Source organism: Stegodyphus dumicola, chromosome 8, assembly GCF_044657685.1.
Source record: "Stegodyphus dumicola isolate Sdum_Otavi_A_Nest chromosome 8, ASM4465768v1".
In the NCBI taxonomy this organism is placed as follows: domain Eukaryota; kingdom Metazoa; phylum Arthropoda; class Arachnida; order Araneae; family Eresidae; genus Stegodyphus; species Stegodyphus dumicola.
Genome location: NC_140775.1, coordinates 8401205 through 8523100, shown reverse-complemented (window position 1 = coordinate 8523100; position 121896 = coordinate 8401205). Strand labels below are relative to the sequence as shown.

The following is a 121896-nucleotide window of genomic DNA, read 5'->3' as shown; positions in this document are numbered from 1 at the left end:
GGAATCCTATAAATACCCCAGGAATTCATATCCGGAATGGGGTCCTTGAGTATGGAACAAGGAATTTTATTGATGGGAGAATAAACGACCCGGAAGTTAAATTTCTGCAAAATATGTGCAACTTTATAGCTAATTGATGGAAAGAAGGGAATGACAACAGAATTTTCATAATCTAAAACAAGAGTGTGCCTTTTAGTGTGTTGAGATGAGAATTTTTTAACTGCTTGATTAACAATGTTGGGTGAAAAGCCCCTGTCAATAGCTATTGCTTTTAAATAATTTAGTTCTTCATCAAGGGCTAGTTTGGAGGAGCAAACTTGAAGAGCACGGAAAGCATAGGAATAAAATGAAGCTAACTTTTGTTTAGTCGGATGACATGATTTAAAGTGTGGTGGAAGGCAAACCGATGAAGGTTTACGGTAAACCGTAGTACTGAAGTTGGATGTGTTACGTGTGACCAGAATGTCGAGAAACGGAAGAGAATTGCACGTCTCAAGTTCAAAAGTGAACTGAATAGCAGGATCAATAGAATTCATTGTTGAAAGAACTTTATTTAAATCATCTTTATTATCTTCAAAAAGGGTAAAAGTATCGTCTACTCCTTAGAGATTCTTTGGTTGTGACGTCGGCTTACGCATGAAACGACGATCACGTGACCTCCCTACGCGTTCGGGGCAAAGAATATGTATTGTTAGACATTCTTTGTTCGGGGATTTAGCGCTGACCTATGCACCACTACACCTTCGACCTGACGTGATAGAAGCGTCTCCGGAATTTTCGACTAGTTTTTTTTTTTTTTTTTTTTTTTTTTTTTTTTTTGACTTTATTAACGACAAAAACCTTCTCTTTTATGATGCATGAACATTTTATCTTTATTTCAGTACCAAATTTATTGTCCTACGATGACTTAAACAAAAATTACCGACAAATTTCGATTTCTTGGTGCATATTCCTTAGACGCCATTATTACAACATGGAATTCAACAGCTTCAAAAATGCAAAATTATTCTTCTTCAGGCAATTCCCGTCAGTGGTACGTACAGTTTCAGTTTTTTCGATTTTTCAATATCAAATCTTTATTTTACAAAAATGTCGTACGCCAGAAAATTGTGCGACTTTAAATTCTGCGCATTTCTATACCAAAAGCATATTTATATGTGAATTAGATCAAAAGTTATCATTAAAAAGTATATGCAAATTGCATAGGCTGCTCCTTTACGAAAGACAAACTAAATGCAGATTCTGCCAAATTGGGAAATAATAGGTAGCAGTGCTAGGAATGCATTTTTTTCTACATAATCAACCATTCAACTTACTTTCTTTGTTTTCAGCATTCATCTGTACTACCTATATTTCTGAACTTGATTTAGTATTAAACTATTATTTTAATTCTCAAGTATGCGTGCATTAGTTTCATTAGTTAAAAAGATTATTAGGAAGTAAGATACTTGCAATGGTATATTGCTAAAAATATATAAGCATGCAGGAAAAGAATTGTTTTAAAGGACATAAATTATATCTTAATAGACAAATAAACAAACCAATCAATAATATAATTTGCTATTTCAGAATTTTCAGCAACAATACATTTTCTTATCTTTCTTTTTAATTTTTCAAAGCTACAAAACAGAAAATAAATCCATGACTGTTTGAAAATTTAAATACTCAATAAATAAAAGTGTGGAGAACAAAATATGATTTTAATAATGAATATTTATAAGGAATAATATTTAACATTTATAAGAACTGTTCAAATAAACTATCGCTAACAACAACACATGCATCGCAACCACAATGAGGTAACTGGCATATACTTTGAAAGATGGCCGGCATGTACTTCTACAGCAATGGTGCTAATATGGTGCCAAGGTCGGACTAGGGTTTTAAAAATTTATAGTTAACTATCACAAATTCTGAAAAAATGTGCCTTGTGGTATATAAGAAAGGTAATATGTTTGTACATGCCAAACAGATCTCCTTTTGTGACCTAGTTTTGGCTAGCCTGTATCAAATAATATAACAAAACAGTTTGCATCATACAGGCAATCGGTCTCTTCAAAATTTGTTGCACTATGCTTGAACTATCTTCTCTGTAAATACTTCTGTTTGATAGTTCATAACGTAGAGTAAACTTGGAAAGATTTGTTATGTACTGCTAAGCAACTTTTGCTGTATTTAATATTACTATTACATTAGTGTTTATAGAGTATAAACTCTGAAGGGAAATACGATACCTCGTGTTTTAAAGAAATTATTCTGTACTTTGCTATTCACGCGGTTTAATCCTAGTATCCGGTGCACACGGGATTTGGCTACTTTTGGCGACTTTATGATGAGCAGTAAAAACCGGACATTGCGATGAGTAGTTAACGGGTCATTCAAAGAAAATATATAGTTAAACATAGTGTATACTATGTATATAATATATATGCTATGTATATACACACATAGTATATAGTGTATAGTATATATATATAGAGACGTTCTTTGGATCATTTTTGGTGTTGGCGATAATTTTCAAAGTCGCGCCAAGGCTGCACCGTATACTAGGATTTTACCATTAACGCAATTGGTACAGTCTATAAACAAGCTATTCTTTTTTCTAAAATTACAATTTTAAGATTTTAAATTATTGAATACAGTTCTGTTTGGATCATAATTATACTTACAAATTAACACTGTATTATTTAGATTATAACAAAGGACTGAACAGCTATTTGCCTAAGAGGAAGAATGCCTTTGTGGAATACTTTTTATAAGATAAATTCCTCGCTTCCAAACTCTCATACAATCAATCCATTTACTGGGATTTGAAACTGGGTTGAACTAACAACACTCCTCAGTTTTACCAATTGCTTATTGTGAACCATTTCCATTGCAGGAAAATATTGCTAATACACATTAAATATGGATCCCACCAGTCACTGAGAAGTTATGACCACTGAACACTGGTAGTTCAACCTAGGTTTGAACACATTCAAATGATCTAGCTGCATGGTTGTTTTTCTCCATGTGTAACATGAATATGAGCTAGTTTCGCTTAGAAAGTTCTCCACAAAGGTATCCCTGTCCTTAGGCATGTAGCCCTTGTGTACTTGTACCATATTAAAATAACCTAAAATTTGAAAGCAGTTTTCACAATTATGGTAAATCATACATTTTAAGGTATTTTTTAAAAATTTCTTAAACTATAGAGAAAATTACTCATTATCTGTAATATGTGTTATTGATCGTTTCGTATTCCTAGACATCCATACCCTGTAAGGTCATTAGGCCTTTAACTGTAATAACTCATTTGCATCATTGGAGAGAAACATTATATCTATTGCAACGATTTATCCACTACCACTTGTCTTTCTATGTTCTCCTTTTTCTATATCACACATATACTTAAAGGAAACATCTGAGAATATTATAAACTTGCTATTAAAATTCTAAAAACAAAAAGAAGAAAGAGGTGCATGATGTCTTTAAAGCAAGCCACATTACAGTCTATGCATGCAGAAGGCTAAATATGAGATTTTGACGAAAACAAACAAAATTGCACTATGCTGTCCACCACTAGGCTAAAACATTAAAATTCCCATTAGAGGGATCATAATCTGCAGTCATGCTACTGAAAAACCATATGGGAGAATGCTATACATATGCGTGGGTTGAACAATAAATAATTTTTGGTGACATCATGGGTTGCCACGTAAATGCTTCTTGACGACATGGTGCGTTGCTTCATCAATATATTCTCATGGCTTATGGGTGGAGTTGTACGAAAAAAAAATCAACTGGCAAAATATTAGGTACTGTTCTATTATCGGTACCGGATTAACAAATGTATGCATGTACACATATATGCGTAAGAGTGTATACACATACATTCATACTTGCATATATGAACACATACATCCATATATACATGCATACATATCTACATTTCTGAATTAGGTCCTGATAAAGGAACAGTGCCAAATATTATACAGAAATAGATAAATTATGTGTTTAATAGACAATACAGTGGCTGTTAAAATAATGCCCTTATCAACCAGTTAAATATCCTTTACCTACTTCAACACAACCTCTTTCTGCTCAAACATTTATAGATTTAGAAATTTCCTGTGAGGAGAAATCAGTAAATTTTCAAGTCCAAGTGTAATGTAGAGTTTTATGAAATTAACTAAAACATACGTAATGCAGAGTAATGACACATTTCTATATTTTAAAAGGAAATTAAAAGACATTCATAATTGGAGGACATCAAAATCAAAACATACTGATATGGCAACGAAAGGAACTGAAATATAAACAGAACCTTAGTTTTAAAAATGTTATAATACTTCTTTAGTATTGCAGCTTCCATTTTTTTTAAACATCAAGCTGGCATCAGAATTATTGCCAACTTCATGTCTCATGTACACTTTGTTACTGCTCTGCTTCCTCAATTGCTTTTAATATGGCAAGAAGCATTCCAAGGTCTCAAAAATTTTTGCTATATTAATTCTGCAAAGTAAGATTCTTGATGATAGTGAAACGTGCCTCTTCGATTTTTACTCCACCACTTAGCGAAGCTCCACAGTCTTTCTATATTTTATATATGAGCAGCTGTTGTTGGGTCAAGAAAATGAAATTTATTGTCCACAGAAAAATATCTGTAAGCTGGTATTTACCAGTTCTTGTCTTTTATATTCTCACCAGAAGCTTGAATAAATTGTCACTCCCTCTTGTAGATGGTCGACAACTTTTGGCCTGAGTGTGGATGGCTCTCTATTTAGAAACTGAGCGAGAAAGAATTTTTCAGTTTTTTGGCATAACTTGTTGTGATATCATCCCTTTCTTCATCCACTGCCTCATAGAGAAATAACTCCACCTTCTTGTATTTTTAAACATTTATTTCACAAACACAAAACTAATACTAAACTACAATATTAATAACTGAAATATATAAAGTAATAAAAGTGAATTTTGGTTTCATTAATGGCTCCCACGAGCCTTCCATATGACCTATTTGTCGGTCTCCCCCTTGGAAACTAAACTTTTTGGGCCTCTCTAGACTGAGAGTTAGCACCCTCTATACAACTTGTTGGTTGGCGTCACCCATACATCACACCCCCCATCCAAGATTGAAATAGGGTGAAAGCCTATTGAAATATGACAAATTATGGTGACGTCAAAAAAAAAGAGTTACTTACCTACTAAAGTCTACAAATCAATCGATACTGAAATTGAAAGATATATAACACAATACTTATACAGGTTAGTTCTACACCTACTACAAGACTTCTTCTAAAACCGTAATATATAAATGATTAAAATTTAGTATTCAAACAATTCTAATGCAATAGAATATTTAAAGTGTCTATGATATACTTAAAAGTCTCTGGGAGAGTAGCTGAAAAAGAAATACACACAAAAAAAATAATAATATTAAGAGTTCATAAATGTCTATGAAAAGTTCTTTTTTTCACGTAAGTCACTTAATAGTCTCTAGTCTAGACAACGCATCAGCATTGCTTAACTTAGCACCTGGGCAATGTGAATTGTAGTATCATACTTTTGTAATGCTAAAGCCCATCTCTGTAACTTAGAAGATTGTGGTGCATTCTTTGTGATGAAAGTTAACGGATTGTGATCAGTTATCAGTTCCACGGGTGATCCAAAAAATCCAAGTTTCAAACTTTTTCAAGCTCCAAATAACAGCAAAAGCTTCCCTCTCGATAGTTGGCCATGCTTGTTGTGTTTTGGTAAGTTTCTGGCTGGCGTAACTAATCGGGTAAAACTTTTCGTTTTTCCTTTGAGATAAGCAGGCTCCAACACCTGTTAAAGATGCATCACATTGAATTATAAAAGGTAACCCTAGAACAGGGGTATAAAGACTAGGTGCTTCCATTAGGCATTTCTTCAATTTAACGAATGTTTCGTCGTGTTTCTCTGTCCAGCACAGCTCTTCAGGACTTCTTCTTTTGGTGAGCTCGGTTAATGGATAAGCTGTTTTGGCGTAATGTGGAATGTAATCTCTGTAATAATTACATAGGCCTAGAATGCTTTTCAATTGTTTTTTTGTTTGAGGTCTAGCTAATTTCTGAATAGCCTCCACTTTCTCTGGATCTGTACGATGACTGCCGGAACCGATGATATGTCCTAGATACTTAATATGAGTTTTAGCGAAGGAACATTTCTTGAGATTTACGAAAAACTGTAGTTCTAACAGTTTTGAAAAAATGGTGTCAAGATGTACTAAATGTTCATTCCAATTATTTGAATAAACAGCTATGTCATCGACGTAGGCTCGAGCAAAATCTTTGTATTTAGCAAGGGCCTGGTTCATCACTCTCTGAAATGTTGCAGTGGCGTTGCGTAGCCCGAAAGGCATGACTTTAAATTGATACTGAGCTCGATGTGTCTTGAAACATGCGAATTTTTGACTCTCTCTTTCTAATGGTATGGCCCAATAGCCTTTGAGTAAATCTATGCTGGATATGACTTTGGCTTTTCCAATGTAGAATAAGAGCTCTTTAGGATTTTCCATAGGGAAGTCATCTGGTTTCATTACTGCATTAAGGGATCTAAAGTCAACGCAAAGGCGAAGATTACCGTCTTTCTTCATAACGCATACAATAGGGTACGAAATTTCAGCGTTGGTTACTTCAATCAATCCCATTGACAACATTTCTTCGATTTGTGTATCTACTTGAGGCTTCAATGCTTCTGGAATTCGATAAACATATGGCTTCTTCCTTTCATTGTCATTTAATCTTATTTTATGTTCCCCTACTTTGGCAATTTGTACCTTATTTATAAATAAGTTTTCATATTTTCTTAACAAGTTCATCATTTCATTCCTTTTATCATCATCTAAATGGCTTAAATCTACTTCACTAAGATGAAAATGATCGGACTTGTCACTCACACTGGGTGTGGGATGGACTTCTCCTAGTTCTTCTTTGTTCTCAAATATTACACCTACTGCCTGTACTTTTGGATTAAATTTTCTAATTTTATTTACATGTACCCTTCTTATTGTACCATCTGTCAGTCTGACTCTGTAAGAATCTGGATTACAACGAGATACTATTTCTGCAGGTGCTATTTAGCTATGTTATCAGTATCCATCTGGCATATAATTTATTACTGGAATCTGGATTCAGCAGGTACACTTGATCTCCAGGGTTGAATTCTTTATATATAGCCCTTCGATTAGCATATCTTGCATATGCACCTTGTTTCAATTCTGCAGTTATAGATGCTTGTTCTGCTGCTATTTCTAAATTCATTTTTAGTTCCTGTAGATAATCAACAGCACTTTTACCCAATTTTATTGGTAATGGAATTTCTCCTGACCATGAAGATTTTAATACTGACAACGGACCTCTGGCCTCTCTTCCATACATTAATTTAAATGGGGATACTCCCATAGTACAATTTGGAATTTCGCAGTAAGCGAATAACAGGTATGGTATATGTTTGTCCCAATTTTTAGAGTCATTTCTAATGATATGATGAAGCATACGTTTTAGAACTTGGTTATACTGTTCAACTAATCCCGAACTTTGTGGATGTCCCGGTGTTGCAAATCTAGGACTTGCTCCTAATCTGGCATGGAATTCTTGTATTAATTCTGCAACAAAATTGGTACCTTGATTGCTAGCTATTACCCGAGGTATGCCCGTTCTCATAAAGATTTCTAATAATGCGTCGCATGTTGATTTTGCTGTAATAGTTCTCAAAGGGACAGCTTCTGGCCACCTAGAATGTTGGTCGACTAAACATAGTACATATTTGTGTTTACGTGCTGATGGAGGTTCAATTGGACCGATTATATCTACATTCACTGTGTCAAATGGAAATTCAGGCCTCTGAACTGGAACTATGAGTATACGATCGTTAGTTCTTTCTCTACTTTGTAATTGACATTCCTTACAAGTTTTACAATATTCTTCAATATCTCGTGACATGTTTGGCCAATAAAATGAATAACGAATCCTTTCTTTTGTTTTTCTCATCCCTAAATGATTTGCAAAAATAGATTCATGAGCTAATTTTAAAATTTGTTCCCTTCTAACTTTAGGTAATACCAATTGACTAACTTGTTCTTCGGAAATTCTTTCAGTATGATAAATCAAGTCAACCATAAAAAAATATTTATTTTTATTTCTTTGCGCGTCTTTATAGATATTGCGTAATATCTCGCATTCCCTTTGCTGCTGTTTAAAAATACTGGCATCTGAATGTTGACCCACTCCGCTTTCGTTTTCACCCTGAATGCAACTTATGACTAAATCTTGCTCTCCTCCTGTCATAAATAAATCAGCTCCGCTTTCGCCTTCGAATTGTTTTGACTGATGACGGTGGAGACACTGTGTCGCAATCACGATTCGCGCTAAGCAGATGAGATTCAGAGGTCAATAAATCATAAGCATTTGGAGTAATTACACAGGGAATATGAAGTTTTTCTGTTAAAGCTACTAATATTTCGACAGGTTTCAATAAATTAGGATTATCAGTATTTTTGATGGATAGTATTTTGATGGATCAGTATTTTTGATGGATGATAGAGGAATTCTAGCCACTTTAGCTGATATGGTTTCTCCGAATGCAGAAATTAGGTCAATATTACAGTTGTTCTCAATAGAGAAATTTGATATGTGTTTCGGATTTATAACAGAAATTTCAACACCTGAATCAATTATGGCTTGGATTTCATTACCTGCAACGCAAATATTTACCTTTTGCAATGGTTGCGTAAAACTTTCATTTGACAAGCATGAAGATCCGAATTTTGCTATTACTTTATCACTAGTATTTTTCTCTGGTGTTTCTTTTTTTAGAGGAGGGTTTTGTGTTACCGATTTGTTTCTTTGTGGACAAGATTTAGCGAGATGCGTTAATTTTCCACATATGTAACAGTCTTTGGGTGGATATTTATTTTTATTTTATGTTGCTTCTCATATGAGGCGGAATATATTTCGATTCTCTTGAAGAGTGGGACGATTTAGCTATGTTTTCATTAGTGTTAAAAGTGGTTTCTTTTAATGATTTGCCTTTGTTTACAAAATACAAGTCAACTTCTTTAGCTAAATCCTTAGGTTTTAACCAATTTTCTCCTGTTTTAATTTTAATGTAAATTGCCGTTTCTTTGTCTAACGTTTGGAAACGTTTGTCGGAAATCATTAGTTGACAAAGTGCATCAAAGTCATTAACTTCACGTAACTGACAGTAATACTGGAAATTTGCAGACAGTCTAGAAGCAAACTGAACATGTGACTCTTTAGGATCGCATCGTGCTCTTCGGAAATTCATTAAACATTCATAAGCAGTTGGCTGATATTCTTTTAATACTAGTTTTTTAATGGTTTCATAACGTTTTAGTTCTTCATCATTAGTGTAAAATAATATATTTGTTGCCTTATCCCCTAAAATGTTAATCAAAATTTCGGATTTGAGCTCCTGTGGTACATTTTTAGTTATGAATGCTCTCTCTAATGTTTGAAAAAACAAATTGAAATTTTCCGATCTTCCTGGAACAGGAATAGTTAACGTTTTAACACTCTTTATCAAATTTTCTAAATAATTTCCCGAACCTGTAATCATGTCTTTATCTGCGCGAGATCCATCTTTAACTGTATTCTGACTTCTAACTTTTTCTAATTCTAATTCTTTCTCTAGCTGCGCTAATTTTAATTTTTCAAGTTCAACCTTTTGAGCTTCTAAGGCTAACTGTGTATCCCTAGCTTTTATTTCATTTTCTTCTCTAATTTTTCTTTCCTCAACTATTGAGTTTAATAATCCAATTACAAATTCGGGATCATCTTTAAATATTTTACTGTCCTCAATTTTACCTTTTAGTTGAACCACTGTTTAACCAACAGTTTGTGTATCTTCAATTTCACCAAGAAGGTTTACTAAGTCTTCTTTCTTAGTATTCTTATACATTTTAATTAATATATATCTTACACACATATATATATCTTCAATACATCTATACTTTGAGTAAATAAAATCAAAAGCTTCCTACCTGCTTCTCTTGAAGTTTCTCTACCGTCATCTAAAGCTCTGGTTCTCGAAAGAGAGCATGTGATATCATCCCTTTCTTCATCCACTGCCTCATAGAGAAATAACTCCACCTTCTTGTATTTTTAAACATTCATTTCACAAACACAAAACTAATACTAAACTACAATACTAATAACTGAAATATATAAAGTAATAAAAGTGAATTTTGGTTTCATTAATGGCTCCCACGAGACTTCGATATGACCTATTTGTCGGTCTCCCTCTTGGAAACTAAACTTTTGGCGCATCTCTAGACTGAGAGTTAGCGCCCTCTATACATCTTGTTGGTTGGCATCACCCATACATCACACTTGTCATTTATACAGCATTATGGAAGAATTATGCCAGTTTTGGTTTTTTGCTGTATAAACAGATTTTCTGCTATGTTCAAAATTTTTTCAGGGCCACCTATTCACATATTTGGTTGGCGGATCATATGCAGAGAATACATCTCTCTCGTAAAAATGTTTCAGTGAATAGTGACATTTTTGTAGTGTTTCTTCCACTTTATGCTGTTACAAACAGTATTCTGAAACCACTAAACCAGCTGTTAAAACATATACCAGTATTTTTATTTCATTAGCAAATTTTCAAGCTGCACCTCTAAATGCTTTCACTGACGTGAAATTTTATTGAATGTCCATTTTTGCATATTCGGGTGTGATGTAAAATATGTGCATTTCTTGAAAGAAAGATATAGCAAGCATCTTCCTCACTTCTCAGTAAATTAAGAATTTTAAGATTAAAATATAAATAAAATTCATTAACATATAGAATACTGAGAGCTCTTCTTGTGATGAGAGAATTCAGAGTGATTATGAATTATTAACGTTTGGGTGGGAAGAAATATGATCACATGGTCTCCTCGAAGCTCTCCTCATTATAAGCAAACTGTAAATCATCATTGTTGGGGCTGCCAGATGTTTCAGAATAGTTTACATTGTCGATTCATCAAAAATCTTGACAACTTTAAAAAACAGGATTTATAATAATAAGTAAGAAAGCTTGGTTTAATTTATTTGATTATAGCACGTAAGGGCAATTAACCTAAAATGATGGATGTCTTTGTGAAAGACTTTCGGGGGGAAACTGGCTCGTATCTACACTAGAAAAGCGATGAATCCATCTTTGAAGTCATTTTTAAGCCTTAAATTGATATTAGCATTTTATGAAAATACCTTTTCAGCTTCACAACAGCTCATCCATATTAAAATTTGAGTGTATTTCACAGGATAAAAATTTGTTATTTAAATTTAGTGTGGGTGCAATATATTTGTCAAAACTATTCAGAACAAACTTATATACACATTAAAAATTCTGAACATGCAAAAACTAAAAAAAAACTTCTAGTAGATCTTTTGTTTAAATATATTACATGATGGTTTTTCCATCCAAAGATTATGTAAATAATTTATATTTAAACAGGTTCCTTTCAGATATACAATAAAATAATACAAGTTGTCACATTTATTACAAAATGTTGGTAATTTTAGATTAATTATTCATTTGAATAATATATAGAGAAACAAATATTAATTTTTTTTCTAATGCAATGATGAAATTAAAGCACAAAACATTAATTATTAGATGAAATGTATTGGAAATATTAACAGAACGAATTTAAAACTGAAATCTCGTATGTTTCTCAGTGATTTAAAATAAACACTAGAGTATATTGGAAAGCTAATTAGTGTTGAATTATCACTGTCGTTCGCATTTGCAGATTTATATTATTCTTCTCTTATTTATTATTATTTTATCTGAATTTTTTTAACAACGAATAGATAGAAATATTTTCGTAGATAGATGCCGGTTCGTGATGAAAGGACGAAATACGGCGGGAGGGGTGAATGCTAATTTGTAGCACGGCTGTTCACGTTGTGCTCTTAATTATTACCAGCTCTAAGAACCATGAGGTTTCCAACCTCTAAAATAATTTGTTTCCGTAGGCCGCAAAAATGTGCATGTGCATTTTAAATAAGTAATGCTTTTATTTTTGTTATTGGTTATTGTCATATAAAATTATAAGAATAAATCAATTTTTATGGCGTAAAATTTTAACAAGATAATATATTGTTAATGCTTTTCTAACAGTAACCTGTAAAATCCTAGTATACCCAGCCTTGGCGCGACTTTGAAAATTATCCAAAGAATGTCTATATATATATATATTATACACACATAGCATATATACTATATACATAGTATATACTATGTTTAACTGTATATTTTCTTTGAATGACCCGTTAACTACTCATCGTGTATGTCCTGTTTTTACTGCTCATCCAAAAGTAGCCAAATCCCCTGTGCACCGGATACTAGGATTAAACCCAAAACCTTTCAGAGGATGGCAGGTGTGACATAAATAGATGATTAAATTGAAATAAAAATATTATTATTGATTATCTAAGATAACAGAATAGTTTGATGCATCACCATGGTCATCAAAATCAGCAAACCATTGCTGGTGTAAGGAATGTATTGTTTTCTATGTTAACTGGAATTTAAGACAATATTTTTTCGTATGTCCCAGTTAATTTCAGTATATTAATACTAATTTATATTTTTTAAATGAATTTTTATTTCCGTTATAAATGCTTAATATATTCTTTCCTGTGCTAACTTGAATTTAATACAAATTTATTTACATCTACATGTTGCATATTAGTTTTACATCTACATGCTTATTATCTGTGAATTTTTACTACCATATGCTTAATATATTGTTTTCTCTGCTAATCTGAATATACATGCACTAAAAATCACATTTACGGCTCAGCTCATCGTCGATTAACCGCGAGTTTGGCGAGTAAAAATGCAACGGCGCCAACGGGTTCTCTGCAGATGAAAACCCGTATTTGGAAATCTGAATTACTAATATATATATGGAAAATAACAAAACTTACCATTCTAATGCTGAGGTTTGTACTTCAAGGTTTATGTTCTTCGCTATGACTTGGTGACAAGTTTTTGCAAATCTGAATTTTTATAATTTAAAGTATTATATATCTTTTCATTCATTAATTTGGACTGAATACACACTTAGCTTTAATAATTATTCAATTTGTATTTTCCAGTTTATAATTTATTGTCATTTCTAACATTTACTAAATCCAACGTGGATTCCAGTTTGCGATGTTTTATGTGAATAGCTAAATCTTAATTACTTATTAACTTGATTATCTGGACCATTTTTTCCTTTTTAATTGACTAAATTTGTAAGTCAATTTTTTTTTTGCTGGTTTGAATACTAAAATCCTTTTTAAATTCGTTTATTTGCAATTTAAATAATCTAGGCGAAAACAAGTGGGAAGATATCTTGGCAGTATCTTTGCACTTGGTTTTTTCCGCCAAAAGTTCAGTCCCTTCTAGTTTTAGTCATAGCTTACCAACAATTGGATTTCTTTTTTACTTTTAAATATTTGTCAAGAAATATATTATTTCCTGGTTTTTGTGCAATGTAATAGTGCCTGCTCATTTTATATTCATATGTCAATTTTACTTCTACTTTTGATTTGTTAATTAGTAGAACATCTTGTGTTATAATTATTTACTATCAATGCAAGACATTTATAACTTAGTAATTTTAGTATTGCATCATATAATAGCAATGTGTCCATTCAAGTAACCAAGTATTGCACTCATTTTTCAATCAAATTATTCTCTGAAGGATTTAAGTGCTTTACTTAATTTTAAAGTTCACTAAACTGTTTACTGAGTTGATTTTTGGGACTTGTGTAATCAATTTCTAGATACCATTTTGATTTGGCGATCTTTTCATTTCTCTCAAATTAACAGTTTAAATGATAAGTTTTCCCCCCCTCCCCCCAAGTTTCTCCTCAAATCTCATAAAAATTAATTTAAATTAATAATTTTTGGCCTTTCTGTCAATTTTAACTTTAATTAAATTCCAGTTTATTTACAGGTTGATTATAATTAAAGTTTAAAAACTCTATAAAAAAAAGAACCACTGATGAAAATAATGTCAAATTTGAAAGGAATATTATTGAAGAAGGCGGGAAGCGTATGGCAGAAGAAAAAATGTAGTTTCAAAAGTTAGCAACAGATGGAGCTGTAAGCGGAAGATGTAAATTAAAATGTCAGTTAAATTTCAGTGTTATAAAACTGCCAGGTCCTCATTTCGCATCTCGGACATTCGCCATGGGTGTTTTACTGTAGGACCGTGCTCTACTAATAAAGCTGTATTACTAGAGTGATGATGATGCAAGAGTAGCTATGCAAAAATTCAGGACACTGAAGGGTATAAAAGAAGGTGTTGGTCCAATGAGTGTTGTGAATCTAAAGAAAATGATGCAAAAATTTAAAATGACAGGTTTGTTTGATGTGCAATCTGGTAGAGGGAGAAAATGAGTGCATTCAACGGTAGTTGAAGAAGTAGCCAGAGCATTACAGGAGGGCTCGGCCGGCAGTGTGCAAGCGTGCAGTGCACGAGGAAGTGCCCGAACATTGGACAGGCCTACGAGCGTGGTGCTGCAAATTGTATGGAACATCCTGCAATGCTATCCGTACAAAATTTGCCATGTGCAGGAATTGCTTCCGTCTGACCTGGCAGTAAGGGAGACGTTTGCGTTAGAATTCAGAAGTGGATAATGAATGGCCGTGGAAAATTTTGTGGACAGATAAAGTCCATTTCCATCTGACAGGGCATGTCAATACCCAGAATTGTTGAATATGGGCAATAGAAAATCCACTGGCAACCCACCCCGTACCACTTCATCCTGAAAAGGTCATGGTGTGGTGCGGCTTTACGACATCATTCGTCCTACAGCCATATTTTTTCAAGCAGACGGGTGCTTCCGATCCTGTTACCGCAACCGTCACTGGTCAGAGGTTTACATCTCTTCCAGCTCTGCAACAGCGTGGATGTGTCGATGAAATAATTTTTATACACGATGGCATTCCTCCGTACATTGCACATCCCATGAAGCAGCTGCTGTGGTGCCATTTCGGAAATGCTCGAATTATCAGCCGTCATTTCCCTACAGCCTGGCCGTCCTGATTGCCTGATCTTACTCTGCGTGACTTCTGGCTGTGGGGATATCTGAAGGACATTGTGTTCCGTGCTCCAATTGCAAATTTAGTGGAATTAAAGGCATGCATTCCTTTCAAAAATGACATCATATTCATCAGTGGTTCTTTTTTTATAGCGTTTTGAAACTTAAATTTTTAATTATAATCCTCCTGAAGTTAAAATTTGCGTTTCCCAGCTTTAACCTACCTTATTTCTTAAGGGACACTACCTATGTCACTAAGGCTATTGCCACTCATTATTAAGAGTATTATCTAATTTGATTTTGATTCATTTCACTGAAATATTAAAGAATGTCTTTTAATTATGTACTATTCACTGGAGTTGTTTCTTTCCTCGTTATCCACCATAGACATAATGTTAATTCGGCAATCTATTTCACTTTGAATTCATTAATCTAGGTAAATTCTTTTTACCTTCTTTATATTCACCTCACACTTCTTACTCTATGTTCAATTACAAATTTTTCATAATTATTAAAATTAATTAGTTATTTGGTAATTTTTGTTTTCCTGGTTCTTTTCAGAATATCATAACTTTGCTAGTAATGTTATCTAATTTTGTTTCTTTGACTATAAAGTCAGAGAACAGTTCAATACAGGTTTTTCTGTATTAACATTAATTGCAGGAAAGAACTAACTTCTTATCATTAATTTCAAACTTTATTTGTACTCAGGTAAGTACAATATTGTTTACAAACCTCCAGTTTCTGTGCTTCTTACAAAAGGATTTTCATATAGAAGATACACACCTAAATGACCCACCAATACCCATCTCTAAAATAGACTATTCGAAAATTGACATTCTAAAACTAGACCTTGATTCAATTGTTCTCCTGGATGATATTAACCCACATCCACAATTAGCACCATTGAATTCCTCTACAAACACAGAATTTGTAGACTCTGAAACATTCAAACTCGCTCAAATTCAACATAGACCTTCTTTACTGAATAATACGGTTACTGAGTCTGAGTTAGTTTCAGCATCACCTATTTGTACTTCAGAATTTTTTCATGTAGACAATCATAATTTAAATACTGACCTTGCACACACTGTTCTCAATCTTATTTCCACGTGAGTGGCCAGGGTTAACACTTCTTTTAACAACATCTTGTGTCACCTCGAATGACAATGTGGCAAGCATAAACTTTCATCTTTGGATCTGCAAACATTGAGCGAATATTTATCAGATATACGAAATATTTTATTTGAACAAGAAACCAAGCTTTTAGAATTTTCAGCCGTGAGTTCACTTGAAAAATGATTCACACAGGAGCTTCTAGGTCTTCATGGAGAAATTGCCTCTTTACGACCACTTAACCATCAATACTATTTCTAATCCTCCAAATCTTCCGTCTACAGTGAGCACAGATAGCAATCCAGCTCAAGCACATAGTACTTCCACTGTCCCAGAGAACTATATTTTGAACCTCACAATTTACACAAACTGGTAACTCAGCAGTAGATTCAATTTGTACTTCCCCTTCAGAACATTTCATTCATCCTCCTACACCTAATTTCCACACCATAAGACCTACTTGTACTTCACAAACAACAGACTTAATAACTCTTTCAGATTCTCACTCTGCTAACAAGCTTGTTAATCAAAAGAACACGGATTCGCGTATTCCTCCCACACAATCTCCTGTTCGTATTACCAATAACACTCAGCAAGTATCTTTTGCATTAACAACACTTCCGAATTTTGTATCGCTGCATCCAAGAGACTCTAATTGTCTAATTTTAAAAAACACAAGAAATTTGGGAACAACTCAAATCTGTATCGACAACATTTATTAACTCCGCATTTACACAAACACTTTTCGAAAAGTCAAAGAAAACATCATGAAGACTACGTATATTCAATCGTACGAATACAATTAATAACTCTGAACTTGCACCACCAGGACAAAATACAGATTTCACATTACTTTTGTCCTCAAAGGATTCACTATCTCCACAAGCACTTAGAACACAATTGACACAAGCATTGGGTCGTGAACAATTTGTTCTTGATTTTCGCGAGATTCGATGAACATTAAAAGGTGACCTTTTGGTTTGTTGTGTGGATCAAACACAATCGTTTTAAGAGAATTATTGACAGTAAACTCCAGTCTCTTGAATACAATTACATTTCATAATCCAGGACCACCACACTCAACAATCTTGGTCTACGGTGTACCAGACTCCCTAGAGGAACATTATTTAATTAGGCAATTTCTTTTAACTTTCCAAATATAACAGAGGACAAACTCCACTAACAACGATATACTAAATGTTTGAATAATATTCTTAATTAGATAATAGAAACAGAAAAATAATCGGCACAACTCTTACTTATAAAAGGCAGTGTCAATATTGCTTCAGTACATGTATTTATTCGTCCATTTATAAAAATTATACGTTGTAGAAATTGCCAGTCATTTTCCCACCTTAACTCAACTTGTAAAGTTTTACCAGCGTGTTCCAACTGTTCAGAGCAACATTCACAATAAAATTGTACTGCTCCTCCGCGGTGTATTAACTGTATATGGGCCAATTTGGGTCACTTCATATCAAGTGTCTTCTAACCTCTGTCCTACTTACAAAGAATATTTAAAAAATCTAATGAGATTTTGTTATAGAAAATAAATTTTTCGATCATGTTTAATACAACTTCCTCTCTCAGAGGGACACAACTCCCCATTCTTATTCACAAAAACGTTTCTTTACTTTTCACAACTAAACGTTCTGCTTCTGTGACCTACCATTTTTCACAGATTTTAGTAGAAAACAATATAGATATAGCATTTGTTCAGGAATATTATACTAACCAACAGGTCAACCAAACTCTTGGAATTTTTCAATCCAAAGATAATCACGCAGCAATTATTTTCAATACATCACTTCCATACACACTCTTTATCACAACACACAGTTTCAGCAATTTTACAGACAAAAAAAAAAAAAAAAAAAAGCCTTTAATAGTCTCTTCAATTTACCTTCCACCACATGCAAACACAGACAAATTACTTTCTGAACTGGATTCACCTTTCTCATCAATTAGACTAAACACACACTTTTTAACCCCTTAACTGCCGCGGGCGTATATATACGCCTTGCTCAGCCGATGCGTTAACTGCCCCCCAGATGCGCAGCCGATGCGTTAACTTTGCGAATAATTTTAGGTGTAGCAGCGCAAAGCAAATGATAGCAGTTTGGAAGGACGTATATATACGCCTGGGGCAGTTAACGCATCGGCTGAGCATGGCGTATATATACGCCCGCGGCAGTTAAGGGGTTAATAGCAGGCGACTTTAACGCATCAAACACTTTGTGCACACAGATGGAGCACATACAGATGATGAATGAAATTTCAGGGTGCTAGACTTTGCAGCATCTAACAGTCTGTCTTTAATTAATAATCCAGACTCCAGTCCAACCTTTTGGACCTCTCATGCAGAGGGCTGGATTGATCTTACTCTTAGTAATACAACCTTATCGGTTTGTATTTCAGATTAGCAAGTACGGACGGATATACCAAGTCTCAGTGACCATCAGCTGATTACAGTCACACTGAATACCACAATCTTCTTTCAACATATCCAACGTTTCAAAATAGTTGGAGCTAATCATTCTAAATTTATAAATCAACTTGAACCAATGGTTCAGCACCTGATAGCAGAATTTGAAAATTGTAAAACATCAACTGACTTAGACTCCACATATGAATACTTTACTAAAACTATTTACGAAATATGTTTAAAAAGTTTCAAATTTTAAAAACCACATAATTACACCAAACGTCGCAAACTACATGCATTGCATAGGCAAGCACAAGCATGTTCTGATGATCACCAACGAATTTCATTGTTTACAACTTATAAACGTAAACAGGCACTTTACAAATGCACTACCACTAAAGCAAAAAATAGTTCATGGTGCAACTATTGTACTTATGTAACAGAATCATTTGAACTTGTTTATAAAATGGCAGTGGATAAGCTATTCCGACCAACCAGACTCCCACATAAATTATCACCAAATTCAACAACAACAGAACACTTCTATCAGACCATTCTACAACAAGTGATTGGGGAAGATTCAGTATCGACTGACCAACCACAACATGCTGAACAAAGGAAAAATTTTCAAATGCCATTAACATCTGATTCAGAAACTAATATTAAACCCCATACAAAATATGAATTACAACACATTATTCGCACACTGAATGTCCGTAAAGCTCCGGGACCAGACTTATTAGATAATGACATCATTTTTATTATTTTTGCATACTTCCCTAAATTAATCACAGCCTTTCTTGATACGTGTTGGAAATTTCAACATTTCCCAAATGAAACTAAAATAGCTGAGGCAGTACTATTTCTCAAACAAGACAAAAACTCCCACAGAAATACTATCATACAGACCTATCTGTCTACACCCAGCTTTTGGCAAACTCTTAGAACGAACAATTTTAATATGCATTAATCATTTTCTATCCACAACAAACTCTACATCTCTATCAATACGGCTTCAGAAAAAAACTTTTCAACAGAGCACTAAAGCACCTACTCACAGTGTTAGAACGTAACAAAACTAATGATTTGCACTCCTTATCATTTCACTGGACACCCAGTGTGCTTTTGATGCTCTCTGGTGGCCAGACGTATATCAATCTTTTAAAGACCTCAACTGTCCACCCTATTTCCTACATTTCATATCAAGTTATTAAGATAATAGACGAGTGCAAATTACTTCTGCCTCTGGCCCAGTTATAAAGGGCATCAACAGAGGTTGCCCACAGGGATACTGCTTTGGACTTTTATTCTGGATCACTGTGGCCAACTCATTACTTACCTTGTTTTCAGAAATGAAGGATGTTGATCTCATCGCATATGCTGATGATTTCCTACTATTGTTCCTGGACATTCAGATGTAGCCACCAATGCACAAATCTATTTAGACCATTTCCAAACTTGGGCTACTTCCCATAAAATTAAAATTTCACCCACAAAAACCGAAGCTATGCTAATTGGATGAAGACGTCCCATCTGAAGGAACCCTCCCCCCCAATTAAAATCAATCACTTATTTTACACAATTTAAATAGCTAGGAATCATACTAGATTGCCGAATGTCCTGGGTACTACACCTCCAATATCTCCAACAACGTAGTAAACAGTTCATAAACTCACTACACCGTGTTTCCAGACCTACACGGGGCGCACCTTCCTCTTATTTAAAACTTTGGTATCGTTGTTACTGAAAGAATTTTCCTATATGCTTCTTCAATCTGGAGCACGAATTTAACGCTTCGAAATGGCAGGAGAGATGGAACTCGTACAACGTTGGACAGGGTTCGTAGTGGTCCTTACAAGTGCTTATAAGTCCTTATATTTGAAAATAAAATATAAAGCCCCTTATAGGTGCTTACTTTTTCTTTAAAGCCCTTATTTTTTGTTTCTAGTGCTTATTTTTTGCTTTTAGTGCTTTTTTTTTAATCCTTAGTTTTTAATGAACGCACATTTTCCCCCGTACCAAAGCCGAAACTAAATAAACAACTTTTCTTCCTTATATGCAACGTCAGATTGTGAATCATACTCCCGAAAATAGCTTTCCCCCCTTTCCTCTGCATTAACGTAACCTATGGTGCGCGCGAGAGTAGAGACAGGTGCACGTCGTTCTATTGGCCAAAGAATTGCGAACACGTAGAAAATTCTGATACATTCGGTATTCTTTTCCTCCCACCCAAATACTACACACATTTGAATTTCTATCAAGATTTTAATAATTTGCATTCTCGTTCCGCGTGGTCAGTTCATATTCGTGTTTATTATGATCGTTATGCTTATATTATGAGCATATGTATGAATATTTATAATAATAAAGTTGCAGTAACTGCTAAAGTATAGATAAACTTCCAAAAATGGGTGTGTTTTTACACAGATTAGCTTTCTAAGGAATAATATTCGGAATGGCTTAAATAAAAGGAAAGTAATCGAATAGTCAAAATAATTCATTTTCTTTGCCAATACATAATACAGTACGGAGATTGGTAGTTTCTCCTCAAAATCTCTAATATTGAAGCAGCGGACTTTTTTTTTTCACTGTCCAATCTGGATTGAATAGGACTAAAAGTTTTTGCGGTCTACGCAACCCAAGCGAAGATTGATTCTATTTCGGAAATTTAATACAGTCTGTTGAAAATTAGAATCAGAAACGCCCCAGATTACTAATAGTAGTTTAGATCTTTTCCTTTATTTAGTTCTTTTTTCTCCGAAAACCGGCAGGTGTTGATTCCGATTGCGTAATATCGCATATGGAAGAATTATGCCGCACGTATTGCGCAATAACGTTTGCGGTATTTTGCACTGATAATTAATTTGATGTTCAGTCTGAGACTTGTTTATGAACACTTAAAAGAGTTTTACTGTGCTTTCTAAGCAGAATATTTCTCAGTTCCGTTGGTTTTTATATGATGCACATATCGAAATGTCAAAATAATTTATCTAGCTTAAATTTAAATGTAAAGAATGGCTACAATCTCCCCCACTCCTCTTTTTCCAGTTACTATCCGGAATATTCGGGAATTTCCGAGTATGCAGATTAGTTAAGCTTTTACTGGTAAAGGATGACTGAACGAAGCAATTTCCCGTCTTCTGATTTCAGAAATGTGCCTCTTTTTTACTTAAATTTTGGGATATATGTTAAGGGAAAACTGTTATGCAATGAAAATTTAAAAATGTTCAGAATTTTGATTTAAGTTAAATTATTTAAATATTAATATGAGTGGAAAAATAAATTGTATTTATTATTAGGTGCCAAACGAATACAATTAGTATGGCTTATTATTATTTATTTTCTATATTTTCAACTGAAATATTATCATTAAATTTTGTAATATAGTTTAGTTCTGCATAGTTTTTTTTTTCCTCTCATTGTAAACTAATTCTGTAAATTGAACTGTCATTTAAAATTAAAAAAAAAAAAAAGTTAATTGTTTTCCATTGTTGAGGTAATGCTCATTCTCTTAATAAATATTGCATTGCTCATATTTTAAATTACAAGTCTAATTTTTCTTTTAAGGTTATGCAGTTGTGTCTAATATAATTAGACAGGTGCTTATTTTTTCCTTAAAATGTGTTTGAAAAGTGCTTATAGGTGCTTATTTTTTTAACTAAAATGTGGCTATGAACCCTGTTGGACGTAGAACTTTTTCCATATTGCCTGAGGTCTCCACATCATTGCAAAGTTCATCTTCATATAGAACATGGGCATCGCGATGCGCAATGAACTGGAAATTGATCTGTCAGCACTATCCTTATCTTCAGGGCAGATGTTTTTATTTTATTCGGCTTATAATTCCTTACTAAATGTAGTATTTCATCTCGATGTACTCCGTCTTTGATATGATTTAAATCAAATTCCTCGTCATTATAAATATCACAAATACACATCAAATAGTTTTCTGGTTGCAATTTTCTAATTTCGACTATGCGTAATGTATGCTTTACGCATGCACACGTTGAAAGAAATGTTTAATAAAGTAAACAAATAAATATTAAGCCTCTTTTTTTTTTTTTTTTTTTGTGTGTGTGTGTGTGTGTGTGTAAATTTTGATACTCTTTAGATCATAATTGTTCTTCATTTCATAAAATACGGTGTTTCATATTTTTAATTTTTTAATTTCTGCATGCCATCTTGCCAAATTTAAATTGATGATCTGTAATCCGGAAAAACCGATAAGCCGGAATCGCCGAAGTCTCGACGATTCCGGATTAAAGACTTTTGACTGTATTTGTAATTGTTTTGCACATAATTCAGTATCATGGTATACTTATTGTAAAGTGATTTTTTTTTGGATATTTGTCTTACTGAATTCTGCATTAAATAGGGTTTCCAGCGTCCGGGATGAACTGAAGATTTGGCGCCCCCTGGATGCTGCGGCCCGGGACAGCTGCCCCTCCTTGCCCCACCCTAACTACGCCACGGAATTTGAGACTTAATTCGATTCTATAGAAAGGTCCTCTGACGGAATCAATATGTGTTGATATGAATGATACTTGTATTGTTTTTGGTTTTAAATAAATAAATATGTATATCCAATTTGTCCTTCATTGATTGCATTTCCCAATTTCAAATACGTATCTTAACTTTTCTCAAATAATTTTACACTTAAAATAATAGTAAAATTGATTTAACATACTTCAGATGGTGGTAATAAAATACATGTTTAAGATCTGGCTGTTGCTGGTTTTTTTTTTTTTTTTTAAGAATATATATTTTACTAAATATCCTCTTCCTTAATAAAAAGGTAACGATGCATAATAATGGCAAGTTTACAGTTGATTAAGACTTGAAATCCCTAAATTTACTAATCATGTTTTATTTTTGCAATATCAGTTTTTAACAAAATTTTCTATTTACACAGATTTGTTTAGTAATTTTCTGGTTTTAAAGGCAACAATGCATAATGGCAAGTTTACAGTTGATTAAAACTTAAAATCCCTAAATTTACTAAACATGTTTTATTTTTGCAATATCAGTTTTTAACAAAATTTTCTATTTACACATATTTGTTTAGTAATTTTCCGGTTTTGATCTTTTTAACTTTACTATAGGATTGAATTTCATAACAGATAATAAACCTGGAGTATGATTTGAATACTCCAGGTTTATTATCTGCCTACGCAGTTTCAATATGTGAAGTATCATGAAAACTTGGAAAATACTTTATTATTTTTTTGATTTACCCAGTTATTTTTAATACATTTTGAAATATGCACTGTATCAATAATAATAAGCAATGGCCTGGATTTGTCAACAGGATTTGGATAAACAATGCTAACTTTAGGTGGTTCTGAAAACAGAGACATAGCCTTTTTATTAATTGAATTATTGTCGGTGACAACAGCAATAATTTTAAACCCAATATTTTCTAATCTCACTACAATTTTTTTTAATATAAATATGCAAGTTATTTGAACCAAGCGTTTTCACCGGCAAAATATGTACATCCTTATAAACGGATAACAGGCTATGAATCATGAAGATTAGCATGCACTAGATGCAGCATTTTTACAATTATATGCCATTCCACACAAATTACCACCTATAAATCAAATGCTTGATTTAGATGAATTTCATCAATTCTTTAAATAACAGGCAGATCTTTTTCTGATAATTCTTGAAATTAAAATTTTATGTAACTTAGGAATTTTTGATCGAATTGTTCATTTACTGGATGTATCTTAAAATCTGAAAAAAAGTTTTCTGTGTGGTCCGTGGATGTGGCATAATAATATTTTACGAATTTTGAATAAAATTATATGCATAGGGTGAAATCGTGTGAAGTAAAGTAGAAAATGTGCGGAATACCTACATTGTTGTTTTTCAGAATTAAAGTTTGATATTTGCTCAAGGAGAAAATTTATTTCATTGCTTTTATGTGGAATTCTCTCTTTTTAAGATCGTCATCAATTAACAATTTGTAAATGATGTTGAATATTTTCCTCAGATGAAGCATTAGAGACAAATAGGTCTACTCTCTCTAAATATACTTGAAAGATATATTCAAATTACAATCGATAATTAGCGATTTTAGAATTCTTGGATGCTTGTCATTAGAAATATTAAGAATCATGGTATGAATGGGCCTGTGTATCCAGTTATTTGGTAACATTACATTATCAAAAAAGTTTTTTAGTTCATCTCAGTTATAAAACATTTGTTTTCTTTTATACTCTCCCTTTTAGTGCATCTCTTTCTCTTTTAATCTTTGGTGAAACACTGGATTCCCTTGATGAAACACTGGAGATAAGATGACTTGGACCATCAGGAAACAGACTTGGAACTGCTCCATTTTTTAAATGAGGATATGAAAGTGTAAAACCACCTTCTTTCCAGTTTTTTCATCAAAGAATTCAGTTTGTTTCAGAACATCATGCTGTTTGAAATGAAGTTCACACACCTCTGAAATACAAAAAAGAATAAAAAATCATGCATTAAAGTTTAAAAAGTTATAAAGTAGTAAGCATTTTGCCATCCTTCTAAACACATGTATAGACCTTATAAGTCTAATCTTATCTAATCTAAGCGTATGATGTGTACACTAAAAATTACCGACTTTAAAAAAAAACACTGGAAGAATACAGATTTTAACGGTCACCCAAAATGGTTTTATTTTATTTTTATTTAATCATGGTAAAGCACTCAAGGGCTATCTGCCTAAGAGAATGGATGCCTTTGTGGAGGACATTTAAATGAATTTAGCTTGTATACATTTCGGAAAAACCACGAAAACATCCAAACAGCCAGCCCGTTCACGGGGATTCGAACCCCGAATTGAACGACCAGCGTTCAGCAACTTTGCCACTTGGCTGCTGGTGGATCCAAGAAAGATTTTACGAAGGTTTTTTACCCTCTCGCAGTCTGCTCTTGCACTCACTTCAACTAACTTTTTTTTTTTTTTCCTTTTAGCTTTATTATTAAGCATAGTTTTCTTTGCACTTGCACTACATACAATTCAACAGCACAATCACAATTTTTTTAAAAGCTTAACAGCAGGATATGTTTAGAATTTCTGATGTAGTGTTAAATGTTAGCATACATTTTTCTATCTTTAAGTCACTGTTTTATTGTCTGCCACTGACTCTTAAGTATCCCATAATGATCTAGAAATGGACACAAATTCAGTAATCTACTACCATTAGGAATAGGAGCACCTCTTTCTAGGCACTGGATTTCTGTGACAAATGAAGTCCTTTGAACGCTTTTTCACAATACACATTAAAGCACTAGAAAGTTCCCTGGTTGTCAACGTTCCACGTGTAACATGTAATGGACGCCTGGTGTTATGGGAGAATCTCTTGCACCAAGCCACTACTCATAGCAATTTGTTGTAAGATGAACAATTATTGATGACATATAAAGGCTCAGAAGTGTTAATAAGTGCACATATTTCACTTACTTCTGGTGTTCTTAATTCATGAAGATACAGTTTTTCGGTCTCCTCAAGGATATCATCTTGGCACTCAGTCATAACAGGTTGTAGAAGAAAAGGTGGACCACACCACCACAGTTTACACAGAAGTTTGACCGGATCAGCACCTCTTGATATGAGATCTGCAGTGTTCTGCTTAGATAGGACGTGATGCCACTGTTCAACCACAGATAAATTTTGGATGATTGATATTTGATTCACAACAAACACAAACGTTTTGAGATCTTTACACTCCTTTCTTAACTATGCCAGTGAAATGGTGCTATCAGTCCAGAAAAAGGTTTTAGAAACCTCTAGTTTTAGTGCACTTAAGACTTCTCATCAATTTAACCAATAGTACAGCAGCAAGGAGTTCGGTACGCGGTATAGATATATACTTTAGAGGCACTACCCTAGATTTACTAATAACAATCACCATAAGAATTAATAGATTTCACATAGATGACCGCTCCATATGCCACTTCCGAAGCATCAGCAAGTCCTTGTAACTCCACACTCACAGACTGTTCATTCAGAAGCCAGCTTGAGATCCTGATAAGGTTTACAGCCTTTAAGGAATTAAGGAAGTTTTTCCACTCAGCATTTTTCTTTAAGGGAAAAGTGTCACACCAGTTTAATTTTAACAACCACAAATTTTGTAATGATTGGACCTATCAGACTTAAGGGATCAAATGTTCTAGCTATTTGAGATAACACAGCTCATTTCGTATATACTTCACTTTGATCTATAAAATCAAATTTAACACAGAACAATCTGCTAGTGGTTTCAAAATTATACCTAAAGTTTTAGTATCATTAGTGAATGAATAATCGGGTTCCGTAATCACATCAGACATAAGAAATTCATTATTCGCTGACCATTTGTGAAGCTCCATGCCTCATCTATCTAACAAAGATATAAGCTGTTGTTGAATGTCCTTAGCTTTATCTAGACTATTAGCTCTTGTTAGGATGTCATCCATGTAGACATCTTGTTACAACACAGAAGATGCTAATGAAAAGTCATTGGCTTCATCCTTAGCTAATTGCTGCACTAATCATGTTGCTATAAAAGGCGCACTGTTTGTGCCAATACGTTACAGTATATAATTCATACACTTTTACTGGATCATGCATTTCCGCTTTAAATAAAATTCTCAGTAAATCTCGTTGGCTAGGATCCATCAGTATTATCTGATACATTTTCTTGATATCTGCTACAAAGGCGAACTGATGTTCCCTAAATCTCAGCATGATGGCTAACAAATCATCCTGAATTGTACCTCCGTTAAACTGTAAACAATTTAATGATTTTTCAGTAGAAGTTAATGCTCTAGCGTTAAATACGACTCTCAAGAGGGTACTACTTGATTCAGGACGAAATGCACAATGATGCGGAATATAATATTTTACATCCGGTTCTTCAGATTGTATTACTTCTTGCATATGAGCCATACTTAAATACTCTTTGATAAAGGTTTTATACAGTTCACAAAATTTAGGCTCTTTACCTAAACGATTCCACGGAGAATTTAACGGCATTTTTTTTAGATTCACAAAGACACGCCGGGTCTTTCTTTAATGGCATCTTCATTACATATTTTCTGGTTTCAGTCCTAGAATAGTTTTTGAGAAAATCCTCTTCACAAATTTCTGCTTCTTTACTCTTAGAAATCTCAGACTCTCTCTCTCAAAACACCCTTACTGCTCTATCTAACTCCAAATTATCTGTAACAAGCCTCTAGAGACATTAGGTATTTTTTGGAAGCAGGAAAGATGAAAAATGAGCAACGCCTTCGCCGGGAATCGAACCACGGACCCCTGGAATACGCGCCCGCCCAGCATGCAGACCGCTAAGAAGGCGGGAGAAATACCTTATAAGCCCACAATATAAATAACTTTCTCCTTTAGGAGGAAGAGTCTCACTTACAACATAGCCAAAAAATCTACTTTGTAATCTTAAATTTGAATCCTGAAGAGAAATTTGACCTGGTTTTCAAAGCTCATAGAAATGTTCTACACCTATAAGAAATTCAATTGGACCTGGCTCAAAAAATTTGTTATCTGCTAAACTGATGTTTAAACTTAAATCAAAATTCTTGTCTTTATTTAAAATAGTTGCACTAACTAGATTTTTTTTATTCAGACAAACTATTTATTCCTGATACAGAAATGTTAGTCTTTTCTCCCTTTAATTGAAGCAAATCTGGTAACCTTTTGCTCATAAAATTTGAATTGGCATCGACATCTAACAAACCTCTAACTTTAAAAAAGTTACCCGATGCATATACAAACAAGTGTGCTCAGTAAGACAGCCTCTCCTTCGCGAGATTGCACGTTGTTTGAGAATAAATGTTTTGATCAGTACTGACTTTAGCTTGCAGAGGTTCAAACGATGGAGTCGCAGCGTCTAAATTCGAATGAATATTTTTATTTTCATGACTCACCACCTGCGAAACTATCCCTTTGTTTATTTTTTGTTCGCGAGGGAGATAAAGAGTCACGTGATGTCTCCTTTTACAAATACCGCAAGATAATTTATTGCTGCAATCAATTACTTTATGATTTTCTAAATAGTTGAAACATAGATGTTTCGATTTTACTGGCTTAACTCTATCGTTAGCTGTCATGTTCTTATAACCAGGGCATTTGTACAAAGGATGAATTTCAAAATACATTTCGAATTTTTTACGTAAGTTAGAAAAAGCTTTGACACATTTTTAAGATAACTGTTTTTATTACTCAACCTAGAATTAATTATCCACTACAGATTTTCCCTTTTATGTATAATATAAATCTATTTCCTTAGCTTAGCCAATTCTACAGGTTTAAACCAGGAATTTCCTTGCCTTGCGTTTATAAAACACGTAACCTCTTTATCAAGTTTTGACATATTTTATCAAATACCATTAATTGTTTTAATGTTTCAAAGTCGGTTACCCTTCTCAATTTCAAATAATAATCCCAACTTGTAGGTTTAATCCATCTAAATTCTTTTTGCAACCCGTTTTGGGAAAGAAAGAGTCCTTACGTACACATGTCACGCAAAAACATCGCACAATTGCATTTGATAGCGATCAAAATGGATATTTTCGTTGAAATATGACACCTGAAAATTTTTGCGACTACAATACTTCCTTTATTTTGTAAAAGGAAGTAAAAAGAGACCTTTATTCCTTTCGTATATACAAAAGTCATGGGAAAAAATAGTCAAAGTGGATATGGGAGCTGTCAAAATTGATATTTGCATTATAATATGATATACGAAATTTTTCTCGATTACAATACTTCCTTTACTTCGTGCAAGGAAGTAAAATTGATTTCTGCTCCAAAAGCTTTCTGTTATTTAAGAAAATATTAATATCGGCGCCATGTTTCTTCATCTACGACGAGCTCAAGTTTTCTTCTCATACATATTTTTCAGTTTAAGTTTTGGACTACATTGTATTTTTGCCAATGTTAGGAATGTGAAACAGCATACTGGAATTTCAAATTCAGAAGTTATTCGGAATGCAAATGCATTTTAAAACTGAAAACATTCGCAGGTACATAAAACTGTTAAAACTGCGTGATTTGGGGGACGAGAGTCGGAAATAATTGCCTAATTGGTACGCTATGTCCACTAATGTGGGGGGGGGGGCTTTATATTTGTCTTCATTAGTAGTGACTTACGGATCGGTGACGATCAAAGGATCCATTGGGGGTCGATAGCCGAATATACACCAGTGATTGTTCGGCATAGTTTAGATCCCATTGATTACAAAATAATTATTAATATTGTAAAATTCATATTTAATTGTTTATTGATATAAAACTGTAAGTAAGGAAGAAATTATATATACAAGAAATATAAGGGGAAATGTTAAAAAAATTATTTAATACATTTTGAAAATCAATAACAATATTGGTTTTTCTATACTCTTTCGATATTTTATGCAATAAGAACAAGAAGCTGTTACCGACCAACTTTGTTGACTTTTCCCTCTTCTTAATAATAAGAAGAAAGCTTTAGTCAAGTCAAATTTACTACGATAAACAAGAAACAGGCTGAACTAATTAATTGAAGAGTTAGGTTAAGGAATTTTATTCCTAAATTATTAAAAATATTGCATCTCGACATCAAGCGCGACCACAACATTAGCTAAAAACGAAATGCTCTCAAAACATGTATGTTGTGTGTAAAAAAATAAAATAAAATAAAATAATAATAATAATAATAAAATAAAAAAAAAAGTCTCTTTGGGTATAATAGGAAATCTGAAAACTTTCAGACTTTTTTTTTAGCCGAAAGGGGCAATTTGCCCAGAAGGGCTATTAATTTCGTTTTGGCATTTTGCGTTTACGGTATTTCACTTTTCAAGTTGTTGCCACCAAATATTAGGGAAAAAGAAATTAAATAATGAAGAATCTGCATGAATGTATGTATGTTTCTCGCACTGTAAAAAAACAACGGTACCTAGAGATATCTAATTTTGTGTAACGTAGTCCTCCACTCGAATATGTTTATCTCGAAGCCCAAATTTGGAATTTGAATTTGTTTTATTATCTATTTAATTATTTGTAAATTTTTAACGACTTTTTGGTTAGCAAACTTCACGATTTCAAAGGGAGCAGTGCCAAAACTGTATGGGAAACATCAACATTTTTATCTCCAGCGCGCGACACGGTGTATCAGAAATTCTAAAGCTATGCTCTTTTTAAATTATTTTGTGATAGTATTGTTGAACTGAATTTTATGGTTTAAGTGCGAAGAACTTAAACCATGACGCCTGTTTAATAAATAAAAGTAACACACAAAAAAATACCATTTGGGCGTAATATAATATTTGGAACCTCTCAGACTGTTTTTGGAGCGGGGCACTGACATTTTTTATAATACAGGAGAAGTAAAAAATGAGCAATGCCTTCGCCGGCGTTCGAACCTGGAGCTCTGGAATACGCACCGAGCCTGCTACCGTTACACCACGAAGGAATGCAGAAAAAAAGGAAGAAAATACCTTATAAAGTGACGGGATAACCAGATTTGGAGAAGTTCTGTTTTAGGTCATACTGCACCATATGTAATAAATTCTAGAAAAATCACCTAATTAAAAATTTTATCATTATTGTTTTAAATAAGGCTGAGAGTTTTGTTTTATAACCTGCAAAAGTGTCAAAACTTAATAGGAGATACAATTTTGAATGTTGGAATTTGAGAATTTTAAAATACTGGACATGCAAGAGTTAAATTTTAAAAACTGGGCGATAATCAATGAATTACGTTAAACAATGAAATAAACTAACATATTCATTAAAAATATTTTCTAGTTCAAATTAAAGTAAGTTATTTAATGATTAATTGAACATGCTGGAATTATTTCAACGGCACTTCAGCCTGAGAATTTAATATTTAGCTGTCAGTTCAAATGAATTACAAAACATATCCAACAAAAATATCTTACAAGTACTGAACTTTAGATTTCAGGCATCACAATATTATGATCGTTTTTGCATGTTTGGATAAATATTTAGCAAGCGGAACCTAAATAATAATTTGTACTTTGTTAATAAAATTTTTCATTTTGTTTAAAAAAAATTTGGCACACCAGTTTGACACTAATGCTCAGTTCCTCATTAATATGCGGAAATGTTAGCAAAGTTGGCTGCATAAATAGAAGTGGCTTTGGGAATGTAGTATGCATGTATGTATGTATGTACTATCCGTGACCTTCAATTACCTTTTCCTTCATCGCGTATATATGGTTTGTTTATGAGCGAAGATGAATCATGTGGATTTACGAGCGGATTTTAGCTGACAGATATGAATTAGTAGCTGGCGAAATGTTAGCGGTTTTCATATCCAATTAAAGGTGAAAGTTATTTCGTTGCGCAATTTTCTCTCGCGTTTGTGATATATCCGTAACGCAGATGGCACTTATTTGGCTGTGATATACATGATGTTGAGTACGCGTTTGTTATATGCAATGGAGAGACCGAGAGACGATGATTTTACTTTCACATGGATTATTCAGAACATCAGTATGTGCCATGAGTTAGATGGAGAATATATTTATAGCCCTTCGTTTACTTTGAATTCTTTACCTGGAATGAAATGGCGCATAGAACTATATCCTCGTACTAGCGACGAAGAGTATAACAATGCCGTAACCCTACAGCGGAAAGATTTTTTACCAGAACCCTCTCATATAAAGTGCAGAGTCGAAGTACTAGATTGCGATGAAAAATCAGTTTTCAGATCTAAAGAAATAACAACAAACAGCAAAAATAGATATTTTTGCGGATATTTGCCATGCTTTATAAAAACTTCATTTATCGAGAAGCAGCCAGACGACGTTCTAATCATAAAATATACATTGACGCCTATTTGTGAATCAGATCAACAAGCGATACTGCCGCCACTGCCTTACAAAAATGGACTGTTTACGGACCTTGTGTTGCGTACCAACAACGAATCTTTCAAAGTGCATAAAGCTATTTTATGGGCTAGATGGCCCAAGTTGTCTGAAAGCCTGGATAGAAATGAGCCATGTGTTTTGGATATCAAATCTGATGTGTTGGATGCCATCCTCAAATATGTTTACACGGGCAAAATAGATTTCAGCGGATCTGAGCTGTTGCCACAAGTGTACGCTGCTGCTGTGGAATACGAGCTTCCCAATATGAGTCCTCTGCCTGTCATGGCGACGAAGGCCCGAACTCGCATTAATGCAGAGAAAATATCCTTTGATTGGCCAATAGAAAATCTTCACAGCTTGCCCGTTAATGCCATGTTATACAGTCACGTCTTCACTGTCCAGGTATTGCCATCGTATGGATGGAATTTAATCTTTCATATGCGTGAAATATCTCCTAAAAATCTATCATTCACTGTGTCTGTTTATAAAGTATACGGCAATGAATTGAAAACAGTTTTCATGAAAAGCAAAATATCATTCCTTACGAATAATGAAATTGATTCTTGTGAAAGTGAACACTTATTTCAAAGGGATTTCAAATGGCAATGTGCAAAGTTTTCCGTAAATCGTTTCGCAAATCCAGAAAATGAGCTGTTACTTAAGTGCGAATTAAAATTTTCGAATCGGAATTACTTCTCTGAGATTCTGGAATCTTCATCCTGTTTTCCCTCTTCTATAAACTGCCATTATTTCAAAAGTGATCTAAGAAATCTTTTTAAAAGTGGAAACAACGCCGATTTAAATATAAAAGTCGGTTCGAAAACATTCTTAGCTCATAAATTTATTCTCTGCGCTCGATCTTCAGTATTTTCCAGAATGTTTGAAACAGAAATGATTGAATCGAGAAACAGTACCCTTACGATTTCTGATGCGGATCCCGATATAATTGCTGAACTGTTACTGTTTATGTATTGTGGTTTCTTGGAGAAACCTTTAGAGGAAACTGCTATGCGTCTGTACACAGCTGCTGATAAATACGATGTTTTGTCTCTCAAGAAGAAGTGCTCTCATTTCCTGAAAGGAAATCTTTCCGTTGAAAATGTGTGCAAAGTTCTCCGACTAGCCGATTTGCATTCCGATGAAGACTTATACGTAAATGCATTTACTTATTTTATTGCTCATGCTTCAGAAATTTTCTTAACCGATGAATGGGTAGAAGTCGCTAATGATCATTTCTGGGTTACACTTTTGGAAAATATGAATTTTCGTACGCCTGCTACATAATAATCGTTTAAAATATAATGCAAAAGAAATTTTCTGAGTATGATAACGCATCATCGTAAAAGTATTTTTACAAATTTTGTGTTTCTTAATTATGCCTTAAATTCAAAACAATATTTACCAGTTCCAACATATATGCATATTTTATTAAAGCAAAATGTCAAATTATCTTGCTGGAATTCATGATTAATGTAATAGAAAGTTATAAGATTTTTGCGATATATCATAAAGTATGGTGAGTTCAGCATAATCTGTCAATATACTTTGTAAACGATAACTGTTCTGTCACTTATATTTTAATGAAGTGCTTATATTTTATTTCAGTATAGCTTTGCATGTAATTTCTATTTTAAATTTAATGGTAGCGTTATTAAAATTTTCTTGCGAATTTTATAAATATGCCTTGTATTTTCTGTTTTGTGGAATGATATTTCACATGTAATGTCGTTTAGATAAAATTTCTCCCAAAAGTGATTATTTGGCAGCAAAAGGCTGTTGCATAAAATATGAACTAATTCTTTATAAATCTAAAAGTTCTTTCAATGAACGTTCTTCTATTGGATGAACTTAATTTTAGGATTATCTCGCTGGATTTTAAATAATATATGCATATCACCTTACGTGACTGTGATGCGGGGTTTTAGAGACATATTGCTTTATCTGCATTTTTTGCTATATTCATTTATTTATTACTCCAAAGGGGCGTTGTCCCTCAAAGACTATTGTTTTAGTTTTGCGTTGAATCCCTATAAATATCCGTTTCACTTTTTAAACTGTTGCCACCAAATGTTAGAGACCTGCATTATATTTGAAGAAATTGAATAATGAAAAATCTGCATAAATGTAGGTATATTTCTCGCATAGTGATAAAACAACGATACCTAGAGCCATCGAATTTTGAATGACATAATTCTTCTACGAATATGGGCATGTGGAAGACCAAATTTGAAATTTGAAATGAATTTTTGAGTAACAAAGATTTAAAATCAAGTAATGGGAACACTCTACGGAGGGAAAAAAAAAACCTTTTTATGTCCAGCGCACGGAACTGTGTATAGGAAATTATAAAGATATGCTCATTTTTAAAATTTTGCGACATTGCTATTGAACTGAATTTCATGGTTTAAGTGCAAAGAATGTTATATTTAGTAAATAAAGGTAACACATAAAACATTAAAAACCGCGACTCTGGACGTAATTTAAAAATTGAAACCTATCAGATTAATTTTTCAGATTTGTTTTATTTTACTTTATTTTATGTATATATTAGCTTTTTATTTTTATCTCTACATTTACGTAAATAAAAGTAAAATAAAACAAGTTATAAATAAATATAGCAAAAAAATACCGATAAAATTGAAGCGAAAATAGGGAGAACCCTATCTATGTAACTCACATTCATTACTAAACAGAACCGTTGATATGCACATTTTTTTTTTTTTTTTTTTATTCTCAATAAAAAAAAATACTTATTTCATTCACGTAAGATGAAACGCAGTAAAATCCTAGTATACGGCACAGCATTGCCGCGATTAATTGTCTATACCGTATACTAGGATGAAAGTTAGCTCTATTTCACCACAAATTTATAGAAGTCTTCGTTTTTTTTTTTTTTTTTTTTTTTAAATATTTAGGGCCACTTAGTTTCAGAACATTTCTATTTAATTTATTTACATCTTGTTGAGATATAAAATTCTTCTTTACACATTGTTTTGTTTAAATAATCAATTTCCATATTGAATTTAATTTTTGGTGTAATGATGTTTAAGTTATGGGTTTCCATACAATGTTTTATTTCTAGTGAAAGGATTATTGACTACTAGAGAAGAAATTATGTTTATTCATTTGCTTGATGTTCTTATAATAGTAAATAAAGTTATAAAAATTAAAAACACTTAATTTATAAGATATTGATAAAAAAAAGACATAAATTAAGTGGGCGCTGCTTAATGTTATTACGTTTATCCACGGCTATTTCGATAACATTTTGATACCATGCGTTGGATTTTGTTATTCACTCTTTAAATGCTTGTGTTCAATCAAATACTTTATAAGTTTATAGTTACTCTCAAAATGAAATTATTTAATGTCTTCATAGAGCCTGTTAGGATTTACAGATCAGGAAACAAAATTTCCGACATGCATTCACCTGTATTTGAACCACAGCTCATCTAATGTTCTGCTAATTACTTACATAACTAAAATACACTTAGCCAAATGCGATATTCGTTACGCTTCTTTCTATTTAAAGGAATACAGGGGAGAAAAAGAAACCCAGTCGACTATGCCAGATAATGAGTTATTGTTCTTCCTTCTTCAGTTCGGGCGCCACTGTAAAGACTATTAGCTTTCTTGGGAAAGAAATGTAATAGGGAACAGTTAAGTTAGGGAAAGAAATGTAAAATTATTTAGTAGGGAACAGTTAAATTAGGGAAATACGAAAAATCTACTGTGCCGCAGTCTGGTATCTGTCATTTGCCATATATAAACAGTGAGAGTAATCACCCCCCCCCCCATGCGGCGGGCTCTCGGGATGTAAATGCATGTGCTGTCTAGTTATACTACCGGAGAATGCGAAAATCTTTACAGCTTACGTATACACTGCATTACTTTTTTAAAGTAAGATAAATTATTTGTGAGTTTAAAGTGGATTGAAAGGAAACAAATTTCAGGTATTAGATAAAAAGAATATTGCTTCTCATTCCGGTTTTGCGTTCTGCATATTTTTTTTATTTTATTTTGTGTGTGTGTGTATGAATGAATGTTCTCGCAATTTACTTTCTTATGTTGCACTTTTTGCGTAGAGAATAATTATGTATTTTATATTATATAAAGAATATATTGATTTAAAAAATTATTAAATAATTTCAGTGTAATTTTTTCTTTGTATTTATTTTATATGATTTCTTTCCGTACTGTATGATACAGCCTTATATCAATAAACAGTTAATTATCAATTTTAAAATTACTTTTTTTTGGGGGGGGAAATCTCTGGGATTTAGATAATGTCAATTGTCGGTGCATATTCGGTTATCGACCCTCAGTTGACCCTTGATCATCACTGACCTCCCTGAAATTTTCATGGATCTGAGTGTCAATACGGATACCGTTGGAAACTCTCTGTGATAATTAACCATTTACACTACGAAAGCTCGCATTAAGAAGAGAAATAATCTCATAGATTGACAGATTTTTTTTTTCAATTACAGCAAATTAATTACTAAGATTTTAAAAGGCTGTGATTCGATAAAAGTGGTCCTCCCTTTCAGAGGATTAATTATATATAAAATCATCAACGTATTTTTCGAAGAAACCAGAGTAAAAAATTTTTTTCTTTATAAATGGAATATAATGAGGGATCTCAAACACTAATCTAGAAATTTTTATTTTGCGTGATTACCGCATTACTAATTTACGTATAAATGAAATCCATAAATTATTAAATTCCTCGTGTATGCTATATTTTTATTTTGCGTGATTACCACATTACTAATTTACGTATAAATGAAATCCATTAATTATTAAATTCCTCGTATATGCTATTTGAAAAATATTAATTGTATTAGTCAATGTAACATAAAAATAAGGCTTATTGTTTGCGTGTTGATGTCAGATAATGGTTTTGTGATTTATCTTAAGCAAAGAATGTAAAACATGGAATGATATCGAAACGTTGAGGAATACAAGTACGAGTACAATGAATTGCAAAAGTCACGTGTGGAGTTCAAAGTATTCCCTTTATTTTATAAAACGATACCGATACCGGCTAGAAGACCAGGTTAGAAGGGTTGCATGATGGAAAAGAATGGAAATGATGGATTTATATTTACCTAGATTATTCAGAACTTCAGTATGTGCCATCAAGGTAAAGGAGAGTATTTACTCAGCCCGGCATTTGACTTGAACGCTCTACCGAGCACGAAATGGCTTATAAAATTATATCCTCGTGGTGTAGACGGTGAAAATTACATAAATGTAGGACTCTTTAGAGCGAACTATTTCAGTAGAGATAAGATAATATTTAGATTTTGGTTACGAGGTTGCAATCGAAGATTACGTTTTACTTCGACATTATATGCCAAAGTATTTCATGCTAATTATGTGTGGCGTCTGGATAATTGTATTAAAAGGAGTTCTAAGCATCAAAACCTAGTAAACGACATTCTGATCATAACGTGTACTTTGCAACCAGTATTTGAAGCTAACGTACAAGATATATGCTATCCTTTTCTATACACAAATGGATTTTTCTCGGATGTTGTGTTATATCGTGGCCTTCGAGAACAAGGCCTTGCAGCCTTATAGCTCAGTGACGTAGAGCGCGTGACGTCAGTACAGAGAGTGCACAGCCGACTGTATCATTATAGAGTTGGCTGTGAGAGAGTGCACCCTTCTTTGGGTTTGAGGGCAGCGTTGGGTCAAAGGTTATTGTGAGTCGCCATTGCTGCGAGAGAAGTGGTTGAACTGCAATTATTGACTTAAAATCTTGGTATATACCGTGTTTTTTTCGTAGTCGGACACTTTAAATTTGAGTTTTTTTGCAATTTGTGGGTTGTTCCAGAAACAATATGTCTTGCATGTGGTCAGTGCCGCGATGTAACTGAAATTACAATACATATTTTCGCTTTTCCTGTTTTTGCAGATGTGAAAATGGATACGTGCAATAAAACGGAAGGACTTTATTCCGACTAAAAAGAGCAGGATGAGGTTTCATTACTATGATTTTATTGATATTTAAAGAAAACTAGATTAAATATTTGATACTTTTAATGTGTCTGTTTTTAAAGCCAAAATGATTTCCACTGAAAAACTAGTGTAAAATATTAAAAAAGTAAACAATAACTAGTGTAAAATATAAAAGTAAACAATAAACTAATTAAGTCCATAATACTACAGGATTATTTAATGTGTAGTAAATTTTGTTTCATGTATTGCTGAAACGCTGTGCATTATGATTATATATTAATCATATAACATTAAATGATTTGTAATATCTAATTTATTTCAGTTTTATTTTTAAAGTACTTTTCATTATAGATTTAAAGATTTAAAAGTAATAATGTTTTTCATTTAAAAATTCAAATTTGTGTTTTTTGTCATATTTTGAAAATTATTGAGAAAATTGTAAATAATATTATATATTTAAAAATATATAAACAAAACTTGAAAACAATATTGTTACACCAGTTGCTTATAAAGTTTAGAATTTTTTTCCCCTAAAATTTTGCTGTTACGTTTTTTAAATTAAACTTCATACATTAGCAAAATGCTAAATTTTTGAAAAGCTATACAGTATATGATGTTTTAAATGGATACAATAGAATAAACAAATAAAAAATTAAATATACTGGGAGAATGAAGTGCTTTTGCAAAGGACGTCCGGTATCCTATATTATCATTGCACTTTCCTGATAGGATATAGGCTCTACCACGTGCGCTTTGGTAACGAGATGTGGGAATCTCGGCTAACTGCCTTGCATATTTTAAAATTTTAAACATAATTCTGCAGTGTGTTCCTTTCAAAATGTTGTCTATTAAATTTTCAGAGAATTATTATTTTTTCTCCTTTACAATTCCTTAAGGATACACATAAGTGATCCAAAAAATCAAAATTCACACATAGTTAGCCCACCAGCGGCCGAAGACGCTGAACACTGGTAGTTCGGTCTGAGGTTCGAATCCCGCGAACGGGCTGGCTGCATGGGCGTTTTCCTGGTTTTCCCCATGTGTAACGTGTATACGAGCCAGTTTCCCTTAGAAAGTCCTCCACGAGGGCATCCCACCCTTTAGGCAGATAGCCCTCGTGTGCTTTGCCATAATTAAGTAATCCAATCCAATCCAATCACACATAGTTACAGGCACAACTTTCGATCTAGAGAGCTACAAAATTAACTATTATGATCATAAACTCTAACGTGGTCATATCAAGATTTCCCTAAAGAGGAATATAGAACAGTAAGAATTCATATCGCAATTAAAAAGGTGTTTAATAAAGACAGTCGGCAAAATTAAAGTAAAATGATTTTCTGTGACAGATTAAAAATAGATCTTTGGTTTTTATTCTGTGAGAATCTGGATCACTGCAAGTTTAATAATTATTTTAATAATAACAATAACACCATTTGACAGTTTAAAACAATTTTGACATTAAAAATTATCATTAAAAAATAAATTTTCATGTATTTATAACGATAAATAAATGATGAAATATTCCTTTTTAATATTTAGTTTATTATAAAAGATCTACACTAAAATTTGTTTAAAAAATATACGTAATAACCGAAAAAGATAGTTCTTTCATTTTATCGCCATACTGAAGAAAATTAAATATTATTTAAAAAAAAGTCTGTAAGAATAAGTTGGTTCTTGTAAAATGCTCTTTTTATTCATATTTTTCATTTTTACATACGAATGAAAAATAATATGCAATGTTTCGTTTGCAGTTCGAAAGTTTAATATTTTCGCGTTATGAAGTGTTGGAAAGTTTATCCAATCTATGGGAAATAAAATGAGACTAATATAAATAATTATTGATCATCCAGGTGAAATTTTTTATCAAGTATTAAGAAAAATAAACTCTATTAGCTATCTGTCAGCTATCTGAACTTTTAAAGCGTGATATATAATAAATGTTAAGATAGTATCATTTATTTAATAATCTCGTATTTACTTTACATCAGAATAATATAAAATTAGCTTCTCTGATAAATTAGTGTGCTGTGGGTTCACTCGCTTCGAATGCAGGAGAGATTTCTTCGCACTGCTCATCATGACGTCACGAGAGAGCTGGACGGCCTTATTTCTTGAAGGTCACGGTTATATGCCGAAGGTTCATCTTTCAATGTGCACAAAGCTATTTTATGAGCGAGATGGCCTGAACTGATAAATAAACTGGATGCAACAAAATCCGGTGAATTAGTTTTCAATGTGAAGCCAAATCTGCTAGAAGCCATTATTAACCCTTTAACTGTCAAGTTATTTTGATGATTTGGGTGCACAAATTGTTAAATTTTTTTATTGCAAAAATCAAATGTTTAGTACAAAATAAAATATACTTAAGTAGTTAAAAATTGATATTTTGAAGTAGATGGGTAAAATTTGTAAAGTTTTGTAGCCACTGCATATTTGCCTAAGGCGGCTGCCACTCAACATGGCAGTTGTAAAGTTCGCCTCTAGTGGAGCATTATTTTCTAAAAATGAAAAAAATTAATTATTTTCTAAAAAATAAATAAATATAAGTGAATACCTATTAGTACAGTAATTCAGTCTTGTGTGGTGCAACTGGAAACAATTTTCCAAGCACAAACCAACTCCACAATTACTGCACCAGAAACATGTTTCCTTCCTTATCTTTTCCCCATTTTTATCCTTTTTCGAACAACACACTTTACACTGTCTTGTAGGTTCACGTTTCGCAGGAGGAGGAGGAATATGGAATATAAAATGTCGTTCAGTAAGATGGGCAGGGTTATCTATTGTTGGTGGTCTGTCAACATTCTTTTGTCCAGAAGCTGCATCATCATATATATGTAAACGCTCTTCTACAACGTGGATTCGAAATTCTAAAAATGTAATACGTTTCTCAACTACATTTTTATAGAGCAAATGTGAGTTCCAGAGTACCTTGTCTAGTAAATATAAAAATATCTTTTTTTAATATTTTTTCTGACGTTTTCGGATTGTTGGATGAAAGGATATTTCCTAATCACAGCGATCTACACCACCCATAGTTAGACTACAATTAGAAACAATCTTCGGCTTGAGTATATCTCCATTTTTTATTTTTGAGGCTGACCATGGAAGTATCATGAATACTGCTCATCAAACACACATCCTTTATCTTCGGTTGAAGAATCTAAATCATCTATATAACGTTTCAAAGAACTGGACGCCATTTTACAACAAAAAGATCCCGTGCACTTTGAACCAAAGAACTTATAACCGCTAACTTTTGAAATCTTCAGTAAAGTGCTGTCATCTATTGAATTGAGCGCACATTAACTTTTCCCGAGATATAGTCGGGTTTGACAAAGAGATGAAGTCGAAATAAACGTTTCCCGATATATATTCGGGTATAACAATACGATGCACTCAAAAAAAAAAATTACCCCGAGTAATACTCGGGCGTGACAATTTCGAACAGATCTCGGGCATGACATTTAAAAGGTTAACTAAGTATGTTTACACAGGGGAAATAGATTCTAGCAAACATGAATTTTCAGAACTCTGTGTGGTTGCTCAGGAATGTGAATGTTCCAATCTGAGTTCTTTATTTGTTGTTGCGCAAGAGTTTCGAACTATCATGAATATAAGGAAAATGTCATTTGAGTGACCAATAGAGAAGATTTCCCTTATGCCGGTAAATAAGCAGTTGAAGATTCGTTCATTTTATCTAATGTAGTAAGACACGTAACAATTGGAGTTTGATTTGTAGGATGCATGAAAAAGCAGGGACTGGTAATTTGCTGAGCATTTTCATTTGCCGCAAAAATCATTCGTCTAGAACAGAGTGGATTTTCGTTAGAAGTAAAATGTCCGTTCATAAGAATAATGTTTCTGAAAGTGAACAATTGTCTAAAACGTCTGAAGAATGGTTATGTGCAGAGTTTTCAAGAGGTGTACCTACAGACCCAGCATGTGTACTGTTACTTAAATGCGAGTTAGAGTTTTCAGATTAGGTGCACTGTTACTTAAATGCGAGTTAAGAGTTTTCAGATTGTACGTCTTCTATAAAGATTGAGGGAACAGAGAATGCCTTTGTGCGCCCAGTAAACATCAGTTTTACCTCCGAACTTCGAGACCTTTTGAAAAGACCTAAACTATCGGATGTCACTATACTGTGTGATACGAGAACATTCCCTGTTCACAAATTTATTTTATTTTCACGGTCTTCTGTATTTGCTAGACTGTTTGAAAACGAAGTGGAAAAATCGAAAAGTAACGTCGTTGAAATATCGGATATGTACCCTGATGTTATGGAGGAAATGCTTTTGTTTATGTATTCTGGAAGTTTAGACAAACCTTTAGAAGAAACAGCTTTGCAAATGTACGCAGCAGCTTTTAAGTACAAAGTTGTTGCTCTCAAGAATAAGTGTGCGTTCTTTTTAAAATCGAATCTCTCTGTCAGAAACGTTGCATACTGAAGAAGTCTTAGCGACTGATCGCTGGAAAGAGATCTCCAAAGATAACATGTGGTTTAAAATATTAGAAAATGTCATTGTTCACAGGAATTCTACAAAATGAACAACATATACAATATTGGCAATAAGATGTGGCAACTCAAACTAAGCCTAAGAATAAATATTTGTTTAATTGTAATTCTTTAAATAAATTACGCTGTTGAATCATCTACCGGTGATTGGTAATAGGTATCCAAAGGAAACTTGTTGAAAATTTTAGAAAATGGGATTTTTGAGCACCAATTTTGAGTCTTTCCAAGATAGAGGATTTGATTTCATTTATAATAAATGGGAATCTACAAACAAATCTGTGCATAATTCTTTTGGAAATAATTTTAAAACATAAGAAAAAATTAATTAGCTTTCGATTCTCTAATATCTATCTGTGCCTCATCCACAACTAATATTAACGAGAATATGTGGTAATTCAGACTGAACAGAAAACAAATTTCCTGGAAAACACAGATCCAGAAAAACAGATATCTTAAATTGTTTCTTAAAATTAAATTATAATACCTTGCTGAATTATGAAATTCTAGACATATATCAAATAAAAATAATTCGTTATTTGTAAGTATTTGTAAGTAAATCGACGTGGAAATGAGTTTATTATATTTGTGAAAATTATTTTTGTCATTAACGTTGAATAATAGATCCTTTGTAATGACGTTTCAGGTAATATTTAAGTATAAAAATCAGGTAAGTTCTATTATCTTCCCGCAATTTCAAGTTTACGGAAATTATTGCTTTCATGTTTTGAAAATTTTAAAAATATGTGAAACTTGTAATTTGGAAATGCATTTAATTCTGTATAATTCATTATAACATTTTCTCTATGTTTAAATATATAATTTATTTTTTTATATAATATTTATATAATTTATTTTTTGCCAAGATATAATTAATATGCAAATATCTAATTTAATTTTAATTTGAAGAGTTTCTTTCAGAGAAAATATGACATCAGTTTGTAATGTTGTGCGCTTTCAACCTGCACGCAACAATAGTGATGACTGCTAAGAACTGGAAAGTAGACAAAGTCTTGAGAAGGGTTTAAATCCCTTTTTATTCAACTTTAAAAATTACACTCTTGACGCTCACAAACTACGCCGACCCGGCGGTAAAATAAAAATAAGAAACTAAGAAAAGAATAGTAACAAGTGATTAACCACGAGGCTCTTTAAACGTAACTAACCTCACCGCGTTCTAAAATACCGCTGATAATTCAGCAAACTTCTGAATATTACGTTGAAAGATTAACAATCTGCCGAGGCAAGCACACAGGCCGAAACGCGTGGTTCTTCAATTTCTAACTAGCCACCTCCACGCTCGTGAAGCAAGAAAGCACACTTTCGAACTCGTTTCCCTTCTATTTAACTCAGATTACTTCCGCTGACTATTTGAATCCTTGCTCGTTCTACTAAAATTTACATACTCTGGCATTGGCAATTCCAGGGGAAAGTAAGGCTTGACAGGAAAGATAGTTTAAACTTAAAATAAATGTTAGTTAAAATAAATAGAAACCCTACATTTGCCGCTGCCAGAATTTGGTAAACTTGGAAGCGGGTCCTAGAAATGACCTGTTGAAAAGTTTCCACAATTCTGAACTAAATTTTAAGAGCCTCGTTTACATAAAAAAAAAAAAAAAAAAAAAAAAAAAAAAAAAAAAAAAATCTGTTATCTCACAAAAGGTAGAATAAATTTCTGTAAATACTTATTTAATTCTCTCTTCTTACAGCAACCTTTCCTGGACTTCAGCAATCAATCTGTTCTCTTCCTTCCAGCATCTGGAAGGAATAAGTATCAGTATCTTTCTAAATACATTATAATTTACACTTTCTTGACACTGAATAAGTTTTTGTTTTTGAACGATTTATTTTCCTTAATTACTGCTTAATTCACATTCATTCAAGTATTCAAACATGAATTTAACTTTACCCTGGCTCTCCACCATGTGTGGTGTCAAACGGGAATATTCGTGTTTTAGTATTGCAACACTTCCCCTATCCACAATGATTTGTTAGAATTCAACGACCAAATAGACACACACACCTTACTCGACATTCTACAATTCGATGAGCTACTTTAACATTCTTAAAATTCAAGTGTAGGTGGAGAACCCTACAAAACACATTCATTCTAAATTCCCCCTCATTCATCTTTAGACATGCAGGCTTTCGCTCTAAAGCATGATTTTATCTACAGTTTAATACTTAAATTTGAATTCATTGCTTTTGAGCATTTATTTTTAGCATCTAAAATTTTATGCTTCTACACTAAATTCTACTTTTACATAACTTTCAAGCATTTACGTATATTTACAAAATTCTAATACATATGATTTTTACAATTTACCATAAAAGGAATAAGAGAAAAATAAATTTTTACTTTACTCATTCTTCGCCAAGCTGGCGGCACTGAAACTAAAGTTCTTATTAATACAAGAATACGAAGTTATTTTTATCTTCGGTCAAATTTTGGCTTTAACATAACAGAATTAGTCTTTCGACCAACAGAAACTGCTTGTTCTTAGATTTTATACTTAAAGAAAATAATACTTTTGCCTTAGCTAAATAAAGTAAAACAAAACTAAGTCTCAACCGAGACACATTGACTTCCGTCAAAACATAGAACTTCGTATTTACGCATAACATTTTGGAACAAAAGAAAAATGTTTTATAGATAAGATTTTTAACTTATCTTTGAGTTTTCGATGATTGGAACTCCGACATCCTCTTCTGGCAGAACTGCTCCCACGTTATAAATTTCATCGACGTCAGTCGTCTCCTTAGTGTCCTTCGAGTGTCGTCCACGTTGCTTTTTCTTTTTCGCCCTCTGCATGCTGCCCTCTTGGAGTGGTAGTCGTCGGGTTGCTGTCTTTTCCGTTTTGCCCCTGGACGCCTCTTGGCGTCCTCCGGTCTGGAATCATGCTTGAATTTTGGTCTGGAATCATGCTTTCTCTGGCCCTGGAAGCGTTCTCCTCGATGCAGAATTTCTACTGCGATACGTTGTAGGTGGTCTTTTCCTCTATACCAAAGCTTCTTTACGCGGCGGCGTTGCTTTCTTGTATTTCTTAAATGCTGGAGTGTGAACGTTTTCATTTCTTCTTTTCGGTACCGTCGCATGACTTGTAGAAGGGCTAGGTTTCTCTTCAGTTCTCTGCTTCTTGGGTGGTGGAACGGGTGACGTTACTTCTGGACCTTCTACTTCTTTTACGCTTGAGTCCTGCAAGAAACTTTTAAGGATTTCAAAATCATTTTGATTATAATATTTTTTCACCTGGTTGGGACTTGCTTTACAGATTTCCCCTCTCTCGTTCTTAAGGTACAATACGACTCCCTTGATTTCCTGAATTACATAGGGGTCTTCAAATTTTGGAGCTAACTGTGCAGTAAAATTGTCTGGGGCACTTGATAAAGAAAATTTCCGCTTCAACACTTTATCCCCAACTTTAAAATCTGCTTCACGGCGTTTTCTATCATAATATAACTTTTGTCTATTTCTTGCCGTATCCGAGGTTTTAACCGCCTGGTCAATAAGTGTTTGCACGTCTTTCTGTTTAAATTCTTGCTCTCTTTGTTGCACAAAGAATAATTTATCTAATAGCGTAATTAACTTCCGTCCTAAAAATAATTCTGCTGGGGTTTTTCCCGTAGTATCGTGATTTGCCGTTCTTAAAGCATAAGCTAACTCATTTATGTAGCCATCCCAGCGCTTGTGATGTGTGCTAACATAACTTCGAATTATTTTTACAATGTTTTTATTAACTCTTTCTGCTATGTTTGCCTGTGGTCTATACGGAACCATTTTGATATGGCGTATGCCAAATCCAGTGCATATGTTTTCAAATATTTGGCTAACGAATTGTTTACCGTTATCGCTAATGACTTTTATCGGTGCACCGTATTTTAAAATGTATCTGTGTAAGAATGCATCTGCGACTGTTTTGGCTGATGCGCGTTTAAGTGGAACAATTTCTGTCCATTTTGAAAAATGATCTACAATTACTAAAAGAAAACGATTTTTATTTAACTCACTCTGGGGGAAAGGACCAAGAAGATCTATGCCTAAAATTTCATTCGGAAATGTAGCGCGAATGCTATTTAAGTACCCGGACGGGCTGTAATTAATATCATTTATTAACTGACATTGATTGCAGGACCTGACATACGCAGTTACTATTTTGTATAATTGCGGGAAATGTACCGCCTCGCGTACCCTTTTTAAAGTCTTTCTGACCCCTAAATGACCCGCTGTTTTCGCGTCGTGTAATTCCTTCAAAATGCTTAATCGAAGCGAGGCTGGGATGACTGGTTTGTACTCGAGATTTTCATTTGTTGTTTTCGTATAAAATAATAAATTATCTATTATTTCATAGTTTTCTGCTCTATTTCTTATCGCATCGATATCTGTGTGCTCAAAGCTTACGGGGTCTTTCAAATATGCATAGATACTTCCAAATTCAGGATCAGCTTTCAATTCAGCAATAATTGTATCTCTAGAATCTAAAATTTTTGAAGTCAACACAGCGCATTTAAGTTCATTTCCTTCATCGTCCAGTTTTATACGAGAAAGTGCGTCAGCTACATTGTTTTCCTTACCCGGTTTATATTTGATTATGAGGTTATATTCTTGGAGTTTTAAAGCCCATCTTATTAACCTGGGCGTTACGTTTTTCCCCGAGTAAAGTCTACCAACAGCCGCATGATCCGAAAAGACTGTTACTGGCGCTTTGCCGAAATAAACTCGAAATTTGTGTACAGCCATTAATATGGCTAATGTTTCTCTCTCTGTAGCTGTATAATTCCTTTGTGTATGATTCAACGTTTTACTAAAAAATGCCAAAGGATGGCCATTTTGCATAAGAACCGCACCCACAGCATAGTCCGACGCATCTGCTGCAATTTCCAGGTTTTCGTCCCCCTCCGGGAATTTCAAAACAGGGGCATTGATGAGCGCTTCTTTTAACCTTTCCAATGCGCTATTTGCTTCCGCTGTCCACGTGAATTTACTTTTCTTTCTTTTAATTACTAACAAGGGTTCAACAATATTAGCAAAATCTTTTATGAATGACCGATAATAAGAACATAACCCAAGGAAAGAAGAAAGTTTCTTGGCGGTGTTGGGAGGTGGGAAATTCTTGATTGCTTTTATTTTTGAATCTTGAGTTTCTATACCCTTTTGCGAAATTTTATAACCCAGATATTTAAGTTCTTTAGTTGCGAACTTGCATTTTAAAGCGTTAATTGTAAGACCGGCCTCTTTTAATAATTTAAAAACTTCTTCTAGATCTTTAATATGTTGTTCCAACGTACTACTCGTTATAATTATATCATCTAGATAGATTAAAGTAGATTTTCCTAGGACAGGCTTTAGAACAATGTCCATAGCTTTCTGGAATGTTGATGGGGCCCCACATAACCCAAAGGGCATGCGTAAAAATTCGTAAGTGCCCGATTTTATTATAAACGCAGTTTTATGTACGTCTTCGGGTCTCATAGCTATTTGATAGTAGCCAGACGTTAAGTCCAACGTAGTCATGTATCTTGTAGATTTAATCTTTCTAATAATTTCCTCTATAACCGGCAAAGGGTAAACTGGGAATTTAGTAACACTATTAAGTTTTCTGTAATCGATAGCAAACCTCCAAGCCCTTTTATCCGAAGGAGGAAACTTGTTCTTTTTCCTACATAGTACGACTGGACTCGCGTACTCACTATTTATGGGCGTTATTATTTTGTTCTTTAATATTTCCTGAATATGTTCTTCTATGATTTGCTCTTTTTGTTTATCATAGCGATAAGGTTTAGTCCTACAGGGTTTGTCGGCAGTTAACTGTATCTCATGCGTAACTATTTGACAACTACCAGGACGTTCTGAAAACAAGTTTGAAAAAGTACTCACCACTTGCTGGATGGCTTGACTTTCATGGTCATTCAAATGGCTAAGGTCGACTTGCGGTTGTTCCACTGGTTCCACCACCCTCCGATCCATCTCCAGCACGATAGAACTTTCCTGAAAATTGAGTTTGGCCCTCGCGGCCCTTAAAAACTCCATACCTAAAATAAGTGGATTTTGCAAGTTTTTTACTACAAAAATTAATACTTTAAGGCTTTCGTTCTGAACTTGTATTTTTAAAGATAGTTTTCCAATACAATGACAAGTTTGTCCTTGCGCTGCTATGATTTCTGTGTTTTTATTTTTAACTAATCAAAACCTATTAAAATTCTTCTTAAAAAAAATATCACTCATAAAATTACCTTATGCTTCTGTATCGATGAGGGCTTCTACTGGTACATCGCCAACCAGGACTTGTATAATTGGTAACTGTGAGTTCTTTACGATGACCGTATTTAAGTGTCTTCTTGAGGATTTTTTCAAAACTTCCGGGGTCTGGACCCTCGCTTTCACATGCGCCTCTACTCGTTTAAAGCTTTCCTTTCAACTTCTGCCTTCTGGGTACGCGGACAGTTGTTTTCAAATTTCCTTTTTGGACCTTGTCCTTCGAGCTTCGATGAGTTAGCTTGATAGCTCTTTCCCCCATAAGAGCATTGCATTTCTGGTCTGCTCATTTGAAGATTTCCTTCGGATACTTTGAGAATACGATGCCCCTCTAGCTTTTTCCGCTATTCTGCGATTTTTAAACTTGACCGCCAATTCGAAGAGCTCCTGCAATGTGCTTGGGTTTCTAATTTCGAAGTAGTCTTGAACAGCAGGTAACAATCTTGGTAAGATTATTTCAATAATCTCCGCGTCGGGTTTCTTCCCATACAGCATATTCGTCAGCTTAATTTTTTGCAGAATAAAGTCCGTCAACTCTTCTATATTCCGTTGATAAAAACTATACAGTTCGGGTTCTAACCTTGCTCAATCTTTCACTATGGGGAAGGCCTTTAATAACGATTTTTTGAAATTTTCAAATGTATATGTCTGGCCTCCGAATTCCCCTAATAAAAATTTGCCTATATTCTTCCACCATAGCGCGGTCTGTCCTCTTAGTGCAGATGTGGCGATGGCAACTTTTTGTCTTTCACACACAGGGTAGAGCTGGAAGTGATTGTCGAGGCCTTCTAGAAATATCGCCACCGAATTTTTTCCGTCGAAATTGACGTTTGGCTTGATTGACGCTCTCATCGTCTGGACCAGGTATCCAAATCCTTCCAATTGGCTTGCCATTTCTTGTTGTTGTCCAGCAACTTCCATCCAATTTTCGGCCATCTCAGTTCGACAAGTGTTCGGGCGCCAATGTAATGTTGCGCGCTTCCAACCAGCACGCAACAATAGTGGTGACTGCAAAGAACTGGAAAGTAGACAAAGTCTTGAGAAGGGTTTAAATCCCTTTTTATTCAACTTTAGAAATTACAAATGCATGCTCTTGACGCTCACAAACTACGCCGACCCGGCGGTAAAATAAAAATAAGAAACTAAGAAAAGAATAGTAACAAGTGATTAACTACGAGGCTCTTTAAACGTAACTAACCTCACCGCGTTCTAAAATACCGCTGATAATTCAGCAAACTTCTGAATATTACGTTGAAAGATTAACAATCTGCCGAGGCAAGCACACAGGCCGAAACGCGTGGTTCTTCAGTTTCTAACTAGCCACCTCCACGCTCGTGAAGCAAGAAAGCACACTTTCGAACTCGTTTCCCTTCTATATAACTCAGATTACTTCCGCTGACAATTTGAATCCTTGCGCGTTCTACTAAAATTTACATACTCTGGCATTGGTAATTCCAGGGGAAAGTAAGGCTTGACAGGAAAGATAGTTTAAACTTAAAATAAATGTCAGTTAAAATAAATAGAAACCCTACAAGTTTTATAATTTTGTGTTTAATATCATTCATTGACTTACTTGAATTTTTCAAGGCCTGTGCATATTTCTAGTTGCTTTTTAACATTAATTTTGTCAAATAGTTAGAACTTCTATAACAAGCATTATATTGATGAGTTCTATCGATTCCATTGTCTTGAGAGAAATGATGAATAAAAGTCAAAAGTTAAGAACCTATACACTTAACAATGTATATACAAAGTTTCACGAGATTCTAAATTTTATTGGGAAAGAAGACATTCCTTTGAAAACATGGCTGCAAAATCTGTTCACATTTTGCTGATCTCGGAAGTTTTATTTTATATTTTATTCCAACAACTAAATCCTGATGATCTATTTTTATCAATTATTAATATCCAGTTCAAAAATATGAAATTAATAAAGCTTGGAATAAGCAAAGTAATAGTCTAAAAATATTATTTCGTTTGCTAGATGGAAAAAATAAAATTAATATGGGCAGTTTTCAGTGCACATAATAAGTTGCTTCCAGTTGTTTTTAATGTCCTGAATTATTATGTCAGACTGTTCAATCTTGCATGCATTCCTGCCTAAATTTACTGTAGCAAACAAAATTTAATAATTTAAGAAAGTTGCAGTTCGTAATTTCTTGAAAATTTTCCGCGTGTTTTTTATGTTCAAATTTATAAAAAGCTTCTTTTCTCATTCTGATTGCTCTGATTTACGTTTCCTGAATGATGTAGTTATATCACGCATTCATGTGTTTCCTGTCATTGAAGAATCATCAATCATCGTAAAAGATGTAAATTTACACAAACTACAATACTAAGTTATACGTGGTAGCAGTAAAAGTGGCATGAAATGTATTTATGTTCAGTAATTACGAGGTTCTTCGCACATATTTTAGACGATTTTCATTTATTTATACAAATATTTTATCTAACACTTTCGTGTTTTAAATGTTATACCGTGATATCGTTTCTCCTTCACCTTCTTTCTACACCGTAATTTTCTTTTAAGAGAATAAAACTTTTTGTAGTATCCGAAGAGGTATTTTATCCCATTCCTCTTGAACAGCTTTCCAAAGTCCAAGGAGTATTGTAAGTCCACGTTTGGACAATCCGTTTTTCAAGTCCAAAAGCGCAAAATTCCATGAGCAGATTATTAGCGATATATCCATCCATCCATAAGGAGATTTAGTAGGGGTATGAGTGAAGGGTATGGTTTTTATACTCGTTTCTTGTTCCATTTTATATTTCAGTTATGCATTTGTTGCAAATACAATGATGCAAAGATTTCTATATTTAACTTATTTGGAATTTCAGTTTATTTTACATTCATTGCTATTAAACATGAACACGAGTGACACGTCAGAAAAATCTATAAATATAAATCTTCTTCAACAATTTGAAGATACAAAGTTAATTAACTTTTATTCGTTTTTTTTCGGGGGGGGTTATGCGTGTGTATGTGAAAAAATAAAGAAATGCTCATGTTTTGGCTAATGGTTTATATTTTTACTGATATACCCAACTTTTAATCCACAAAATCCTCCATATAAAGAAATAAGTGTTGCACCCTGGCAGTTCGTCTCGGAGTCAAGCCGTGGCTAACAGACTTCCCTCTCCTTAAGCAAATAGCCCGGGAGCGCTTTTGATATTCTAAATAATCCTAATCCTATTTATACATAAACATAATTAGAAAAAAGGCATTTGGTTAGATTAAACAAATGACTACCTTAAATTAAATATATATATATATTCGTATTCGAAGTACAATAATTCCTGTTTGTTATGGCCAGAGACTCCCGTATATTTAAATATTAAGTAGATAATTAAAAAAATTTTCATTCTAATTAGAAATTATCGGGAAATACGAACAATAAGTTAGAAAAAGGAGCATATTTTATTCTATAAAAATAAAATCATTAGAAGATTAATTAATTTATTTAAGTCTATAATTAAAAATTTTAAATAATTTTTTTAATTAATTTATTTAGAAATTTATTCTATGTAAATGCACATGGGATACTATGAGCCATAAGTACGGAAAAGGAACATGTTTTGTAATTTTCTTGTATAAAAATAAACTTATCTTATTCTAATTACAAGTGCAATTAATTTATTTAGAAAATTACTAAACAGCGAATTCAAAACGTCTACTGACAAAGTCAGGTGATTATTATACCAGGAAATCATTGCATTAGCAGTAAAGAAGCCTTAGACGCGGAAATTCAAAATTTTGCCAACAGTGTTGAACAAGCTTTAAGTTCTGCTACCAATAAATTCATCAGTAATCATCCTTTTCTTCCTCTTCCGAATAACGTCAGGCAAAATATTGAATATAAAAATCGCATCCGGAAATTATTGCAATCTACTAGAGACCCAAGAATTAAAGCTCACTTAAACGCTCTTCAAAGGACCATTAAAAAAGATATCGGGGAATTTAAATCTCAACGATGGAGCAACTTCTTAAACACTCTTGCTACTGAGGACAATTCCCTCTATGACATTGCTCGTAAATTCAAAAAGCCTTTCAAGCAGATTCCTCCACTTCATGGTTCCAATGGACTTGTTTATTCTGATGAAGATAAAGCCAATACTTTCGCTGACATTCTTGAAGATACCTTTACTCCCAATGCTTCCCCATATGATAATGATCATATCACCAAAGTCAATAGAACAGTATATTCTTTCCTTAATAGCCCTGGACCACCTAATTTCACCTTTCTTGCTTCTCCGAGAATTGTTGCGGATTTTATTAGCTCTTTAAAAACTAAAAAAGCTACTGGATGTGATGGCATTTCTCCCAAAGCACTCAAGCATCTTCTAATTATTGCAATTACGTACTTAACTAAAATAATTAACTCAGTTATCAAGCTCTCTGACTTCCCAAAAGTATGGAAACATGCAGTTGTTGTCTTCCCTAAGCCTCATCAAAGTTCTACTTTTCCTCAAAAATTGCAAAGAAAGTTTGCAATGAATTTCTTACTTTTTGGATAACATCTGGAAGAACAATGAAAACATAATATTTGAATGTTTTACTTCTGATAGTAGAATCTTTTTCTTAACATGCTTATCTTTCCTTTATTTTCTCTACTTTTCACTAGACACAAGTATGGAAAATATTAAAAATGCTTCTAATCTATCACATGGACAGGCATTATAGAAAGGAATTTTTTGATTAATAAAGAAATTGAAAACTGGCAATTTAAGAGATTCATCTAATATGTCTTAATGCATCATACACTGGTCTGACGCTAGGCATTTTCCCACCTAGTGCAATCACGTGGAATATTAAACCTCTCTGTGTAGATCCTAAATTTTGCTGACTAATGCCTTTCTAAATTCTACTTCCAGTGCCTGCTCTAAATTCTAAAGGTTTTGCCATTTCTACATTTTGTTGCTGGGTATGTCACTAAATTCTAAAAATTATGCCACACCAGCTCTGTAACCGGCCCTTACTATATATATTTCATATCTCTTGTGAATAACTATCTAATATTACTAAAAAATAAAATTAGCAGCTTTTTCTGCACATTTTAAATGCATTTAGTTTTTTTAGAATAACAGAAATATTTAATTAAATTCCAAAATTCTGAAATGAAAAGAAAATGTAGACAAAAGAAACTGAATATACAAAATTATTCTTCAAAGATATGTACAGTTATTATTATGTAAATTACTCAGTTGTTTACAATTTCAGCTTTTACTATAATTTCCCATTTGCATTTTTTTCCCAGAATGGGAATCACCTGGACATTTTTTAAACTGAGGTGTTTGGAGTGTAGGAGTGTGTTTCTGACCTCTACTTGCTCCTTGCATTAGTTCCTGCCGGCTCTGATAATTTGTAATTATTCGTCTTTGATTACTGCTGCCGACATTTAAAATTGTCATGAACTGAGCCAGCTTAAAATTAAATTGTGTATTCTTTGACCACTAGTCCACATTTTTTTTGTTTGAATTTGATTGTTCTTGTTTAACTACATCACACCAAACTTTAATTGATTTAGTTAGCATAAGAACATACCTAAGTTCTTTTTAAATAAGAGGCTTACTTATTTCTGACTTTGTAGTTACTTTGAGACATAGCGATAATTTGCTTCACGTCTGTCGGGAGTTTTTGGACTATTTAACTTTTACCAGATCAAGTAAACCCTCATAGATACATTGTGGAGAGGTTGACAATTTAGGAGATAAACCACGCAGAAACTAATGAGAACATTGGTTTGCATATTGAGAGAAATTTCTAATTCTTAGTAAAGATGCTTAAAGAGAGGGAAATCGATATAAATTAGCCAAAATGTCTGGACAGGCTTCAAATTAAAAAGAAGCATAAATATTTTGTTGTGTGTTGTTGCTATAAAACATAAATGTTTTGTAGCTTTTAATGTATAATTATCCTAATATCGTTGAAGAATCAATGACATAAATTGCATGTATTTTAAAGTGTTTAAAGAAATTTTATTAGATTGTGATTTTAATAGGGACTTTTAACAGTATTGTTAAAAAAATAGGTAAAATTTAATAGTGGTCATGTAAATCCATAATGACTAAGGTTAAACTATCTAATTCAATTTATAACTAACTGCTTACCCTTAAAAATTATCTGTGCATATTAAAGTGAGTTATTGCCTTTCATTATTTCTTAGCGTGGTACAAGGTAAAACACAAAAATGTAAAAATTCATGTAAAACTTATTCTTCGTATCTAGTGAGACCTAAAATAATACAAAGCAGCTTAGTGTCACCTCTGGTGCTTTAGTGGCTTATTGGAACCTTAAAGTATGTTAACTGGATTACATTCCCTGGAACTCTACACGGAGCTACGACACCTTAAAGTATATTAACTGAGTTTTGATTCCTGGAACTCTACACGGAGCTACGACACTAACTGCAACAGACAGAGCCCAACTAACTTTAAAAACTAGCTAACCGTGCCCACATCAGGCCTCTCAGTTTTGTTCTGGTCTGCAGGTCTTTCTTTAGGCAAGACGCAGCGGTGACAACAGCCAGTCTTATTATGATTTTACTTCTCATTTTAACCTATGACCCTTGACATAAAATCTACCTGGCTATTTACTAAACCTCTAGATTGAGCAAGTAATAAGACATTTAAAAAAAAAAAAAAAATTCCGACATGAAACTATAACTATTAGTAAAACGTAAATAAAATGTCACTTACTTTCTTTCAAATATGCTGAACTATTATAAGTGTAAAATATTTAATGCTGTTTAATAAATTTCATAAAGTATATTTATACTCAAACTTACTAATAATTATGTTAATTATGTTTAATAATAATGCATCCTACTTAGGGATCTATTTTATTTTTTGGATGGTATTACAAAAGTGAAGTTCAGGCATAGATAATATTTTTAATTGAATTTATTAATTTGCTCATAGGTCCTTAATTTTTTTCATTAATGGTCCTTAAAAGTACTTAATTTCCATGTGCAGAAATGTGTACGAACCCTGATCTCTTAATTTTACTTTTTGAAACAACTTACGAATAAGAGATCAAACTGTATAACATATGCTCTTCAAAAATGTATGCAAAATGCTTCGCAAGTACTAAATTATTCCACTAAGGAAGAACATTTCTTCTTTCAGAAATGCGTGTGCAAACCTTATCCGTATATTGCTGGCTTTGGAAATTTTTTTAAATATTTCGTTGCAACAATAAATTCCAAGTTGTCTTCTACTTTTATCAGTTACTGAAATTATCTTCTACCCAATAAATTTATGCAACGAAATTTAATAAAGCTTACAATAGATAAAGAAGTATTCCTTTCAAATAACAAATAAATAATAATAATAAATATATATTTCTATTTCAGAAGTCAAACAACAAAATCAGCGTTTATATTTTCAAATTTTCACAGGACTAGTTTCGGTGGTTTTACCGAACCACCATCCTCAGCTGCAAAAGAGCAAATGAGCGAGATAGGATATGATTAGATAAGATAAGAAAGCCTGGAGACAGAAAATAAGCTAGTGGCGCCATCTGTTGATGAAACCAGAACTAAAACATAATTTCTTTAAAGGCCGAAGGCAAAGATGGATTGGAATTAGGATCGTTAACTAGAACAGAAAGATTTTTTTGAATGTGAAATGCCTCTAGAAAATCCAATTCTCCAATGGAAGATGTTTTTTGAATAATATTGGCAGCAGAAAAATTGAAAGTGTGATTTTCGGACCAATAATGTTGGGCAACAGAAGACTCTGTGTTTCCTTTTTTCTAACATATGCCTCATGTTCCTTGACGCGAAACTTTAAGGCTCTCCTAGTTTGGCCAATGTAAATTAAACCATACTGGTAAGGAATCCTATAAATACCCCAGGAATTCATATCCGGAAAGGGGTCCTTGAGTATGGAACTCGGAATTTTATTGATGGGAGAATAAACGACCCGAAAGTTAAATTTCTGCAAAATATGTGCAACTTTGTAGCTAATTGATGGAAAGAAGGGAATGACAATAGAATTTTTATAATCTCTTAAAACAAGAGTGTTAAGTAACATGTTAACAGGGATGAAAAATTTTTTTATTATAAACACGTAAAAGAAGACTGCGAAAATTTGTTTCATCAATATTTGCATATTATATACTTTCGAGGGCTTTGGCTAAAATTCAAAAAATGCGTGTTAATATAAATAATTAGCTATAAGTTATAAAGTACTGAATTAAAATATTAACACATTTATTCAATTCAAAACATAATCAAAGCAAATTCAAATATCATGCTCAATTTTGGAATAACGAAATGAATAATAATAATAATAATAATAATAAAAAAGAATTAACAAGAATAAGGTATTAGCAAGAAAATAAAAAAATAGAAATTAATAACGCAAAATGCTACTGGAAAATAAAAAAAAATTATTCAAACCATAATCAAAGCCAAATCAAATATTATAATTGAAAACATAATTGACGGAAATTAAAATATCATAATCAGTTTTGGAATAATCATATGGCATAAAAATAAAAATTGCTAAAGCAAAAAACTTCTATAAAAAGCTAACAAGAGTAAGTAATTAGCACAAAAAAATAGAAAAGCAAACTACTACTCTAAAAATTAATAAGAATAAGAAATTTAAAAAAAAAAAAATTCTGAATGGTTTCACATTTTAAATTACGTCCAAAGGGGCTTTTTTTTTTAAAATTTTGTCTCTTACCTTTATTTATTAAATATCACGTTCTTCGCACATAAACCATAAAATTCAGTTCAAGAGCAATATCGCAAAATAGTTTTAAATTGAGCATATCCTTTAGAATTTCCGATACAGAGTCTCGCGCGCTGGAGATAAAAATGTTTTTTCTGTACAATGTTGCCATTTCTTGCTTTGAAATCCTTGAGTTTTAACCAAAAATTCGTTAAGGTTTTACAAAATATGAAATAGATAAAAAAACAAATTCCAAATTTGAACTTCCACATGTCCATATTCGGCGTTGGATTACGTTATTCAAAATTCGATGGCTCTATGTACCGTTGTTTCATCACAGTGCGAGAGATATACATAGATTTATGCAGATTTTTCATTATTTAATTACTCTAACATTTGATGGCAACAGTTTGAAAGGTGAAACGGACATTTGTAGTGAACCAACGCAAAGTCGCAAAACGAAAACAATAGTCGTTCAGGGACCCCTTCCCCTTTGGACTACAATTAAAAAAAAAAAAAGAGGGGAAGAATAAATTCAAATATAAAATTCAAAACAAAATCAAATATTTTAATTCAAAACATAATCAAAGGAAATTCAAATATCAGAATTCAAACATAATCAAGGCAAAGTTTCGAATTATGATGCTATAATTTTCTTTGATTACATTTCAAAATTAATTAATTTTGCCACTGTTCTAAAGCAGTTAGAGGTATAATTTAGATTTTGATTTTCCAACTTAATTTTTCCTTCGTTTAAGTTTTTAAGTATAGGAGATAACGAATTTATAAAATGCAATGGCAAAACAGCAAACAATAATTTTGCATAATATTTTAAATCATATAAATGAATAAGTTATTCACTTTTTTTCATTGCTAAGAATGTGCAATTATTATATAAAAGAAAATTTTACAAAAGCAGTCTCACATAAATAACCTATTTTGTGAATGTTAGAATAAATTAGTGTCACTTTTACATAACGAAATTTGGCAACGTCAAAAAAAGGAAAACAAAAAAGAGAGCTCCAGACGATATTGGCGAGATAGGATTCTAACTTATGTTCAGATGAAGAAGTCTTAAAGATTTTGTGCTTAACGTTGTATTTGTGCTTCATTCTTTTCAGCATGTTACCTTCTTTTATGGAATATACTCCTCATAATATTGCCTAACAGGTTAGCCTGAAAATATTTAAAACTTAAAAATAAGTATCTTGTAAGTTCTATATTTCAACGTTTCAAATGTTTTAATGTTTAAATGTTTGCAAAGACTGTTAACTCTGTGTTCTATCTGAGTTAAGCAAACTCTCTAACTTGTTAAATAAAGATTTCGTAGTTATTCTGACTTCATGATTCTTTAATAAAACTGTGCTAAATAGAGGATAGTGTACTAAACTGTGTTAAATGCACGACATATCAATGATTAATATGAAATAGCATATTTTTCAGTCGCAAAGCTATTTAGTTATCTGGTCACATTTTATATCGATTATTTCCTGTGATTTTTAAGACACATCACATTTTCTAAATGTTTAACCCACGAGCTATCTTCAGAGATCTCTTTCCACTCATCGGTTAAGAAAATTTCTCGAGCATGGATAGAAAAAAACTGTAATGCGCTAAGATATAGATCAGAATCGGAATGCATATCAGCTAACTGCAGAACGCTGCATATATTTCTGATGTGGAAATTGAATTTCAGAAATAATGAGCACATTTTCTTGAGAGCAGGTACGTCATATTTATCAGCTGCTGAGTACAATAGCATTGCTGTTTCTTCCAAGGGTTTCTCTAGCTTTCCGGAATACATAAACAAAAGCAGTTCATCCATTATATCAGGTTCCACATCAGATATCACAACACTGCTGCTTGTCGATTCACTCATTTCAGAGTGGAACATTCTAGAAAATACCGAGGATCGTGCGCACAGAATAAATTTGTGTGCGGGGAAATAATCTGAACCGACTACTATATTAACATCCGACAATTTTCCGCTTTTATACATACTTCTAAAATTACTGGTATAATAAGGGCATTTTGTAGAAGAAATAAACTTGCACGAAGATTCCAGAATTTCAGAAGAATAATGGCAGTTCGAAAATTTAAATTCACACTCAAGTAGTACTGAATTACTCATTATTTTATACTTTTGCGCAAGTCTCCAATTTTTGTCCATTTCGAACAAGTGTTCATTATGAGCAGTTACTCCATGAAGAGATACTTTGCTTCTCACAAAAATCGGTGGGCATTCATTGTCGTCTGCTTTACAGAGGAAAATTTCGAACACTCCTTGACAGCTCAAAATATGCAGTTTTAAATTCCATTTACAAGAACTTACACTTCTGACAGCAAACACATAGCTGTATAAATCTGTATTACCAGGTAGGCTGAAGAAATTTTCGATTGGCCACTGAAATGATATTTTTTCTGCATTGATTCGGGTTTTCACTTTCTGAGCAATAAAAGGTAAAGAATTTTGACAGCGAATTTTATATTTCTCAGTAGCCTGGTAGAATTCTAAAGATTCAGATGGACTGAAATTTATGCTTCCTGTGTAAATATACTCAATGATAGCGGCCAACACATTCGGTTGAATATCCAGAACTTGTTCACTAGTATCCTTTTCATCCAGTTTTTCTGCCAGTTTAGGCCACCTTGCCCATAAAACTGCTTTATGCACTTTAAAGGATGTATCTTCGGCTCGTAATACAACGTCTGTGAAAATTCCGTTTTCGTACGAAAGAGGCGGAAATACGTCTTCCTCACTATGCTGACACATTGGTTGCAAAGTGCATTTTATGACGAGAATGTCATTTGTCAAATACAGGAGAAAGGAATCGTTTTTAAGAAAGTTTTCGGATTCCCATACTGTTTTAACATTAAAGATTTTAGTTACATCAGTTACTCTAAACAACACCTGTTCATTACAATCTATCTGCATGCTGAATTTGACGCTACATTCTTCAGAAAAATCATCAGCTCTTACTAGACAAACAACTATAGAATTATTACTGAGCTTACCATTTGGATATAAGCGTATACTCCATTCCATGCCAGGTAAAGAAATAAAAGCAAATAATGGACTGTCAAAAAATTGCCCCATCGACTGATGACACATGCTGAAATTTTCAATAATCCAGGTGAATGTGAATTTAACACCTTCGTGCTTCGACATCATGCACGGTAGTATTTCAATCCTAGCGACTGCCTCTTACATTAAAATTAGAGCAAATGAAAGATATCACGAAACCTTTAATATCTTAGCTTGTCGCGATAACAGATATGAGCCCTTCATTCGCTTGATTAACGCTCAGCCACGACTGGAATAAGTGAAAGTATCACCACCAATGCACGGGACTAGCGCCGGCGAATCGTCTTTTAAAAATGAAAATATTTTTCTTTTAAATATTTGACAAAGCAGGTTATGGACTTTGCTTCATTTATCTATAGCATTTTTATTTTTTCATTTCATAGTGTCTATGAAGTTTGTTTTCCATTTCGCAAAGCGGGTTAGCGACACTTATGGAAGTTTGATAGTGAGGCAAGCCACATTTATAAACTTATACATAACATAATAATATACTTCGACGAGAAAACTTCGTCATTTCGTCCGTCTGCTGCAGTTCTGAATAATTATTTTTAGAACCGAAAGTACGTGTATTGTTTCGATAGCAGCATAGCATTTCATTTAATGGTTGTTTCATTTCCATAGCAACACCACATTTGATAGTGAGGCAAGACACATTTATAAAAATATATACTTTATTAAACATAGCATAATAATACTTCCAGGAGAAAACTTAACTGTTTTGTCATTTCGCCACTCTTCTGCAGTTCTGAGTAATTATTTTAAAACCGAAAGTACGTATGTTGTTCTTATAGCAACACAGCATTTCCTCTTATTGGTTATTTCATTTTCATAGCAAAATCTTACCATAGGAAATTACAAAATCTTACCATTGGTTATTTCATAGCAAAATCTTACCATAGGAACACCACACATCTGATTAAGAAGGTTGTGGACTTAATTATGTACAGTGGTGGCCAAAATTGTGAACACTTTTGGAAAATTATGTTTTTGAACTTTGCATGCTTATAGAAAACGTTACGTTTCACATAATGCGAACTTGTATATATCATTTTAAAGAGAATTAACTGAATTCAATACAAAACACAGAATTCAATTATTTGCAATACAAAAAAAAGTTAAACGATAATAGTTATCGATATACATTAGATAGTGATGATTGCAGTGAGTTATCAGTAATTAGTAGGGTACCCTTTATTTTTGATTACAGCTTCACATCGACGTTTCGTTGAGCTGACAAGAGTTTTAAGCTCTTCTTTCGTTATTACATGATGCCAGGAAACAATTATAGCCTCAATTAGTTCCCTGTTATTTGATGGGCGCCTCTTTCGGACAAGAGGTTTTAAGCGGTGCCACAAATTTTCGATAGGATTGAGGTCAGGACTGTTTCCTGGCCATAACAACAATTTAATGCTCTTTGTACGAAACCACTCTTTCGATATTTTGGCCGTGTGGCAAGGAGCAGAATCCTGCTGAAAAATAAACGAAGCATTGTTGGAAAAGAGATCTCTGATGGAAGGTAGAAGTTTTGGTTCTAGAATAGTGTCAATGTATTTTCTGGCATTCAGTGTCCCATCGACGACATGAAGGCGACCAATACCATCTGCTGACATGCATGACCAGATCATAACACTAACTGGGTTCTTCACAGTTGCTTGAATGCAGTCAGGATGTAGCTCTTCTCCTATTCTACGTCTTGCATATTTTCGCCCATCACTACCGAATAACGATATCTTAGTTTCATCACTCCATATAACTTGTGACCACTGATCATCTGTCCAATTAAAGTGTTCCTTTGCCCACTGTAGTCTTTCTTTTTCGTTGCTGAAAATTAAGATAAGGCCTTTTTCCGTGGAATTCTACCTCTCAGTCCAACATCTGTTAATCTTCTCCTGATTGTTCTTGAACTGACAGAAACACCAGCATCATTCAGATCACTTCTGATGGCCGCTGATGACATTTTTCTATCTTGGAGACATAGTCTTTTTATTCTTCTGTCATCAATAGATGTGGTGCACTTTTTTCGGCCTTTTCCTTCTTTGTTTTTTATTGAATTTCTTTCCTGATATCGTAAACAAAACTTTCGGACTCCAGATGTAGTCACTGAACCATCCACCTGTCTTGCAATTTCAACATAGGAAAGACCACTTTCTCGTAACACAATAATATTAAATCTCTTTCTAGGTGTCCAATCTACTCTTTTACTTGATGTCATTGCTTCTTGACTAAATATTAAAAATTTTTACAAAAATTCCTACTTGTAATTGCAGTGTATAACAAACAGGTCCCCCTTCTATAGAACAAAGCAAAATAATGAATTGTTTCAAGTGTAAACATGATGTCAGCTTCTACTGGCAGTTACTAACATTTGATTGGTTTTCAGAACAAGAACAGTGATTGGCCAGGAAAGCTAGACATTACAAACCACTTCATAATTGTGTTTTTTATTTATATTAAAGTACATATAACTTTTTTTGTATTGCAAATAATTGAATTTTGTGTTTTGTATTGAATTCAGTAATAAATTCTCTTTAAAATGATATATACAAGTTTGCATTTTGGGAAACGTAAAATTTTCTATAAGCATACAAACTTTAAAAACATAAAAATTTCCAGAAGTGTCCACAATTTCGGCCAACACTGTATATACACTCTTTTGCAAAAATCGAAGCACCAAGAAGGACTTTTGCGATCGTAACGAAATTTGGTATGCAAGCACATCTTGATCGAACATGCAAATGATCAAAGTTTCGAAGCAAATGAACAGGAATTGCGATCATAGCGCGTATTTTTAGTGCGCAATTCGTAAAGTATAAAAACAGTAACAGAGGCGGAAAATTTATCTTTTTTTGTTGCTGCCATTTTAATTCTGTAAGGAAGCAATTAAAGATGCCATTACGGTGATATCGAAGACCTTACAGACAACTAAACGACTTCGCACGTGGTCGCATTGTAGGATTGCGTGAAGCTTGGTGGTCATACCGAGCAATAGGCCGCCACCTGTAGCGTACAGACACTGCTGTGCAAAGATGTTGGCAGTAATGGTTACTACAAGGAAATTGCCGACGAAATGAAGGCTATGGAAGGCTAAGGAGCACAAATGCGAGGCAAGATAGAATGATTGTTCGCCAGGCCCGAACCGCCCCAACGGTATCATTGTCGACTCTTCAACGCACTACAGCCAGGTGTATACCTCCCGTGGTACCGTTCATCATCTCACGGTGCTTGTTTGAGGCGGGGTTACGCTCATAGAGGCGTTTAAGACGTTTCCCTTTGACGCCCCACAACATCGGCGGAGTCGTCTAGAGTGGTATCGCAGCCGATCATCATTGCTGCCATCAGACAGGCATTGTATAGTGTTCAGCGATGAATCTCGCTTCGCTCTTGACCACCGTGTTCGTGTTCGTGTTCGTGTCTGGAAAGGACGGGGCCAGCGGTCCCAATCAGCCTTTGTTTTATAAAGGAATGCAGCCATAACCCCTGGCGGCCAACAAGGTCGCCAGATCTTTCACCAAACGATCATGTCTGGGGCATGGTAGGCCGCCAGATTCGCGCACCACAAAATATCGCAGATCTGGAGCGACAGCTGATGAATGCCTGGCAGAATGTATCGCAGGATAACATTAGGAATCTCTACCACTCCTTGCCTCGACGAATTCCAGCATGCATTGCCGCCAGGGGCGGTTCCACCAACTACTAATTTTAATATTCAGTGGATGATTGTGAGCCGTGAACAGGTACTCTGACCTTGAACATGTACTCTCCCTTGTAGAAATATAATGTTAAAAACATGCGATTTGATAATATAACAAAACACAAAAACTTAGTTGGAAAACCAAGCTTATTCACATGCGCTCAGCCAAAATAAGCGCAATAAAGCCGAAAAGGAGCATATTAAATCTAAAGTTAGCAGTTTAGAAAAGAGATATCCGGGTTAACGATTAAGGCTTTCCCCTGTTCATATTTGAACCTGCAGCCACAGACTGTTGATTCGGGAAAATCACATTTTCTTACTGTTGGCTAATAATGTTACCTTTTTTTAGTATGTGACAGATTTATATGTAATGCTTCATTTTTAAATGTTGTGCTTTTCTATACTCCAGGTTTTGAACCCCTCACAAATAACTCCAGGAAAAAAAAAAAAAAAGCAAAATTAAATATTGATAGTGGAAGATCTTTTCAAGAGGCCGGGACAGAATCATTTGGAGTTATTGAACACAATAGGAAAGTATTATACGTTCTGTTCGGGGAACGTGTTGTGTGTCGCACATCTAGTGTCAGACGGCACTTTAACCCCAACCACAAGGTTGTTGCCGAACTTGATGAAGCTTAACGGAAGGTGTAAACTGAGGAATTATAATTACCAGAAAGTTGGTTTTTGCGATTAGCTTTCTAAAACAAACCATTTAACAACGGCCAGCTTTCATATTTCACTGTGCCTTGCGAAACATGATAAAGCGCTCTCCGATGGGGATTTAATCAAAGAGGTTATCTTCTCTGGGAGTAATTCCCTTTTTCATGATTTTCGAAAACAAAATTAAACAACGCATCGCTGAGATTTTATTTAGCAGAAATACTGTTAAAAATCGAGTCCTTTGGATGGCAAGTAATATTGGTCAGAAGCCTCACCACTGCCTTACAAAAGGCAGCTGTTACTGAATGTGCTTGGATAAAAGCACAGGTATAAATAGCTATGCAACGCTAGCAATAATTCTGCGTTATGCTGTTGGTGATACAATGAGAGAAGAGCTGGTTAAATTGGCATCTTTACCCGAAGGAACACTAGGAATAGATATTTGCAATGCTGTCATGGAAGCGTTTTTGCGACAAGACATAAGACCAGAAAAGATAGTTTCAATTACTACTGATGGTGCGCCTTGCATGTTGGGAACAACATCTGGTTTCATACAGTTCTTTGTTAAAGAAGCAAAAACATCCAGTTATTTAGTTTCAGCCCACCAGCGGCCGAGCGGTAAAGTCGCTGAACACTGGTAGTTCGGTCCGAGGCTCGAATCCCGCGAACGGGCTGGCTGCATGGGCGTTTTCGTGGTTTTCCCCATGTGTAACGTGTATACGAGCCAGTTTCCCTTAGAAAGTCCTCCACGAAGGCATCTCTCCTCTTAGGCAGATAACCCTCGAGGCTTTGCCATAATCACACACACACACACACACACACATATTCAGTTTCATTATCTCATTCACCAAGAAGCTCTTTGTGCCAAGGACAGCTGCAAAATATTAGACGATTTTCTTGAAAATGTCGCCAAAAAATAATAAATGTTCTAGAACCTGAAATTAAAAAAGACATTTGGGATAAGAATATGGTAGAAGAAAATGTGTTTTTACTTACTTCTAAACAGTCTGCGTTGAAAGAAATTAATGAAAGAATATTGGATTGTTTTAAAGGGGATGAGTCTGAAATTGAGAAAGAATGTAATACTGTGTTAGAGTATGATGAAAAAATGAGTTTATATATTTTTAGGGCTAAAAAGAAACTTAATTTAAATTCTCAGATAGTGAGCACTGAAAGTGAATCGCCTGGTAACCATACTGCTGCCTTGAAGTCCGAAAACAAAACTAACATTCGGTTACCTAAAATTTCAATTCCTAAATATTATAGTGATCCTAGTTTATTTTTGGAATTTTATAATTCCTTTGAAAATGCTATTGGTAATGATAATGAGTTAACAAAGGTCGAGAAGTTTACCTATCTTAAATCCTTACTCGTAGGACCTGCTTTAAGTGCAGTATCCGAATTTGCACTGTCTAATGAAAATTATGACGCTTCTATAAGTTTAATTAAAGAAAGATTTGGACGAACAGATTTAGTTATATCTTCGCACATGAATAAACTCTTGAATCTTGAACCGGTTAGAAGTTAGTCCAATATGAAAGCACTAAGAACACTATACGATTCCTGTGAAATCAATATAAGAAGTTTAAATTCATTAGGTATTGTGTCGAAAGCTTACTGAACCCTTTTAGAACCTGTTATTTTAAAGCTTTTGTCAGGCGATATGAATCTGGAGTTTAATAGAAAAAGAAACTCTAAACTGCAATATAGCCTAACAGAATTTCTCGAATTCATCAGATTGGAAGTTGAGAGTCGGGAAGCTTCTAATTTAATAATAAACTCAAACAAAAGAGACACAAATTACGGAGTTAAGCAGAATAAAAATAATTACTTAAAAGGGGCAAGCGTTCCTACTGCTTCGGCGTTAGCCACAGTGACTAACCGTATTGTTTCTATTGTAATCAAAATAGACATGATGTAGGAAAATGTGAGAAAACAAATGAGCAAAAAAGAGCGATATTAAAATACCATGCACGTTGTTACAGATGTTATAAGAGAGGTCATGTATCCTCCAGATGTAAAATGAAACTTCAGCCTTTTGAGCTGTATAATGGCTTCAATCATAATAAGCTATTTTGTAAAAATATTGGTGTGGTGTGTGGTGTATTTAATTATGGCAAAGCACACTAGGGCTATCTGCCTAAGGGGAGGGATGCCTTTCGTGGAGGACTTTCTAAGGGAAACTGGCTCGTATACACGTTACACATGGGGAAAACCACGAAAACGCCCATGCAGCCAGCCCGTTCGCGGGATTCGAACCTCGGACCGAACTACCAGTGTTCAGCGTCTTTTCCGCTCGGCCGCTGGTGGGCTGTAAAAATATTGTTCCTGAAGTGGAAGCAGTTTCAGATGTTAAACAGAAAGTAGTTACAATATCAGATTCTAAGCAGAATGTAGTTGCATTCCTGTCGTTTAACTCTAGGACTGTTTCTGAAACTGCTGATAAATGTGTACATTTACAAACTTGCACTGTTTACGCTTCAGACTCAGATAATACTAGAAGCCAAATAGTAAAAATCTTAATTGATGGTGGATTACAGAGGTCATTTATTAGATCTGATTTAGCTAAAGAACTAAAATTAAAGACTTTAAGGAAAGAAAGGTTATATATTTATTCATTTGGGTATATCCAGGGTAGACTAATGGAATATAATGTTGCTCAAATTACCCTGAAAAGTATGCATTGCCCTAATGACTCAATCACTGTTGAAGCTCTTGTTACAGATACAATTTCTGGAGCCATCATAAAAATTCCCTCCAAAAGCATTTTAGAAATATTACAATCAGAAAATTTTAATTTAGCCGATAATGGTGAAGCAGCTGAAATAAAAATATTGTTAGGATCTAATTCATGTTGGGAAGTGCAAACAGGCGAAAAGAAAAGAGTAAGTAATAAATTATTTGCGGTGTCTTCTACATTTGGTTGGTCCTTGGTTGGTCCTTGGTTGGATCTTTGGAAGGTGATCAGTGTAATGCCTGTATTTTTAAAACTGGTACTTCTCATTTCTTGAAGGAAGATAATAATCCAGTTAATGACTCTTTGCGAAGACTCTGGACCACTTGGGTTTAGAGGAGAACGAGAATCCTGATGATAAACCAGTCATTGAGAAATTTGAAACAGAATTGCATTTTACAAATGGTAGATATGTAGCTCGTTTATTATGGAAATCACATCATGCAAACTTGGGTAATAATTTAGAAAATGCCAAGCGACGTCTAGTATCTTTGGTTAATAAACTAAAAAGTGATGGATGGCTTTGGGCGAATTATGATAGCATAATAAACGAACAGTTAAAAAATGAAATAATTGAAAGTTGTGACAGTAGTAAAATGTATTATATGCCACATTCTCCAGTGGTAAGAAAAAATGTATCAAAAACTAAAGTCCGTATCGTGTTTGACGCATCTTCGAAGTGTAATGGGGTATCTCTGAACAATTGTTTCATGCCTGGCCCAAATTTGAATCCTTCTGTTTTGAACTTGATATTGCGGTTCAGACAATACAAACATGCCTTCTCAGCAGACATTGAAAAGGCCTTTCTCCAGATTGGAATCTCTGAAATTGATAGAGATGTATTACGGTTTTTATACTTTGATAATAATTACAATTTGAAACATTATAGAATGACTCGCTTTCCTTTCGGTGTGTCATGTAGCCCTTTCATTCTGGCGTGCACTATAAAAAAGCATATAAAGAAAATAGAGTTAGAAAATAGAGTTATCCTAAAATATCTGGAGTTAGAAAATCCAGATATTTTTGAGATGTTGAACTGTTCGATCTACGTAGATGATGTTTTCTATGGTGCAGATTCTGTGGAACAGGCTTTTAAGTTAAGTACTGCAGCCTATTGCGTGCTTAAAGATGCCGGAATGAATTTGCGTCAGTTGAATACAAATTCCGAGAAACTCAAAATACTTTGGGATGATTGTGGAATAATTAAATCAGAAAATGAACTAAATAGTTCTTGAAAAGTATTAGGGCTTAACTGGTGTTCGAGTAAAGATGCAATTTCCATGAACATAGACAACTTGTGCGAAACATTAAATAGTTGTAGAAAAACCACAAAAAGAAATATATTAAAGGTGACTGCTACTATTTTAACGACGCAGTAGGTTTCTTGGCGCCATTTGTATTACGTGCAAAATTGATAATGCAAAACCTTTGGCAGTTGGGTTTAGAATTTGACGACGAAGTTCCAACTGAATGTAAGCAGTTGTGATCCGAGTGGAGCGGTGAAATTGAAAAGTTAAAGAAATTTGAAATTTCTCGAGAATATTTTCCCGGCAAATTGAATCAAAATAAAGATATCGAACTTTATTTTGAATCGAATTTATTTTGTGATGCATCTATTAAAGCGTATGGTTCAGTTGCATATTTTACATCAGTTGAAGAAGGACAGGTAGCATTCATTATGGCAAAATCTAGAATTCCACCAATAAAACAAAAACTCACACTTCCAAGGTTAGAGTTGCTAGGAGCATTAACATCCGTAAGACTTGCTAAAAACTTAAAAGAGCTGTTTTCAATTCATGAAGAAAATATTTATCTGTGGACTGACAGTTTGATAGTGGTTCACTGGATTCATAGTGCTCCTGAACGATGGAAAATGTTTATAAAAAATAGAGTATCTGAAATACAATCATTAACTTGCCTAAATAACTGGAGACATTATAATGGAAAGTCCAATCCAGCGGACATTTTATCTCGAGGATGTTCAGCCGAATATTTGTTGTCTTCAAGATTATGGCAGTCTGGGCCAGACTGGTTAGTTGAATGAGTGCTTGGCCTAGTAAATTTATCGCGACAACGGAGTTTTCTAATGCTGAATTGGAGCGGAAAAAGTGTATAAATATTACCGTAATACTACCGTCTATAGCAGAAAAATCTAATTCTCTGTTGAATCTTGAAAATTATAGTAAATTAATTAGAGCTATTAGAGTGACTGCATGGATATTTAGATTTACTCACAATCTGAAAAATAAAACTGACAAGAAAATAAGACCCTTGATTGCAGAAGAACTCTTTGCCGCAGAATTATATTTGATAAAAGAAGTTCAATATGAAAATTTTTCTGATGAAATTAATAGTTTAAAGTCTGGACAGTTGATTTCAAAAAACTCAAATATTTATGAACTAAATCCTTTTCTAGGAGGAAGACTACAAAAATCAACTTTAGGTTTTCATGGAAAGCATCCTATAATTATTCCTTCAAAAACTCATTTTACAGATCTTCTAGTACGTGATGCACATGAACGAGTTCTTCATACAGGTGTAGCTAGTACTCTCATGTTCCTCCGTGAAAAATATTTGATAATTGGATCCAGACAAAATGTGAAACGAGTTATAAGAAACTGTGTACTGTGTCAGCGTTATAACTCGCAACCGATGCGACAAGTCATATAGCACCATTACCTCTATCTAAATCTAGAGTGCTAAGAGTATTAATATTGTGTGATTGTATTTTTCTTCCTGAAAACGTAATCTTAATGCTACGTGCTCTTGCATCTATGATTAATGCTATTTAAAGTATTGTATATTTAATATTTAAAGAAATGTATTTATTAGAAAATTTTAAAGTTGTAGAAATGTATAAGTGTATTTAAAATTTAATTTAATTCTGAAGGAAAAGAAAGACAGGTTTCTTGTAATAATTCTAGTATTTTAGTTGAATTATGATAATCTTGATTTTGAAATCATTTGTTTAATGTTATCTTGAGTTATATAAATTCTTGATTTAAATCCTGATGCATGAATAGGAATGTTATAAGAATAATCCTTGACGAATGAAAATTTACTTGATAATCTTGAAACATATGGTAAGTTTTACATGTTCTTGATGTTTATGTGACATTTCATGATTACAAAAACTTGAATTTGTTTTGAAATGCATAATAATTCTTGAAAATGTTCATGTATCACTGATAATCTTGATGATTCTGAACTACTGTTCAGCCGGGCCCAGTGTGTAAGAAATTTTAAGTGAAAATATATTTTAATCGTCAAAGAGGGCGTAAATCTGGTAGTGCCAGTTGAATATGTGTTAGACGTGAATAAACTTGGCAGTTTTGAAACCGGATTCGTGATGTTCATTTACCTTGGTGATTTGTGTGACTAGAATTAGTGTTTCTTGAACCAGGATAACCTTGAATTCTTAACAGTTAATATAATATTTTATAGTATGAGCCAAGGTTTGACGAATTATCATTATGTGTACAACAGCAAAAATCCCATTAATTACGTAAAACTAATCTTCCTGTAATAAAAAGTTTTTTTGTATCGTTGAAAACTCTCTTCTTGTTTTTTTTATTTAAGTTTTAAGACAAGTGTGTGTTATTTTGCTAAGCCAAACCCGCTTTTTCAGGTTTAATTGGAATGTTGGCACTTTGCTGTAAATAAGTGGGTTCTGGTTGAATTTTGGGCACGCGGCCGCAAAAAGGTTCGCCACCACTATACTAGGATTAAACCCAGTTACGAAGTTTGGCGATAAAAATAATCGCTTTGTTTCGGAGTTGAATTTGAACAATTTACATTTGAACATTATTTTTTCGTAGTTCAAATTTAATAAATTTACGAAAAGAACCAGACTGCCGATAAGTGTTTACAATTTGTGACGAAGATACTTTCTAGTGATTTACCTTCAAAATTACAAATGTTTTCAAAATCGAAACCCCATGTGGGGTTGTAGCTCATAAGTTTACTAAGAAACAAAGTTGTTTATAATTATTTACATAAAATATTATTTTTTCTCTATGTGTCATAGAAAATTCTAATATATATAAAAAAAGATAAAAGGGAATGGGAAGTTTTTATATATTTCTTTTAAGTAAGTTATTTAATACTAGTTTCAGTATATTACAATTATCTGAGTAAATGTCGATCTAAAAATCTTGATATTTTGCTGACAGTGAGTTTGAATTACAAACTGTGACCGAGAGAAATTTCTTGCAGATACCAACTTTAGATTCCAGGCAGAAATTAAGTATAAATTTGATTTTTTTTTTTTTTTTTTTTTTTTTTTTTTGTTATGTACATTAATTCTACCGGTAGTTAGATTTTGATAGCCCTCTAAAAAATAAAAATTACTTTTTACTTGCTCCGCCCTTAAGAACTACGTGAAAGGTTGAATGCCTGTGGAGATCTTTTTGAGAAAGACTGGCTGGTATTCACATTACACATGGGGAAAACCACGAAAGCGTCCATGAAGCAAGCCCGTTCACCGGGATTTGAACCCCGGACCAAATTATCAGTGTTCAGCGGCTTTTAGCTTTAAACCGCTAATGCGCTTAAAAATTACTTAAAGGTGTTAAAACATAAACAGAATGTGCTTATTAAGGTCAAATCAAGAGGCATCCTCAAACTGTACGTAAAAAATTAAATAAAATACGCAAACTTAGTAAATACGTAATCGTACGTAATAAATAATATTGTACTTAAATTTATATCATGTATAGACACCAACAGTATTCGTAACATGATTAGTGAAATTTGAAAGATTGATTAACTGATTTTACTAATATCAGCATTAACTGTATCACTGTTCAAAATTTAACAATAATTATCAATCAATAATATAATTCATTTGCAGATGACACGTGGAAATATATTATAGTGCGATTTGCATAAATGAATCAAAACTGAGTTATAATGCAAACTGTTTGCACAACTTATCTGACAAATTTCTATTTTAGATTATTCTTTTAGAAGTCCAAGAAATTTAAAAGCATTAAATTATTTTTGATGTTATGTATTGTTTAGCAATAGTTTAACAACATATTAATATGCAATTACTGTATTCAGCTTTCAAATATATATAATTCTAATTTTTCTTTATTAATGTAATTTTCGAAATATTTAGGGGGTTGATCTTTACATTACGGTAACTGGTAGTTTGGCGACATTTTGGAGGCGATAAAGGTTACTACCTGGGACTTTGGTAATAATGTGAGCAGTACTGAGTTCCGATTACGCATTATTTTGTGTGGGGGAAATGAGAGATCATGAGATATGTCATGTGATATTAATGGACGAATTACGGTTCTTTAATCGGAAAAGGGGGGAAATCGGGAAAAAATCTGGAAATTTTGTATTTGGCTTTATTCTGTATTTTGATTTAAATACATACTTTCTTAATTTTGTATTTGGCTTTATTCTGTGTTGTGTGAAATAGTGTTTGTGAATTTTTGGATCCCATGGCCGTAAGTAAAGTGAATTCGAAATGGGTATTTAGTGGTATTGAAAAGGATAGTAAGAAATGTTTTTTAAGGTTGTGTGAGAGAGAAATAAACATGTTTTATTATGTTATTTATTTTACCTGGTATCTTGCTTTGAAAGATAAGTATGATTTTAAAGATTCTGAAAGAGAATGAAGAAAAGTGTATCCGCCACGTAATGAAGATTCTGAAGGAGATTAGGTAAGTTAGTATTTTTAATTATTTTTATGCATTGTTGGAAATGTAAGGTGGAAAGGAATTTGGTATTATTGGGAAAATTGTTATTAGCAATGATTTAGTTTAAAGTAATTAGGATTGTAAGGTAATTTTTATTAATTGAATGTATGTGCTCATGTATATTTTAAGTGGTGTTTTTGAATTTAATTATATTTTAATGAAATGATAGTTATTTTGTGAATTTTATACTTGTAGGAATTTGGTGTATGTTTAAGTTGAAATAAATGTGCATGGAAATAATTTAAATATTTGATAATAAATATTTGTAATGCTTCATGTATGAATTCGTTCGTGACGTGTATAATGTAATAGATGATTTAGAGGTAAAAGTTTTTGGATATTTTATATGTGGAAATGTTCATATTTGTAAAGGGTAAATACTTTTTCGCGATCATGTAATTTCATATATGTTCTTTTTACCGGGTTTAAAGATTGAGAAAATTGTCATGTATTTTCGTGAAATTTTTTTAATTTATGAGATAAAAGCAGTGTACATGGATATAGTGAAGAGTGTGCGGAATGCCATTTTTGTGCAATTCTGGGATGTTTTTTTAAGTAAAAATAAGTCGACGTGTACATGGTTCAGTGATATTTTAATGAAATGATAGTTATTTTGTGAATTTTATGCTTGTAGGAATTTGGTTTACGTTTAAGTTGAAATAAACGTGCATGGAAATAATTTAAATATTTGATACTAAATATTTGTAATGCTTCATGTATGAATTCGTTGGTGACGTGTATAATGTAATAGATGATTTAGAGGTAAAAGTTTTTGGATATTTTATTTATTTTATATGTGGAAATGTTCATATTTGTAAAGGGTAAATACTTTTTCGCGATCATGTAATTTCATATATGTTTTTTTTACCGGGTTTAAAGATTGAGAAAATTGTCATGTATTTTCGTGAAATTTTTCGAATTTATGAGAAAAAAGCAGTGTACATGCATATAGTGAAGAGTGTGCGCAATGCCATTTTTGTGCAATTCTGGGATGTTTTTTTAAGTAAAAATAAGTCGGCGTGTACATGGTTTATGTGTATGTGTTATTTTGAAAAACGCGTAAGGTGTATGGTATTGTGCACTTTTTCCGAATTTTGCAGTGAATATTTGTCATGATTAAGCAGTTTTGTTTGATAAAATTTCTAGCATAAGTGTAATTCGGCTAGTAGATTGTTGGAAGAAGTGTTCAGTAGATAAGAAGAAAAGAAACATGTCTTTACTTCGTGAAGACAAAATGGCGGCGGGGAAAAAAAAATAGAGGGTTGCTGTAGGGGAGTTGGTCGCCAAAAAATCGCCAAGTTACCGTAATGTAAAGATCAACCATTTAGGGTTCAGCAGGAAAATAAAGGGATACGCCCCTGGTGAATACCCTCAATAAACATCGTTACCCCTCGAATTATCACATTTAACTGAGTGGTGGATCGTGAGTGACCTCTCGAGATAAAGCATCAAATCAAGTGGTGACCGAGAGTCACCTCTCGAATGCAAAGGGATTATATTTTCGTTTCTAATCCGCAAGAGCAATGCATTATTATTACTTAAAAATACCGTATTTACTCACATATTTCTACCCATTTTTTTTTTCAGCATATGATAGAGAAACCTCTCATTTATGGGAACTATGCAAAATGTGTGAACAAATAGGAAATTATTTTGCGTAAGTAAATATAATATTCAAATTGATAAAGGCTTTAAAATTCATTAACATTAGTGTATTTTTATATGTGCTTTGTAGTGCGCTATGTTTGTCATTTGAGTTAAGTCTTTAGAAAAACTATACCGCACTTATTTTTCCCCTCTCTGTTTTCAAGAGGTAAAATAAGTAGGAAAAGTATGGGGAGAATACGAAAGTAAACACGGTAATGATGTTGAATAAAAAAAAAAAATAAATTACTTTTCAATAATTAAATTGTGAAAGCGAAACAAAATGAGCTAAAATTTCCAAGAACTCTTCTGCATGTCTAATGGTATGAAACGAAAGTATATCGTGTACACACTTTTTCTTAAATTTCAAATACTTTAATTACTACCAATAATATCAGTAATAATAGCATTGAAAATAGGAGGTTAAAGAATATTTAATTCGTAAGTCTACACGATTTTCTGGATGTTATCTAAAAGGAAAATAATTCCAACAAATGAGAAAATCAATTACGAAACCAAATTAGCTTGAATTAATAAAATCTCAATATTAAATAAATGAACTGATAAACATAAACGTACGTACTTTTCCAAAGGTTATCTAAAATCGTAACAGATTTATGAAATACCAAGGGTTCTGCACAGCTCTCATATAGAAAAAGAAAAACAAGTTACGTCAAATAGTTCGTTAAAATAAATGTTCTGGCTGTGTTGTTTAACCAGATATTAGATCTCTTCAACATACTGCAATCATTTTTAGCCATTAAGTATGCAAAACTAATTGACTTCCTAATTCTGGAATCTCGATAGACAAGGTAGGAAATCGCAGAAGCTCTAGATCCACACTAAAAAAAATTCGTATAATGTTGAAAATTTTACCTAAACGGAGACACTTCAAGATTGGGTGACAACATTTTCTAACAGTTTGGCCCAAAAGTTTATTTCGGATAGCTTTTTCCATTCGTCGGTTGAGAAAACTTCCTTTGCGTGAGCAGTAAAATACGCTAATGCACTCTTGTACAAATCCCGATCAGAATGTACACCCGCTAACTGCAAAATTTCGCATACGTTTTTGATGGTAAAGTCCGATTTCAGAAAGGATGAACATATTTCCGTGAGAACAGGAATATCGTACTTGTCCGCTATTGTATAGAGTTGCATCGTAGTTGCTTCCGGTAGTTTCTCCAGTACTCCAGAATACATGAAAAAAAGCATTTTATCTATTGTATCGGCATCTACGTCAGAAATCTCCACGATGCTGTTTTTGGATTCAATCATTTCGCTCGCGAACATTCTAGAAAACACAGGAGAGCGAGCTGACAAAACAAATTTATGTGCTGAGAATGTTTTCTCACCCACGACTATACGAATATCCGATAATTTTCCACTCTTGTAAAGATTCAGAAGATCACTAATAAAATAATGGCAATTCAAAATAGGCGTAAATTCACAGGAAGTTTCTACAATATCGGAAGAATAAACACAACTCGAAAACTGAAATTCACATTGTAAGACCAATATATCCTCTGCGCTAACAGAGATTCTTGAGAACTGTGCACATTTCCACTTATCATCATATTCAAACAAATGTTCGGTTTCACGAGAATGAGTAACATCGTAAGATATCTTGGTTCTTAGGAAAACAGGTTCGTATTCATCATCATACACTCTGCAAACAGAAACATCAACTATAACGCTGCCACCCTCTTCGTCTTTATACTTGTTGAATATTAAGTTCCATCTACATGATCGCACAAGGTGGCAATTGAACGCGCGGCTGCGCAATACTGTATTAACCGGCAGCTTGGAGAAATTCCTTATCGGCCACTTAAGTAATATTTTCTCTACGTTAATGTGGGTTCGAACCGTTTGAGCCTCAATAGCTACAAGAGGGAAATTAGGAATTTCATATTTCAAAGCTGCTGCAGACAGTTCTTCTTCAAACAGATCGTATTCACTGAAGTCAATTTTTCCTGCGTAAACGTATCTGATGATTACCTCCAGCACGTTCGATCCGATATCCAAAACTTGTTGGCTAGTTTCTTCTGCGTCTAGTTTTTCCGCCATTTTGGGCCACCTCGCCCACAAAATAGCCTTATGTACTTTGAAGGCTGAATCGCCGGCACGTAATACAACATCCGAGAACAGTCCATTTTCGTAAGAAAGTCCAGGGAGCATCTTTCTGCTCTTGGGCTCACACACTGGTCGCAAAGTACATTTTATGACTAAAATGTCATTTTTGAAGGTTCTAAAGAGAAATCTTTCATTAGAATGATCGTAACCCCACTTATTTTTCGCTCCAAAAACAGAAGTTCTTTCGTTAAAATTATAAATTAAAGTGCCGCAGCAATCTAGTACTTGAAATCTAAATATTACTTTACAAGTCTGCGAAAAATTATTTCTTGTAAGATAAATGGCTGCGTGATTTTCATGAAAACTCTTTTTCGGATATAATTGCACACGCCACTTCATGCCCGGTAAAGTATTCAAGGCAAATTCCGGGCTGTAAAAATACTCCTCTTTAGATTCATGGCACATACTGAGGTTTTCAATAAGCCATTTGAACTCAAATTTGCTCTCCGTCCGTACCTCCATTCTATGCGCCATATTCTTGTTCTAACCGCTGATGACGAGCAAAGAAAGTTACTCTTAGCGTACGAGTTTCACTTCGTAAGATAAGACGAACCGAAGCTAACGTCACGTGACTTCCGCACTGCTCAGCAAACCTACATTAAATTCTTATCAAGCATGTTATTGGCGGCAGTCGGCGAAACTTGGAATTTGGAATTTGTCATCCTCTCCGCGCTTACAGCAAAATCGCATTTTTTATTATCACATCGGTTATTAACTAGCTCAAATTATAGTTAACTTCCTATAGAAATAAAGCGTTAAGCATAATTGAGATTAAGAAATATGTGTGATTTAAATAAACCTAAATATTGCTGTAATTAAATGGAAAAAAATGTGAATTGAATGTTAATTGAAAGGACTTCGAAAGCGCGACTTAGGATGTGCGTTAAATTTATATATATATATATATATATATCATTGTTCTAATACAGTTATTTTGACGTAAAATCGGACATTTTCTGAAATAACATACCGATTTTTTTTCCATATTTCGATTTTATGCCTCAATAAATATTAAATTTTGTAAAATTTGACGAGAAACCTACCGAGAAATTTTTTGAATGTCTTGTCGCATTTCTTTCAGTTTGCGCTAAGAATACCTCACTTGGCGAAATTCTTAATTTATGGTAACCATTTTTCTTTTTCGTTTTACTGTGACTGTGCAAGAGCGGAATAAAATATGCGTCGTCCATTCTTTCAAACAATTTTTAACAAAGTGCGTCGTAAACCATATTTCTAGTTATTATCGGTTATAAGAAACATGCCGAATTTCAGAACGCTTCAATATATAAATTCACGTATATCTTCGGATAATTTATGCAGGTGTGCCTAGAAATACATCTACTTTTAGATGATGGCAAACATTTTACAGGTTATATTTCAATTTTTTTCGAAAAATTTATACAAATTACTAAAAAATACAAATTTTAAAAGAAATCAGAAAATAGCTGCGAATTTTATTTCAATGGAATCTAAATTTCGAATTGTGAAAGAAGGATTCATGTAAAATTAATAATAAATAAATAATATATATATATGTGGGAAATGTCATGTCATGATATTCCCTAATCCCCTACTGTATGACGTATGCATTGCGTCAGCATGTGTTTCCCCGCCTTCGGGAGAAGACGAGGATTAGCTGGCGAGCGGAGCAGACGTCGCTCGATCGCTCGTATACCATTTTCATTAATTGTAATCCTAATGTAATCTATATTTGTAAATAGTAATAAATGTGTGTTATCAACTATGGTCGTTGCCTTTCCCCACATTTTGGGGGCTCGACCGTGCCTTTTGTGCATGCGTTATAATCGAACCCTAGACACCAGCAATCACTAAAGACGTTCAGAAAGCTAACAAAGGCAAGACGTGTCTTTATGACGGTTTAATATTCTTCTTGAAGCAAGACGACGTATGTGAATGAAGACTTGCCTTTATGACGATTTAATATTCTTCGACCTGGACGACATGTGTGAATGATGTTACATGATACTTGTCCGTTGTTCTGATTTTGGACGTTAAATCGAAATTCGATTTTGGATTACATTGGATTGGCCAAGATATATATTGGATTATAAGGACTGCCCCGACGTTAGGTAGGCCCATTTTTCCCTAATTCGTTCATAATTTATTAGTATTACGATTTTAAGCTGTGTTTAATCTATTTTTTTGCTTCATTTGTGTAAGTATCCTCAGCTTTGTATCTACAAATTATTTTTTCCATACCTATGTTACTATATTATAATAATTTTTTTTTAATTTGATGATATACTATGTTGCTTCAGGCAAGGTCGCCTGTCCGGTCATGATGGCCGAATGTGGGAAATGTCATGTCATGATATTCCCTAATCCCCTACTGTATGACGTATGCATTGCGTCAGCATGTGTTTCCCGCCTTCGGGAGAAGACGAGGATTAGTTGGCGAGCGGAGCAGACGTCGCTCGATCGCTCGTATATCATTTTCATTAATTGTAATCCTAATGTAATCTATATTTGTAAATAGTAATAAATGTGTGTTATCAACTATGCTCGTTGCCTTTCCCCCCCCCATATATATATATATATATATATATAACAAGCAAGGTAGTTAGTACAATACCGTATGACCAACATGGTCTAGATAACATTTTGCGCAATATGCTGCAAAATAAGTAAATTAGAAATTGTAATAAGCTCGCCTAAAAGTTACTAGGAGCTGTGGCTCCAAAAAGTTCAACACGTTTTAAGGAACAATGTCATTGAAGGGTGAGACTGGTTTTTTTTTCCTTTCTCGTGTAGCATATTTCTCACCCTTCAATGACATTGTTTCTTAAAACGTGTTGAACGTTTTGGAGCCACAGCTCCTGGTAACTTTTAGGCGGGCTTACTACAATTTATATATATATATATATATATACGAGATCCAATTAACTTAGAGGAGCTAAAATTTTGACAATCAATTCTTTAAAATCTACTTGTACGATTTTTACAAAACTTGGCACTTTGGTATACTTTGTAGAATTCGTAATTCGTAGAATCGAAAAATAGAAAAAAAATTAGGCGTGGCATTTTAGAAAAAGTTCGGCATTTTTTTAAGGTGTAGAAATAACTATGTTAGAAAAATATATACAAGTCTAATATGTATACTAAGTGCGCTTTCGGGTTATAAAAGACGCAAGGTCAGTTTTGTCAATACGCTCTGTAGATCGAGAAATATAGAACTGCCTCCCCCACCTCTTCTTATATAAATAAAGTAAAGGAAATATTGTAATCGCGAAAAATTTCGGGTATCATATTTCGACGAAAATACCCATTTCAATCGCTCTCGAAACCATTTGAACAATGTTTTTACGTGACATCTGTACGTACGGACAGAATAAAGGACTACTTTTCTCGAAAAGGATTGTAAAATGGATTTAGAAGAGATTTTTTTCTTGACGTTTGTACGTACGTATTTATGTCTGTATTTCGCATAACTCAAGAACGAGTAGCCGTACAGGGTTGAAATTTTGTATATGGGATAGCTATAACACGTAGCTGTGCACCTCCCTTTTATGTTACAATTGGCTGCACCAATCATATATATATATATAATAAAAGCACAATTTTTGAAGGAATGATGTAGGAACACTGAGATACTGATGGCGTAGATACTCCATGCTTAAAGCCTTGATCCATATTGAAGAAGCAATCGAGCAGGATTGAATTCCAAATTTATTTAAATACACATTTGTAGCCAAAATTCACACTATATTTTTATCTCACACATATGAAAGCAAACTTTTAAATTTAATTGGCTATAACCTCTTATTTAATTTGAGGGCTTCCTCTCTCTGTCTTAGAAATAGCGCCATAAGTCTAAACTGCGTCATTCAAATTAATCATGCGATCTTACGTAACGCTTAATGCAGATATCTCTTGCCCAATCAAAGTGATTATAAACCAAAACTTTTTGACTCCCTCCCTTCATCCTCTGCGTTACTACTGCGACAATCTCTCTCTTTTTCGCTTACGCTTTCATCCTAGCAAGAGGGTGCTGCAATCATCTTTGTGCTCCTGTTGCCATAGTGTCAAAATTGTAATTGTTCTGGAAATAGGCAAGATTGGAGTGCCAAATAAATTGTGAACACAAATGTGAATTTAAATAAATATGGAATTTAATCCGGCTCGACTGTTTCTTCTTCAATATGGATCAACGCTTTAAGCATCAAGTATCTACGCTATCAGTACTTCTGCGCATTTACATCTCAGTGTTCTTATATCAGTGCTTCCAAAATTGTGCTTTTATTACATTTTTTAGCCCGACAGGATTGGATTACGTGCTACTAACCTCAATGGAACATTTAATCCTCAGTTAGATTTCTGTAAAATAGTATCTTCAAGTTCATCATTTCATCATCGAGTATTTAAATATGGTGTGCTATCATTACATGTATATATGTTATATATCCCCAACTCCATTACCTGGCTTGGTGAGCTTACATTTTTTAATCTTATATATTGGCAAATTGTGCATTTTTTGCTGTGAAAGTGATTGAATTATGTAATTTTTAATGTTCCGGTTAAGGTTTTTTTTTTTCCTTAAGTTATGCATGCAATTGCTGTAGAAGTATCAACAATTTAAAATTTTAATTGGCGAGTTAAGCCTAAAAAACCGTCATCTGAAACTCAGTAGAATACTGAATTCAGTTTTTGCACCTTCAATGTCGTTTTGCCGGGTGGAAACAAAAGTAAACTTTGAGTTTTGTGCACCGAAAAATATGCCTTCTTGCCCGCTGGCCGCATTGCTTGTTTTTGCATTAAAACTCCAATTTTAATTGTTAAAAAAAATTCTTTTGACTGTTTTAGTTTTATTTGGCGTTTTAGTTTTTCTGTATTTTACAATTTTTAATGAAGATGTTTTGAGTTTTTATGTATTTTTACCTTGCCGCGAAGTGAGAACGGAATTAATTGAATGAAAAATGTCTCTACAATGAAATTCGAGAAGATAAGTTTAAATGAAATGCAGGAAAAAATGTGTATAATTTAATTGGCCATACAACGAAGTCTTGTGGTAGCCACATCAGATTGTTTATGCAAGGTGTACGTGATGCAATTTTTGCTTTGAATGATGCAACTCTTTAAAAGTTTAGCGCAGAGATTTTCATTGCATGTCATAGAGTCTCCTATTGTTTCTTCATTTGGTTCAATCTCAATTACAAAATCAGGCAGTTCGTGTGTTTTTTTTTAACAATGCATTAAACTTCTTTAACGCTAAAGAAACTTTTTACTTCCATGTACGAAGTAAAAACGAAGTATTGTAATCCCGAAAAATTTCAGGCATCATATTTCAACGAAAATATCCATTTTAACCGCTATCGAATGCAGTTTAACGATGTTTTTGCGTGACATCTGTACGTAAGGACAGAATAAAGGACTTTTTTCTCCAAAAAAATTATAAAACAGGTTTAAAATGAATTCTGAAGAGACGTTTTCATGACATATGCGCGTACGTACGTATCTCGCATAAATTAAAAATAAGAGCTCCAGAACGGTGAAATTTCATATACACGGCTGCTATAACATGTAGATGCCGCACCAAAAGTATTTAAATATATTTTTCACAGCTACTTAGAATAAAAAGAATATGTAATACAACAGAACACCTTCAAGAAGAAATACTTTACTTCGTAACAATTTTGAAAAATAACTTAATTCCTCATAAAATAGTTAAAAATACCTTAAAAAAAGCTGGCATTAGCCTTACCAATTTTTAGATAATTTGAGTTAGATAATGAAATTTTATACTTAAAGCCCAATGGGACGGTTTAAAGTGGATGGCTGATTCAGAAAATCTAATGTGAAAATGTACAGATAATTCTTGCCACTACATTTTCTTTCCTCCAAAGATTTTGGCACAATACTTTAATACTATTGTTTTAATAGTTTTAAATTACTTAGATGGCCAAAATTCTACTTTTATTAACAAATGACTCTTACTTTTGTGGCCATGTTGAGTAATCTTAGCTGAATTAGCCATTTTCACATTTTGAAACTGTTTTATTCTTCTAACAACTTGACTGACGCCATTTTGAATTCTTTCCATGTCTTTTCGAGTCTTTCAACCCCTCATTAACACGGGGGGATACGAGTTCCCGCCAAGTACAATCTAATCGCATTGGCTGATACGAAGTGACATTGTTTCACCCGCCTACATCACACGACGAGAGGGATGGCTTTGTAAGACACGGATGGGATTTCACCCCTTTTCAAATATGTTTCGCGATAAAGAGGACGGCTCAGCCACAGGTCTGTTTTTTATGTTTTTTTTTGTGTTTTTTTAAATCTTTTTTCTTGGTCTTAGCAAGACCCACGGCATTTGTTTTCATTAAGTATTTAATTTCATTAGAATTTAATTTCAGTACCATAATATTCATAAAAGTTTTATTCTTTAAGCTAGTAGGTCCAGCCCGTACGTTATTGTATAGTTTGACTAATAGCAGACTGCTATTTATTTTAATTTTTATTTTAATTTAGTTTTGCTCGGAGTTGCATTTACTTTTTCTTACACCTTAATGTGTTTTTCTGCGGACGCGTCGGGAAATTGGAACAGAGAATTGAAGCTCCAAAAGATTTTTTCGGGACAATTCATATTATTAAAAAATTTTTTCGTCAAAAAAGAGCTTCAATTGTCTGTTTCGGCGAAACGCGTAATGGTGTTAGCTTAGTTCGACATTCAACTAAATTTCCCTTGAAAAGCCAAGTTGGAAGTCCAACTGGGCTAATTTACCATTTTCCGCTTTGTAATTTTTATAATTTTTGCAATTATATGTTTTAATTATGTTTTAATTTTGTTTTAACTTGTACCGTTGATCAGTTTTTATGTGTGTTAACTTTTCACTTATCACACCGATAGGTTTTGCTTTTTTTGTGCCATTCACATGTTTTCAACAATTCATTTTAACAGTTTTATGTTCTGTATTTTATTTCGCGTGTAGGCTAATTTTTCACCTTTCCATGTTAATATTTTAAAAAATACTTCCATGTTAATATTTTAAAAAAATACTGCGTTAACAATTTCTTGGAGCCACAGCTCCTGGTAACTTTTTGGCGAACTCACTACAATATTTCTTCCTATTATTTCATATTTTTGCAGCATATGGAGCAAAAATTTTTAAGACCAAATAGGTCTTACAACACAATACTTATTAGCTTTTCAATTTCAATTATATATATATATATCTCCTATGTTACTCGGCTCAGTGATCTCAATTTCTTCATTCTTATATGTTTGTAAATTGTGCATTTTTTGCTTTAAAAATGATTGAATTATGTTGTTCTTATCTTTCTTAAGATTTTTATGCCTTTAGTAAATCTGCATGCAATTTTTGTATAATTATCAATAATTTAAAAGTTGTTTAAGTACTGCTAAGCCTAATTATTTTTGCCATGCCGGCCATGTTTGTTTACATTTGAAACTTAGCAAAATAGTAGATTTGTTGCCAATCTAGAGTAAATAAGCTTCGCAACAACAAAGATAACTCCTTCTTTTGTTATTGCGAATTAAATCATGCTTAATCCATTCTGGAAAATATTCGAGGACATAAGTGTTTAAGATTTATTTCGAAATTTTTAATATAGATATTTTGAGATTTTATGTATTTTTGCCTTGTCGCGATGTGAGAACTGAGGTAATTAAATGAGAAATATTGAATCGTCTGTGAAAAACTGTTTCTTTTTTATTTGTTTAATTTCTCTTATACATCGTTTTAGATTTATTATAGTATTTGAATAGAACATGTGGCAACGATTCGATAATTCTTCAGATGATATAAATTTTGTGCATTTTGAGTTATATTTTGAGTTCTTTGGAGTACGCCTTCCGGTATTTCACCGAAGCTGCTGCTCTGGATTTAGGTAAGCTATTTTTGCTTTTTGATTCCCTCGCTATGCTTTACCTCGGTGAAATATGAGTGAGTGTCAGCCATCCGCAAATTTAGATAATGAAATCTCAGCCGCCGAACAAGCCTTCGGTAGAATTAATATACACTTAGAGAGAGCTAATCTCCCACCCAATGCTAACTCTTACGCAACCCTAAAAAAGCAAGCTATTGCTGATCTCCTTAAATTCAATTCAGTTGAAAACAAAACTAGCGATGATCTCAAACGTATAGCGGAACTTGAACGCATCATTCAGGATTACGACGCATTCTTAAATCTGGCCGTCATGCATAAAAATCAAACAGACAATTCCATTATGGAAAATAATAACGAAAGCGATGCTATGTTAAAGGCAAAACATCTAATAAAACACAAAAAAGCGATGCAAAAAATATAGAGCGTCCGACTATATCTAAGAATAAGAAAAAGAAAATTACTACTGACAGCGACGGGTTTAAAACCTCCCTTATCACGCATAAACGAACGCATTCAAATTCATCGGAAGCTGAACTACCCGTACAGAAAAATAAGTTCAATGACCTACAGGACGATGACCGCATGAAGCAGGAATCGATCTCAGAGTCCGCAGGATTTACCCTCGCCAAAAAAAGCACTGGACATATTCCCCCAATTGTTCTCTCAGATTTTACAGCCAACTGGGATACGTTAAAAGAGGAAATCGAAAATTTAGGAGTCAAAAAGTCAAAGGCAATCTCACAGGAGATACACTCAACATCAAAGTCTGGGATAAAGATGACTATCGCGCAATCACGGAGTTTCTGGCCAAACGAGGTGTGCAATTCCACACATACAAAATTAATTCTGAAAAACCAATCAAAGTAGTAATTAAGAAGCTGCCTAGAAACTGAAACGTGGAAATAATTCACAAATAACTCACTGAACACGGAATTCCTGTAGAAAAGATACGTCAGCTCGAAAGATTTCGAGAATAAAAAATTGTTAAACTACCTATATTCTTTGTCGAGGTCAAAAGAAACGAAAAGGGTAAACAAATCTACCAAATAAAGCAACTTCGTGGATTAAACGTCATAGTCCGTGCTTACAAATCCAGACTTGGCCCTGTGCAATGCCACAGGTGCCAGAGATACGGACACACTCGAGATCTATGTCATTACAGACCTAGGTGTCTTAAATGCGCAGAACCGCACGAAACTTACACCTGTAAGAAGAACAAGGACGAACTACCAGAGCTCTGCGTTCTGTGCGGTGATTTCCACCCGAGCAACTCGAAGGAATGTAAATACCATCCGGATAACCTACCCAAAAGAGTCTTCAATAAGAGCAATCAAAACGAGAAAAAGCATGAACAGGAACAATTTCAATTAAATAAAGAAGATTTTCCTACTCTCCCTGGAGCTATGGAAAACGAAAATACTAAAAATCAACCAAGCTGGACAACTAAAAAGGAAAACAAAAATAAACAAGAAAGCGAAACTAAAGAAGTTTCATTTTTTGAGTGGATAAAAACCCAACACCTAAAAGCGAAAGAATTCTTTACAGAATTTAAAAAAGCAAAAAACATCATGGGTAAACTCGAGGTCGGAATGGCCGCAATTGAATATTTCACTTCTTTAGACTATGACTTTTAGACCTCATAGCAATATAAACGCGATGATTTCATCTACCAATAGCTTCTTAAAAATTTCCTATTTCAATGCGAACGGTGTCATAAAACAATATCAAGAAATTAAAGATTACTTGGATAAGTACAACATTGATGTTATGATGATAGGTGAAACTCACCTTAAAGCTTGCGATAAATTTAAAATTAACGGCTACAATATTATAAGGAAAGACAGAACCCGAAGTAGATAGGGTGGTAGTGCAATTATCATTAAAAATCACTTAAAGCATACTGAATATCATCTTTCTCACAATAGTCTGTTCGAATTTACTTCAGCTATCATTTATACTGCTTTAAATGAAGCCTACCTATTTATTTCTATTTACAATCCTCCTAATAATCTGATGACTAATAATGACCTGGATATCTTAACCTCCACCAACTTCCCGACTATCATCGCAGGGGACTTGAACGCAAAGCATAATGCCTGGAATTCTAGAGGATCTAACAGCAATGGAAACATTTTACATAACTATTTAATTAGAAACGACCTCAATTTTGCTGCTCCCACTTCTCCAACAAGATTTGGTGCTAACGGAAACGGCGAAGTTTTGGACATTGTACTTCTTAAAAATATTCCTCATACCCCTCTCTTAGAAGTAATAACGGACTTAAATTCTGATCATCTTCCAGTGAACTTCGACTTTTATGGCTTTTATCCCCCGTTAAAGAAATACAGAACTAAGATAAATTGGACCCAAGTCTCTGATACTATGAAAGACTACACTGACTACGAATAAGTATTTGGACACCTATGCAAATGACGATATCTGCGGTCCTAAGGTATGTCACGGACTCCGCCGTTATGTGTCGTGTAGGAAACAGCATCGGCTTTAGTCGCATGCAAGATGCTTCGCAGTTCGGAGCTCTCTGATTTCGAGAAAGGTATAATTATCGGGTATCAGAAATGTGGCCGATCCTTAGGGACATATCTAGCGATCTGAAGTACTCAAAATCGACAGTGGCCTATGTGATTAAGAAGTGGAAGGTGAGCGGTGATTGTCGGAATGTGCCCTGAGTTCGCAGACCAACGAAACTGGGAGATAGAGACCGACTAGTGCTGTCCAGAGAAATTCGGAAGAACCGCGCCCAATCGATGGCCCTCATCCGCGAGGAGTTTCAACAGGCATCCAGGAGTATTGTTTCAATGAATACCATCCGTAAGGAAGCACATCTGCTTGGTTTTCATGGTCGTGCTGCTGCCCATAAGCCTTTGATCACAAAGTCCAACCGCGCTGCTCGGTTAATGTGGTGCAAAGCTCATCGAAATTGGACCGTAGATCAGTGGAAACGGGTTCTTTGGAGTGACGAATCAAGGTTCACCCTTTACCGTTCGGATGGCAGAGTCTGGGTCAGGCGTCTACCTGGAGAACGTCTCCTGCCAGAATGCATTGTGCCAACAGTCAAGTTCGGCGGAGGTGGAATTATGGTCTGGGGATGTTTCTCCTGGTATGGGCTGGGACCCTTGGTCCCAATTAATGGTAAGCTCAACTCCGATGCCTACTGCACTATTTTGGATGACAATGTGCTTCCTACGTTGTGGCAGTTTTACGGGTTGGACCCCTGTTACTTTCAGGACGACAATGCCAGTTGTCATGTTTCGACCTTAACCAAGGCTTGGTATGGTGCCAATGGAATTCATCGAATGGACTGGCCTGCCCAGAGTCCAGACCTGAACCCTATCGAGAATCTCTGGAAGGAGTTGCATCGCCGAATTCAGGGGTGCACTACCCGTGCAAAATCGGCGAAGGAACTTTTATGTCTTCTCCAAGCCGAGTGGAAGAAAATACCACTAGCTGTCATACAAAGACTTGTGGAAAGTATGCCCCGGATGGTCCACGCTGTAATTACCTCTCGTGGAGGCTCTACCAACTATTGATTTTGAATAAAGTTAGTTTTTCTTATCAATCACAGGTGTCCAAATACTTATTGGTAGTCAGTGTATAATTGCAGAAATAATTATAATCATTGCGGTGATATCGAAGATGAAATTTATAAATTCACCACTAAAATGAAAGATGCAATCAATAATGCGACTTATCCCTGCAAAAGCACTAGTTTTCTCCCCCTTCTTAAATATATAAAAGATATTATTGCAGAGAAGAATAGAAAACATAAGGAATGGCAGCGGTCCGGAGACCCTCGTGCCAAAAGGCACATCAACTTTTTAAACAGGAAAATCAAGCATGAAATTATGGAATTCAGAAACAAAAAATGGGACTTTCTCCTATCAAACCTGGATCCTCAATATCAAGCAGTATGGAAAATTACTAAATCTCTAAGAAATAGCAGACCAAATCAAACTCCTATCAATCTGAGGACATGGGAATCACATGGGAATCTCCTATCAATCTGAGGACGAGATTGCTAATATAATGGCTAATGAATTAGAGAAAATCTTTCAACCTCACCCGCCTGAGAATAACTCCCAAGAAGAAGAAGAAGTTAATTTTACCATTGACAGTATTATCAATTATCCTATAACAAATTTCTTTTCCTTTACTTCACCAAGAGAAGTAAGAGAAATTATTCACAAACTCAAGCCAAGGAAAGCCAAAGGCTATGATCAAATTAGCAATGAAGCACTTAAAGCCCTTCCTAGACGTTGTATTACTAACATAGTCAATATTTTTAATGCCTGCATCCGAAATAATTATTTCCCTCAGCAATGGAAACACTCAATAATAGTCAATATCTTAAAACCAAAGAAAGATCCTAAGCTTGTCACTTCCTACAGACCTATCAGTCTTTTACCTTCATTAAAAAAATATTTGAGAAAATCCTCTGCTGTAAGCTCACTAACCATCTCGAAAGACTCAATTTAATAGATGATCTGCAATTCGGCTTCCGCAGTGGACACTGCACGACTCATCAAATTCTCAATTTAGTGGAATTTGTTTCGCAAGCCTTTACTAAGAAAAACGGGGTGGCTGCATGTTATCTCGACTTCGAAAAGGCCTTTGATAGAGTGTGGCATGCAGGCCTCCTGCATAAATTGAATAATTTTATGCTTCCAAACAGTTTCGTAAAACTCATTAGTTCCTATCTGAAAAACAGGACTTTTCAAGTTCGCTGCGGTGACACCTTATCTGTCAGAAAAAGAATTCATAGTGGGGTCCCGCAAGGATCCGTTCTTTCCCCCCGGCTCTATAATGTTTATATCAATGATTTCCCGCACCCATTCAACACGAAAATACTCAAATACGCTGACGACACTGTAGTACTGACTGAATCCAGAAGTCCCCAGCTCGCTCTAAGTAATTTACAAATGCATCTCAATATGATCAATCACTGGTGCAAGACTTGGAAAATTAAGCTCAACGCCTGTAAATGTTGTATTGTTCTCTATCGGAGATACAAAACAAGATTAAGAGTCAATACTGATATCTACTTAGATAGAACTCTAATCCCTGTAGCTAATTCCTATAAATATTTAGGTATTTACATAGATAAGTCTCTCAACTTCAAAGATCATATTTCTTATATCTTAAACAAAGAAAATGCAGCCTACATGGCAATTTATCCTATTATCGGCAAAAAATCGAAGCTCAGTCTAAAAATAAAGAAAATGCTTTACATATCTCTAATCCGACCGATCATGCTATATGCAGTGCCGGCCTGGGCAATCGCCAATAAAACTGAGCGCAAAAAATTGGATATACTTCAAAATAAAGTTCTACGTAGCATTGTGAATGCACCTTGGTACGTGAGAAACTCTATAATTCATAACGACTTGGATATTCCATCTGTGCATAACTTTATACTCATGACAGCTCACAACTTCTTCGAGAAGATGAAGCATAGTCAGTATAACGCAATTAAACAAATGTTGGATTATGATCCAACCATTGAATACACTGTCAAACGCCCAAGGACAATTCATCACAATTCGTCATGGTGGTAACTTGTAAATTTTAATTTTAAAATTTACTTGAACTCTGAAATTGGACTCTATCCTATTATTTGTGTTGCATCTTATACTTATCTTAATCAAGAAAATTTTTTATTCAAGATTTTTATGTTACTATTTCATTTTTTAAATTATTTTGTATGAATTTTTACTTTATCGTATGATTCTACGAACTTTTGAACTTTTTACGGCCTATCTAGCTACTGCATACTTCTGAAGGACTTTGAACTCTTATGCCATTCACAGCTTCAAACTGTCTTCGCGCCATTTTCATGATGTCTCACTATTGCTTATCCTGCACTCTTACTAGCTATATTGCACTCACCACCTGCATTTGCCATACAACTCGCTGAACCTGCCTGCATGCTTCAATTTAATGCCATTGCTTACCACTGCACAATTTTTATGATGAAAGCCTACTTTCGTAAGTATTAAGATATGGCTGCTCACGCAGCTGAATTTTCTTCGCCCACGGGTGTTGGTACTTCCCTAATACCATTTATTTGAAAACATCTTTGCCTAATGCACTTTAATGCGATCTACTGGCGAAAACTCTTTGGTAGTTAATGGCCAGAAGAAAGTAAGTCATAAGTCATTAAAGTTATAAAATGTATGCAATGTAACGCTGTTAAGTGAACCTAGACTACGGTAAACAAATATATGCAATAAATGTATGCAATGTAACGCTACAAACAAATATATGCAATAAATGTATGCAATGTAACGCTGTTAAGTGAACCTAGACTACGGTAAACAAATATAGTGAATTTAGGAGCGCATTTATTCTATTGAGGTTTATGCGCTAACGGCAAAGTAGATTTAATTCAATCCAATAAGTTTAAATAAAATTCAGAAACAATGAGTATGATTTAATATTCCATACAAGGAAGTCATGTGGTTGGTGTACACGTCAGATTTTTTTAATCTTCAATGCTTTAACTGTCGCCTGCTGTGATAACATCATCCAAATCTTCATTCATCATTTCCCAATTAATTCGTTCACGTTTCCTTCCTCCATATCCGAAACTCCTTTGCCCCCAATTGTTTTGCAATTTGCACTTTCTTTGGCTTCATTTTCAGTCGGTGGAAATCCTTGAAAACTGTTAATAACTTCTTATCAAAAATGATACCAGTAAGCATTCAGTATTGAGGAATGAACGCTGAACCGCGTATGAATGAAATTATAGCGTTGGATCAAACAAAGGAAACAATTTAAATCCCGCGTATAAGCGAAAGCACGTTACGCGAATCTTCGCTCGGCAAGGGTTTATTGTAATTACTGTTGCTGTTATTCCTGTAAATATTGATACAATTAAATATAAGCATATCTTTTTCCCACTATTGGTCAGATAATAGAATGTGAGGCGGTAGACTAAATTGTAAGAAATTATGTAAAAATATAGGGTATTTTTCTTGTGTCTGCTTTCTATCATAAACTTTCATTATTATTTTAATTACGTGTTTTTAATTTAAACAATTTTTCGCACATACCTTCGTTCGAGGAATAAAGTAAAAGTCGCAGAATTTTATTGTTTGCAATATCTCTTACATAAAATCTGTATGTAAATTTTGGTGCAATTTCTAATTTTGTGGCTAATTATTAAAAAAACTGTTTAAATGTTTCTACTATTTAACGTTTTGGGTCGACCGGGCTTTGGACTCTTTTTCCAGTCACTTTTCAAATGTGAGAGAATGTAAGGAATTATTGCATTCAGTTGAAAGTACTGTTCCGATATAAATGGTTAGAGCGTCCAAAAAGCGTCGGGTCGAATCTAGAACAAGGTAAAATTTTTTCACTCCGAAATACTTAGCTACTTATACAGTGGCACCTGAAATAAAAGTGTGGTAGAAATTATTCGGTGCTACCTAAATTTCATAGAAAGAATTACATGAGTCTCAGCAGTCCTTCCTTTTGTGGCAGATTTTTAAGGAACTAATGCATTCCCCGTGATTACTGTTATAATGTGAACAGCTAACGCGTCCAGTTAGAATTTAAGTATCTGTGATTCGAATCTTAGTGAAAGTACTAATCTTAGTGAAGGTTAGAAAAAGGAATAATGAGAATGTGCTTAGAGTTACAAAGAAATGAAAAGGACACAAGCTACCAAATGAAAATTACCAGAATATAACCTCGCCAACCTAATGATTAAAAACCATACATAGAAGGATACTAATTGTTGCTTAACAAGTAAATCATAGGTTCGAAAATCTGAGCCGACACTTTTTAAAAACACCAACATCTATTTTCATGCCATTTCTAATTCTACAAAATCTTAAATGCAACTAACTGTCAAACAGAAAAGCAGACGTAGACGTAATGATGCATCTAGGCACGTGATCCTCGTGACAGACGAATTCTTTCAGGTTGCCACAGAAAGGCAGTGTGTGGCCACAATTCTCCCACCTTTTAAGTGGATGGCTACACACTCAAAACATAAAACTTATATCAATATAAATGAGGGTTATATAACAAAGAAAATTACTTAATACTTAAATCATATTACTTGAAAACAAAATTAATACTGATGACTAATACAACAATAATAGCACAACAAAATAAATCATAATAACTCAAAGACATGAATTACATTATTCGTGATTTTACAACTCTACCACTACTGGTGGTGAAAGGAACTTGATCATTTTGAGTATTATCTATTATATTATCCAGTTCCAATCTAAACAATCTCTGTATTGGTCTCAAGAACTCTGAATTATTGCTTTTAACAAGGGCAACTCTTATGTTGCTATCTCGACCAGGGATCACCCGAATAACGCGTGCTAAATTCCAACATGCACGGTTTTTATTTTGATCCTCCAGCAAGACAATTTCTCCTACAGAGAGAGGTTTATTTTTGTAATTTCTGGTAGACTGCTGTCTTAACTGCCCTAGATACTCAGAGCGAAATCTCACTCTTAACAATTCTCTCATTCTCTGGAGATACTTCGCTCTTCTACTCAATTTTACTTTGTCCACATTGTCAATATCAGGTACACCCGACTGTGGAGTTTCATGCAGAAATTTTTCTGGAGTTAAAGGCAAGGGATCTTCAATATCGTCAGATACGTACGTGAGTGGTCTTGAGTTGACAATTCTTTCACAATCGCACAAGACGGTGAGTAACTCTTCATAACAAAAAGAAGCACGACCTAAAAATTTTCTTAATATTTGTTTTACAATTTGTATTAAACGCTTCCACCATCCACCCCACCAAGCGGCGGATGGAGGATTAAATTTCCATCGTATTCTCTTTTCAGCAGCCTTAGAGCAGAGGCAGTCCCAGTCAATGGTTTGCAGAACTCTCTCTGTACCCACAAAATTTGTCCCATTATCGGAATATATGGTGGTAGGGCGTCCACGACGTGCAATAAAACGCCTTAAAGCCTGAAAAAATGATTCAGTTGTTAATGAGGTAACCAGTTCCATATGGATAGCACGATAAACCGCAAACGTGAAGAGCACAATATATGAGTTTCGTCCATCCTTTAAATGCAAGGGTCCTGCAAGATCACATCCTACGATTTCAAAAATGGCTGAATCACGAACCCTATCATTTGGCAAAACGCCTGGGACTGTCTCTACTCTTTTAGCCTTAAATCTCTGACATGTTACACATTTTCTTATACAGTTCCTTATAGTTTTACGTGATTTTAAGATCCAGTATCTTTCTCTTAAATGCGACATCAATAATGTACTACCTGCATGCAACAAATCTTTGTGTGCACTTAATATCAATAATTTGACTACTGGATGTTCAGAAGGTAATATGATGGGGAACTTAAAGCTGTTAGAGTCGTCACGATAAGCAACATTAGACTTAGCTCTTATTAGACCATGATTATCGACAAATGATCTCAGTCGTCTTAGCTTATCATCTGTTTCACCATTAAACGACTCTTTTTGTATTAATAAAATAAAAGCTATTTCTCCCCTTTCTATTTCAGATGCAGTCAAATCCTTAGAATGGTTGTTATTATTATTGCGTACATTATTATAAAATCTGAACATCCATGATAACATTCTTACAATTTTCTTAAATGATGAGAAATATTTATAGTACCATCCAATACAATTATCATTCTTTACCAACGTAACAATAACTGTCTTACGTATTTCTGAATTAATTAAATCCTCATCTGGTTCATCATTAGATTTAGGCCAATTTGTCTCATCTTTCCGTAACCAATCAGGCCCCCTCCCACCATTTTCATTCTATTAATTGATCTGCATAACAACCTCTAGAAAGTAGGTCAGCAGGATTGAGACTACCAGGGACATGTCGCCATACACTGGGGGAGGTCAAAGACCTGATTTCCTGTACACGATTAAAAACGAAAGCTCCCCAACGTTGATTTCGCCGTATCCAACTTAAAGCCGACGAGGAGTCAGTCCAACAACGAATACGAACTTCATGTAGGCCAATATCATTAATAACTGAAGACAATAACCTAGAACCAATATTACAAGCAAGAAGTTCTAATCGAGGAATCGTAATAGGTTTTAAAGGCGCTACTCTCGATCTTGCGTGTACCAAACTAACCTTCACCTTTTTGCCACTCTGTACTCTTAAAAAGACGCATGCACCATACGTACTTTTAGTACTGTCACACACTCACAGCTTCATTAATAGATTTAAGACCTACCCATCTAGGTATTTGGATACTGGATAGCAAGTACAACTTTTTAAGCCAAAACCTAAACTTTTTGGTTAATTCATCGGGAAGAACATCGTCCCATTTAAGCCTTAAATTCCAAGTTTCCTGTAAAATTAGTTTTGGAATCAACATTACAGGAGCCGTATGCCCTATAACGTCAAACACCTGATGAGCTACTGCTAAAACTAGTCTTTTAGTAACTGGGTCATCCAATTTTATATCTTGACTTATTTTGCAAGATAAGGTATCTGTAACTGTATGCCATACAAGACCCAAAACAGACACATCTCCTTCCGTGGAGAAATCTTCCTCTGGTACATCACTTCTTATATTGGATTTAAAATGACCCGAAGCCATAATTATTTGTGATTCATTTACAAACTTTCTCATTTCTATTTCTGAATCCATACTAGCCACACAGTTATCTACGCAAAAGGATGTTTTCAATATCTCCGCTGTATGACTTAAGCTTTCGGGAACTACACTCAAATGATATTGTATTGTAGCGGCCAATAAATACGGATTACACGTAATACCAAAAACTACCCTTCTATGCCGATACAGTTCTACTTGTTCTTGATTATCCCTACTGAACCACATAAATCTCAAAAAGTCTCGATCTTTTTCCCTTATAGATATTTGCAAGAACGCTTTTTCTATATCTGAAGTAACACCAACGTAATTCATGCGAAACCGATTAAGAATCGAAGGTATAATTTCAATTAAATTTGGTCCAGTAGACAAACAATCGTTCAATGATGGGTAACCAGGCGAATGAGAACGTGCGTTAAACACTGGTCTTATACTCGTGCTACTATTTTCTTTAACAACTGCTCTATGAGGTAAATAATGTACACCGTTATATTTATTCTTATCCAGTATTTTTTCAATTATCCCGAGTGCTAACCAGTTCTGGAAAACGTCTCGGTAAGCGTCAAAATTTCCCGTAGTCATTAATTTTCTTTTAGTACTTACAAGACATTTTTCTGCTATCACTTTGTTTTCGGGTAAAAGCAAGCTATCCGACACCCAATGTAATGCTACTTCGTACCTTCCCTCTGAATTTACCGTAAGAGTTTTCAAAATATTTTTGCGTATCCTCCTGTAACTGAGTTTTAGTTTTACTTACGGAAGGTTCACCAATACCCAAAACATCTAACTTCCAGAGATCACTAATACATTGACCCTTCACTAACAGAGAAGAAATTAGAAGGGATGCAGTATTTATCGTAGTTGGCTCAGTGCCAGTAAATTTACCCATAACAGTCCAGCCTAGCTACGTATGCACCGCGCTGACGTCGCACGTAAGGGGAACAATTTTTCCAGTTAGCAACTTACCAGCAAAATCCGCACCAATTAGTAATTTTATCTCTTTATCGACCTTACATGTACCATTTTCTAAATCACTTAATTTGATACCATGTGACTTAAGTTCGCGTAACCACGAACCAGATGGGAGTTGCTTAATTTCAGAACAAATTTTGTTTTGACCAAGTACCTCTAATTTACACTTATATAAAAACTATGTTATTGAAGTAAGCAATCAATTTGTAATTTAGGAAAATGTTAAATTATCGAATACACTTAGTAAAACGTATTTATCGAATAAATTACAAGAATATAACCTACCAGACAGAATTCACAGTTAAATATCAGGCTTAGATGAATATCTATATCTATATATATTTATATTGTAGAGAAATTAGGTATTTTTTGGAAGCATTTGGAAGCAGGAGAGATGAAAAATAAGCAACGCCTTCGCCGGGAATCGAACCACGGACCTCTGGAATACGCTCCCAGCATGCTGATCAGTACACTAGGAAGGCATGCTAAGAAGGCGGGAGAAATACCTTATTTACTCCCCCTTTTAAAGGGCGACTGGGGTTTAGGGGATCCAATCGCCAAATCCTGAGTGTGCATAATCATCATCCACCACCCTTTTAGTTCGGGCGACATTACCTATTTTTTGGAAGCAGGAGAGATAAAAAATGAACAACGCCTTCGCCGGGAATCCAACCACGAACCTCTGGAATACGCACCCAGCATGCTGACCCCCTACACTACGAAGGCAAGGTAGACATAGGGTTTAATAGGATATGAAAAAAAGCTATATTACAAAAACGAATTAATAAAATAACATTTCAAAAGAATAACTGGCAGACCGAACTCATGATTAAGAATTAGCTTTAGTCTAATGATTATAATAATATATTTTAATTTATGCATGTGATATATTTTAATTTAGAAAAAGAATACAATAAAAGCTATTCAGAAGTTTAAAAAAGAATTTAGAAAGGAACTGAACTGCAGATGTATACACGAAAACAAATAATAACAACAAAATAATTCTAATATAGCAAAAACAATTACAAAAATGTAATTTTACAGAGCCACAACATTCTTCAAAATCAGTTTCATAAAAATGCTTAAACATAATTGTACTGTAGAAAAATGATATAGCGCCCAGATATATCACGAAATATACACAGGTTTAGAAATAAAATTATATTAGAGAATCAAATTAATGAAAGAAAACTGCAAAGTCAAACGTTTTCTGCGTTATGAACGCTTTAAGATTTGGAGTAGGTTAAAAATAAAGCTGCATAAATATATCAATTATAACAAACAAAACACTGTATTAAAATAAGAGAACTTATAGGACATCAAAGATTATCAATTATCCAGTCGAAAATCAAAACAGCAAATCATAATTCTACGTAATATTTCATAAATCTGGTAAAGACAAAAACTTACTCAAGTGAATCATGAGTTAAATTTACAGGATTATAGTTCAATCTGTACACAGATTTACTACACGTAGCCTTGAAAAAATTAAATTCTCATTTTATAATACGTTGAATTAATATCCTTACAGCTTGTTGTAGATTCTTTTTCCTGACTTTTAAGAAAAATCACCTTTTCTAAATGTTTAAACCACAAATTTTCCTTGGAAATCTCTTTCCATTCATCGGTTAAGAAAACTTGCTGAGTATGGGCAGAAAAAAACACTAGCGCGCTGTTATATAAATCAGAATCGGAATGCATATCGGCTAAATGCAGAACTTTGCACACATTTCTGACATGAAAATTGGATTTCAGAAATGATGAACACTTTTCCTTGAGAGCGGGAATATCGTATTTATCAGCTGCTGCGTATAATTGCATTGCTGTTGCTTCCAAAGGTTTTTCCAGTTTCTCAGAATACATAAATAGAAGCAGTTCATCCATTATGTCAGGTTTCACATCGGATATCACAACTGTACTGCTTGTGGATTCACTCATTTTAATTTGCAGCATTCTCGAAAATACCGAGGATCGTGCACATAGAATAAATTTGTGTGCGGGGAAGGTTTTCGAGCCGACTATGATAGTGATATCTGATAACTTTGCACTTCTGTACAGATTTTGAAGATCATTGATGTAATTAGGGCATTTCATGGAAGACATAATCTCACAAGAAGATTTCACAATTTCAGAAGAATAATGGTAGTTCGCAAATTTAAACTCGCATTCAAGTAAGAATGAATTACCCCATAGTATTGGATAATCCTCGAAACATCTCCATTTTTTGTCCGTTTGGAATAAGTGTACGTTTGGAATAAGTGTAATCCCAGAATCACTTTCAGAAAGAAAATCTCTTAAAAACGTTATTTTGCTTGCAACAAAAATTGGCTGGCTGTCATTGTTATCAATTTTACAAAGGGAAATTTCGATCCTGCGTTTTGGAGAAATATGAAGTATCATATTCCATTTACATGAGCTTATACTTCTGACAGTAAACACATGGCTGTATAAATTTGTATAGCTAGGGATGGCGTCAAATGTTTCTATTGGCCAGCGAAATGATATTTCCTCTACATTGATACGGGTGTTCGCCTTCTGGGCAGTAAAAGGTAAAAAACGTCGACTAGGAATTTCGTATTTCTCCATAACGTGGTATAATTCTAAAGATTCAGACATACTAAAATCCATACTCCCTGTGTAAATATATTGAATGATAGAGGACAACACATCCGGTTGGGTATCCAGAATTTGTTTGTAAGTGTCTTCTTCTTCGAGTTTTTCTGCCAGTTTAGTCCACCTTGCCCACAAAATTGCTTTATGCACTTTAAAGGACACACCTTTGGCTTGTAACATAACGTCTGCAAAAATTTGGGTTTTGTACGAAAGAGGAGGCAGTAAGTCTTCTTTACTAAGATGACATGTTGGTTGCAAAATGCATTTTATGGTGAGAATGTCATTTGGCTGATACCGGAGAAAGGAATCTCTTATAAGAAACTTCTGGGATTCCTATTCTGTTTTAGTTTTAAACACTTTGGTTATATCATTAAGTTCAAGCAACTGCTTTCTACAATCTTGTATCTGAATACTAAATTTGACTTTACATTCTTCGCAAATACTATCAACTCTTACTAGACAAACAACTATATAATCGTTACTGAGCTTACCGTTTGGATATAATCGTATACGCCATTCCATGCCAGGTAAAGAATTAAAAGCAAATAATGGACTGTCAAAAATTGTTGAAAATTTCAGCATGTGCGACTGATGGCACATGCTGAAATTTTCAACAATCCAGGTGAATGTGAATTTAACGCTTTCGTGCTTCGACATCATGCACGGTAGAATTCTTATTTCAGCGGCTGCCGTCTACATTGAATGAAGTGAAGCTGAAATGATATATCTGAAACTTTGACAAGTTAGCTTGGAGTGATAACGGTCATAAGACCTTTACTCTTGTTGATCTTCTATTATCTCAAAGGTAATCCTAAAATAGCAGTTACCTTTTCAAAGCTTATCTGAAATCGAAAAGCATATACATTTTCTTAACAGATTTATGAAGAACTGAAGATTTGGCACAGCTTTTAGACAGAAAGGAAAAACACATATTACGTCTCATAGTTCGTTAAGGGAAAATGTTTTGGCTCTGTTGTTTCTCTGGATATCAAATAGACTATTCAAAGCAATGTAATCATTTTAACAACTAAATATGAAAAAATAATACACTTCATAATATTAAAATTTACTATACAAATATATATTATCTTAATAAATCAAAGGATAGGTACTAGCTTTAAAGCGAGATCCTCTAGTGTTCAGTAACAACATTTACTACTGGGTACAGATTGAAGCGAAGTTGGTAACTGTGAATTCCCAAAGGTACATTAGGGGTATCGCTAGACTTTGTTAACTGTTAATTCCAGCCCCAAGTGTGATGAAGAACATCTGGCGGGGTAGTCCGAGGAGCTTTCTTCCCTCTTCCATTACCAATAACCACTTGAGAGAACTCTCAGATCACCGTGTATTTCAAGTGCCCCCTTTTCCACATAAGCATTATACATTTACAAACACCCATGCCTTCTCTAAGATTCTAACCCGGGCTCATCGGTAAGGCAGTCAGCATCACTACCCACTTAAGCACTTTTGTCTTGTAGGTGTTCCAACATTGTATTAATTAGATCAGCATAGGAGTTGTCTTCCAGGCTTTTGCTGTTATGTAGGCACTTTAAACTCAGTGTTCAATGAGCACTGGGTTCAAAGGGTCTTTATAAAAAATAGTTGCCAGCTTGTTTATAGAAAGCTATATCTTTCAAACAGGAGGAATGGTTATGTAGGGTTCCTGAAGTAATGCCAAAGAGGGCTCTTTGTGTATCATTAGTAGAATAACATTTAAGGTGGCTGCTTAAGCTCTTTATGAATTACATTTATGAAAGTTTCTGCTCATGCCTTTTATGAGGCTGTGTGGCATGTGACCTATAACTGTTTAACTTTTATGATAGTCTTCAATTGCGTTCTGTACATGGGACATATTGAGGAACTTGCGGGATGACTAGTCTCGTTGCTAGTGCCATTGTTTTTATTTTTCAAGTTTCAGTGCTATAATCTTTTGTACTATGTTCTTTACCACACCTTGTACAAGCTGTTGAAGTTTTACATTTGGCCAACTGACCAAATTATTGACAGTTGTAGCACCTGCGCACTTGGAAATTAAATTAATCTTTAAAACTGCACAAGCTAAGGTCCAAGAACTCCACTGTTGTGGTTTAGAGAAGTTCGTAACAGGTGTTTCATCGCAACAGTTTCGAAATAGTATAACATTAATGGTTAACATTAACAGCCCCACTAATGGACGAATAACTAATACTTGTTAGTTTGCTAAGCACTGTTAGTTTGACTCAACTTCGAACCTCGTGAATTGCCTGGCTGCATGATTGGTTTTAGTGAATTTCTCCATGTTTAACGTGAATACGAATAAGTTTTTTTAGAATGTCCTCCACGAAGGCATCCCTCCTCGTAGGGAGATAACTGACGTGTGCTTCACCAATACTTAAAACCAACCGAGCCGAAATATGTATTGCATTATTTTACCCTTTCATATTACTTAAACAAAAAATATAAAAGTCACTTTAAAAATGCTTGAGTATATTTGACCTAGAAAGTGGCTGAGGAATGAAAATAGTTCGATATATGCTAAATTGCTGCGTGCGTATCGGTTTGTAATAGATTGAATGCACACATGTCCGATGATAGGTTAATAAAATTTATTTTATCAAAAGAAACATTTCAGATTTCTGGAACTTTCTACAGAAATACTTGTGTCAGTGTTCACAGTAACACAGAGTACAATTAATAGTAACACATCAAACTACTAATAACGTTAAACGCAACGCAATGAGAAGCTAAAGAGCGAAGCTAACCCGGAGATACTTCAGTAATCCGAACTGACGCTGAATCAACAATTACAACAACAACTGAGAGCTGATGCTGTCTCCTGTCTTACACAGTTTTCACCCGGCCGCCGAGATATTTCTAGAACTTCCCAAAATTACGGGAAGGCATATGAGGGTCACATTCGGTTACCTATATATGAAATCAATTATAATTATTCAATTACAATACTTATTATGGTAATATAGGGAATCGGACCAAAATGTCGCCAAGTTTGGTGACTTTGGGCGGTTTCTTGCCAAATTTGGCGACAAGATGAGTCGCTCAACCCGTTGCCAGCTTGGCGATGTTTCGCCAACTTAGCGAGATAGCAATTTATTCAATGTTAAGTAGACTTGCTCCTGAATTCTTAACTTTCCGGCATGGCATCGTATCTCTAGATTTTCATGTTATATTACACAGAAAAATAAAATAATTTCACTCATAATTGCACTAAAATCACCTACCTGCTATGTACACAATTCGTAACAATATGAACATATTGCTTATATTTAAAGCGAAAGTTATATTTTTAAATGACACGGTAACATTTGATGAAAGAAATATTTTGCATTTTTATTCTTTTCTAAAAATATACTGAGTCATTTAAAACCTTGAAGTGCTATACGGCTTCTAAGTTGTGTAAAAACCCCATAACAAAATGCATACTTCTGTATACGAACAGTATAAAAATTTCGCTACTGAATAAAAAAAGCACAAAATATAGGGTCATCTCATAAATAGTGCGTTTTTAATCCAAAGGGCTAATCTGTCCAGAAGTACTACTAATTTCGTTTTGGAATTTTGCTCTGATTCACTACAAGCGTTGTTTCACTTTTCAAATTGTTGCCACCAAAGTATTATATTTAAAGAAATTAAATAATGAAGAATCTGCATAAATGTATGTATGTTTCTCGCATATTGATAAAACAACGGTACCTACAGCCGTCCAATTTTGAATAACGTAATCCTCCTGCAAATATGGGCATCTGGAAAACCAGATTTGAAATTTGCAATTTGTTTTATTATCATTCATTTTCATATTTTGTAAATGTTGATTATATACGAATAATCAACATTATATGCGAATAATCAACATTTCATATTTTGTAAATGTTGATACGAATTTTTGATTACCAAATTCAAAGATTTCAAAGGGAGTAATGGCAACGTCGTACAGAAAAAAAAAAAAAAAAAAATTATCTCCAGCGCGCGAGATTGTGTATCGGAAATTCTAAAGATATGCTCACTTTAAAATTATTTTGCGATATTGCTGTTAAACTGAATTTTATGTTTAAGTGCGAAGAATAAGATATTTAATAAATAAAGATAGCACACAAAATGTTACAAAAACGCCTCTTTGGACGTAATTTAAAATCCGAAACCTTTCAGATTTTCTTTTCATACTTCTTTGAATTTTTCAAAATTAAAGTAGAATTTTTATTTAATTTAAAATGCACTCTTTATCATCGTCTGCTACAGTTATTCAAGAGATATGATGCGAGTTTGTTCCACCAAACATTTGCAGGACGTTGTCATGCAGCTCTACAAATTTTCAGGATTATCTAAGCTGTAGTTTCTAACTCGGAATTTCTGGAACCATCGTTGAACCATTCTTATTGTCCGATGTCTATATGATACTTCATTAATATTCACATTAATCACACTACTTGGCGTTGTAGATACATTAGGAGTTTTTCGAAGCGGGAGAGATGAAAAATGAGCAATACCCTTGCCGGGGCTCGAACCACGGACCTCTCGAATACGCGCCGACATGCTGACCACTACACCACGAAGGCATGCTGAGAAGGCTCGAGAAATGCCTTATATACTCCCCCTTTTAAAGGGCTACTGCGGATTAAGGGACCCAATCGCCAAATCCTGGTGGTAGAGAATCATCATCTACTACCTTTTTTTAAGTTTAGGCACCACTGTAGAGACATTAGGAATTTTTCGAAGCAGGAGAGATGAAAAATGAGCAGTGTCGTCGCAGGGACTCGAACCATGGACCTCTCGAATACGCGTCGAGCGTACTGACCACTACACCAAGAAGGCATGCTAAGAAGGTGGGAGAAATACCTTACAGAGTCTTTAAAGAAAATATGCTCTTTCATAAGCTCAATTAGCTCTGGAAAAAAAAATCTTATGTGGGCACCACATGATTTCCTTGTACGGCCTACTAAATTATACATACTGTTGCGTGTGTACGGGTTCGTTACGAAATGAATGCACAAGTCCGATGAAAAATGAAGAAAATTTATTATTATCACAACGAATATGATTAAATGTCCTCAAATAATCGCGCAGTATCACAATATATCACAGTAGTTACCTTCTAACTACTCAAACGTTCAACAGAAGTTTATTCAAAACAGCTAAAGAAAGCTAATTCGCGAATTCGCTACAATCAACAAAAGCAGTTTTCTAAACAAATCTTAAAACAAACAACAAACTAACTAAAATCACTGACTAACTGAATTGAGAGGTTTTCCTCCTTTTTATAAGAAATCGCGCGCGAGAACTTTCTGGAACTTTCTCGAAATCAAAAAGAGATATTTATTAAATGTTACATGCACGCGCTCTTGTCACAGGGGCTACGCCATCCGTGACATGACCGCAAGGGGCAGAAATTGTAAAGTAGTTGAATGGAGTGGTTCGCATGCTGCTGTTTCGAAGTCACGTCGCCATAGAAACAAATGGTAGCCATTACTACGGTTACCGTTGTCACGCGGCGAATATAAACTTTTAGTGCTTCCGCTCACATACTTCTAATTGCAAAGCAGTAGTATGACAACCGCTGCATTCGACGACTCTACAATCTCTGCCCCTTTCGGTAATGTCATGGATGACGTAGCCCCTGCGATTTTTCTCTCCGTGGCGTCACTGGCTACGCCCCCACCGCACACCACAAATGCAGATGAAGCCACGCTTTGTATCCACTTTCTCATTAATAGAAAATTATATATAAAAATTATTGCATTGCACGAAATAGGAGTGCTCGTGGTAGGTTATAAATTTACTATACATTAAAAAACGCTACATAAGGGTTTGAAACATTCCAGAAATTAGAGATAATACATTTATTTTAAACCGTATTATCAAAAGAATGATGCACAGCATTAAAATGTTGAGCAAAATTATTATAATTAAATATAAATATTAAATACAAAAAATTCATTAAAAATGACGAACACGCACTAAACCAAAGAAATGCTTCGAATGACTATTGTAGACAGAAGCCGGCCCACGGCTTCAAATGTAACCCTACTAAAATTGCTTAATCTGGACCGTTATAAAATCCTGTATCTTCCACCCCTATTTTGCATGCAAATAATCGAAATAAGCAGCACGAGTGCGCATTCATTTGAACGTTGAAAACACTAGATATGTTAAAAAAGATATGCGTCCGCCGAAGAATATAGTCCTATCATTTCTAGCAGCTTTAATTTAAAAATTAAACAATGACATGTGAATATTATTGAGATAAAAGAAAACTGACCAGAAAAGGTACTGAAATTTGAAGGTAAAAACATTTTACCTTCAAATTTTAATTTGAAAATGAAACAGAATACATATCGATCATTTGTGAAGAATAAGATCGGATCCCCTTTTGGTGTAATATTAAAAAAACTGCGACTCGATCTTTTTGAAAATTTTAGGAGTTTTAGTGAAATGCTGGAACCATTTGTAAAATAGTATTTCATGAGGCATGGCCGGATTTAGGGTGGCAGCTGAAGGGGCACAGTTTCTGGAAAATGAAATTTCTGTTTATAAATCGAATGCAGTTACAAAAACATTGATTTTATGCAAAATTCACAACCGCCTTCCCGAAATTAAATCCTAACTATAGTAGTGTAATGAGACGAAAACTATGAAAAACAAAAGAATACGCTTTTATACTGAGACGGTAAAAGAAGCAAATTGTTTAAACGTTACGAAAAAGAATCAAATATCAAAGCAATGATTTATCGAGCTCAAAAACAGTACGAAGAATACGAATAATTTGATATCAACCTGAATTTTGAAAAAGGGGTCGGAGAAAGAAGCAAATGCGTCATAAAAAAGGTGAAACTGGAGTTCGTCAAAAAACAGGATATTTATATCCCTCTTAGATGCTCAAACACTGAAGAATATTAAAATCAGTTGGCTACTTGATTCGACAGAGGTTAAAGGTAAGATAGAGGTCTTTATCAAAGCCACAGCTCCAAAGTACAAAAACGATCAAGAAATTCGAGTTACTCAACATTCTATAAATACATCCTTGGTGCAGTTAAAACAAATTATTATTACACGATTCAAAAAATTCCCGAGCCATACACTCTGAAAAAAAAAATATGTTTCAAACAAATTTTTCTCAGAGTACTTACTTTGTGATATCCTAGTTTCAGTACAAAATATTAATGTGTACCTAAACGAATTCACAGTAGGGATGTCATTCATGCGTAATCTTAAACGAGGATAAAGAGTTAAAAAGTTCCGTTTATTTAAGTTAGTGTGTTCGAAAAGGTTTGATTCCTTTCCATTAAATATTATAAAAATAGTCTGCTACTGTTAACTATTTAACATTTTCATCAATACGAAAGACGTATTTCGTTTTCCAAGAATATTCGTCGAACGCTAGCAACGAGATAACTCGTTCTCAATGCAAGTTTTTTTCAATAATAGTAATAATAATAATACAATGTGGTTTGGTTTAGTTTATTTGATTGTGACAAAGCAGTACAGGTATATCTCCTAAGAGAAGGGATGCCTTCGTGGAGATCTCAGTCCATATTCTTTTGTTTTCACAAAATTGACAAAGAGTAGGACAAAGGCGAGTCGTTACCACAATGAATGTGTTAAAAAGCTAGGGAACTGACGTTACAACTAAATGGAATGTTGTTCTTTAACTTTATTTGATAACATGCCCATAGCTAAATATATGAAAAGTTTTGGAGGCATTAATTAAGCATTTTCAATGGAAGAAAAAGCAGAAGCTTTAAAACCTGATTCAGTTCAAAATAATTTACCTTCGACAATTAAATTCAATTTCTAAAGAAACACTACAAGCTTGCTTAATAAGTGACATAGTGAATCTCCACGATAGAGAGCAAAAAGGAGTATAGACTGAAAATTTTACAAGAACACCATAAATGAACTATTTTCATAGTACTGATACATTTTTTGGTAAAAGTTTACTATTGGGTGCCCCTTGTTTTTGGCGATTCTTTTTGACGCCAAGATCGGCACCAGGAAGACACAATTTCAAGATGGCCGCTACACAAAACCAAAATAATCATTTGTAAATCAAAGAATTGCACAAACTGTGTGTCCATGTACACATCGATCTGTTTTCACTTAAAAAAAAACATCCCAGAATTGCACAAACTAAGCATTGTGCACTGCCTTAAATTTGCCCATGACTATTTAACTTTGTTTTAGCTTCCTGATTTTTTAAAATGAAATTACAACAATCTATTTTAATTTTAAAAAAATCGGGAAGCTAAAACAAAGTTAAAACTATCATGGTAACCAGAAATGAGGTTTCATCGTCAAAATTAAAAAAAAAAAAAAAAAAAAATTATTATTGCTAATCGAAGAGGCACCCAATTCCATACTAGAGCCCATTTTTTTAAACTTTTATGGGTAATAGTGCTAACTTTACAAAATAAAATTCAAATTTATCTCATCTGTATCCGAGGCACACTTTAATTCAAAATTATACGATATGTACTATTAAAACACAAATCATCGTTACTACCAAATAAAAAAATATGATTATATTACAAAAGCTATTTAAAATTTAATCTTGAATGTAGGCATGGAATTTGGCATTAATTTTTTTATCTCTGCTACAAAATACCACATTCTCTTACAGTTTCTCTAACGCTTACGTCCTGTACGTTTTTTCCTATTCGCAGATTTCTTTCCATAACCAAAGGTAACTCTGAGCGCACATTTTTGCAAATCACAATCAGAATGCTCCTCGGCTAGCTGAAGAATCTTACCCGCATTTTCGGCATTAAGATTCGCTTTAAGGAAGGAGGAGCACTTTTCTTTGAGAGTAGAAACATCGAACCTATAGGCTGCTATGTACAGCTGTTCAACAGTTTCTTTTAGGGGTTTCTCTAGACAACCAGAATACATAAATAGAAGTATTTCATCCATTATATCGGGATCTATATCCGAAACTGTAACTGTATCCATTTTCGGCGTGATCTCTGATGTTTCGAACATTTTACGAAATACTGATGATCTCGAGCACAGAATGTATTTATGGGCCCAGAATGTTTTCGAACCAACTGTTATATTAATATCTGATAAATTTCCACTTCTATAAAGATTTCGTAAATCACTTTTGAAATAAAGGCAATTAACTGAAGATGGAAAAGCACAAGAAGTCTTTGTAACCTCTGAAATATATTTGCAATCCGAAAACTTAAACTCGCATTTAAGCTCGAATATGCAACCTAAGAATAATCTTTTCGAAATCAATAGCAACTGCTCTGCGCATCTCCAGCACTCGTCTGCAGAAAACAAATACTCATTTTCTAAAGAATGTCTGGTGAGGCTTATTTTACTTCTAACAAAAATCGGCCTCGACGCACTATCATGTACCTTACAAAGGTAAATATCAAAAATTCGAGAATCATCCGTTATTTCACGGATATGAAGGATTAGGTGCCATGTACAGGACCTCTGTAGAGCGACAGAAAATACACGACTGTGTAGTATTGTACTAACAGGGAAAGTGATGAAATCCTCAATTATCCAATCAAATGATACTTCCTCTCCGTTAAAATGGCTCCACACTTCTTGTTCCACAACAGGCGAACGTTCAATACTGGTGAGATTATACTTAGCGGCAGCTGCATAGACTTCTGCCAATAATTCTTGTTCCTTGAAGTTCAGTTTCCCAGTGTAAACATATTCGATCATGGCCTCCAAAATGGTAGGTCTGATGTCCAAGAACACCTCGCATGTTGCTTCTGCATCGAACTTTTCTACTAGTTTGGGCCACCTTGCCAACAAGACAGATTTATGCACATTGAAAATATGATCGCCGGCACGGAGCACGAGATCCGGGAATAATCCATTTTGGTAAGAGAGTTGGGGAAATTCGTCGTTTGTCTCATACACTGCTTCCAGGGTACACTTCACGACCAGAACATCTTCTATCAGCATATCTAAAAGACGTTGTCTCTCGACAGAAAAGTAGTTTATCATTTCATCATAAGTAAAGATAAGTATTCCGGTGCAAGTCAGACCTTGAATGCGACTTTGAATAGCACATTTCTCGGGAACATCACCATCTAAGTTAATAATAACATCTATGTAATCGCGATCAGAAATTCCTCGCGGGTATAATTTTATACAACACTTTATATTAGGTAATGTATTTAGGGTAAACCTGGAACTACGAAGACACTGGCCGTTTGGCTGATGACACATGCTGAAATTTTCAATACACCAAGTGAATTTAAATCCACCGTCACCATCTTTCTCCATTTTGCTTCGACGGTACCAGTAGTTTAAAGCGCTCAGCAGCAGCAATCAAATTATAACAATGAGGAGTGACATGTGACTTTCGAACGGTTGCACTTTGCATCATACGATAAGAAGAACGAAACTTATTACGTCACTTCCGTAATTCCTGCACTTGTTTACCCAGAGAGACAGCGAAACATTTTTAACGGAAGCCATTAGATGCTAGTGACCTTCATTGTTCAGATAACTCGGGATAAAAAGAATGATTTATTCGATACTCACAAACATAGAAATAACATTCTATCTAATCCTTAAAAACATTGCTTGTGATAATGCATTAGTATGTCTGTGTTGATACATCATACTAATAATGTAATCCATTTTACTTATTTTTGTACTACGTATCTCTATTACATGCCTTTTTTATGATTCAAACAAACATTATAATCTTTATGAATAAGGTATTTCTCCCACCTTCTTAGCCAGCCTTCGTGGTGTGGTGGTCTGCACGCTGAGCGCGTAATTGAGAGGCCCGCGGTTCGATTCCCGGAGAAGGCCTTGCTAATTCTTTTCATCTCTCCGGGTTCAAAATTACCTAATGTCTCTACGCGGTTGCATTCTGTTAGACAGAGCCAAGCAGAATGTAAAATTCAAAATAATAAAGCAACAATACTCTACAAACGTATTCAAAAATTACATACACATACATTTACATATTGTTTCGTTTCGTAAAAAAGAACGAATTGTAGACCTTTAGCGTAATGTTATGTGCTGACTATGGATACTAACAGAAAGAGGATGGATGTATCCAGGCCATACATTAAGAATTATGTAAAAACATGATTAATATTAAATATTAAATATACTTGATTTTGCAGTTTTGGGTGCATTTACGTATTAATGCGAAATAATAGCAGAACTAGGTATAGATTAAAACGGAAGAAAATAGCATTGAGAACAAAAGTTCCTAATCTGTTAAATAAAATTGAGGACAGTTTAACAAAGAAAGATACAGACGATTTATGCAAATTGCATGAATTATTATTAGAAAAGAAAACTAGCTTGTGTTGTATTGAAGGAAATTTGGTGTGGAATAATAACATGCAGATTGTGATAAACATACAAAATTTAATCTTATCTCCAAATGAACATTTTGTACAATCAGTTCAAATAAAAAAGTAATTAATTAACACAAAGTTTGATTTACATGATACAGTTTGCAATTCCTTATCCATACTGTCGTGGACAGAAGACACAATCCTAAATAAACACGTAATCCCAGCTACAAAAATATTCATTTTCTTAATACAAGTCTTTAAGTACCGCATTAAAATATTAAGGTCACAATAAAGATATATATAAAAACGTTATCTTAATTGCGGGACAAACTTATGAATAAATATTCACATTTTAACACTCTGTTTCCATAATAATTACTATCACCTAATCTAGAGACAAACCCTTACATACATATTGGCATTACAAAATTTCAAATTTGCAGCTCCAGTGCCACCACTAAGAGGAGGTGAAGGGTACTTATCACAGCGGACTTCGAGATTGTGATAGTTAAATAAGATTAGAGAAAACTAAAGAATAACACGGAGGATCCCGCTGCAAACAATTAATCTGACCTGCTAGTTAATGTTACACTCAGTCATTTCTTAAACGTCTGTAGAACCGAAATGCTTTATCAGATTACGGTAGAAAGCTTTATCTCTGAGTAGTTTCTTAAACATTTCATAACTGTCTGGCAGGAGCCTTTATCGCTTAGTCTTTTCTTAAACGTCTGTAAAACTGGAACACTTTGTCAATGTTCCGGTTCATCAGAAAAATTTATCGCTCGGTCTTTCCGTAAAAGTCGGAAACTGGATCAGGAAATTTTATTACAGTCTTTTCTTTAACGTCTGTAAAACTGGAACTCATCATCAGAATAGGGCAGAATCCTTTATCGCTCAGTCCTTGCCTAACTGTCGGAAACTAGAACACTTCGTCAGAGTATGACAGGATCCTTTATTGCTCAGTCCTTTCTTAAACGTTGAAAAACTGGAACATTTCATCAGTATTTCAGTTTCATCAGGAATCTTTATTGCTCAGTCTTTTGTAAAAGTAGGAAACTGGAACACTGATCAGGAAACTTTATCGCTGAGTCTTTTCTTAAACGTCTCAAAAACTAGAACACTTCGTCAGGGTGTGGCTGGAACACTTATCGCTCAGTCGTTTCTTAAACTTCTGTAAAACTGGAACACATCATCAGGGCAGGCTAGAAACTTGTATCGCTCAGCCCTTTCTTAAACGTTGGAAAATCTGGGACACTTCATCAGTGTTCCACTTTTATCAGGAACTTTTATCGTTCAGTCATTTAAAAGTCAGCAAAACGGAAACACTTCGTCCTAAATGTTTATAAAACTGAGATAGTTAGTTCATCACCATGAACAGCAGCCCTTTTAGGAAAGTCGAATTCATGCCATCTGCCACAAATTCCATTTGAATCTCGAAACTTCAAACACTTCATCTAATCATCTCCAATAATATTCTCTCATCTAAAAAAAAAAACTGTACACCTTTCTATAGTTATCACTCGCATTTTCTCTCCCTTTCCTTTATTTTCTTCTTCCTTTCAACTAACTTACTCATTCACTTAAAAGTTAACCCGAAGTTAACTCAAAAAATAGCTTCTCTTCCTTTTCGGCAAAATGCTTAACTCCAAACCTAATTATTAATTAAAAGCCATTTTCTTATTTGAACTCAATAGGTCAAACACAGTCTGCCACAATTTTTTCGTTTGTTCTATGATTAAAGTACACGGGGATTATTTGCCTAAGGGTAGAGATGCCTTTGTGGAGGACTTCGTGGAGATAATTGTCTTGTTTACACGTTACACACGGGGAAAGCCACGAAAACGCGCATGCAGACATGCCCGTTATCTGGGACTCAAACCCAGGACGGAACTGCCAGTGTTCAGCGATTTTACCGCTCGACCGCTGGTGGGCTCCTAATTTTTCCGAACCAGTTATAACTACGTAATAATAAAAATAAGGCTCCGCATATATTTTCCACCGCGCCTCAAGAAAAACGAGTAGGGTATTTTCCTTTTCTCGTTCACCGTAGGAAATTCTCCGAGATACATCATGCCGCTACAAAACGTTTCTTACGAAAATAACACGTTTGTGCATTCTTCTGTTCGCATCATAGTTCATGGAAGAAATAAACAATAAATGGTGCCAATGCTCCAATCAAGTTTTTTTTTATAAATCTGCCGCAAGTGATTACCTCCTATAACAAAATAAATTTTAACTTTTCCGTCTAGGCCTTCAGACACAGAATTCTTCTTTGAAGTTCACATTCGATCCTTAGGCGGGCACCCCGTGGCTCGCAACTTATCAAGGGAGCAGAAAATATCTCCGTGTCTCTGCAGCTTACAAAGAAAGTGAAAAAAAAGAGACTTATCTCACAATTTTTTTTCTCCTATTTTATGGGCATTTCTTGTCAAATCCACGACATTTAGAAATAACCTTGAAGTCAGAATCTCTGCATAGCAGTTAAAAAAATAGATGAGGCAATTCATTCTGCAGCTGATATAAATTCTTTGGAAGTGGATGTAGTTAGTTACAAGGAATAAAAAAGAAAAAAGAAAAAAAATCTCGAGCTATTAAACGAATTAATCGAATGTTAGAAGAAAGGGATGAAATAAGTATTAAAGAACCTGAGCAAAATGGAGTTAGATTGCTAAATGTACAAAGTACCGTAAAACTTCCTAAACCAAAGTGAGAAAAACATTCGGGTGATCCTAAAAAATTTACTAATTATTGGAACAGTTATAAAAGTACTATAGTCAAACACGAAAGTCATATTAAGATAAAAAAATGGCTCATTTGAAAACATTACTTATAGGTGTAGTAGCTCATGGGTGAAAAATATAGTAGCTTCCTTAATTAAACGAAAAGAATTATGATGAAAATATTTAAACATTGAAGGAAAGATTCAGGATAAAAGGAATAATTATTAGTCAGTCCATGAAAAGTTGTCTAAGACACTTTTTCGTTTGATTGTTTCCATCGATCAAATTCGAGAACGAACTCTTCTGGAATAGATTTTAACAATACGGGAAAACATTTTGGGCTTCCAAATGCCTAACTGCAATTTCAGTTTTATCATAAAACTTACATAAAGCTTTAATATTGTTTGAACGCTTTACTGGTTTCAGATTTAATGTCCTCCATAAAACATAAAAATAAATGTCGTGAAGTGTGAAGTTTACTGATGCGAGAAAAAAGAAATACTTTACCTTCACGTTTAGAACATGTTAAGTCTGATTATAAAAAAATTCATTGAAATGTACCGACGGCTGCCAGTTTTAATGCAATTTATAATCGCGCATGTATCTTCTGCAAAAAGTCCCTTTATTCCTTTTCTTGTGAAAAAACGTTTAAGAAAAGAAATGTATAAATTACAATATATAAAGAAAACAGATGCTTTATTTCTTTTCGAAAACTTCACATTTGGAATTCCTGTGGGAATAAAATTAACTGTTTAGAATGCAGGATTAAATCTCATCACGAATCACTATGTACGAATAGTTCAAACCGTGACAAAATGCAAACGGCTTTAAAAAAAAAAAATATGAAAGAATTATGTGAAAATACGCAAGAAAATTCCCTAAATGAAAGTTAAAAGTCCCCGATTGCACACACGTTCTCTGTTATTCCAGGCGCTAATTCATGTAAGAAAACACTTTCTTGCAAGCATGTTCAATATTAATCAGCTCATTATGATGGTAGGTCTAAGCTGACTAATTTAATTTTTGATTGTCGTGGTGTCATAAAGCAATGTTCATGTTAGTGTAGTAAAGAAATTAAACTAAAAAATTGTTGGAGAAGACAGACTGTTGACTCTTTCAGAACGAAATGCGCAGTACTTAAACATTAGAGTTCTACCTGGGTACCTGGGCCGAAGGCCCTACCCCATGTAGAACAGTTTACCTTTCCTAATTATTACAAGAGAGAAATAAAAAAAGATTGTAGCTGAGTGAAATTACAAAGATAAATGTTTTCGAATTTTATGTTTCGGATTCAAAACAAAAAACAAAAGAAAAGTTAGCTATCTCACTACTGACGTCATTACGAATGCGCAGATGACCAGCCCTAAAAAAAAGGCCTACTGAAATTGATGAATGAGTGCGGATAGCGTACTGCTTCTTTAGCTAAAGAAATTACTTGATTTATGATCGATGTTGATTCGCAATTTTGAGCGATTTTTTTTAACTTGTATGCATTTCCAAAGTTAAGCAAGAGTTCAGCTACAAAAGCATGATATATAATAAATGAAATCCCATTGTTAACTCATTGTTAAATGAATAAATTTAAACCATGATATAAAATAAACTAGAAAGCCCGGCGATCATACGAAATGACCGCTTTTCTAGATATTATAAATTGTAATTAAAATAATTTGTGCAAAGGTCTGCTAATTCAAACTGAATTTCCCAGGGCAGGCGGCGAGGACGCCCCTTTGCTCACTGCCCCACGGTGTTTCCGCCTTCTACTTGCTTAATTGCTTAAAGTAGAGTGCAATGAAGGAAACCACTGGCGGTACATTTCTTAAGAGCCACCGCTAGCTCAATAAATAAAGGTGATTTAAATAATAAAATTTTAATTCACATATCAAAGATCTCTTTGTACACAACATTTCTTGTGTAGATCTTTCTATCGTTTTTAAGCTCGCCTTGCAGAGAACCATCCATTATTTTAAATTTTACGTCCGTTCTTTTACGAACTCTTGAACAGGCAACATAAAGTTGACCGTGTCCAAATGCAGTCTCAGGTAAAAAAATGCAATACGCTTAAGCATTTGGCTCTGAGAATTATTGATGGCCATAGTAAAGGCAAGTTTTACAGGAAATTGTCTACGTCTCAATTGAAACGGCAAGCCTGTGCCGTGGAACAAGCAAGCAACCAATAAACGCAAGCAACCTATAAACTATCAGCGACAAACAGACACTTAAGCCGCATTCTATTATATATAAATGTTAATATTATATATAAATGTTAATATTATATATAAATGTTAATATTATTATATATAAATGTTTTTCTGAATTCTATTATATATAAATGTTAAATTTATTTATTAAATGTTAAATGCACGTGTTCTTGTGTTTTTCATTTTTTTCGGCTTAGCTTTCTCATAATATTCATCAGCGCTGCACTACACGGGGAATAAAACAATTTACAGTTACGCAAGCAACCAATAAACTATCGGCGACAAACACTTAAGCCGCATATATATGTAATAAATATTCAGGTAGATCATTTATTTAATACTCTCCTATTTAATTTACATCGGAATAACATAAAATTAGCTTCTACTGATAAATAAGCATGATGTGGGTTCACTCGCTTCGAATGGAGGAGAGAGGTTTCTTTGACCTTGAAGTGCAAAGGTCACGTGATCCAGATGGTCGATGTGTTTTTGCGCTAGTATGTGATTGTGAATCCGTGGTCGTGTATTTTGTGGATATATATTTTGCTAATAGTGTAAGTGGATTATTTTGCTATTCTGATTTTAAATAACTTAAACTTCATATAATGTTAAATAATCGTTTTATATCTTTTTGATTTTTAGATTTATTTGGGAAAATTTGCAGCTTTTCTCAAACCTATTAAAGTATTTCGTTTGAACATCGAATGCATTTACTCATGTTTTTACATTTTGCATAGTATTGTCTTGAATATTTGATTGGTATAGTACATTAGGGATTCTTTATTTTGATTTTTTCTTTCTAATAACATATGTGAATACAGAATACTTCGACACTGCAGTGTATTTGGTTGCAAATCCAATTACGACAAAAACGTGCATGTCACTACTTTACCTAAATCACTTAAAAGAAGGTGGAAAATTGTAAACTGTAAAAGTAGTTTTGAAATTAGGCGCTTTAATGATAAATTAACTCTCAGAATGTTGAGCAGATTAATTTCTTAAAGAAACTAGTGTTGTCGCTTATGATATGGAAACAGCCTGTCCCAATAAAAGAAACTTTATCACCACAAACATTTCAGACATTAACCCTTTCGCCATCTTCTCATGTCCACGAAAATTTCTCCCCAGCGGCCCTTTGTTTTTCGAAGCGTGTAATGTTGTTTTCTCTGTACATACATAACTTTCGTAGTGGATGAATGTAAATGAATATTAAGCAAAATTATAAGGAAATAAAGCATAATGGAAAAGTAATAATATCTCTGCTTATTTCTAACAGCAGGATTAATTTGATAACATCTGATCCAGGCGGTCCACTCCTCTTATTTTGTTGTAATCTTTTACAATAATTGGTTTTTTACAGTTTTTTTTTTTCGTCTTTTATGGACTGTTCTCATCAAACGTATATCCTTCTTGTCTTTCCAATTCACAACCTCATTTTTTCTCTCTTTCTGCTGAGTAGACGTTGAAGATCTCTCACTGTCTTGTATCTTATGTAAAATGGCGCTAATATTCATAAAACCCGAGGGGGGGATTCAATTAGAAATAGAATGCCTGATGAGTACTGCCCTATAGGAGGTATTAGAACAAACAAAAATAAAAACTCAAACAAGTAAACATTTAGAAAGCGTTTTACACGTTTAAAAGTTTTAAAATGTAGAAGAACGCTTGAAGCGCGTTACGGCCACCCTGCAGAAGTTTCACTTGAACGCGTTACGGACGACGAAGAGGTTAATAAAAACTACAGATGCATTCATTCAATTGATTACATACTTGTTTCAAAAGTATGAAGCTGAATACATATTGTTAGGAAAATTTCAAATTGATGCTCTTTAATCTTCTTCTTCTTCTTCGGTTTGAGAGCTTACATATGTCCATACAAGAGTAAACGCCACCAAGCTAATGATTTTCCACGTACTGGACATTCAAATCTTCGACAAGATGCTCTTTAATCATGTTTTGGAATGCATCGGCAAATGTCAGGTTAAAATTATTACATAAATTGCTACAATTATTAGAAAGTGAGAAAAGCTTCGTTTTAAAAGCAATGCTATAATTTCATCATTAAATATGAACACCCCTTTTACAGGATTATGATAAGGATTATTATATTTAGATTTGTGAATATTGATGATTATTCAAATTTATTAATTAATGATTTTTCTATAGAAAATGTTTCTTCTGATATTTTACTAGTGCTGGTTTATGTTTCAGGTTATGCTTCCTTGAAAGAATTAAAGTTGGTAAAATGCAATATTTGCCAGAACTGATTGCAGAGTATTCATTCAGCAGATATAGTAGATGATATATTTTTGGTGTCTTTAAAGAATTAGATAGGGGGGGAACTAACTTTACCATCTGAAGTTGCTTTATTAACGTGTTCAATTACACACTTCTTATTTGGTGAAATTCTTAAAAACATGGAAGATACATTTCTTATCTCAAGAAAGCAATTGGGTATTTTATATAAGTTATCTTGCATACAGTTTGGTCGAATTAACCGTAATTTAACAGATTCTTGCACTTCAGGAATGACTTATCTGTTTGATAAATTGCAAAACAAATTTTAAATAATTATGCTAAATATAAAAATGGCAAAATTAATATATAAAAGTTAAAAAATTTACCAATTAATTTTAGTTAATAAGTCACAATTGTTTGATTCAGAAGTCAAACAAAAAAATCAGCGTTAATTCACAAAATTTTCACAGGACTAGTTTCGATGGTTTTACCGAACCATCATCTTCAGCTGCAAAACCGCAAATGAACAAGATAGGAAATAATGTTTAGATAAGACAAGAAAGCCTGGACAAGAATAAGCAAGAGGCGCCATCTGTTGGCGAAACCAGAACTAAAACATAATTTCTGTAAAAGCCGAAGGCAAATTTGGATTGGAATTAGGATCGTTAACTAGAACAGAAAGATTTTTATGAATGTGAAATGCCTCTAGAAAATCCAGTTCTCCAATGGAAGATGTTTTTTGAATAATTTTGGCAGCAGAAAAATTGAAAGTGTGATTTTCGGACCAACAATGTTGAGCAACAGAAGACTTCTGTGTTTCCTTTTTTCTAACATATGCCTCATGTTCTTTGACGCGAAATTTTAAGGCTCTCTTAGATTGGCCAATGTAAATTAAACCGCACTGGCAAGGAATCCTATAAATACCCCAGGAATTCATATCCGGAATGGGGTCCTTGAGTATAGAAGTTGGAATTTTATTGATGGGAGAGTAAACAACCCGAAAGTTAAATTTCTGCAAAATATGTGCAACTTTATAGCTAATTGATGGAAAGAAGGGAATGACAACAGAATTTTTATAATCTCCTAAAATAAGAGTGTGGCTTTTAGTGTGTTGAGATGAGAATTTTTTAACTGCTTGATTAATAATGTTGGGTGAAAAGCCCCTGTCAATAGCTATTGCTTTTAAATAATTTAGTTCTTCATCAAGGGCTAGTTTGGAGGAGCAAACTTGAAGAGCACGGAAAACATAGGAATAAAATGAAGCTAACTTTTGTTTAGTCGGATGACATGATTTAAAGTGTGGTGGAAGGCAAACCGATGAAGGTTTACGGTAAACTGTAGTACTGAAGTTGGATGTGTTACGTGTGACCAGAATGTCGAGAAACGGAAGAGAATTGCAAGTCTCAAGTTCAAAAGTGAACTGAATAGCAGGATCAATAGAATTCATTGTTGAAAGAACTCTATTTAAATCATCTTTATTACCTTCAAACAGGGTAAAAGTATCGTCTACGTAGCGGAACCATGCCGGGAAGTTTAAAGTTTCAAACAATTTTGATTCATAATAATGCATGTAGATATCAGCCAGGATGGGACTGAGGGGGCTTCCCATGGCTAATCCCTCAGTTTGCTTGTAATATTTATTTTGGAAAACAAAATGTGTTTGTTTCAAACAGAGTTGAGTGAGAGAAATTAGCTCATCAATTTCGATGCAAGAGAAATGAAATTCGCGAAGTCTGGTTTCTAGACATCAATGTCTAGAAACCAGACTTCGCGAATTTCATATGTCTAGAAACCAGACTTCTGGTTTCTAGACATCAATGTCTAGAAACCAGACTTCGCGAATTTCATATGTCTAGAAACCAGACTTCGCGAATTTCATTTCTCTTGCATCGAAATTGATGAGCTAATTTCTCTCACTCAACTCTGTTTGAAACAAACACATTTTGTTTTCCAAAATAAATATTACAAGCAAACTGAGGGATTAGCCATGGGAAGCCCCCTCAGTCCCATCCTGGCTGATATCTACATGCATTATTATGAATCAAAATTGTTTGAAACTTTAAACTTCCCGGCATGGTTCCGCTACGTAGACGATACTTTTACCCTGTTTGAAGGTAATAAAGATGATTTAAATAGAGTTCTTTCAACAATGAATTCTATTGATCCTGCTATTCAGTTCACTTTTGAACTTGAGACTTGCAATTCTCTTCCGTTTCTCGACATTCTGGTCACACGTAACACATCCAACTTCAGTACTACAGTTTACCGTAAACCTTCATCGGTTTGCCTTCCACCACACTTTAAATCATGTCATCCGACTAAACAAAAGTTAGCTTCATTTTATTCCTATGTTTTCCGTGCTCTTCAAGTTTGCTCCTCCAAACTAGCCCTTGATGAAGAACTAAATTATTTAAAAGCAATAGCTATTGAGAGGGGCTTTTCACCCAACATTATTAATCAAGCAGTTAAAAAATTCTCATCTCAACACACTAAAAGCCACACTCTTATTTTAGGAGATTATAAAAATTCTGTTGTCATTCCCTTCTTTCCATCAATTAGCTATAAAGTTGCACATATTTTGCAGAAATTTAACTTTCGGGTTGTTTACTCTCCCATCAATAAAATTCCAACTTCTATACTCAAGGACCCCATTTCGGATATGAATTCCTGGGGTATTTATAGGATTCCTTGCCAGTGCGGTTTAATTTACATTGGCCAAACTAAGAGAGCCTTAAAATTTCGCGTCAAAGAACATGAGGCATATGTTAGAAAAAAGAAAACACAGAAGTCTTCTGTTGCTCAACATTGTTGTTCCGAAAATCACACTTTCAAATTTTCTGCTGCCAAAATTATTCAAAAAACATCTTCCATTGGAGAACTGGATTTTCTAGAGGCATTTCACATTCATAAAAATCTTTCTGTTCTAGTTAACGATCCTAATTCCAATCCAAATTTGCCTTCGGCTTTTAGAGAAATTATGTTTTAGTTCTGGTTTCGCCAACAGATGGCGCCACTTGCTTATTCTTGTCCATGCTTTCTTATCTTATCTAAACATTATTTCCTATCTTGTTCATTTGCGGTTTTGCAGCTGAAGATGATGGTTCGGTAAAACCATCGAAACTAGTCCTGGGAAAATTTTGTGAATTAACGCTGATTTTTGTTGTTTGACTTCTGAATCAGTATTTATTCGGCGTGTTATTGTGTCTTTACAATTGTTTATTTTTATTTATGCTTTGTTTCTGCATAAATTATGTATAATATGTAGCATGTGTGTATATGGTACAGTTCCAAGCTTTATGAATCTATTTTTAATAGTGGAATAGGCTTGTAATTTGAGGAAACAACTTTTAAAAAATGAGTCTAATCACTTACCTCTTGAATGGTTTGGAAAAAGTGACACAACATAAAATTGGAGCTGGCACAAATAGAAGACCGTCCTTTTTATGAATGTAATTAGCATTTAATTCTTTGAATTTTTCTTGAAAGAGTTATTTATAGCATAAAATGCAAGTATGTTTATCTTTACTATCAAATTTTCTAACATATGAGGAATTTTTAATTAATTTCCCTGTTTTAACAAAACTGAGATATCCAGTTTTTATTAGTGAAGGGAGTAAAGAGAGATAACTATGAATATTTGTTTTATGAAAATTTGTGTAGCTGATGTGATGGTAGCGGCATGGATTTTTACAAAATATTCTGCTCTTAATCTTTATTTTACTATTAAGGAAATATACAAAAAAAAAATTTACATCCATAAATATATTGAATTTCCCCCCCTTTTGTGGATTTTATATTATTTTGGAATTGATTCAGATTACATAAATAGATTCCATTTTTATTAAAATTACAGAAATAAAGATTGGA

The 121896-nt window shown here is 34.0% G+C and overlaps 3 protein-coding genes across 4 annotated transcripts; 1 reads left to right on the top strand and 2 right to left on the bottom strand.

The window, feature by feature from the left end:
- Positions 1-22522: 22522 nt before the first annotated feature.
- LOC118189853 (speckle-type POZ protein B-like) lies at positions 22523-61379 on the bottom strand. 2 transcript variants are annotated; one of them, XM_085821556.1, is made up of 2 exons: positions 60891-61379; positions 22523-25053 (listed from the first exon to the last, which is right to left on the bottom strand). In XM_085821556.1, the coding sequence occupies exons 1-2, from the start codon at positions 61045-61047 to the stop codon at positions 24947-24949; spliced, it is 264 nt and encodes an 87-aa protein (XP_085677682.1). In that variant the 5' UTR covers positions 61048-61379; the 3' UTR covers positions 22523-24946. The 2 variants fall into 2 exon arrangements, with proteins under 2 accessions (XP_085677682.1, XP_035216425.1); XM_035360534.2 differs by lacking the exon at positions 22523-25053 and having other exon boundaries at positions 57238-61247.
- Positions 31837-36681, top strand: LOC118189852 (speckle-type POZ protein B-like). Its single transcript, XM_035360532.2, has one exon. The coding sequence runs from the start codon at positions 31996-31998 to the stop codon at positions 33739-33741; it is 1746 nt and encodes a 581-aa protein (XP_035216423.1). The 5' UTR covers positions 31837-31995; the 3' UTR covers positions 33742-36681.
- Positions 61380-75819: 14440 nt separating the features above from the next.
- LOC118191335 (uncharacterized) lies at positions 75820-109856 on the bottom strand. Its single transcript, XM_085822894.1, has 6 exons — positions 108213-109856; positions 98554-99779; positions 98392-98459; positions 95599-96472; positions 93587-94366; positions 75820-78016 (listed from the first exon to the last, which is right to left on the bottom strand). The coding sequence occupies exons 1-6, from the start codon at positions 109831-109833 to the stop codon at positions 76295-76297; spliced, it is 6291 nt and encodes a 2096-aa protein (XP_085679020.1). The 5' UTR covers positions 109834-109856; the 3' UTR covers positions 75820-76294.
- Between the last annotated feature and the right edge of the window lie 12040 nt (positions 109857-121896).

Coding starts and splice junctions, on each gene's coding strand:
- LOC118191335 (XM_085822894.1), bottom strand. CDS start 109,833: ATGGAGAAAGATGGTGACGGTGGATTTAAATTCACTTGGTGTATTGAA. Junction 99,780..108,212: donor AAAACGTACAGGACGTAAGC/GTTAGAGAAACT, acceptor AAATTTTTGCAG/ACGTTATGTTACAAGCCAAA. Junction 96,473..98,391: donor TTAACTCATGATTCACTTGA/GTAAGTTTTTGT, acceptor TTTACCTCATAG/AGCAGTTGTTAAAGAAAATA.
- LOC118189853 (XM_035360534.2), bottom strand. CDS start 61,047: ATGATGTCGAAGCACGAAGGTGTTAAATTCACATTCACCTGGATTATT.
- LOC118189852 (XM_035360532.2), top strand. CDS start 31,996: ATGATGTTGAGTACGCGTTTGTTATATGCAATGGAGAGACCGAGAGAC.